Source organism: Festucalex cinctus, chromosome 3 (assembly GCF_051991245.1).
Source record: "Festucalex cinctus isolate MCC-2025b chromosome 3, RoL_Fcin_1.0, whole genome shotgun sequence".
In the NCBI taxonomy this organism is placed as follows: Eukaryota; Metazoa; Chordata; class Actinopteri; order Syngnathiformes; family Syngnathidae; genus Festucalex; species Festucalex cinctus.
In genome coordinates this window covers 27,175,083-27,289,739 of record NC_135413.1, presented here as the reverse complement: position 1 = coordinate 27,289,739, position 114,657 = coordinate 27,175,083, and the positions used below count along the sequence as shown (strand labels likewise).

At 38.5% G+C, this 114,657-nt stretch overlaps 6 protein-coding genes, 2 long non-coding RNA genes and 1 other non-coding gene across 10 annotated transcripts in view; 4 read left to right on the top strand and 5 right to left on the bottom strand.

Moving 5' to 3' along the window:
• Positions 1-5,824: 5,824 nt before the first annotated feature.
• Positions 5,825-5,898, bottom strand: trnan-guu (transfer RNA asparagine (anticodon GUU)). The gene has a single exon. It is a non-coding gene; the product is annotated as a tRNA-Asn (tRNA).
• Positions 5,899-7,412: 1,514 nt separating this feature from the next.
• tes (testis derived transcript (3 LIM domains)) lies at positions 7,413-17,916 on the bottom strand. Its single transcript, XM_077517238.1, has 8 exons — positions 17,486-17,916; positions 15,521-15,606; positions 12,986-13,058; positions 11,480-11,905; positions 9,898-10,302; positions 8,092-8,307; positions 7,847-8,005; positions 7,413-7,763 (listed from the first exon to the last, which is right to left on the bottom strand). Exons 1-8 carry the CDS (start codon positions 17,510-17,512, stop codon positions 7,572-7,574), a joined length of 1,584 nt encoding a protein of 527 aa, XP_077373364.1. The 5' UTR covers positions 17,513-17,916; the 3' UTR covers positions 7,413-7,571.
• Positions 14,062-25,646, top strand: cpa5 (carboxypeptidase A5). Of its 2 annotated transcripts, none has more exons than XM_077517241.1 (12): positions 14,062-14,081; positions 19,627-19,840; positions 21,097-21,178; positions 21,271-21,405; positions 22,250-22,354; positions 22,928-23,029; positions 23,164-23,265; positions 23,339-23,449; positions 23,530-23,620; positions 24,953-25,152; positions 25,224-25,308; positions 25,388-25,646. In XM_077517241.1, the coding sequence occupies exons 2-12, from the start codon at positions 19,776-19,778 to the stop codon at positions 25,573-25,575; spliced, it is 1,266 nt and encodes a 421-aa protein (XP_077373367.1). In that variant the 5' UTR covers positions 14,062-14,081; positions 19,627-19,775; the 3' UTR covers positions 25,576-25,646. The 2 variants fall into 2 exon arrangements, with proteins under 2 accessions (XP_077373367.1, XP_077373366.1); XM_077517240.1 differs by lacking the exon at positions 14,062-14,081 and adding an exon at positions 19,013-19,120.
• LOC144016305 (uncharacterized) lies at positions 20,282-25,558 on the bottom strand. Its single transcript, XR_013282885.1, has 3 exons — positions 25,366-25,558; positions 21,310-21,399; positions 20,282-21,145 (listed from the first exon to the last, which is right to left on the bottom strand). It is a non-coding gene; the product is annotated as an uncharacterized LOC144016305 (long non-coding RNA).
• Positions 25,647-26,265: 619 nt separating the features above from the next.
• Positions 26,266-32,416, bottom strand: cep41 (centrosomal protein 41). Its single transcript, XM_077517242.1, has 11 exons — positions 31,606-32,416; positions 31,269-31,332; positions 31,135-31,182; positions 30,990-31,051; positions 30,723-30,786; positions 30,510-30,651; positions 29,508-29,665; positions 28,131-28,198; positions 27,913-28,027; positions 27,614-27,832; positions 26,266-26,765 (listed from the first exon to the last, which is right to left on the bottom strand). Exons 1-11 carry the CDS (start codon positions 31,636-31,638, stop codon positions 26,632-26,634), a joined length of 1,107 nt encoding a protein of 368 aa, XP_077373368.1. The 5' UTR covers positions 31,639-32,416; the 3' UTR covers positions 26,266-26,631.
• A 91-nt stretch (positions 32,417-32,507) lies between these two features.
• On the top strand, positions 32,508-64,028 carry poc1b (POC1 centriolar protein B). Its single transcript, XM_077517239.1, has 13 exons — positions 32,508-33,208; positions 33,426-33,510; positions 34,211-34,382; positions 35,707-35,886; positions 36,371-36,478; positions 36,542-36,657; positions 36,718-36,851; positions 37,150-37,218; positions 38,303-38,455; positions 38,522-38,605; positions 61,489-61,665; positions 61,889-61,995; positions 63,132-64,028. The coding sequence occupies exons 1-12, from the start codon at positions 33,194-33,196 to the stop codon at positions 61,991-61,993; spliced, it is 1,398 nt and encodes a 465-aa protein (XP_077373365.1). The 5' UTR covers positions 32,508-33,193; the 3' UTR covers positions 61,994-61,995; positions 63,132-64,028.
• Positions 64,029-71,942: 7,914 nt separating this feature from the next.
• dusp6 (dual specificity phosphatase 6) lies at positions 71,943-77,388 on the top strand. The gene is made up of 3 exons (XM_077517236.1): positions 71,943-72,726; positions 73,710-74,138; positions 76,373-77,388. The coding sequence occupies exons 1-3, from the start codon at positions 72,300-72,302 to the stop codon at positions 76,717-76,719; spliced, it is 1,203 nt and encodes a 400-aa protein (XP_077373362.1). The 5' UTR covers positions 71,943-72,299; the 3' UTR covers positions 76,720-77,388.
• A 19,276-nt stretch (positions 77,389-96,664) lies between these two features.
• Positions 96,665-114,657, top strand: part of LOC144016295 (solute carrier family 23 member 1) — a 54,339-nt gene continuing 36,346 nt past the window's right edge. Inside the window, exons 1-2 of the mRNA XM_077517234.1 lie at positions 96,665-96,885; positions 110,190-110,321. Of these exons, the coding sequence (XP_077373360.1) occupies positions 96,811-96,885; positions 110,190-110,321 (207 nt within the window). The 5' untranslated portion in view covers positions 96,665-96,810. The remainder of the gene's footprint in view (positions 96,886-110,189; positions 110,322-114,657) is intronic.
• The window catches only part of LOC144016298 (uncharacterized), a 16,822-nt gene continuing 152 nt past the window's right edge, over positions 97,988-114,657 (bottom strand). Inside the window, exons 2-3 of the long non-coding RNA XR_013282884.1 lie at positions 111,945-112,046; positions 97,988-98,023 (exon numbers count right to left, since the gene is read on the bottom strand). This is a non-coding gene — a long non-coding RNA (uncharacterized LOC144016298). The remainder of the gene's footprint in view (positions 98,024-111,944; positions 112,047-114,657) is intronic.

Here is a 114,657-nt window from a genome sequence, read left to right as displayed (position 1 = left end):
GAAGCCAAACAGCGAAGAAACGACACTACACTAATAAACATACAGCAAAATATTTTTACATTTTGATAATTATACCGATATCACAATACAGCGATGACCGATAACTTAACAGATATATGTAAACAGAGATCGGATCCATGCAGCTATATAACGGGAGATGTGAATTTATTTTATTTTACACTAACCCCATTGCTCCTGACAATATCCTGATAGAGCAAATCTTTGAGACATCAAAATAAAGTATTTCTGTATAAAACAATACTGTACTTTCTGTTCTCGTTGCTGTCTTCAAGGGGGGAAAATATTTTGAGAGTACCTGAGCGATGATGGAATGTCCTGACAGGCCCCAAGGAAAATAGCTTGAAACAATGTGTGGAGATGAGAGACTGGGCGGGGCTCGCACACTTACACAATGACCCACACAGTGCACATAAACACGCACACATTCCTGGTGAAGCTCCGTGGAGAGCCGCTCTTTGTGAGTTGGCGCGATTTATTGGAGCCATTCGGGAGGTCAGAGTGGATCCTGACAGGAGCACTGAGACTCCCGTTCATGCGCTTCAGATTTATTCTCTTCACTTGGAATGACATGTCGGGGATGCCTTCCAGAACAGAATTGCTGAGACCGTATCAACTTCTTTAAGCATATTAAAACACATCTTTTGAACACATTGTGAAAGAGTTTGAACAAACAAAAACATATTGTAAGTGTACAATGTATAGAATCTACTGTATGTGGTGATTGGTCTGTGTCCATGAATGTACAATCCAAAAACAGTTGGGTCAACTTTTGACCCAACTTTTTGAATTATTGAACAAATTAAATTAACAAAATTCTTAAATGAAAATATATTTTTTTAAGCATAAACAAACCAACCAATTTTTTTTGTCTTCTTTTGTGGGTCATTTGTTTGACCCAATTTATAACCCAACTGAATTTGGTCAAAAATAAACCAACCCAACTTTTATTATTTAATTTAAATTGGGTCAAATTTAAATAATATTCCACAAAGGAACCCACTTTGTTGTCGTTGTTTTTTGTGGGTTATTCATTTGAGCCAGTTTTTTGGCTAAATTGAATAACCCAATAGAATTGGGTGAGAAATGAACCGACCCAATGTTTTCAATTTATTTTTTTTTAACCCAAAAAGTTGGGTAAAATTAATTAACAACCCATAAAACTTGTTTTTTTTTGGATTATTTGGTGGCTGTGTATTTGACCCAACTTTTTAGGTTAAATAAATAACCCAAAAAGTTGAGTTGGTCCCTTTTTGACTCAATTGTTTTTAGAGTGTACCTTTGAGATAGTCAGTACACTGTAAAAAGCCATTAAAAAAACAAACAAACCCAAAAACGATCGCTTAAAAAAAAAAGTCTAAAAACGAGAGCACAGTATGTTGTGCTTAATGAAACGTTCATGAACCAAAGCAATCTTTCCATTAAAAAGAATGAAAACTGAATTAATCCGTTCCAAGCCGCCTTTGAGAGCTCACCAGTTGGGCTATTTATCTTCTCGCATCCCATACAGTGATTCCGAAAGTGTGTGGAATGCATGGGCTCCCTCTAGTGGCACTTACTCTGCATAATACTATAGTCACTTTTTGCAAATTGGCAAATTCCCTCGAAAGAGTCAAACTCCAACATGACATTAGCCTCATCTACTTCCTGTCATCGCCGCTTGTGCTTCAACACATCATCCCTGACATGGTACTTGACTAGAGGCTTCCTGGTGGGCTCGGGGATGTCTTCAGTGGGAAGACGGAGGCATTTTCCAGTGTTGAACTGGTTACGCCGTGACATCTCCGTATTAGCGGGAGTGAGCGAGTAGCACATTTTCCAAACAATTCCCTCCTCCCCTTGCACCAATGAGTGGAAAAAAATAAATAAATCGGATGACTTCATTGGTAAAAGTTGTTTTCCCGAGGCACAGCTTTCATGCGTCAACAATTCTCAAGTGGGGGGGGCCAATCATTTTGTACTTTCGTGCTGGTCACATTGTTGAAAGTGTCAATGAAAGTCTTGTTTTCCAAGGGACTTTTTTTTTTTTCCTCTAATTTGGAAGTTGGCCCTTTGGAACTGCTGGTTGGGAATCACATGACCAAGTTGGCACACAATATGCCATATTTGGGTGAGCTGGATGACTGACAATCTATGGAGGCATATTGCATTAAAACAATATACACTAGGCTACAGTGGTGTCTTGTGGTACTAGTTCAATTCATAATTCCTTCCATGACCACATGTGTAATACAAAATACTTATACGCCCCCCAAAAAAACAGCTGATTTTTGCAAATTTTCTCTCTGCTATAAAATTAAACAAATACTATAGGACAAAGTATTGTAAAACAGGCAAAATGTTCTGCCTGTAATATATTTCTTTTAAGTGTTAAAAGAACAGGAAATAAGTTATTTTATTCATTATATATATTTCTTTTAATAATCAGCTGATTAACTCATTAGCTCCCAAAAACGTATAAATACGTCATATTTTAAATGTTTTAAGTGTCCCAAATACGTACTTTTGTTGTTGTGGTTTTTTTTTTATGCCAGAGCATAGAGAAGGCTTTGATGCAGCCTCTCTACTGCAGAAAATGGTTGAGTGGCAGCAGAGTATAAGAGATCAACCAGGCCATGTTAAAACAAGCTGATTTCCCCACAGTTCTAAGCAGAATTGTGAAAAACGATGAAACTTAGCTATGTTCTATGGCTAATTGCTGCACAGCGGAAACAGATAGGAATATACTTTTTTTTTTCCCTGATAAAAGAAGAGACTTTAATCTCTCTTTTGGTATGTTCCATATTTTTATAGCGATAGAACACAATATTTTGCGGGCCTTGAAAAATCAGTCAAAATCCAGGAAAACACAAGTGAAAATGGTTGGGAGTGAATGAGTTTATTGGTTCTAGGAAATTTATTCTGCCAAATATCAAATTTGGCATAAGCCTAACAAAAAAAAAAAAACAAAAAAAAAAATCCACATCGGCCAACCGATACTAATCACTAAACTTGAAACCTTACTCTAACTGAAACCTTAACATTACCTTCACCTAACCTACTGTAAATCCAACCCCGAACCTAAACCCCACCCTGACCCTAAACTCAACCCTCAGTTTAGGCAAAGTTAACATTTGAAGATTATTGCCTGGCTTCTCACTAAACCATACAAACTAAGCGCATGTTGTTTTTGCAGCCGTGCTCCTAAATGTTACAAAAACGAAGCGGCACCATCCCGTCTGCTAACAGGTATGATAGCGATGCTGCCTAGGCGGAGGAGGAGAAGCAACAGCCGGTTTGGCCAAAACTCAAAAGACGTAAACCTGAAAGGCATGCTGGGAATGAAGTCCACAAAGTACACTACACGCTACATAACGATGAGTGACACTGTCAAGAGAGCCGTTTCGTTCATACAGTTAGTTCGTCTGCGTTTGTGTTGAAAGCATTTTGCCACTTCCAACAGTTGACAGATCTAGGTTCTTGTAAAAATAAATAAATAAATAATGCCAATGACCAAAGAAATGAGGTGTTCATCTTGGGCTGTTCATTTTAACACCAAACACTCTTTGAAAGACTGATCAAGCCTTTCTGTTATGGCTTTGATGCGCCAATTTGCACTTCCCAGTTGACTCAATCCTACTAGCGCCCTCTGCAGGATGCACTGATAAAAACTACGACGCGTCCGTTCCATTTCCAATGTTTATGGGAGGGAGCTTCCAGAAGGAAATTTCTCGTTCCAGAATCATCTCTTTGACCTGCTCTGGTTGACCTCTGACCCTGGCTTATCACTTGCTACAAACTAATGAGTGCAAACGAGATAAGTTCCTCCTCTTCCTCCTCCGTGTAGAAGATGAAGAAGTGTGGCAGCGTGTCCATGAGGGAGTCAGGAATGTGTTGAGGCCTTGTATGGTCATAAACATGGAGCAGTGCCGTGGCCTCTCCAAGCTGCTGTGTAAGATTGCTCTGAAAAAAAGAATGGAGGATGAACATTTGTGTCTGAACAGCAGATTTCAGCACGAGAATATGAACGAAAAACTGACTGACTAACCAAATTATCAGGGGCTGCATCCAAGTCATCAAAAGAAGTCAAGAAAGTGCCTGAGTGACTACAAAGGTTGCATGTGTCGCAACATGGTGTGAAAAGCAGACGTTCGGAGCGTCAAGTTATGTCCTCCAAAATCTTTTTACCAACATTTCCCATCCTCCCATCCACACTTCCACAGACCATCCTTAACATATCAGTGACACACCCATACACAAACACGCTATATTCATGTAAAATTATGACTGATATTTAATTGTGTAGTTTGTGGAAAATTGCAACCGGTAAGAAAGGGGTTAATGGCCTTTCATGCTTGGCGGAGGTAATGAGTCACACTAACAGCTGTATTGTATTTTCACAACACAATGGAAGCACTCATCACAGTCCAGCTGCTCACCGATGTTGCTGCGAGGGACAATCGCGCGCAATTTCACGCACGCCGGCGAAAAGTCCATAAACGCATCGTTTGATTGTTGGGAGTTTGGAGCTTGTGGAATTCTGCTGCACCCTTTTTCCAACTTTCCATGTTTGCCAGAGCAGCACACACAATAGCAGGAAGGGGAAACTTCATGGGAAGCATGCGTGCGTGTGTGTGTCTAACAATACAAACGTGCAGCGCCACAAGCTGGCCTTAAAACAATGTTCATATTTGTACATAAGTATCAGAATTTAATTTTTTTTTTTTTAAATAAAGAAACCAGATTTGGTTCAGACTGTGTGGCCTGACTTATTCTGAGGAATTTTTATGACCTTAAGACATTTTAATTTGTCTTTTTATTTTGGACAAAATAAAAATATGGGAATTGGGAAATGTCATATTTTGTTTATTCATAAGAATTCTGATATTTAGCTTTTTGTATTTTTAATATATTTTTGACAGGTAGAGAAGTAAAATTTGATGTGATTTTTGATAATTATTTTTACCTTTAATTTTTATTAAAAAAACAAAACAAAAAACATCCTATGTTTTACAGTTAGAGAAATGTCTAGTTTGTTATGATCTTTTTTTTTTTTTAAATCAGTTTGAAAAACATTACATTAACAGAAACACCAGCAAAAAATATTTATTTAGACGAATGATGATGGATTTTAATTTTATTTGAATTATTTATTTAAAAAAATGTTTCACCAGGAAGAGAATACAGGGAAATTTATTAATTTATAGTATTTATTTTCTACTTAATTTTTGTGTAAAGGTATATATTTTTTTATAAGCAGAGAAATAAGATATACTGTATTATGGCATTGTTTATTTAGAGGAATTTTCAGGTTCATGTTATTTTCTTTATTTATATTTTTATTTGAAATATACTTTTAAAAAAAATCTTATTTGTGTCCATGTAAAAATATTTAGAAGAAGAAGAAATCATTTTTTTTTTTTTTTTTAATGATTAATTTTATTTTATTTCACATATGCATCCTTGTTTTTTCTTTTCCAGACAGGGAACTAAGTATAACAAAAAAAAATAAAAATAAAATATTATAAAATATATTAAAATATCATTCAATAAGAAGCCTGATTTCTTTGGAGGAATTTTGACAATGGATACTCGATATGGCCACAAGTTATGTTCCACTCACTCTAAACGTACTTTACAAAACTAAAAAGATAAATAAAACAAACAATTGTAATTAAATGTTTAAACAAAAAAAAACAAATATAAAAATCAGAAAATAAATAAAAAATAAATAAAAAATCTAACCCTAACCCTAACCCTAACCCTCGATAAAATTAAAAAGTAGATAAAGTACAAATGAAATACAGCAGCATCTTAACACTATGAACGTCCCTGGGTGGGCTCGAACCACCAACCTTTCGGTTAACAGCCGAACGCGCTAACCGATTGGGCCACAGAGACGATGTAAGAATCGCTCCCCACTTACATATTTGTCCACACCTCTCTCGACTGGTCCCGCAATTGTATAGTTTATATAGTACAATTTAAGTTGTTAACTCCTTGTCATGTCGAAACTGCAAGATAATGGCATTCAACAACGCTTTCTCTTATGACACGTAAACTGTAAGCAGACAAAGTCAACAAAGCCAAAAAAACGAGCATCTGTCGGGTCTTCTGACAGCGATGTGTTTCAATCAAAGCGCTCCTTTCCGAAACAAGATTAAACGTCGGTCACGACCAACCTCCTCCACTGCATTTCACAACTGCACTTTCGTCATGGAAACGTTTATGCGAGGAAAGGTGGTTTTGATTAGAACAAGTCAATCGGTTCACATTTGTTCAACAGGTGCGCTCGCATCAATCTGAACATTATAAAACTTTCAAAAGGGTTATTTACGAGTTTATAGTTATGACTGGAAGAACAAGTGAAGGCGGGAGATTTTTGTTTTTTGAGGTAAACGTTCAGCGATTTGCATCATGCAAATTAACGCATGCGTATAGGACGCAAATCTTCAGCAGCAGCTCCATGCAAACCTGAACGCCAAAACATCACATTCTGACTTCATGTCACTGATTTGGTAAAGGTAAAACACCAGCTGTGATCATGGAAAAAGTGACATTTGTAGCATGATTAAGTAAGTCACATTTGAATTGAATGTTCTAAATCAAGAAATGTAAGTTTTTGAAAATATTTCGACAGGCTCAGAAATAAAGTAGGTGAAGTTGTGATCTGATTTATAGTGAGAAATCCATTACAATTAAAATTGTTTTCATCTATTTTATTTTCTTTCTTGGCATTCCCAACCCTTCTCTGCTCTTGATCTCACGACTGACTTATCAAGTCCAGCAGTTCCCTTTGTTTCTTGCGTACACTGGCGTCCCCTGCAGGCCAATGGAGCAATTGCAGAGTCATTGAGTTGGTTGACAAAGTGGTCGTCACATCAGGCTTGAATGAAGGGGAAGTAGTCGCCATTGGGCCATTGGAGACAATGGCGTTCCTCGGGAGATGACGCTTCCTGGAATTGTCAATAGTTTCCAACCCCAGGAGAGTAAAAACATGAAAGCTCCACGGCAACTTTTCCATCACGCCATACATGACACATCAAAAGGCAACAAATCATTTTTTAATACTATTTAATGTTGATTTTAAAAAAAACAAAAAAAAAACATTTGTCTTTGAAGGACCCCTGGAAATGGAAACAAATGTCAATAATTCTTGTGTCTTTTCAGGCATTGCTTCTTGAGACGTCTTGATGGACACGCAGACCAAAATTCATCTTCCGAAGTGCAACCAAAACAAGAATTATATGGAATTTAGCGTCACCCATCTGTCTTGTAAACCTTGTTCTAATTTGGTCGATTAAAAAAATAATAATAATAAAATTAAATTAAAAAAAATTGTGGATCCACTCAAGGACACTTGGAAAAGAAGCCAAAATGTCTGCTTTCCCAACAAAATGGCTGACATGCAAATATTCAGTCATAATCTCATATTTTAATGATACAAGCTAATGAAGTTTTCAGTAGTTACATGGCAGAGACCTGAATAGTAAAAAAAAAGTGCAGACTTTTAAGGCACTCATACGAATCACTTCACCATCTTGAATTCCCGCCCGCCGTCTGGAATCGCGCATCTAGGCGGGGGCGTTCTTCTTGCACTCGACGGAGCAGAAGAGCCGTCCCTGCGCCGCCATGAAGCGCTGGCCCATCAGGACCTTGGCGCAGCCCGAGCACTTGAAGCACTGCGGCGCCGCGTGCCAGTGGTGCTCGCCGTACGACACGCGCTGAGCCTCGGGATCCACTGCCTCGCCGCAGCCCGAACATTTCTGTGGACGTCAGCAAGGCGCAGGTTTTTATGTCTTGTTCGTTTATAATGTGTTGCAGGCTACGTGGAAAAAGTGTCATTTACCACAGCGTAGTTTTTCATGTAGCATGGGGTGCACACGGGCTTGTCCTGCTCCATCACGTACGTCTCGCCGGCCAGGACCAGGTCGCAGTCGAAGCAGCAGAAATGCTTCAGGTGCCAGTTTTGGCCCTCGGCTTGCGTGTACTCGTTACTGAAGATCAGCTACAAAAAAAAACCACACAAAACCCATAGACTAGCAAAATCTCATCTGAGCGGACACCTCTGCCTAATTCTGTAATGGAGCCCACCTCGTCGCAGCCACCGCAGCGCGGCTTCTCACTATCGCCGTAGTGACGTCCGCAGTAGAGCTTTCCGCGCTTCCAGAAGTAGATCATGTCCACCAGCAGCTCGTCGCAGGTGCAGCACACGAAGCAGGCCGGGTGCCACAGATTGTCGTAGCCGGCGCGCTCGGCGTACACGGCCGGGTCGCCGACGCGCATCGGCTGATTGCAGCGGCGGCACGACTGAGGGGAAGGAGATCAGGAAAATTACTTTTTTTTTTTTTTTTTCCCTCTTTCTTTCAGTTTTATGTAGAAGCAACAGGTGGCGCTAACTGTAAGGAAACCTGGAGTAGGTCATTGCCTGAAATGTTATGATAATGACAAAGAAATTGCTCACTCAAAGTTGACTAAGGTTAAATAAACCATAAAAAAATATATTTAAAAAAAAAAAAATAAAATAAAAAAGAAAATTACCGATAAAAAGTAAAAAAGTTAGATGTATGGTACATATTAAAATAATAATTAAAACATTTTATTAAACCAATTGAAAGTGTGGAAAAATGAAAATAAAATATTAATCAAACTACAAAATATGAACAAAATATACATAAAAATAAGACTAAAACCAAATTAAACCCATACAAAATACGAACAAATATAAATAATAATATAGTAATGAAATTGAAGTTAACCATTAAGAATATAACACTGTAGATGGCATAATTGACTAAAATTAAACGGTATGAAATAAATAAAATCAAAACTGAATAATGAAATGCAGTTAGCCCAAGTTACCAACCTTAAACCCGTCAAGAAATGTTAAAATAATAGCTGGAAAAAAAAGTTAACTAAACCCATAAGACATAAATAAAAATAATTAAAACCACAAATAAATGAAAACTTACCTGAATTTAATTTAACCCTTAAAAAATGGGAAGAATAGAAAATAAAAGCTGAATAAATATCGAAATTGAGTTAAGTCAATTAAAAAAAAAAAGGAAAAAATAAATGAGTATAAAGTTAGTTAGCGCAGTTACTTCAACTTAACCAAACAACAAATTTACAAAAATGAAAATTTGAAAATTTGTGAGTTTCTACTTTTTATGCATTATTGGTGACCTATGACACAGTTAGCACACGGACGAGAGTCCAAAACGCCCATAAAGAGTCCTTACGCTAGTTTGTTAAGTGCCAGGAAGTGTCGGCTAATTGTTGCTGAAAGATTAGCTGCGCTGGCGTGTCGCGTTCATTGTTGCGCGGAAAACAAAACTCCGTTCAGTGCCAGTGGAACACACAATGCGCCGCACGCACACAACAGCTAAACATCCGTCACGGCGTCACACCCGAACGCTTTGATGTGACATTTACGACCGGCTGCACATTTTTTTACTGCCCGCTTCATATTCTAATAATACAATTGAAGGCGGCCTGCTTGTATGTTACAAGAAGATGGTAACATTTTTTTTTTTTTTTTAAAGTTGTCCTTTCATGTGAGAAATTTGTTTGTCGCAAAGAAATTTTGCAAGCTCGCAAACATCACATGACCAAACTGGAAACAGGTGAGCCGTGATTGGTCGTTATCTGAGCTCTTTGGCACTGGGATGTCATTTTCAGTCGACAAAAAGTGACAAAATGGCCGTCTCCTGAGATGGATAAAAACAGCTGGATTTTTCTTCATAACGCATATTGCACAAATGTAATATTAATCAGAATGCCGTGTTTAGGCTAGCGAAGGCGCACGGGCCCTGTGGTTAGCGCACAATGTTGCGTAAGAGACAAATATGAATGAATAAGAACATGAATGTATTCACTGCCAAAGCCAAAAGTCCTTACGAAGCTTTGCTGCGGGGCTCCTGGAGCGGCCATGGCGCCAGCGGTGGCCGCGGTGCCCACGGCGCCTCCAGCAGACATGGACCCTGCTCCTCCCTTGGGGCCCACCGCTCCGGGTCCCGCTGCTTTCGCGCCTGGTCCGCCCTCACCCGCCGTCACCGCCGCTTGCTGCACAAGAGCCATCTCCTCGGGCAGCCTGACGTCGCCGACACCCAGCGCCTCGTCCTTGTACTTGCGCACAAACTGTTGCATCTTCTTCACTTCGGCCGGGCTCAGCTCGTGGCACTTGGACGGGTCCTGGTCGTGCTCGGGCAGCTGGCGGGCCATCTGTTGGCGGCGGTAGGCGGCGCCTTCCGTGCCCGCCACGGGCCGCTTCTCGGGCGGGAGCAGCTCGATGTAGCGCACCGCCTGTAAACGGGGAAGCAAAAAAAAAAACGGACCAATCAAGAAAAGAGGAAAGGGAAAATATTTGGGATTAAGATATGATCGTAGACCAAACAGCCAGCACAGCACATTCGGACCTTTGTAAAAAAACAAAAAATAAAAAACAGCATAGAATCTTTAAAATTTTACCTGCAATGAAAACGAGTTTGACATCATCTCATTTAAAAGTTGTAGTAAGTTGTTGATTGGTGATATATTTACATCGTGTACTACAGCTAGTTGGGTTTTGTTGTTGTTTCTGACTAAACTTTGGCGTCCTCTAGTGTTTACAGGCGATTACTACCAACATGAAAATGTGGTTAAAAAGAATTGTGGGATATGTAAGAAAATGTAAAACCAGTTTAAATATAAAAACAGATTAAAACAAAAACGTGAAATTCACTTTAACACATTAAATAATTGTAAAAAAAAAATACAGTTAAATGAAATTCTGAAATTTAGTATGCAATTAAAGCTATGACTATTTTAAATATATTTAATATAACAAAAATAATCACACATACGTAGAATAAAAAAAATATATACAACAATTTAACATACATATCATCACTGCTATGTGAAAAAGATTTATGTCCATGTTTTTCATTTTTATGTTTTGGGGTGAAACTGAATGCAGACATCCCAAAAAACCTAAAAGAAAAAAATAAAATAAAATCTACAAAAAAAAAAAAAATGGACATAAGTGTTTTCACGAAGCAGCGACAATATACTAGAAATAATTAAATACACTTAAACAAAAAATAAAACTAAAAATACAGCTAAACATAAAATGAAATACTTTCATTTTGTAATAATATCGAGTATTGTATCTCTAATTGGGTGGACATTAAACGGAGTCTTCTTGATGTAATTGGGAGAATTTACCAACTAAATATTATTAGAGCTACCAAAAGATAGTTTTTTAATCAGATCGTAAAATTGTGAATAATCACAATTCATCGCTTAATTAAAAAGGCTTTTTTTAAATCAACATTTTTTGCCTGCCAAATTTAAAGAGATCCTGTTATGTGTTAATTCTTTCAATATTTAATGTTATAAGGACGTCAACATTTTTTGATCCACTGCACACGCTCATCCTCCTCTTTTTTAAAATCAGTTAATTACTTACAGAATTTAAAAGCGCACACATAATCAAACTTACCACATATTTGTTAGCCACAGGAGGCGCCCACTCGTACGTGACCGACTTGAGAGGCGTTTCTTTGCTGACCGGCACCGCGTTGGCTGTGGCGGGACTGACGTGAACGTTCGCCGCGTTAGCCTTGACGGGGGCGACGCCAGCAGGCCGGGCCTGGGCGCCGCCCGGCGCCGTACCTCCCGAGGTTGCCTGGACGCCGCTGGTTGCAGCAGGCGGGACGGAAGCCGCGGCCGCAGCGGCGGCGTGAGGTACGGATGCGGCGGCGGAGGCGGGAGACACGGTGTGGGCGGTGCCCGGTAACACGGTGTGGGCGGTGGCGGGGCCGCCCAGCGTGATGGTGACGGCGTTGCCGCGGTACACGGGGGCGCCGTCCGTCTTCAGTTTGGCAATGAGGCCGGTGTACTTGGTGTCCTCAAAGAGCTTCCCCACCTGCAAGGACATTCGGGACGATCAGAAAAGCCACTGAAGGGCACTTGGGGAAAAGACAAGAGAAACAATTTTTTGGGGGGGTTGTGGAGTATTAAATTCATCATATATGTGTGGCAGGACAGACAGAAAAGAAATAGCGAAATGTAGTTACTCAAACATAACATAACATAACATAACATGTTTTTAAAAAATGAAAACCATTTATTTAAATTTATTTAGAAATACAAAAATAACGCTGTTTTTCACAGAAACTTTTTTTTTTTACGTGAATAAGTTAAACTTATTCAATAATGAAATAATCATAATTTAAAAATATGATTTATAAAAAGGGGAGAAACACCCAGTGGGGAAAAAACAAACAAACAAACAAAAAAACAAAAAAAAAGTATGCTTGTAACTATTTTAAAAATGTTTTGGGGGAAAAAAAAGAATCACATTTTCCAAAAAAATAAAAATAAAAAAACAACAAACAAACAAAAAATTAAATCATAAAAATTAGTAAATATACAAATATATGTGGGGGGCAAAAAAACTACTACCAATAATAACATTCTTTAAAATAGTCATAATATTACAAATTAATTAAATTCAATTAATTATATTAATAAAAATGACTTGACATTTGAAATTTGATTTTGTTGTATAAAAATTATTAATCCTAATTATTATTTTCAATATGGAAATGGAATGACTGAATGAAATGGAGTCACAAAGTTAACTAAAAGTTCAATAAAACCATAAAAAAATGTAATTATATTAATAAAAATGACTTGACATTTGAAATTTGATTTTGTTGTATAAAAATTATTAATTCTAATTATTATTTTCAATGTGGAAATGGAATGACTGAATGAAATGGAGTCACAAAGTTAACTAAAAGTTCAATAAAACCATAAAAGCATTTAAAAAAACAAAACAAAACAAAACAAAAAAAATTATAAAGGACATAAAAACTTAAAGTTAGCTAATTATAATCAAACTCATAAATTGTAAAAAAATAATAATAATAATAAAAAAATAAACTTTTTTTTTTTTTTTTTAAAGTACCTAAAGTAGGAGGAAACTTTGGAAGCACCTGACCTTTTTGTTCTCCTCGAAGTTCATCTGCACATTGTGCTCTGCGAGCCCGCATTTGCAGTTCCTGCAGATTTTTCTGCAACACACAACAATGGAGCAACAACTCAATTAATATGCGCGTCTAACACGCCATCCAGACGCAGGCCAGTCAGACATTTTGGCAACATCAGTGATTATGAGCATAATTATTTAGGATTGCTATTACTTGTAAAAATATATAAATAAATAAATATATATAATATATAAAAGCAGTTTGTGTCAAATTTTGATGGATGGGGTCAAAATGGCACGATAAAAGGTTGCATATGACGTCATATGACAGCTATGATAAAAATAATCAAAGCGTTATGAGAATGCGATTGTTTGAAGTCCTAATGATCAAAGGCTTCTAAAGGTTTTTTGTTTTGTTTTTTCGTTAAGAGGGTTAAAGGAGGCTTAAAGGTTATTGTAATAAATATTGCAAAGGTGATGGTTTAATGTTACCGGTTCGGGTTTCAAAAGACTATCTGATGAGAATATTAGGGTGAATGAAAATACTTCACCGCTCACCGTTGAAATTACATAAGCGCTTCCTCCTTCCTCCTCCTCCACAATGCCCAAAAGTTTCTTTAATTTTCTTGCATTTGGCACATATATCAGATTTAATAAGTTTTGCCGGTATCAGCCAAAGTAGCTTTAATCAAAGAGTTTTTTTTTTGTTTTTTTTTAAACTTATAATGATTTTAATACAGTTTACAGCATTTCCTTCATATGCAACACATCTTAACACACTCCAATATACATCTTCTACATCTGCCAGTCCAATTTAAAAAAAAAATTAAAAAAAATCTGTTTTTAACTTGGGCGAGAACACACCTTCGCAATTAGCAATTAGAACTATCCCGCTGATATATTATGTAATGTTTCTTTTTTTTTTTTTTACACAATTTACCCACGCTTACTCATACACTGTACATGAGGTAAATCTGTCAAAAACTTCAAAATAAGTATGTGCACAATAACGTCTACAGTTCAAGTTACATAAGCGCCTCGACTTTTAAAAGACCAGCCGCCCTCAAACTTATTCATTTTACTCCCGACCTTCGTTTCTGCAACTCCGGTAAGTGATTTTATTTACTTCACTTGAAAAACTTCTGCGCCGGTCACAAACTGCATTTATATCTTTTTTTTTCAATGTTCATAATTACGGACCGGTTGAACAGAAACCTTGCAAAGAAGTGTATGAAAGCATTTACGTCACCCTTTTTAAAAAGTCAACAGACTCAACACTAGATTCCTGACATGGTCAAGAGCAAAATGTTGAGCCTCTGTGTTGTGACATCACTCAAGTGTTGCTAATTAAGTCTCCGAGCCGCTGATCCGTGTCCCACAACGCTTGGATTTTGTCCGAATCTCGCAATGAGTCATTGTGTGAGTCCATGATGTGGTGTCCTCAACAAAGCGGCCTTGTCACTTGCTCATGAACTTCACTGCTGGAGACTGTTTTCTCCTCAACAGAAAATATGTGCTCAACAACAAAAGCCTAATTCATGTGGTATTTCTTTGTTTTGTCCCCCCCCCCCCGTTTTATTCTCTTACTGTGTGTTTACATTTTCCTAGAGTTAGTTTGTGAGTCTATGAGTTAGCGTTAAGCGAAGGCTCAAGGTAAGAGTTTTTTCAAATGCGGAACTGAAATTTATGTTATTAGTAGGAGAGTTATGTTTAGTTCTTAGACTTTTTAAAAATTTATTTAGGATTAGGTTTAGAATAAGAGTAAGGGTTTCTAATGTTTCTAAGTTAGTTAGGTAGTTAGTTAGTTAGTTTCAGGATAATGGTAAAGGTTAATTAAGGTAACAGGTTTTGAGTTAAGGTAGGTTTTTTGTTTTTGTTTTAGAGTTTTTAGTTAAGGTATGAGTAACAGGTAGCTTTTAACAAACGTTTGGGTAAATGTTTGTCAGTTAGGGTAGGAGGTAGTTAGTTATAATTATTTAGTTAAGAAGTATGATAAGGTCAGCTACCAGCTAGCTAGTTAGTTTCAGGATAATGGTAAAGGTTAATTAAGGTATCAGGTTTTGAGTTAAGGTAGGTTTTTTGTTTTTGTTTTAGAGTTTTTAGTTAAGGTAAGAGGAATGAGTAGTTTTTAACAAACGTTTGGGGAAATGTTCGTCAGCTAAGGTAGGAGGTAGATGTAATTATTTAGTTAAGAAGTATGATAAGGTTAGCTACAAGCTAGCTAGCTAGCATATTCTTTACACTAAGTAACTAACTAGCTAGCTAGCTAGCTAGTTAGTTAGTTAGTTAGTTAGTGTAAAGAATATGCTTTTAAATAAGGTTTATGTTTAGGGGTGGTTCGCATGCTAGTTAGTGTTAGTTAGTAACCAATTTCCAGTAGAGCTTGTGTGAATAAAAGTTGCACATTCAGGGATTTCTGTTCAGTCAGTGTTTGAGCCACTAAGGAAAGAACCACTGCGCCCACAAATAAAAACATGGATGCAGAAAGTAGGGCAATAGTTGATGATAAATGATCAACAAGTTCAAGCTCCTTGGTGGAGATCTCACCTCCAGAAATGAAGCTCGAAACCTTCACACTTGTCTTTACACTTTAAGCAGGCGGCGCCCGCACCAAACTCATGTCCCAGGGTCATCTGAAACATAAACATTACATTAAGGAGACACTTCATTTGGTACACACCTCAATGAAACATCCTTTTGCGACCATATATGGTCATGGTAGTCATTCAGTGACTCAGCGTGGTTCCTCAATAAGGCTGACTCAGGAAGCCTTGGAATCTGTCACTTCCTCTGTTCTAACACTCAATGTTTTTTTCATCCATCCATCCATCCATTTTCTTGACCGCTTATTCCTCACAAGGGTCGTGGGGGGTGCTGGAGCCTATCTCTGCTGGCTTTGGGCAGTAGGCGGCTTTTTTAAAGAATATGTAAAATAAAAATGATAATTTTATACATAGAAAAAATGACAAATTTAACTAATTTTAAAGAGAATAGAAAATAACATTTTGAAAGAAAAACAGTCATTAAAAAATATTAAGGATATTTTAAATGAAAAAAAAAATCAAAATATATCAGATGAATTAAACTAGATTTCTTTTTACGTAAAAAAATAAAATAAAAATAATTACTCCCTTTTTACTATGAAAATTAAAAAGTTACTAGTTGAATCCAATTTAAGTAATGCAATTAACAAACTAAAATTTAGTAAAGCCATTTTAAGAATGGGAAAACAAAGATGATTAAGTAAACATTTTTAATGTGGAGAAATAAAAATGAATAATTTAATTTGAAAGTATGTAGAAAAATAAAAATGACTTATTAAACCTAAAGGCTATGGGAAAAAATGAAAATGACTGATTAAGCATGTCTGTTATATTATCATTTCGTTGAGGATTTTGGAGCTTCCACTAAAAATAAATAAATAAATAAATAAATAGGCACATCCCCGAAGAACATCTGCTATTTCACATCTGTCAGACCACGTTTGCGAGGGTGATTTTCTTTCTTGTGGGTGCAGATGTTTCCATAAAACATCTGTTTGATTACACAAAGAAGAGCAAATACAGCTGTGGGGATGAGCAGTCAGCATTTGAGAATGTTTATCTGTGTCGGGGATTAAAATTCGACGCCTTAGCAAGAATGTCTGGGTCATCTGGCAGCTCAACAGAAAATCAGTTAATGCGTCTGTGAACACACTAACAAAGAAGCCCCTTAATGGGAGTGGCTATTGACACTTTTTTTCCCTTAAGCATTGGACAATAGATGGCTGGAAGTGCATCAGTGGCTGTGGCTCTCCTTGCCCATATAGGAGGGCACTATTGGACCTCGATTGCTCCATTTTGTTTTTCCACTTCATTCAAGTGGCCAAGTAGTTGCCTTGAATCCCCGATTTTGGCTCACAACAAAAATCCTCCCCTTAGCACCCCCCAAAAAAACAAATAAAATAAAATAAGTGACAATTAAAGTAGAAAAATGGAGCAGCTTTTTCAGCCATTCATTGAATGGGACTAACAGTTGTACATAAAACGAAAACACAGAGATTTTCTAGAGACCACACAACGCCACTTCAACTTCTGACGTCACTAATAAGACCACGCCCCTTAAAGGCACACACCCAACACACAAATTCTACAGTACGTGCAATATTTACACTTTATAAAACCAGATTATGCTTTTACATTCGCTTTTACTGTTGTATTATATATTTATTTTTATATAATACAGTACTATTTTACTTTATTTAAACATGAAACAAAAAAAAACGTGTCAGTCAAGTTTCCATAATTGGTCCCTTTAAGTTTGCTAAATCTCAGTTATAGGTAATTTGCTGTAAACTGAATCATGAATGGTGTCATAAATTAACAATGGGTTATGCCAGGGTCAATCGACACAGTTTAATAAAAAGTGTAAAAATAACTATCGTAGTTTGAACAACTTTTGTTGTCTTTGGCGGCCAGTGACGACCACCTGCACTGTACCCTCCTCGCGCACCTTAGCAGGGCGTTGACTCACCTTCTTCACTTCCTTCTCGATCTCCATGTCCGCTTCCCTCGGCTCCAAAAACACACCAACCGAACCGAGTGGACCCCGACGGGAAAGCTGTCACGATTACCCGCTCGAGTGACACGACGAGATGGACCAGAGTCGCCAAACGGGCTGGTCTTTACACTACTTTCGGTTCTGGAAGCCAGCCCGCTACTCACGAGCGTCCAGTTATAACAGCTGAAGTCAACATTTCCGGTGTTAACGAACAAAATAAGATAAACCATGATACGTTTACAACGTATAATTCGATCGTTTGCGTTGTTTTTAAATGTTACATGCCGAACTACATACAGATATAGTTTCTGGATAATCAAACATTCATAGTAAACCAGCTGTCGTCATTGCGAAGCTTCAGGACTATTTTATTTTGAAATTAACTATGCCATACTTCTATGTTCCTTACGCTAACTTAGCACGTCTTTCAGACTGCCGGGTCCCGTTCACTTTCAGCTGTCCCAAGGATCGATGACAGATGTTTCATTGCTCCAATAAAACGAGGCATACAAACAGCGATGATGAAATCAGCCAATCGGCGGTCAGAGGAGGCGGGCCTCATCCTGACAAAGGATTGGGGCAAATTCACCACTTCGAACCTGCAGTCACACTTAATCCCTTCACTAAAAAGAATGTTTTTAAAACGTGTTTATTGTATTATAAAGAGCACTTTTAAAGACATCATACTGCCAAAGCAATCGTTGTGATGTTACATGTCTGGAAACAATGTGGTTTCCTGTGAGAACTTCTGCCACACCCTGAAAAGCTATTAATCAGTGAACTGCCAAGTTGCAGTTGCAGCACACTGTTGTTGCAAATTTCAGCATAATTAGCACACTTATAAATAATATGAATGCCTTATTTGTAAGTACAGTTGCCCCTGTTAATGAACTGCAGCCAACGTCTGTAGTGCAAAAAGAACACTGTTGATAGTAAAAGGTGAAAACTTTTTCATTGTACAATAAACTTTACCATGTTGTCTTTTTTTTTTTTTTTTAAACCAAAGCTGTTGCACAAAAAATTATATAAACCACCTGTATATAAATTAAATGATGCTCAAGTGGTATGGTTTAACTTTGATGGCGTTAATATAATGCAAAGTAAATTCACATGACTAAATACAGAGGCATAAATAAACATTTTTGTAGATATTTTGTGGTTGAATAGTTTCAATAAATATAACTCATACAGTAAAAACATGTTTTCACTTTCTTGGTTTGTATTGGTTTAGAACAACACTGCATCATATCACAAATAAAATAAAATAATATAAAATAAACAGTTTGTTCCATTAACTCATCCGTTGAAAGTGTCATTTAAAATGCAACATTTCCGACCAACAATTTTCCAGCCCCTTTATCTTGCATTTATACAGAACTATTGGGGATGCAATCATTTTTATTCCTTTCATGTCACCTTGAGTCAGTTGCTCTGTACATTTATACGATTGACAGTGTGCATGCAGCAATCTAGAATAGTTCAAGTAAGATAAAAAAAAAAAAAAGAAAATAAAAAAGAGGGAAGTTCCGTGTGAGAACGCTGTCTCACTGTGACAAGAAGGCACCGAATAGCAGAACACTTAATAAGTGCGACACCTTCAGTGAGCAGGTACGTGCTAACGTCAAGGTTTGTGTGTGTGTGAGACCATAACAGATGCTTTTACCACCTATTTTGCTATCAGTCGTCTTACATAAGGCAAAGCTGCAGCTTGTTAGCCGTGCTAAAGGTTGTCTTTCTCCTAAAGTAAAAATAAATGTTAATATTTGCATTCTCTGCCGGAGATCAATGTGACTTAGCTGTGCGTTATCCAAGTGTGTGTATGTTATATTTGCTATTAGAGGAGCACATGTTCTTTCACATCAAAATTGCTTATTAGATTCATTTTTTTAAGTTTTCAATTAGTAACGAGGTCACAAAAGAGGAAGATGCATCTTCTTCCTGTTGTTTTCTCATTTGCTTCATTTTCAAAAAAGAAAAATCATAATACTATATAAACCATCATATTATGCAGGTGCTCCTAATGACGTGGTTGATGAGCATTTTGTTAATCATGTTTTAAAAAAAAAAAAAAAAAAAAAAAAAAAAGTATAAAAGTTGGTATTTTTCTCGAATAGGATTTAAAGAGTCAGCGTTCCGGCGTGGGAATCGTCACAGCTGCCGACACACCTCCCTGCCCTTGAGCAAGGTGGGATTGACCCGCCCCTCGGTGGGACCATAAAGGGGCGCGCGGGGGTCCCGGGCGGGACTCTTGAATTCTGTCACGATGAGGGTGTTGCTCGTGTTGGCCGCGCTGCTCGTTGCCGCGCTGGGCAAGGAGACGTTTGAAGGGTGAGTTGATGCCCAACTATGGAACGCATGTTACAAATTGTATTCAGCCTTGGTTCAATTGTGCACAAAATAACATTTTATGACTTCATTTTAGTTAGCGGGAGCAGTTTGTGCACTCGGCAGTGTACACTGGCAGATGATGATGATGAGGCCTACATGATCGTACTATATATTTTATACTCTAGGGCATGACAGAATGTTCATGTTGGTTCAGGGCTCAATTTGGAGCAATAAATGAGTTGGACAAACATGAAAGAATATCATATTTTGTGTGTCCCGCCCACTTTGAATTGCTATATATCATGTTCTGTAGCTAAAGGAGCAAGCAAGTGACCAGTGAGTGTATGTTGACATAAGATGCCAACAAACTCTTTCCTCACTCGTATGTGTGGAAAGTTCTCTCCTACTGGTGTGTTGTGACACTTTGTGTGTGGTGTTCAAAGACATCGGGCTCTTCACACGATTGCAAAGTGTATGTGCGACAGGGTCCAGTTAAAAAGTGTGTACTGTGATGTCTTTGAAGACAGTTTTTCTTTCACATGCTTCTTCAAATAAAAAAAATAAAAAATACACAAACGTGACATTGTTTGCTGTGTTCAAGGACAGCAGGTTCTATTGCGCTGCCATTTCAAAAAGATTGTATTAGGTTCAGGTTTTTCCAACAGTTGCAAACCGTATTTATGTTAAGTTCTTCTGATGGTTGTGTAAAAAGAAAGGTAGAAAACATTGTGGGTTGGCTTCAAAGAAATCAGGTTTTCACTATTTTCGTGTAGCCAAAAAAAGTGTAAATTGTGTGTTAAGTTTAAAGACATCATGTTCTTCACATGATCGTGTTAAAATGTTGTGTGTTGTGTTGAAAACTATCAGGATCTTGGCATAGATATGTAAAAAATAAATAAATAAAAAAACAAAACAAAACCCATGTGTCAAGAATTGTTCTGTTTTCAAAGAAATCCGGTTCTTGTACGGCGTTAAAAGACGGTTCCTTTGTGTGTGGTGTTTTGAGTTCAAAGACATCAGGTTTATCAATTGGTTATGTTGCATAGTGCTGTTGCAATGTGTTGCATTTAAAAGATGGCGCTGTACCAATATGTTGCGTAGACCATTGTGTGTGATGTTCAAATACATCCGCGTGTTGTATTCAAAGACATCAGGTTGTCCATACAATAGTGTAAAAAAAAAGTATATTGTTAAACAAACTCTTTGTAAATCTTTGCATTGTGTCAAAAGATGAACAACCTGTGTTGCGTTCAAAGACATCAGGTTCTTCGAATGGTGGCAAAGGATGAAGCGCAGCTGTCTCTTCTGAAGCAAATGGAGGACATGGAGGAGTATGGGGTGAGACAACATCCCATGGTGGCAATCAAGTATAAAACTACACATCTTCAAACAATATTGTATAGATAATGCAGTGTTTGTGTGCTTGCTAGCTGGACTTCTGGATGGAGGCGCGCGACATGGACACTCACGTGGACGTCAGAGTTCCCCTCGGGAGTCTGGAGGCCGTCAAACTGTTCCTGGACACCAACGACATTGAATACTCCATCATGATTGAGGACCTGCAGGTCAGAACACCCTGTTAGTTAGTTAGTAATTGTATTGGTATAGTAGGGGTGTTAAAAAAAAATCGATTCGGCGATATATCGCGATACTACATCGCGCGATTCTCGAATCGATTCAATAATCGGCAGAATCGATTTTTTTTTTTTTTTTTTTTTTTTTTTTAGGATTCACACCTTGAGCATGGAAGAATGTTATATGAACGGCACATTAAGCCTTAATATTTTTATTTTAATGCTGTTCAAACATGAAACAGATTACAACCTCTATAAGACTGAAATTTCAGATAAATAAATATTACATTTTCATATAAATCTTACACTCTACAAGCTTACTGATTAGTATTTTCTAAATATGAATGAAAAAAAATCGCAACAATCGACTTATAAATTCGTATCGGGATTAATCGGTATCGAATCGTGACCATTCGTATCGGGATTAATCGGTATCGAATCGAATCGTGACCTGTGAATCGTGATACGAATCGAATCGTCAGGTACTAGGCAATTCACACCCCTATGGTATAGTATTTGTTTTTGGTGAATTGGCTGGTTCACCCATTCATTTTAGTTAGTTAGTGTTTGTATTAGCATAGTATTTGTTTTGGTGAATTGGTTGTTTCACTCCTTCATTTTAGTTAGTTAGTAATTGTATTGGTATAGTATTTGTTTTTGGTGAATTGGCTGGTTCACCCATTCATTTTAGTTAGTTACTTAGTGTTTGTATTAGCATAGTATTTGTTTTGGTGAATTGGTTGTTTCACTCGTTCATTTTAGTTAGTTAGTTACTTGCTGTGTGCGGCAGCTGGTCTGCACTGCAGTGATTGACACACTAGTTGTTTTTCCTCAGGTGATCCTGGACGAGGAGCAGGAGGAGATGGACGCTTCTGCCCGTTACAGCGAGCCCAGAAACACCGATAGCTTCGACTTCTCCAGATATCACAACATCAATGAGGTGTCACTCGTTGCCGTTCTTCACTTGTTAGTGACACGACGAGAGGAGGGAGGACTCAGACGCAGATATAAAGTTGGCCAACAAGGCTGCAGTTTTAATGACCGGAAAATCAAAACGCCTCTTAAAGAGGGAAAAAAGGCTGAACAAAAAAAGCTCCAAACTGGAGAGACAAAAAGGGCACTCAAAAACGGGGACAACAGAAAGCGCTCCACTAGGGAGGAAAACAAGGGGCAAACTAAGGGCGCAAGGCAAGGCAAGGCAAAAAACAAGGACTGTGGTTCAAGGGCTGTGAGGACGCTTCCATGCACTGAGAGGTGACACTTCGGCAACGGAGGGGAGAATGCTGATGGCTTTGATTGGTGACAGGTGGCGATAATCATGGCCGGTGACCGGTGATTAGTGAGGGGCAGGAAAGGCAAGTGACCTGAGATGAGAGGGGAATCAGAACTTCAAAACAAAACAGGAAACATAACTACAAAAATAAGAGCATGGACCGCCACACCGGTGGCGGCGTGACAGTTAGTGGCTGATTGCTTGGTTGTTGTCTTCAGCTTACTGATGTGGTACTTTTAGCTGTACAAGTTCCAGGACATGCTGGTGGCCGAGAATCCCAATCTGGTCAGCAAGCTGGTGATTGGTAGAAGCTACGAAGGGCGTCCTCTCAACGTGCTCAAGGTAACAATGCTTACAAGATGATACGTACATGAAACTTGGGATTTCAGTTTAGCATCATTAGCATGATTTGAGCAGATAATCTTTTTTTTGACATTGTACAATGGAAGCATTTATTTTATTTTTTTGGTTCGTAGTTCAGCACGGGTGGAAGCAAGCGTCCCGCCATCTGGATCGACACGGGCATCCACTCTCGTGAATGGGTCACTCAGGCGAGTGGCGCCTGGTTCGCCAAGAAGGTGATCCGATGTCACTCAGTGTCTACATGAATTACTTTTGGCGCCGTTTTTTTCACCAAAATGTCATTTTCAGATCGTCAACGACTACGGCCGTGACCCCGCCCTCACCGCCATCCTCAACAAAATGGACATCTTCCTGGAGATCGTCACCAACCCCGATGGCTTCAACTACACGCATACGAGCGTGAGACTTAACGTCATCAATATTACTAACTAGTAATATTTTCCTCACTTTTTTTTTAACGTTGGATTCGATTTTTCCAGAACCGCATGTGGCGTAAGACCAGGAAGCCCAACTCTGGTACCTCTTGTGTGGGTGTGGATCCCAACAGGAACTGGGACGCTGGTTTTGGAGGTAATGTTGTGCAAGAACAAACATAGCCTTCTGACCAAGGTTATTTTAGTACACCAAAACTAACGAAAAAACTACAACTAAAGTTCAAAAAACAATTTCATTAACAAAATAACATAATAACAAAAATGCTTTATTAAAAAACGAAAACTAACTGAAACTACATTTTATGTTTACAAAACTAACTTTAACTATAATTTTAGCAAAAATGTCCCTTGTTTTAGTCTTTGATAATCAATTTAATGAATGAGTCAAAATGTGATTTTAAGTAGATTTATTTTGATATTAATCGGACTAAGGACATTTGAAAGTGTCTCACGCAGAAGACACGCTTAGGACTGCCCCCTTCATTTGAATAACATTTTGAGCTGACAGAGCATCTGCATGTGAGAGGAGAGTGTTTTTATTTTTTGATTGATATTTAATTCTATTTAAATATGTATTTTTTTTATTTTCACAGTTGTTTAGTTGTTTTTTTTAAATTATATTTGATATCAGTTTTTATTTCACTTTTATTTATTTATTTTATTTAGTAAATTATTTTTTTTTAATTTCGTCCGTTTTGATCCTCCATATCTTAACACCTCCCATCAACTTTTCTTATATTGTTTGTTCACACCTATGTTATAAATGAACAAGCTAACTAACTAATGGAGTTAGTCGATTGTTCCTCTGTTGGTTATTAGTCATTTTTTTTGTTCATTCATCCTAAGTTATATTGTTAGTTGTTCCTTTTTCATGCGTTAGTCAGATGGTGTACCAGTTGTTCGATTCTTCATTGGTTTGTTGCAGTCAGTCTTTGTTAGTAAGGCAAGTTGTTAGTCGGGCATTTATTTTCAGCATACGGACAAACAAGATAGTCAGTCTTTTGTTCCTTTGTTAGGAACAAACAAGTGATGAATTTCCTTCATTAGTTAAAATGTCAGCTGTTTGTTCTATAGTTTGGTACTCATGTTTCTTTCATTGCTAGCTTAAGTTGTTCCTTGGTTGGCGAGTTATTTGTAGTCAGTTGTTTGCAGTGTTTGGTAATACACATGCGTGAACATTACATTGCTACTATTATTCTTCATTTAATTATGTTTAGTCAGTTATGCCTTGTATTGTTGTTAGTCGCTTGTTCGTTCCTTTCATCAATTGTTGTTTTCCTTATTTGAATCAGCTAGTTAGCAAGTTATTCGTTTCCGTTGTCAGTTCCTTTCTTTGTAAGTCACTTGTTTGTTCTTTCCGTTTTTTTTTTGTTTTTAATCTTGATAAAACAATTGGTGAGTTCTTAGTTTAACCTTCCTTCCCACTGGTAGAAAAACTTTTGTATGAGCATCAGTATACTTCTTTTAGGCCCAGGCGCGAGCAGCAATCCTTGCTCGGAGACGTACCGCGGCCCGCGGGCGCACTCGGAGTCGGAGGTCAGATCCATCGTGGACTTCGTCAAGTCTCACGGCAACATCAAGTCCTTCGTGTCCATCCACTCGTACTCGCAGATGTTGCTGTATCCCTACGGATACACCAGGACGCCCGTCAGGGACCAGGCTGAGCTGGTAGGCGTTCAACCCAAATAAATGTTGTATGATGATGCTTTGTTACATTCTATATTCGTTTGTTTGTACAGCACGCTTTGGCCAAGAAGGCCATCACCGACCTGGCTTCTCTCTACCGCACTTACTACCGATATGGAAGCATCATCAACACCATCTGTGAGTTCTCGTTCTCACTGTACGATTCCGTTCAACATGGTGGAGGCCTGTGCTTACCGTTTAATGTCACGTGTTCCAGACCAGGCCAGCGGAGGCACCATCGACTGGACGTACAACCAGGGCATCAAATACTCGTTCACCTTCGAGCTGCGCGACACGGGCCGCTACGGCTTCATGCTGCCCTCCAACCAGATCGTCCCCACGGCCAGAGAGACGTGGCTGGCCCTCATGGCCATCATGAACCACACATCCAAGAACCTCTACTGAGATGCACATCGCCCTCTACAGGAAGAGGAACGTCATTAATAACAACAATAAAGCAACAGTCAGGAAAAGCACTCGCTTTTTTTTTGTTTTTTTTGTCTCAACTCAACTCAAGTTTATTTATATAGCGCTTTCAAAGAGCCTAAGCTGTGGAACAATAAAATAAATAATTAAATAAGCAGAATAAAATGTAAAACAAAACATTTTGTACAATATATTGACAAGAAAAATGACATGAAAAAGCACTCGCTCTTCTCGGCTTTGTCTAATAAAGCAGAATAAAATGTAAAACTCAACATTTCGTACAATATTTATACTGACAAGCACAAATTGTGATAAATTTCAACCCCCCCCAAAAAAATCAGAAATAAAACTATAAAAAAAATTGCAATTTTAGTACGTCATAAAAAATAGAATCGAATTATACTAAAAATAAAGAAAATTGTACAAAAAAAAACGTAAAATGAATATTAAGGAAAATTCTATTAAAAAAAATCAAATAAAATGCTCTAACGACTCATGTAATTTGGAAACTGTTTCAAAGATGTGAAAAAGCAAACTCACCAACAGTTGTACAACCAGTGCACAATGACCACCTCAAAACAAACATGTTTACTGAATACTCTTCATAATTATTAGCTTAATTGAGCTTTTGATATATTTGTCAAGCCCCAATAAATCCACGCTGAAGAATTGCAACAAACACTTTATTTAAAGTTCAATTACAAGAAAAAAAAAGTCACTTCTCATCACAACCTTTGAGTGACACCTACAATGCAACATACACGCGCGCACATGCACACATTCTTCACTCATTAAAGTTTGCAATTATTAAGACATGTTGTGACGTGATTCACAAAAATGCAGCATTCAAATGTGTCTTTTGCTTTACACATTTAATATGAATAAAAACAAAAGAAAACAAATCATCACCGTGATCCACTGACCTTTCATTGGAGCGCAAAAGACACTCGTGCAAAAAACACATTCACTTGTTAGGGAAAGGAGGAGATACTACTACAGATGAGCACCAGGAGGCGCTATTGACGGTGGTGCTAATCACTTCCAAGGCCTCTGAACTCTTCCGTTGTCCCTGCTGGACACCGAGGATGCGGATGACGTCATGCGGCTGCTGCGGGAGCTTGACACTTTAGGCAAACTGCTGCATGTGGACAGGCGGCTGGACGTGCGACCTCAAGAACACACACAAAGAACCATTCAATATTTCGGATGATAGCCATTTTCACAGAAGCAATTCACAGCTGGTTTACTGGATTTTGACTGATTTTGCAAGGCCCATAGAATATTGTGCTCTATTGCTATAAAAAAAAAACAAAAAAAACCCATGGAACCTACCAAAAGAAAGATCAGTCTCTTCTTTCATCAGGAAAAAAAAAAAAAAAAAGTATATTTCTATCTGTTTCCGTTTTTCAGAAATTAGCATTAGAACAGAGCAAAGTTTCATCATTATCCACAAATCTATTTAGAATTGTAAATAATTGAGCTTTTTTTCAACATGGTCTTGGTTGATCTCTTATACTCTGCTGCCACCTGCTGGCCGTTTGTGTAATAACTATAATTTATTCAACTGTTCTTTGTAGTTGAGAGGCTGCATCAAAGCTTTCTGTATGCTCTGGCATAAAAACAAAACAAACAAAGCATAAATACGTCTTTGGGACACTTAAAAGATTTAAAATAGAACGTATTTATACGTTTTTGGGAGCAAATAAGTTAATACAGTAATCAGGAAAAAAACCCCGCTTTTTTAATACACTTCATTGCAAAATTAAAATGAATCAGATTAGTTGATTAATCGATTGAATAGTCCATAGATTAATAGATTCTAAAAATATTTGATTGTGACAGCACTAATTTGGGTAAATCATCAAAAAAAACCAAATTGTATCTATCATATCCTATCTGCAGTGAATCATGTAATCGGAGAGAATCGAATCAGACCTGATTCTTATGTGAATCGATTTTTTGACACGCCTCTCGTGATTACTACACAGAATGAAGGTATAGCATGAGAGTTCCTTACTACTGCCCATCATGGCGACGTTCTCCAGCTGGCCTTCGATCCTGGCAAGCTCGTCAGGGGTGAACCGCCATCTTTGCGGCGCCGGCTGCGTCATCGGCGGCGGTGGCGGCGGTGGGGCGCACTTCTTCCACTTGGACGGAGCGGCGGCGGGCAAGCAGGAGGCGGGCAGGGCGCCTATCGTCATGCCCTCGGGGAACTTCTGAGCGATCACCTTGAGACCTGTCGGATGACAACGGCGGCTGAAGTCGCGGCGGTGACCTCCTCGTCGTTCGCCGCCGATACCTTTCGCCCCGCCTTACCGCCGCTGAGCAGGAAGAGGTTCTCGAAGCCGCGCTGGCACATGCTGGTCGCCGCCTGGCTGGCGATGCGCTCGTCCTCGTCGTACACGATGATGATCTTACCCTGGGCGTTTTTCTGCACGCGGGAGCCGTTCAGGATCATACCACACATCTGTTTATATTTACATGATTGAATGAGCGGAGCAATATTTTTTTATGATACATTAAAAGAAGGATACATATTCCAGCACTTCCTTGGTATAAGGATTCATGCAGCGTGACAGTGAGGCGATGGGAAAACTGTGAGCTTGAAGGAAGGAAAGACCATGAAAGGATGAGGCCATGCTCCAGATGTTGTCATCGTCATATGATTTCAAAGTCAGATAAATAACATTGTGCTGTCTGCATATTTCGAGCTCCAAAATATATGTAAACCACTTGGGAGGATAGTTTGGGCAAATTGTGTTATATTGAATCTACTAGCAGCTACTGAATATTCTTAGAATCAGGTATTCTACCAATTATCCCATCGATTAACTGAGTAATCGGATAAAAACTGATTTTGCATTATTAAACTCCTCAATATTCATGTGATCATTTTTGTGAATTTGTGGTCGCCATCTTTATGGTCTACTGTACTATCTGCGACATTTTAAATCTGTATGGCTTTAAAACAGAGGGCTTGGTCTGGTGAGTGACGTGGGTGCCGGCAATGAGAGTGTAGAGTTGGATGGCTTGCGTATGAGTTCTTCCAGTTTGCTCAAGAAATAGATTGATATAGAGCTGCTCGATTATGAAGAAAATATTAATCACGATTATTTTGGTAATAATTGACATCAGGGTTAGGACGATCATTTATTTTTCAGTCCAAAACAAGAAAATATTTAAGTGTAAAAAAATATTAAGACAAATACAATTCTTTGAAACACTTTGAAAATTCTTTGAAAATTATTATGCAATTTCATTTTGGATGAAACAAAATGTAATAAGTTATTTATTTTAGAATTTAAAAATGGTGCAAATGCATAAATTTAAACAACTAAAAAAAAAAATCTAAAAATTACTATTAATATTTTTTGATGATAATAATGATTTTGTAATTGTGAAGTATAATAATTGAAATTGCAGTTGAATTTCGATTAATTGCACAGCCCTGGATTGTTTTTTGGCAACGTGGCGGGGACACTTTGCACTTTTTTCTTGTGAAGTGTGAAATGAGTCCAATTTTTGGACAATCGTTGCCTTTTACAGGCGCTTTCCTGCTGGCTGACCACCATTGCGCGAAATATTTTCTTTGAGTAAAAAATTTCAAACTTGTCTATCCCCCCAAAAAAAAAAAAAAAAAAAAAAAAAGTTTTCTACTTTCAATTCAATAAAAAATAATAAAAAAATATATTTTGGATTCTTTAAAAAAGAAATGATAGCGGACAGAAAGACGTGAAACATATCTCTTCCTGGTAAAAAAATAAAATAAAAATAATAATAATAATAATAATACTTTTATTTTACTGTTCAATTATACGTTGTGTACTCTGAACGGGCCCGTGAACAAAATGCATTATTCTGATAACGAGGTTGAGGACGGAGGACGGAGCAAGGCGGAATAGAGACGCTACCAGAGATGATGTGGCATTGGTCGTAGAGCTCGCGCTCGCGCACGTCCAGCAGCAGGTAGGGACAATCCGGGTATGGCTTTTCAGCGTCCGGATCCTCCTCCTCCATATCCTTTGCCTTGTCGCCGTTCATATTCAGCTCGCCGACACCATTGATGACGCTGCAGAGGAAACGTACAAGCGTTTTAGTGAATTTTTGACAGTACAAATTCCCCCTGCCACAAATTAGTACAATATTAACATTTCTATTATCTGCTACAGGAAAAAAAAACAAAGAAATCAAAATTGTTCTTTTTTTTTAAAACTCATTCAAACCCAAAAACGTATAAATATGTTTTTTCATACTTTGTCATTCACTGCCAATTTAATGCTTTTTTATGCTAGAGAATACAGAAGGCTTTGATGCAGCTTCTGACCTGAAGAGGTCGCTTAAAGCAATGGTACTTAATACAAAAAACGGCCAGCAGGTGGCAGCAGAGTATAAGAGATCAGCCAGGGCCATGTTGCAAAAAAGCTCTTTTACCAATACATTTAAACAGATTTGTGAATACTGATAAAACTTATCTTTTTCTAATGCTAACTGATACACAACGGAAAATATATAGTTTTTTTTCCCTGATAACAGACGAGACTCTAATCTTTCTTTCCATGTTTTTATAAAATAGATTGCAAACAGCCAGAAGCGAAGGGGCTTGCTTCAGTGAAAATGGCTGGGAGCGAATGAGTAAAAAGGCCCTTTTCTCACTGCACTTATCAAAGCATTCTTGTTGACAAACCCATTCTTTGTTTACAGCGCGAGAGCAGAACGTCATGTCACATCATGGCGTAACATAAAGGCGGCCGTTTGCCGCAACAAGACTCAAGTTGAAAAATATTCCATTCGACAGTGGCATGGCAGCAATGTCACAAAGAAAGAACACTAGGAAAACTAAGTGCAGTGTGAAAAGGCCTTAAACCTCATCCTATTGATTTTGAAATGATACTCCACACAAGATGGCCGTTTACCTTAGCAATGTGGACCTCATGGGTTGACTGTGTTCCTGATCCTGCGCTGCATCCTTGGGCTCCGACGTCTCCACCGAGCCGTTCACCTGCCCCTCCAGCAACTCTGGTTTAGCCACCATCATGCTGTCACCGCTGCCGTCATCTGTGAAGAGACATTTAGCTTGTTAGCATGGTAACAATGGCTATTCAGTCAGAACGACGAATATTAGTTACCATGAAGGTTATGATCGCCGCTGACATATTCCTGCAGGTCCGACACTGACGCCACCTGAAGTACCTGAGGTAGAAAAAACATGGTTTATTATCAATAGTGGTTAACTTCACATGACAAGTTTAAATGAGGTCATACAATTCAGAACTCCACCAATGTTTTCAGAACTAAAATAAACCTTAAAAGCCACAACAAACCTATGAGACGTGAGCAAAGTTAAATGAGGCTTTCCTTTTTACACTCGAAGTAGGAATGTGAAAATGTCTCACCAACTCTGCAAACGTTGTCACTTTAAATCGCTTGAAGATTTCTCCTTTGTTGAACTTGTAGTCTGAAAAAAAAAGTCAATAAACCAGTTGTTTTTTTTTCCGTATTGTCGCAGCCTAGACATATCATGATAAATGCCTCACTCACGTTGTTTTATCTCCTCCAGGCGCTCCAAATACTTGGTGATGCTAACTCCTGTTTTTAAGGGACACCACACAAATATATCACACACAAATTAATGCCCAAGGATCTGTATTAACTATTATTAACCAGAACCTAACCTGTGTCCAATTTTGTTTTGATGTGCTGATACTTGGCGTTCTTTGGTATCTGTTTCCTCATGTACTGTAATAGTTAAGATGAGTTTATACAATGAGAAACAACAGAAAACGGACGAGTTTTGCCACTTATATGCAGATTGTTAGCTTGGCAGCATAGGTTGCACTTGCTGTGCGGTTGCCATGGCAACAGAACTCTAAGGTACTCTTAACCACCTAGCTAGAGCTCTTACGTTCGCTTTAGCTTTAAGGGCAGCTTCGTAACGTCGATATATACTCAATAAATTCCACACTGGTAACAAATACATGCGTATAACACAATTATTCAAACAAAAATCACCTGATCGCCGCCGATACCCCTGTAGAGCGACATATTTCACCGAATCCTCCACACCAAACGCGTCGCTTTAATGTCGTTCAAAATGTTCAACTCTTGAGGCCACTTTGTCACTCATGAGCGAGGATAACTTCCAAGTCAATTATTTGCACTTCATCAAGCTCCCTTTATTCGATGTTTTCCTGCCGTAACATAGCACTCTCAAGCGCAGACCCGACTAATCGATCGACTGCACACTCAACATGGCAGCGAAAATGCTAGGGCTATGTAAAATAAGGCGGACGTCGGCGACACGACAAAGAGACGCGTTTGTAAGGCAGTATCTCAAGGTAACTGTCTGAGCATCGGCGTGACAACGGCGTCCTTTACATCATCATAATCATTACATCAATGCCGTGCGCCTCCAACTTCGGGACATCACGCTAGCGCGAGATTTTAGCATCAACGTCGCACGTCTCCACTTGGGTCATTATGTTTGCAAGTTAGCTTGGCTCCCATGAGAAGTAGCTTGTTAAAAATACGATGATAAAACTATCAAAAAGTCAAACGAGTCATGTAGCGGTATCCCCTGTTCCCCACCTCTCTACGCAGTGATCCAAAGTATTTAAACCATTTCAAACCGGGTCAAACTATATATAACGACAAAATGGCAAATCACCAACTAAACTCTGAATTAATAAATATAAAGCAACAAGTATGCGGTACAATATTAACCCAACTTTTTGTGAGTGAAAGCGAATTGAATCTGCAAGGTCTCGTCAGTGGTGACGCTGATTGGACAGTGCGTACCCCTTTGAACCAATCCCAGAGGATTATACAGAATCGGGACTCATATGTCAGTCTTGAGCCAATCGTGGGCGTTCATACTGCTCCTTCAACGCAATTGGCTAAAGCCCTGACTTCATGACCGGGTCGACTGGGTTGACGTCACTTTCATGCCATCATTCATTCACGAATGGCAATTACTTAAACGCATGTAATTTTTACAAGAACGTAGTCGATATTGCTACATTTGCGCCTATGAGTTTAGCTTCTCGCTGCATATGCGCTAACAGGCATGAATCTGCTCGGTCTCATCGTGCACTGGTTGGACAGTGCCAACCTTCTGAGCCAATCGTAGACGTCGACACGTCAGGTCGAAGTAGTTGCTAAGCGGCCGGAAGACGCTTTAGGTCATGCTGCGATGACGAGGGGAATACATCACTTTCACCCATTTTTAGCTGCATAACAACCCACGTCGTCATTTATTCACAAATACCAATTACCAATATGTATATATGTAATTTAACGAGACTTAATCGTTTTTTTCCACCACACGAACGTAACTTTGCTATCACTCTCGCTGCTACGGTTTTAGCTTTAGCATTTAGCACCAAATAGACGGCATTGGGAAAACACAATGCACCAAATATAATTGACCATATTGCCTATTTAGTAGATTGTTTATCGGAGCAAATGGAGTTAGTCATCATTATATCCGTGCTTGACTGCTCAGGCCTAGATACTTTGCTGAAGGCGCTATGTTTGAGCACAATGGAGGAAACGTTCAAGTAGGTCAACTTTAGGATCGAATGACGCAAGAACGTCCGAGATGGCCTCGGTGTTGGTGAGTAAAAGTTGTTTTTCTGGACAAATAAGACTCGGTAAGAAGTAAACGTGTGTGCTAATAGAAGCTGAGTAAGCGATATGTCTGCTAAGAGGATTTGCTAAGTAGAAATGTCAAAACACTTCCAACGTCCTGTATTCGTTTTCAACAATGTTTTGACCTCACGACATAAGTGAAACTAAAATCATTAAAAATGCTGTCATTGTCGTTAATACAGGATGACCCCAGCTTGGATAGACTGTTTAAGGGTCACAAGGATGCCGTCACCTGCGTGCATTTCAGTCCAAACACCAAAATACTCGGTAAGCAACCATGGTTTATTGATTTCATTGTTTTATTTCACCCAATAGGACTCATTATTCAAAACAATAACGTTTAAATCTTGAGTCAACGTCCAAGTCCAACAGAAATAATCCAAATATAATTTAAATAAAGCTTTACTGCTATATAAATGTTTCTATTAGGAAAAAAATGTTTGAAAACAAGCATGTAAACACAACCCATAACAACAAATTTTCAACAGATTGACCAATTGAATATTGCCCACATTGACTCAGTATTACTTGTATTAAAGGGTTGCAACATGTGGAAAAATCACTGCTTTTGCAGTGTTCAGTGTGAATTATATCTCCATTTTTCTCATTCCATTCAGGCCGTTATTTTTTATTGAATTTTTCTTCCCCGGTGCCTAATAATAAATAAATCCAAAAGCAGACGATGTTTAGCGTCCCCACCCCCCAATGTCTGAAACCTTGTGGAGAGTAGCTAGACAAGGCACTAAAAAAAACAAATACTTATATTTAAAAAATCATCCTGATAAGCATACTTGAATACAGCAATAAAATCGATTGATCTCCCAGCCCTAATTTTGAGGAATTTGGGTGAAACTTGTCATTTCAATTATGAACTGAAGTGATTTGCTTATATCTTGTGTGACAATGTTTCTGTGGTCTTTTTTGTATTTATTTATTTATTTATTTATTTATTTTATTTTTTTGTCAGCGTCGGGCTCGGTGGATAACAGCCTGATGATCTGGAACCTGCCGGCCAAGGGGAGGTGCTTGCGCTTCGTCAACCATCAGGACGCCGTCACGGCTGTGCAGTTCTGCCCCGTCGGCAACCTGGTGGCGACCTCGTCCTTGGACAGGATGGTGCGACTGTGGAAGCCTTCCTTGTAAGTCGCTCAAAGCAGACCATAAAGTCTATTTTAGAATTAGACATTCACATGCTGGCATGTATAAAACATCAACATGAATCTGGCAATTTTAGTATAAATTTGTTAGCGATGGGGCATTAGATTAGTAGTTAGTAGATTTTTTTTTTTTTTGTCAGAAAATTGTTAGAACGTTACACTAAAAATATAAGACTTTTAACAGATATTTTTTTCTAAAAAAAACACAAAAAACTGAAAATGAATTATTCATTTAAAAGAAACAATTTTTTTATTGGAATATTACAACTGCTTTTGTCCCATGTGTTGTCCAACTTTATCTCAAGTCAAAAGTCGTAATATTATGAAAAAAAATGTGAATGAAAAATGCTTTATTTTCAAACAATCTGCTCATCAAGAACAATCTCAACATGTTAACACGTGAATAAATCCATCCATCTATTTTCTTGACCGCTTATTCCTCACAAGGGTCGCGGGGGCTGCTGCCGCCTATCTCAGCTGGCTCTGGGCAGTAGGCAGGGGACACCCTGGACTGGTTGCCAACCAATCGCAGGGCACACAGAGACGAACAATCATCCACACTCACACGCACACCTAGGGACAATTCGGAGCGCCCTATTAACCTGCCATGCATGTCTTTGGAATGTGGGAGGAGACCGGAGTACCCAGAGAAGACCCACGCGGGCACGGGGAGAACATGCAAACTCCACCCAGGAAGGTCCGAGCCTGGACTCGAACCGGAGACCTCAGAACTGGGAAGCGGACGTGCTAACCACTAGACTACCGTGCCGCCCACGTGAATAAATAAAATATCGAAATATTAGATTTATTCCGGTGACATTTTTCCACTTTTCAACTTGGTAATTCTTGGAAAATCTGAAGTTCTTGAACTATTGGGGGGGAAAAAATAGTAAAAAAAAAAATAAAAAATATCGACTATTAACATGTGAATATTAAAATAGTCCACATTTATGCTTGAAAAATTCAGACTATGCCTGTAAAATTGTGACTTTTTGTTGTTATATGAAGAAATTTTTTTTTTTGTCCAAGTTATCAGAAGTTGTAAAATTTTAATTGTATTGTAACATGATAGAGGCGCATTTTTTATTTATTTATTTTTTTAAACTGTGTAGGAGTTTACATTAAAAAAAAAAAAAAGTCATTAAAAAATCTGGAAAATGCTGACCTTTTTTAAAAATTTGTTGCTGCAAAAATGTTGTAATATCATTTGTAAAATGTCACTGTAACCTGGCAAAATTGAGACTTTATTCTTGAAAATGTTCACAACTTTTTACTCGTAATATTGCGACTTTTAATTGTCGCTCAGGAAAGGTGAGTCGACGGTGTTCAAGGCGCACACGGCCGCCGTGCGCAGCGTGGCGTTCTCCCACGACGGCCTGAGGCTGGTGACGGCGTCTGACGATAAGTCGGTGAAGGTTTGGAGCGTCAACCGGCGATGCTTCATCTATTCGTTCAACCAGCACACCAACTGGGTACGCTGCGCTAGGTACGTGATCGTTTGCTCGGGTCTGGACTCTGATTCGAAATGCTGATGGCTCCCCGGTTAAAACGGTTAAATGCAATAACAGTTTTCGTTTCATCTCTAAACTTTCAGTGTGTAGTTCTCAGATTGGTGATTGTTTGGTTGGGTCTTGATGCTTAATTTTTAAAAAGTTTTCTACCTGTCACAATCTTCACGAGATATTCAAACTTTCAGTGATTATTCCTCAGATCGGTAATCGTTTGGTCTGGTCTGGCCGCTCATTTAAAAGTACTGTTGTCACCTTTCCGCGCATGATTATACATGGGATCCTAACACTTTTCAGTGATTATTTCTCTGATCGTTTAATAGGGTCTGACCCCTTTTAAACGCAGAGCCTGATGGAGTTGTGTCACCTTTCCGCACATCAGTATACAAGAGACCTTCAACTTTTTAGTGATTATTTCTTTGATCGTTTAATAAGGTCTGACGTAGCCTTTCTACCATGTAGGTTTTCCCCGGATAGTCGCCTTGTAGTGTCCTGCGGGGATGATCGTACCGTTAGGTTGTGGGACACATCCAGCAAGAACTGCATCAACTGCTTCACTGATTACTCTGGGTAAAAATAAATAAATAAATAAATAAATTTGCAGGATTTTTACGCATTTCATCCACATTTCAGAGCAGCGACTTGCGTGGACTTCAACTCGAGAGGCACGTGTATCGCGTCGTCCGGGACGGACCGCACCCTTAAAATCTGGGACATACGCACCAATAAGCTCATCCAGCATTATAAAGGTAATCGAGCAGCGAAATAACATGATGTTGATTTTTTTTTGTCTGACGTGCGCGTTGTAGTCCACAGCGCCAGCGTCAACAGCTTCTCCTTCCACCCGTCCGATAACTACCTGATCAGCGGCTCCAGCGACGGCACCATCAAAATCCTGGACCTGCTGGAGGGACGCCTCATCTACACGCTGCATGGACACAAGGTGTTTTGTTTTATTATTTTTTAAGAAGAATGTAGCATCAAAGAAAGTTGTAATATTGAAAGTAAACGTTTTAATGCTACCTGAAAACACAAAGTTCTAATAATGCATTTTTTTTGTGTAGTTTTATAAGAATAGTGTGTGAATATTATAATAAGTTAAGCAATGTTATGAGAATAGAAATATATAATATAAAGGAGTTGTGACAATATGAGAAGGTTGTAATGTCATGAGAATAAAGTGGTAAAAAAAAACATATATATATATATATATATATATTTTATTTTTTATTTTTTTTTAGGGTGCAGTTTTCAGTGTGGCATTTTCCAAGGCTGGAGAGCTCTTTGCTTCTGGGGGCGCCGATTCCCAGGTTGGTAGGTTTAATACGTACTTAATTGTCAAAAAAAAAAAAATCAATCTATGCCAGCGACTTAGACAGCCAAAACCAATAAAAGATCTTCTATTAGTAGGCAGAAGAAACTATATAATTGACCTGAATCCACTTTTTGCGACTTTTTTTGTTTGGTGGTGTGCCATGAAATTTTTCAAACTTAAACTATGTGCCCAAATCAATTAAGGTTGGGAATTGCTGTGTTAAGTTACAAAACACTAGGGGTGTGAATTGCCTAGTACCTGACGATTCGATTCGTATCACGATTCACAGGTCACGATTCGATTCGATACCGATTAATCCCGATACGAATGGTCACGATTCGATACCGATTAATCCCGATACGAATTTATAAGTCGATTGTTGCGATTTTTTTCCATTCAAATTTAGAAAATACTATCAGTAAATTTGTACATGTACACTGTAAGATTTGTATGAATATATTTATCTAAAACTTGAGGCTTATAACCGTGAGCCACTGTACACAAACAGTTTGCAATCTGTTTCACATTTGAACAGCATTAAAATAAAAATATTAAGGCTTAATGTGCCGTTCATATAACATTCTTCCATGCTCAAGGTGTGAATCCTAAAAAAAAAAAAAAAAAAAAAAAAAAAAATCGATTCTGAGATTATTGAATCGATTCGAGAATCGCGCGATGTAGTATCGCGATATATCGCCGAATCGATTATTTTTAACACCCCTACAAAACACTGAAACAGTTTCAATGTAATGGGCCGTATCGCTATCTGATACACTACAAATCAATACTATGGCATCAAATATTGATGCCATGATGTATAAAAAGAGCCATTAGGTACTAGTTAGCCCCAAGGGCAACATGAGTAGCTCACCAGTGATGGGACACTGTTACTTAAACATAATGCATTAATTATAAAAAGCTATTTTTATTTGCCCAAATATATTTAAAAAAAATGTAATTTTAGAGCTGTAATTTTCAATATTGTGTTATTTTTGCTCACGGTTGTCATTACCGTCACAAATATCTGCCCATGCCTACACTGTACAATTTCAGTACTCTCTTTTTTTTCTGTCAATCAGGTGATGTTGTGGAAGACCAACTTTGACGCCAAATCGTACCGGGAGGTTCTGGAGCAGCACAGCCGGCGGGTTACGCCCAACCCACCGCCTCACCTGACGGATATCCATCCCCGGGTGCCCCACCCCCTGCAGGCGCACACGCCGGGCATTCAGGTGATTTCTGCACGAAATGACGACCCTCTGGCAGTGTTGAAATTAAAAATACGAAGTGTTGTGCAGGTCGGTCCGGGGGTGACGGACACGCACTCAGCGGAGCCACAAATCGTCGAGGTACGAGAAGCTACCGGTAGCCACCAGAACGCGGTGAGTTCTATTCAAGGAAAGATTTATTGTTCAATGTGAAGATGATGTCTTCAGTGTATATGACTTAATTGTCATTATATAAGATAAAAAAATCTTTACTTTTTATAACTTCACAGCTACTCTTGTAAAATTCCAACTTAATTCTCATCAAATTTGTATTGCTCACAAACTAAGTTTTCTGGCAACATCATCACCTTTTGCTCACCAAATGTCTGACTTTTCTCACAATGTTATATTTAATCTGGTATAAAATACAAATTTACTATCAATATCACAACTTTATTTTCCGAAATTACAATTGTTCTCACAATTTTTTTTTTTTACAGCATTTTTTGCAACATTATGACTTTTCTCACTTATGAGAATTTTGCTTTTTGCTTTCTCAATATTCTCAATACAACATTGACTATTTTGTAAGTACAACTTTTTTCACTGTATTTTAATTAATACTAATTTTCAGGCAAGTTAGGGCTACTCTTATAAGTGTTTTTGACAATTTGACCTTTTTGCATAAAATTGTGAAATTTAAGAAAAAATTTTTGGTGCAAAACTACATTTTGCTCACTAAATATTCCACGCTTCATGCAATAATAATAACAATAATAATACATTATTCTCGTATATCAATATTTGGATTTTATTTTTGCAAAATTTGGACTTCCCATGTTGTTCTTGATATGACGATATTTCGTGTAATTTTGTGACTTTATTCTCATAAAATTTAAGTTCTCGCAATTTTACTAATATTCTTACATTATAATTCATTTTTATGACTTTCTTTTTAAAACTATGTTTCCCTTGTAATTTCAAGAATTCATTCCCTTAAAACATGTTTTTTTGTTTTGTTTTGTTTTGTTTTGTTCTGTTTTGGAATATTCTCATAAAATTGCAACCTTTCTCACAATATTACAACTTCATTCAACTAATACAACTACTAGCATTAGTGTCAACTAGTGGGGGAAAATGATCAATATCACACCGACATTAAAAATGTATCGTTTACTGTACCTCAGCAATGATGAGGGTAGTTGTGATGATAAATGCCTTACCTTCCATGGCCACTAGATGGTACTGCAGACCAGCCTGTGATTTTTGGACCCTCCTGCTGCAGCACTTCAAAACATCCGTTCATCCATGCATTTTTTTCTCTTGCCAGCAAATTGTTAAGGCACATATAGACAATAAAACTGTATCGACAATGGACTGGTCACCAGTCACTGTCAAGCCGCATATCGACAAATTGCTTACCCGTTAGTTAATATTTAGCAATATAATAACATAACACAATTTTTTTTTGTGCGTGGCCTACTTCTGTCACTTGTGGCCTGTGGCGACTGCAGTGTGGGAGGACGCCATGAATGGAGCGAGCAAAGTGGAAGTCATTATTACAAAAAGTCGTCTTGATTGACACCGGCTGCCACCGTCACCCCACCAATGGCAAGCCACTAATTGTGGCCTGGCGAGTGGGCGGGACTTGAGGTACTAACCTCAAGCATCATCTACACAAAGATGTTGCAAAGTTTGTGCTTTAGAGCTATAACTGAAGCATTGACATTTTTTTTTTTTGGCTGCCCATGCACAGATTAATTTCAATTTAATCCATGTCAAATGTGACTTTGCTCTTCCTCAATCCTAGCGCCCCCTGAAGGTGATAGATCATATTGCATGTTTTGAGTCCGTTGCCTGGACACCAATTTATTGTTTGTAAATAAGTGTATTGTGATTGATTGGCAGGTGATCCATTTTTTTTCCGTCTATATGTGACCTGCCATTGGATGGCTACCAGTCCATTGCTTCTCTATCTGTACCCTGATATTAAAGGTAGCTGCACGCTATGCATTCATTTGGAATGCTATCTGGAATATCCACTCAACTCCCACTCCTCCTCCTCCTCCTCCCCCCCTTCCGGGTACTTCCCTGGCGCATGTGAAGGCATGTGCTGGGTGAGTGAGAAGTGGCGAAAAAAAGAGAGTGAGATGAAACCAAGTGGAGATCACAGGAGGAGGGAAGTGAGTGCAGTGGTGGGTGTTGGTGTGGGGGCTGTTGTGGGTGGGAGGGGGCGTTTGAGGAGTCCACGTGCCGTCGCCCCGGGACCCTGAGGGCCCTCTACCGAGCTCTAATAATAGACGAGCCAGAGTGGGTTTAAGTCACCCACTCACTGAGAGAAACAGGGCGTAGTGCTCGTGTTCACCACTGGAGGTGCTATTTCTCACATGCAGGAATGTTAATGTAGAGTGTCAAACTGGCATCACACGTGATCTCAGCAATCCTCGTGAGACTTCAGTTGAATTTTGAACTTAAATCTGACTTTTTGCGTTTTTTTTTTTTTTAAATCCCCTTTGTCGCATTTTTGCGCCTAAATATGACATTTTGCGATCAGCTATTGCATTTTTAATGGTGAAATATGACTTTTGTGATCAATCATGGCATTTTTTGTAGAAATAGACACCAATTTGCCTTACCGTTTATAAGTAGTCAAGAAGGCCAATAACCAATATTTGTTGCCGATTACTTAATTGCAGTAAAACAGAAAATATTATCATATAAAAACAAAAGAAGAACTTAACTTTGTTGAAATGCCATTGAGCATATTGTTGAGTTTTTTTCTTTTAATTTAATCATTTTGAGAATAGACAGTTATGTGTTAAAATTTTAGCAAAGCCATAACTGAAATTTCCACTTATTTTTGTTTAGATTTTGAACAAAACCAAAAAGTTCAGGGAGTTCCCAGTTTCTGCAGCATTTCGTATAAAGTGAAATAAACGTAGAAATAAAAATTCCCTGAAGTTAACCCGGTTCTTAAATTAAAAACATTTCTTGGAACAAGAAAACTGTGAAAAAAAAGTCCATCATCTTTTGCAACATTTTATGAACCCTTACAAAAACCCCAAAATTCACTAAGTTAAAAAGTATTTGCCACTCAGTGATGTCGCAGGTTTATCGGTCTTGTAAAAAAAAAGGCCAATGCCGATATTCGTCAAAATGCCAAGTAAAATATCGGCACTGATAATCAGCCCGGCCGGTATCCCTAATTTTTTGTGCTTAGTTTTTATTTTATTTATTTTTTATTTTATTTATTTATTTTTTTAATTGAGTGGTTTGTGTTGTTTTCTTCATGCCTCATTCCAACTTTTACTTTTTTTTTTTTTGTTTTTTGTTTTTTGTTAATGCTGCAAAACATTTTGTTGTACACTATGGCATTTTCATTGCTTAAATATGATAACATGACCAATTGTGGCACATTTTTAATGACAAAAATGCAACATTTGACTTTTATAGTCAAATGTTGCATTTTTAACAGTCTAATCAGACATTTTGAGGTCAACCATTGTATTTTTAATGCCTAAATACAACGTTGTGGTCTGGTCAACCATTATATGTTTACTGGTAAAATACAACGTGCCAACTGTGTCTTTTGTGGCCAGCAGTTACATTTTCATACCCGAGTACAACTTTTCATGATCAACCATTGCATTTGTGTGGCTCAATGCACCTTTTTGTGGTCCCGCCTCCATCACCGGGAGTCCTCAGTCACACTCCATCCCCTCAGAGTGTTTTCCACTCTCCATGTTCCGCTCTAATGGTTCCCAGCGTAGGCGGATACGTGATGATTGGGGTGGGGGTTGGGGGGGCGGAAGTAGCTTGAGGTGGGTGCGTGGGTGGGAGATTTCACCACTTGCAGTTCCGACGCCATCGGTCAGCATCGAACTCTTCATAGTCTTTGTGACACAGGGCTGTTGGTTGGTTGATATACAATTTCAGACACAAAGTTTTCAAAGGTCATTCCAACTGCTCTTCTTCAAACGGCTGTAAAACTAAAATTATTATTCAATGACACAGCAGACACCTGATGCGTTTTTAAAAGTGATATTCTGCCCGAGGTACCATTATAATTTTTTTGTTGGCTTGAAAAATTTTGGATCTGTGACGGCTTGGCGAGGAATAACACACTTTGCTGTTCAGTAGAAATCAGAAGTTGTGATGATGCCCTTAAAGTTTACGTAATTCCTTCAAAATGGCCCCTGGGGGAAAGTTTAAAATGCTGCGTCTGATGTCTGGAGATAACTTTAATTTTGTTTCACTTCTTCTCTGCATTGGGTAGTTTCAACCACAAACTTCTTAAAGAGGACGTTATGAACATTTCATTTTGAGTGTTTTTATTAACTCATTCCCTCCCAGCAGTGTTCACTGAAGTAAGCCCCTTTGCTACCGCCTGTTTTACTGGATTTTGACTGATTTTGCAAGGCCCACAGAATATTGTGTTCTATTGCTATAAAAACATGGAGCCTACCAAAAGAAAGATACAATCTATTCTTTCATCAGGAAAAAAAAAGTATATTTCTATGTGTTTCCATTTTGCAGCAATTAGCATTAGAATATGGCTAGGTTGAATCATTATTCACAAACCTCTTGAAAGCGCTGGCAAAAAGAGCTTGTTGCAACATGGCCCTGGTTGATCTCTTATACTCTGCTCCTACTTGCTGGCCGTTTTAGTAATAACTTCCATAGCTTCAAGCATTCTCTTCAGTTCAGAGGCTGCATCAAAGCCTTCTGTATGCGCTAGCATAAAAAAAAACGTATAAATACGTCTTTGTGACAATGGTAATATTTAAAATAGAACGTATTTATACGTTTTTGGGAGCAAATGAGTTAAAAAGGACGTTATGAACATTTCATTTTGAGTAATTTTATAACGACCTGTTCATAAAAGACCGTTGAAACAAAATTGTGTTGAACCACAATTGAAAAGCAATGTCTGCTTTTGTGTGCATTTGTGCGTTAAAGAGGTGATTAGATGGCAGACGAGAGCGCGCGATCGAGTTGCCGGACATCGTCTCGCGTGTCACCACAGACGCTCGCCGTGACGCCAGCGTGAGCCGAGCGGGTGTCCTCTAGCCGGCGTTCTCCTTTGCGGTTATTTGTCCTTTAGCATTGTGTGTCCACTCTGGAATTCCGATCCCTCCGTTAAGGCCTCGCGCGTTCGCACACACGTCGCTGCACCTCATGTGGCGCTTCCTGCGCAAAGGGGATGCTGGGAGATTGAATTGCGCCGGGGGGTTAGTTTCCATATTTAGATGGCGGAGAGGAGAGCCGGAGTGACAAGACGCGGCGGAAATGAGCTAAAGATAGCAAAACCTCCGTGGGGGGTGGTGGTGGTGGGGGGGATTTTTCTTACCACGACGAGGACTCCTGTACGCTGTAAAACAAAAACACACAAGTAAAAATGGATTTTATTGTCATACATGTCCCTATTTAGTCCAGTTGATACCTTGGCAATATATTAAGAATACATTTCGACTATACATGTATTTTTAAAAAAGTACTCTAATTGCATTTTTGTGCACAAATGTACTGAGCAACTGTGCAATTTTTGTGACCAATATCTTTGTTACAAGACTGTCGCTTTGTGATATCACATGTCAAAATCTACTTATTTTGTTGTGTAATTTCACATTTTTTTGTGAATGTTCAAGTATCCATATTTTCATTTGATCATTTCTTCTCGCCTGTTCTAATGAGGGGAACCGTTGAGGGGAAGTGACTGATGAGCCGACTAACAGTTTTGTTTTGGCCATGCTCAGTTGTCCAGAAACTCAATCGTGCTCATGAAAAAGACACAAGGAGGGCATGTCCTCATTACTAATGCAGCAGGATTCTTTTTGCGCCGTCCTTTCCGTCCTTCCCTCCCCTCTTCACCTCACCTCTCATGGCCTTTATCTCCTTGTCTTATGCAACGCACATTTAATACGTCTCTGGGAGGCCCGGGGAGTGGGGGGTGGTTTTGGTGTCACCTTTGACACTTTACTGCATTTAGTTTGGAAAGTGTGATCAAACATAACATCCTATACGTTATGAAGGCTGCAAAATGGCAAATAAGCACATTGAAGCCTTTTATTGCAGCTTTTTCTCTTGATTGATGCATTTTTCTGTCAATGGTTTTGTAGACGTCAGACATCATCATCATGGGTTTGCCTTGCCGTCCCAATACTTTTGGAGAGGTCTGTTTTTTGCCAATAATGACTTTGTGGTCAGCTAAAGACATACTTTGAAATCCCTTGCTGTTGTTTAAAACCCAAACACAACATAAAGTGTCCCAAAAGGCCCGGTCTGATTTGTGTCCTGAACCGCCTTCAGTGTTAATCTCTCTTTGCTGATCTACGTCAACGTGTCTCAAGTCCGAGGGGGTCGATGCTATCGTTGATGTGTGACATTTTGCCGCTTTGTTGCTGCGTTTTTAGATTCCGTTCCGCCTTTGCATAAGCAAAGCGAGACAACGACGTCTGTGTTCAGGACGAGCTTCCAAGACATTCCTGGCTGTCCCGTTTTTATTGTGTGAGAAATACTTGCGGAATGAAACGTTGGCTTTCAAGTTTTCTTCAGAAACCGTTTTCTGTATTATTATTATTATTATTATTATTATTATTATTATTTTTAGGGGTGTCAAAATTAGTAGGTTAATTTTGAGTTAATTTGACGGCACTAATTTGACTTGGAAAGCCTGTCACAGTGCAGTAGACACGCCCACGTCATAATAATAGGGGTGTGAATTGCCTAGTACCTGACGATTCGATTCGTATCACGATTCACAGGTCACGATTCGATACTGATTAATCCCGATACGAATTTTTAAGTCGATTGCTGCGATTTTTTTTTTTACTCAAATTTAGAAAATACTAATCAGTAAACTTTTACATGTACACTGTAAGATTTGTGTGAAAATGTATTATTTATTTATCTCAATCTTAATATTCAAAGAAAATACACTGAGCTGGCACCAATGTCTTACAAATGCAATTATGCCATCTAGTGGCAGAAAAATGACCACTCAACTCAACTTTATTTATAAAGCGCTTTAAGAACAGGCATTGCTGTATACAAAGTGCTGTACATAAACATAAATATCGGCTGTGCAGTAAAGAAGAAGGTAACAAAACAAGAACAAAGCAAACAAATATTTTTGAAGTGCAAATACAAGTTTGTTTGTTTTTTTTTTTTTTTTTTTTTTTTTTTACAAGTAAATACATTTTACATCAGTAAATTAAGAGTAGGCGGGTGAATAACATAAATCAATATAAATCAATGTCACGCTTGTTTTTTTGTTTTTTTTTACAGTACAGCTTTTTAAGTTTAACCCAATTTTATGAATTATGAAATGACTGTATCAATGACTAAAAGATGCAGCCATTTTTATATTAAACATTTTTTTCACTTTTATGTTAATTTAGAAAAAAAAAACATTTTCTTGTACATTTTATTGTACATTTAGAACAGATGTAATTTTTTTGGGATTAATTGTGAGTTTAGTGCTGAAGCCGTGCGATTAATTATGAGTACAAATTTTAATCGCCTGACACCCCTATTATTTATTTATTTATTTATTTATTTATTTTTACAATTGTTCAACACTTGTAATCAATTTTTGTGCTGAGATGCAACTTTTTTGTGGTCCGCTGTTTTATTTCCACGCCAAAATCCAACTCTGTTGCAACATGTTGTGTTTGTGCAGGTATTTGTTAGAGTTAGAAGTAAGGCGCTTACGCGTTTGGCAGCGGCCGCTCGGCCCGCTATGTGTGGGAACGTGGCGAAAGGTCGGGGTGGCTAGCGTAGCGTCTGAGAGGCTAACCCAATGCCCGCATTGTCTTCCTCGTGGGACAATCAACAATTAGCCGCAAGCTTACGCTCGATGGAAATGATTTTCTCACGGGTTCTTTGCCTTCCTTTTGGTATTAGCTCAAGTGCTAAAGCTGATTAGGGGGCACTTGCGTGTTTGCGCATGTGCGTGTGTGGCGGTGCAGCTCAATTTCTTTCATCTTCCCCATCTGGATGCCGAAGGACACTGCTTGGTCATATTCTTGAAGATAGAACCTGAGGAGCTTTACTATTTGTGTGTACTTCAGAGCAAATGAAAATATGCACTCCAGCACAAAAAACAGTTTAGTTTTCTTCATTGCATGCGTGTGGACCATTGGTGGGCTATTAAACAATTAAACGTGAAAGTCTCCTAAATAAGCTCCACAAGGCCAGCTCTTGACTGAACGTTTTACTTAACTGCATTAAATGAGGCTATCAAGAGTTGACCCAAAAAGCTCCAAGAAAACTTTTTATTTTATTTTATTTAAATTCAAACCCCAAGGCCAGTTTTTATTTTTAGCGACGTGAAATTTCGTAATCAAGTCTTTCATCTGTCTTCCTTGCCTCTCCTTAAAAATTCTTTAAAGGCATTGAAAACATGAATCTACGAATGAGGCCTTAATTGGCATTAAAATGGAGATGGAAATATTCATATAAGACATTTTAATGGCAATTAAACAAATGTTAACACATGACAGTACAATTTTCTGATTGTAAGTATTCTGAAATCTCAAATTAAACATGCAGCCATTTTTGAATGTTTGGCCAGGCAAATCATGGCACCGAAATTTGTCAGGCGCATAAAAATGCAGTCATGCAGTCAAGGCTTGTCACAGAATTTGCTTCTGCTTGTGTAGACTCACAAAAAGAAGTCTCCTGAAAGGAAACTTTTATTTTGGTTTAATCCGAGCATTTTTGGGGCCATTTCCAGGTATCATTGTTTTAATTCAGCCCCGAAGTCAGTTTCACTAAGCAGTGTGAAATTTGGTAGGCGTGTCTATCATGAATAAACTCGTGAAAAAGTCTCAAGAATCCATATCTGAAAAGGCACAGGGAGGCCGCCATTTTGAGTAGCCATGTGTAGCGTCAATAATAGGGATTTAAACATAGAAGGGCCAAAACATGCCTTGTGAAAATTAATTATTGTAATATAACATTATTGCCGTTATCGTTACATCCATAGTCAGTAATTGGACAATCATCCCTTCATCCCTATATGACTGCAATAATGTCAGGGAAACTCACGCCAGAATAATTGGCCACGATAATTGGCGTGGAAAACCAAATGGGCCAACTGGAACACCCCTTCCACTCACTCCTCTCAGACTAGCGGAAGTCACGGCATGTTCCGGTCATGGGGTGTTTTTTTTTTAGTTTTTTTTTGGGACTGGCACGATTGATTTGACTGCGAGCAGCAAAAGGGAATTTCTATGAAAGTGTCCCACTTTCTTCCATTGGACTCACTTGAAGTGTGCAAAATGTTTGCCGGTCACAAGGAGGCTTGCACATGCCCGAAGGTTTTGTAGAGCATACGGAAGTCACATTTGTTTATATAGCTCTTAATCACAAAAGGGTCTCAAAGAGCTTCGCCAGCCCACAGTGGACGTAAACGTAGTCACTGTGAACCCGGCTGGCTATCAGCCAGTAGCCAAAGCTAGCTTGAGAAATAGAAAGAGCAACAACAACAACAACAAAATAGCACATAGCCGTAGAGTTTTTCAACAAATTATTAGTTAGTTCGGTTCCACAGAATAAAACAGGAATTTGTGAATGGTGAACCGTAAATGGGCGAGGCTTGGACTAGCGGTTGGTTTAACTTTCATTAGCATCATTTATCGTCAGTGTCCACATTTGGGTGCTTTATCATCAAACTGTGCTGACATCAACGACTGATCCGCCTGCTTGGCTCAGATGCGCCCCAGATGGTGTTAGTAACCGCTTTTGACATTTAGTGGTACAGGAGAGGGACAATGCCGAAACGTCTTTGTTGTAAATAGCATCCCCGTGGGATGCTAATAGCAGGTGGTTCAATCAGAGAGAGACAAGAGCAGCCAGCATGTCCGCCGCAGGCATGGACGGCGGCGTGATTGACAGCCGGAGACGTGGGGGGGAATAGAGGTCATGCAGCGTCTTTGGCCTTCACAGTGTAGTGTGGGGGCGTAGCGAGAGCTGCCCACCCCCCACACCGTGGCTCTGACAGCCACAGGTGGGCTTTGTCTGTCATCAGGGCTCCTGTTGTACAAACGTGCATTTTGGCAACCAACAACATTGTAACCTTCTGTGAATAGTCAGATTTTATTTTGAGATAATCAACTTTTCTTTCTAAGATTTTTTTTTTTTAAATTTAACAAAGTTTTTTATATATTTATTACTTCTTTATTATTTCTTCTTTCTTTCATACAAGGCTAAAGTCACATTTTCTCTGGAATAAGTCACATTTTTAAGAAAGTTTTATTTGGGGAAAAAAGGCGGAAAAGTCTAAAATGTCACGAAAATCAGAAGTAATCTTATGAGAATAAAGTTTCAGAGAGTGATTTTTTTTTTAGAGAATAGTCATTGTTTTAAGTGTATCATTTAATTAAAAAAAATGCATATTTTTTTTCTTTTGCGACAAATCAAATTTTGTTAGAAAATATGCATCCTATTTTTTTAAAGACCGATTTTTATTATTATTATTATTATTATTTTTTTAAACAGAATAAGGTTTATGTAGACTAAAGGTCTATTTTTTCCACATCTATGTATTTTTGTGGGGAAATGTCATAATCTTATGAGCATGATGTATTCTTTTATAAGAGATAGAGGATGAAGGGATATTTGTTGCTGTAAAGTTGTAATTTTTGAGAATAATGGTAAATACATATATTTAAAAAAAAATAGTAATCATGCGCGAGAATAGTCAATTTAAAAAAAATATATATCACTCGTGATTTTTTTTTAAAAGAAATACTTTAATAATACCAACATGACAGCATTTTTAAAGATTAAAGGCATATTTTACACGTTCTTATGAGAATAGCCTTTTTTTTAAGCAGATCTTGAGAATAAAGTTGTTGTTTTTTCCATGTTTTGACACCAAAAAAAAAAAAAAAAGTATGAATCTTATGAGAAAGAAGTCAATGACAAAAGACAACAAGGACCATGACCCTCTGTGTCAATCTGATGTATATTTTACCATTGAAATGCTCACTCTGGATTTTTCGTTTTTAAAGGAAGTCCTGTCTGGGAAGTATTAAGCCCGTATGGCATGTGCTCTCCCCGCCCAGCCAAAAAGTTAAGATTAACAACCAAGCATTGTGTCCAAAAGCCGATTACTCAAGTGGCAAACGGCTGATGGGGCCAATTTTTAATGTCCTTCTGCACTGTGGGCGGCGGATGCATTGAGCGAGCGGTTGTGGCGGTGCGGCTCAAAGTGAGAGCTGCATCAATCGATGCGGCCAAGAAAGAGGCAGGCAAGCAGTTCCGGGGCTTGTGCAGACTTGAAAGTTGACCGTGGGCGCGTTTCTGCGAGAAGGATCCATCTTTTGGACCGCTGAAGATGTCACAGATTAGCACGGAGTTGGTAACTCCTGCGCTCGCCTACCTCCTCTCAAGCGCGGTTTCGACTTAAGCAGGCGTTCTAAATAGCATGTCGCTCCACGTGCAATTGACACTGACTGACAAGTTTTTGTTTTTTTGTTTTTTGTTGTTGTTGTTTTTTTAGAATTGGGTATCTTATGATTTTTTTTCTGCTTTTTTGTAGAAAATATTTGGAGTTTTTTTATTTTTTTATTTATTTTTTTAAGGAAGGCAATGCAAGGCAACGTTATTTAAATTGCATATTTCATACACAAAGTAACTTGAAAGTGCTTCACACAACCGAAATCACATCTAAAAGCGTGAACAGAAGAACCAAAGACATTCGTAAAGCAAAGAAACAAAGTGAGCTTAAAATAACTAAAAGAATGTACACTCGCACCATTTAAGATAATTTAAGATTTACATATTTAAAAACAAAGGAAAGAAATAAAAAGTCCCTTTCTGAAATTAATAAGAAGACAGTTAAATTGATTTTTTTTTAAAATGCCTCTCACAACCTAATTCTAATTAATTTGGATTAAAAAAAAAATACTTGGTGCTGATTTCATTTCCGTGCAGCATAACAGCTAACTGCCGCTTCACCACGTTTGTGTTGAAACCTGGCCTCCACAAATAGACCAGAGACTGTACAGAAAGTAGTCATCTTATGTGGTTAGTCATATTATACTCATTTTCTTTTGAAAAATATAAAAATAATTTGAGACAAAGTATTATTATTATTATTGTTATTATTATACAAAATTGTCATAATATGTATTTTGTTCAGACATGAAAGACTTTTTGATAATTAAATTTTTGGCATCTATAGGCTATTATAAGACCCTTTTGTGGCTTTCACTGTAATTTTACTGGAATCAAGTTTTTGGATTAGCCTTGTTTTTCCCATGAATAAAAATAACATTTTTACAAGGAAGAAGTCATTTGACAAAAATACATTTGGAGCTTTTCACAGCTTTTTCTCAGCTTTTTCTCAGCTTGCTCCTTCATATTGAAATAGCTACGCGCCTAAATATCTAAACCTGGGAAGCCGCAACAGCTACTTTGGACTTGAGCAGTGTTTTGTCAAAACATGTCTGCTTATGTGGAAAAAAAAATTGCACTGACTCCTGTTTACTGGGTTCTGTGTCAAACACGGAGGCCAAAATCCATTTTTTCCCCCCACCATAGTCCTACATTTTATACCTCGTCATGCGCATGTGTGTTAAAATGTGAATAATGTGGGTAAGTCTTACTTACTGGGGAGCTTTAAAATGGGCTAATCCCACGCCGAGCCACAATGACGCTCATTCACTTCCTCGACGTGAAAGGATTCGCCTCCGCTTGCCGGGAAAGTAACCGTGAGGGGCGGGAAAATAAATCATAAAAAAAAAAAAAACAGCAACAGCAAGCGGTTGGGAAGTGACTAAACGTGTCGGCATAAGCCTCGTTTCTAACTGACGTGTTTTTTGTGTGCATGGTGGCGTAGTGGTGCCGTTTCACGAAATTTACCAAGAAAAACAACAACAACAAAAAATCTCGTGAAATTCTGCTACAAGCATTTGCTGCTTTGTTACCTTTTTTTTTGATGTCATAAAAGCATACAACAGGAAAAAGGGTTCTAGCACTAGTTGTTATTTAGCGTTAGCATTAAGCTAGCAGCCTTAAAAGTTGCTATTTGGTCGCTTTAAATAATAATTTTCTTTTTTTAAATCAGTTTAAGAGTTTAAATCCACTTTTCTGAATAATAGTCCTTGCCACAATACAGTGCTCATATCTCAAGTCTGCACTCACAAGTCATCTTGAAAAATTCAGTCATTTGTATCTCCGTAGAACCGGAGACAAATAACAAAACCTCGGCGTTACGCAACAATGCATGGTTGCAACCAGTAGGGGGCGACTGTGTTGTCATGTCCTCCGCACAAGGCACACAATGGCGACAGATGAATCACTCTGTGCCGTGAGTGAAAACATAAGTGAAAAGAGGAAGTGTTGTGTCGTCAGTCAGATTTAAAATTCAAATAAAAAGAGGAACCTGAGTAAATGAATGACTGAGTCATGTAAAAAGGCGGAAGCGAAAGTTCGTTCACCTTGCGGTGTCCACATCGGATGCTCCACTTCTGTCTTTCCGTCAAGTTGAATGACTCAGTCTGTTATTTTTACATATTAAAAAGATATACTTCACTTATTTAGCCCATTATAGCAATAAAATGTTAATATTTTATCTGTAATTAATTTGATACTTTAATCATTTTTCACGTACAATTAGTACCTTTAAAAACACATTTTGCAACTTGCTGTCGACTGAAAATGACATCACAAAGGCCCACGTAACCAATCACAGCTCACCTCTTTTGTAGGTTTGGTCATGTGACATTCACAAGCTGAGCTGTGATTGGTTAGCTGAGCCCTTGTGATGTCATTTTCAGTCGACAGCAAGTTACAAAATGTGTTTTTAAAGGTACTAATTGTACATGAAAAATTATGAAAATATCAAATTTATTATCGGCAAAATATTAATGTTTGACTGCCAAAAATGGCTAAATAAGTAAAGTCTTCCTTTAACTCGTTTAAAGTGTTGAAAATAAAATACAATAAAACAGAACTTGAGAGCTATGAAGAGACTTGAACTGTCTGAGAAGTGTCGTAAAACTCCGCCTCTTCCCTCATTCTGTGGGAGCCGTGCGGCATCATGTCGCCTCAAGATGATAAATTTGGATGTTTTATACACGCTAACGTATGAAAAATAATTAGGTTAGGTACAAGTGTCATTTGTTCGTTTTGTTTCTACGATCCCGTGTTAAGATTGTCTACCTCACCAACTTGCGGCCTGGCAAGCACAAGACGACATCTCCACGGCTTTTTAAGGTCATTGTTGTGTAAGGCTAAACTAAAAATGGCTCCAATGTTGAAAGGAAAGTGCTCGAGATGAAAACCATTTTTCTTTTTTAAAAAAAAGGCTCGAGCGGCGGCTGCGTTGGCGTAGCGACGAGCGCTGGAGTGTTTTTTTTTTTTTTTCTGTTGAGGAAGAGCTCTTCTGTTGTTGTGTTGCTTTGAAGAGGACGTGAGTCGTGATCCGAAACGTCCTTGTTATCGGACTCTCGTATCTTTAAATAAGATTATTCAGCCATGATGGGAAAACAGTTGATGTGATTCCTGTGAGGATTTTAGGGATGCTAAACTCATTAGCTTGGCGTTCAATCATCACTAAACAATTCATAAAAGTGAGCCTGTGAAGCAAAAACATTAGAGCACAAAAAAAAAAAAAATGTTGACCACAAAAGTTTATGCATTGAAAAGGAATGATTGACTATTGTATTTTGGCACTCAAATGTAACAGGTGACCACAGAAAGTTTCCTTTTGGCCATTCCATCCGTATCATGATTCATGGTCCCGATATGAATCTACGATTATTTTTGCGATTTTTTTTTTTTTTTTTTTTTTTTTTTAAAGTCCAAATTTAGAAAATACTAATCAGAAAACGTGTACATGTACACTTTAAGATTTATATGCAAATGTATTTGTTTATCTGACACTTTAGGCTTATAACTGTGAGCCGCTGTAGCCACAAACAGGTTGCAAACTGCATCATGAAATAAAAATATTAAGGCTTAATGTTCCATCAATTAATATAACATACCATGCTAAAAGTGTGAACTCTAACCCTAAGACATTTGTCGAATATTTCCATAAAAAAAAATTGATGTTTAAATATTGATCCGAGCCCGTATTGTATTTATACTAGAATTGTGCGCTGTAATATTGCGATATTTTTTTTTCGATTTTTTTTTTAACACACCTAATAGCTGTTAACTAGTACAATAAAAATGACCACAAAAAATACAATGATTGACCACATTTTTTTTAAATTGTAGTATAGATGTATAATTATGGCCTACAAAAATTTTATTTTGGTAATTTTTCACCGCAACAGATTTTAGCTCATGACTTCCCAAAGAATTACTAACGATATTTCTGAACACAAATTAGCGTAATTTCAATAATTTTATGACAAAGTGATTTCAATGACACATTTGCAACTTACATGTCACAGTGGACCTTGACACTGTACCATTTGTAAAAATATTTTTTAAGATCTAGAAATTATTTTTAAATTGACATCATTTCGACAACCTCAGCTGAGTCATCACATCCTACAGACTAAAGTTGTGACTTTTCATAACGGGGTGTAGTTGTCACCCCGGCGCTAAAATCATTGGCCTTGCATTAACACCACACTAAACGGTTAATAATAAAAGTATGCCTGTGAGCTGTTGCGGTTGCTTTGAAAGAGGAAGCTCCACCTGCTTATGTAAGAACGTCGCGCCAAGGATGAGTCATGGTCATGGGACTCTGAGGTTGGTTAGTTCCTTACACTAAAAAGCAACCGTGTCACGACGTTGCCACCTAAACACACAAAACAGATACAGGCGGCGTGCCAACGCATCTTTTTTTTTTTATTTTTTTATTTTTTTTTTTAGCGCATTTCATCACTTTGACATACAAGCCAACACAGCTGTTATGTTAGCCTGTTACAAAGAGAATTACACCTCGTTTAAAATCATCACATATCTTAGCATTTCTTGTCTGGCTAGCTTCATGCTAACGCTAAGTATGTTGTGGCGCTAGCCCTTTACGCAGTAGCACAAGCGGCATTAGCATGGTATTAGCATGGCAGGATGTGACATTGAACTTCCTGGAAGGCGGTCTCATCCAGGGCCTCGCTCATGGCAGCCTATAGATCATTCCGGCCTCGGACGTTTTCCCACTGGAACTAGGTGAGATGCGAACCACGTTTTGCGTTGTTTGGCAGATGAAATCGGTTTAACGCGCGTCGTTAGCACCTGCCGCGCATGTGTCATGTGTGTCATTCGTTCTGATTTACTGACATTTTCTCGCCCACTGGCTGGCCATGAATGACCGTATAAAAGGAGCTTTTGTTGTATCAAGACAATTATAAACAAATACATGTCTTTTACTTTGCAGCTGTAACATTGTAAACTAGAGAGAGACCGATGTGTTGATTTGGGGGTAAAAAATAAATAAATACATACATACATACATAAATAGATAAAAAGAGGCTATTTATTTGCAAGTGAAAATAGTTTTTTTGTTTTTGTTTTTGTTATTGTGCATTTCACTGTTTATAAAAAGAAAAGAAAAAGAAAATGTAAATAAAAAGATTTGATCAGAAAAAATAGTGGCATCAACATTTTGAATCATAGAAACTTCAGCATTTTGTTTATACATATGCCTTTAAGCATATGTTCGTTAAAAATCTTTTCAACCTATTAGGTGTTGTTGTTTTTTTTTTTTTATTTAATCTTTGACAATAGACATCTTTGTTTTAAAATTCAAACAAAAACAGCAGACTCAGCAGCAGTCTTAGAAAGTGAAATGGATATTTCAACAAATAGCCTAAAGTTTTTACCAAATTTCAATATAACTGAAATTTAAGAATGCTAATGCCAATGCTAGCTTAGCATGCTAATGCTAAGTTAGCATGCTAATGCCATGTTAACATGCTAATGCTATGTTAGCATGCTAATGCTAATGCTATCTTAGCACGCTAATGCTAATGTTAGCTTAGCATGCTAATGCTAATGTTAAGTTAATATATTAATGCTAATGCTAGCTTAACATGTTAATGCTAATATTAGCTTAACATGCTAATGCTAAGTTAGCATGCTAATCCTAATGCTAGCTTAGCATGTTAATGCTAGCTTAGCATGTTAATGCTAATGCTAGCTTAGTATGCTAATGCTAATGTGACACGATTTCTACACAGCCAACCCTTACTCCAGTCCTTACTCGATTCCTCAATCTTTACTCCATTGCTTATTCAATTTCTCACTCCTTACACCATTGCTACTCGATTCTACATTCCTTACATCATTGTTTACTTAATTCTTCTCACTTTACTCCATTGCTTACTCGATTAATTGCTCCTTCCATTGCTTAATTAATTTCCTTTGTTTCTTTCTCATTCATTTTTATTTTTGTGCTATTTTTCTTCCTTCAACTGCTTCTAAATTTCTGTATGAATTCAAACCATTCCAACTTTAGCATGTTCAGCTCATTCTAGGTCATTGTATATAATTAAGATTAAGTATTTTGGCACATGAATAGAATTATTTCACCACCAATAGCTGTTGAATGGCAATTTATATGGATTTAATTGAATTATATTCAAGGTGTAAACATAAACAAAAAGAAAGAGGAACTCCTCCTTCATGTCAACCTCTTAGTGGGTCAAAGTTTAATGCAGCAGGAGAACAAACAGGTTTTTTTTGTTTTGTTTTAGTTTTTTATGTGCGCGCTCAGGGACACACACAGGATGTTTACCATCGTGATGATGACCGTGGCAATGGTGCACCAATAACTGTTTGGTTTGTGCAGATAAGGATTCAGAGTTTAATTTTCATATGCAACAACGGGAATAAATGCCACTACAAAAAATAAAAATAAAATAGAATTCTGTTATTAAAATGCAATTTTTGACCATGAAAAGTAGCCACCGTTGACCACAAAAAAAGGTACATTTCAGTCACTAAAGTTGTATTTTTTGTGTTTGAAATACAATGAATGACCACAAAAAAAAAAAGTTGTTTTCTCTGAATGACGTGCTGCTATTGAGCCGTGACGAGGCCTTGGCTGAGACATTTGTGTGTGTGTGCGCGCCTGTTTGTATGTGTCATTGAAAGGCTGCCAAGCAGGATGTTTTGGTTTGAGCGTGGGCGGATGTCGCCGAGATAGACGAGCGGATGTGTCGGCTTCCTCTCGAGAAAAAAAAAAAAAAGAAAAAGTGAGAACCGCACCTCTGGCGGACATTTGAGTTTGTTTAACACTCTCACATGGTTTGTGGGTGGCGCATCTCCTGCAGGTGTTTTGTTTTGTGCTCCTGCGGCGGCTGGCGTGGCGCCTCAACAAACAGTCTTTGCACGAAAGAGTCGTCCTATCACCTGACTTGCAGATCAAAGCGCGTTGATGATTATCCAAGATGGTCGATAAACATCAACAAAACATGATTGTTGTTGCGGAGAGATATTTTCTGGAACATGTACCCTGTTCCAGAAATATTTTTAATCTTCAGTGAGTCGAACGTTTATCAAAGAGCCTAATGTACGTTTTGTCAACATCAAATTTAGGACATGTTTTTGTGCAATTAATCGAAATTAAATTACAATTTTGATTATTACGCTCCACAATTACAAAATCAGCACAATCATAAAAAAGATTATTAATCCTACATTTTGAGTTGTTTAAATTTATACATTTGCACCTTTTTTTACATTTTAAAATAACTTTTTTTTTTTATTGTTTCAAAGAATTTTTGTCTTAATATTTTCATTAGTTTTATATATATAAACTAATGATATATATATATATATATATATATATATATATATATATATATATATATATATATATATATATATATATATAATTATTTATTATTCGTATTATTATTTATTGTTATTATGATGAGGATTTTTATTATTATTAAAATATATTATTATCAATTCTGTTTGGTCCAAAAAGAATTTTCATAATTATAGTGTTTCTTTTTAATTGGTCTTAATATTTTCAAACATTTTCTCGTTTTGTACCAAAAAATAATTATTTAATAATCACGATTTCAATTATTACCAAAATAATTATTATTAGTTATTTTTTTCCATAAACGAGTAGCCTTAAAGGGATACTTGAGTAATTGAATAGTTTTCAGCAGTGATAAGTTCATATTTTGTCCAGAATGAATTTAATAACTTCATTATTTTTCATGCACAATTAATACCTTGAAAATGTATTTTTTTTTCTACTTGCTGTCGACTGATGATGACATCACCTGCTGAGGAAGTAGGTAACGGCCAATCATGGCTCACCTGTTTTCTGGGTTTGGTCAGTAAACGGAGTAGAAAAATTACTTTTTAAAGGTACTTAATTGTACATGAAAAATAATGAAGTTACCACATTAATTATAGACAAAATATTAATCTTTTACTGCTGAAAATGTCTCAATGAGTCAAGTATCTCTTTAACGCAACCTAATACAAGGTTAGGAAAACAACAAAAAAATTGCTTCAAAAAACATTTCTCCATTTAGAGTCCTTAAGTTCTTTCAATGATGTCCGGTCAAGCTTTGTTTTTTTTTGTTTTTTTTTTAATGAGTCATTCCTGTGGCAGTTATGAAAGCCAGAGATGACCTCGACTGCAAAGTCGGACGGTCAGCTCTGATGTTTGCGATCAAAAGTAACATCATCATCATCATCATCATCATCATCCAAATAGCCGCACCTCCAGCGCCATTTGGAATTCCGTCCACAGATGTGGGATCAAACGCGTCATTAGCATGCGGGCTAGGATTAGCTGCGCTCTCTGCTTCGACGTGGAGGAGTTGTTTGAAGTCAACTCGAGAGGCCTTTTTCTCTCTCATGTTTGTTGTTTGCTACCCGGAGGCTGGCTCTGGTCCTTTCAATGCTAAAAACAACACCGACAGCAAAGTACACTGGAAAAATGAGGAGGGATATTTACTTGAAAAAGCCGAGATGAAGTCGATGCACTCAGAAATTCTAAGTAAATATCACAAGGAGTTTAACTACAATTTCTGATGTGAATGTTTTTTTTTGTTTTTTTTAAGTAAATATCAATCCCCATTTTTTCACTATACTACTACTTTTTGAGGGTTTGTTCCAAAACACGTATACATTTTTTTTGCGGTCATTTTTGTACTAAATTGCACCTTTATGTGGTTAATCACTGCATTTGTGTCCAAATTGAACTGTTTGTGATTGTTATGCCCCAAAACAAGTTTTTGTCCATTGTGTTTATGTGCCATTTTTTTTCCCGTTTGTTTGTTTGTTTAATGTGGTAAACCATTAGACTTTTGTGCCTAAATGCCCAATGCAATTAATAAATAAGGAAGTAAATAAATAATAGCAAAAGGTTTGTGCCAAAATATTTTTTTTCAGTTGCTTTTGTACTAAATTACACCTTTATGTGTGGTTAATCATTGCACGTGTGTCCAAATTAAACTGTTTGTGATGATGATTGTTATGCCCAAAGAAAAGTTTTTGTCCATGTTTTTTTTTTTGCCATTTTTTTTTTTAATGTGGCCAACCATTAGAGTTTTGTGTTTAAATGTCCAACGCAAGTAATAACTAAATAAATAATAGCAAAATTAATAAAAAAAATAAAAAAATACAATGTTTGAGATGATTTTTGTATGTACGATAATGGTTGAAATTTTAAGCCAAAATATTAAAATAAGATATTCCGTTTTTTGTTTTTTTTGTTTTTTTGTTTTGTTTCGTTTTTAAGTCCGAAGACAACTTTTTTTTTTTTTTTATGGCCAACCATATTTTATACCAAAATGCATTTGTGTGTGCATATATGTGTAATTACTGGATAAACATAAGAGATTTTTATTCCAAAATGCAACTTTTAATGATAATTTTTGTCTGATTTTTTATTTTTTTTTATTTTTTAAATGTGGTCAACTGTCAATTTTATACCAGAATGCAACTTTTTGTGGTCAACTATTGCAATTTCGTCCAAATTAAACTTTTGTGGTCTTTATTATAACAAAGGAAGACTTTTTATGGTTGCCTATTTTATTTTTGTCAATTTTGTCTTTGTTTTCAACTGTTGCTTTTGTGCTTAAATTCAAACACAATTTGTGCTCATTTTTCTCTCCCCTGACCACCTAAACAACTTTTTGGGGTTAATTGAATTCTTGTGGCAATTGTTTATTTTATTTTTTTATTATTATTATTATTATTTTTTACAAATAATGTTTTTGTTCAACAATTGCATTATTGTGTCAAAACACAACATTTTGTGGTCAACCATTGCACGTGTTACTTTTACCCCCGCTGCCATTTCTCTTAACCCAAACGAATGGTATCCGTTCCATGCTTCTTAATTAGCAAGCAGGCTAATCAGTGTGTCATCCTGCTGACTGGCACTCAGCGCGTCCTGCTTATCTGCCTCTTGAACGAGTTTGATTGCGGCCACTCTTCCTGCATGGGGCGACACGAGGGGGGTTGGGGTTGGGGGGCTGTCTACTCTGGATGCACTCAGTGTAAATGAGCTTGGCAGATGTCAACCAGATGTGCTCCTGAGCAGGAGGAGATGAAGAATAGATAACTTGGCCAGAGACACACTGACAGCTTTGTTCAGCTCCGTTTAATACTTCCCCTCCTCCTCGTCCTCCTCCTCCTGCTGTGTGCCTTTACACCCCCCCTTCCTCTTCTCCCTCCATCATTAACGGCTCTTTGAAGCCAGTGGCAGGAAGAACGGCGGAATCGATTGCTCTGTGCATTAAGTCTGGAATGTGTGACAACATCCTCTTCCTTTCCTCCTTCCCTCCCTCCCTTCTTGTGCGTGCGTGTGTGGAGGGGGAAACTGGACGCTTCATTAAGTACACAATCCAATAAGAACAAACCATCATATTTGTTTTTGCCAAAATGCAACTATTTCTGGGTTGGCATTTCATTTTGGCGCAACATATTTAGATCTTTTGTTGTGGACCGCCGCGTTTGAGTTATAATTTTAAGCCAAAATACTTTCATTGTGGTGAATTTTTTGATAAAATTCAGCTTTTTTCCATCGTGCTATAATTTATTTTGAGGGGGGGCGAAGGTCATTTTTGTGCTAAAATTGAGGGGGTTTATTTTATTTATTTATTTATTTTTCGGTGGTTAACTTCTTTTCTGAACATATTTAATTGGAAGTTTCAAGTATCAAGGGCAAATTTTAAAATTTTTGTACTGGGGTGTTGTACAGGCTGAAAGCTTCTTAGGAAAGTAGTACTTTTGAGTGGTCTAGATACCTTTGGGGAAGGTTGCTGATTAGAACCTTTTAGGTCCAGGAACTACAAGTACCAAGAATGATTTTTTACTTTTAGTCCTGTGGTATTATGTCAGGGGTTAGTACTAGTAGGACCGCAGAGAAATCTACGAATCGTTTTGGGCTCTAATGGTTTTGATAGTTTTGCAGCGCATTTAAACCAATGAAACTTTACCCCGAAATGAGGATAAACCATTAAAAAGTGTTGTATTTTCGCTGTTTTTTTTTTAACTAAACCCAAAAACGTATAAATATGTTTTTAATACTTTGTCCTGCAGTCCCAAAAACATATTTATAGTTTTTATTTTATTTTTTTTATTTTTTTAAATTTTAATGCGAGAGCATACAGAAGACTTTGATGCAGATTTTGACCTTAAGAGGTCATTTAAATCAATGACAAACAGCCAGGAGGTGGCAGTAGAGTATAAGAGATCAGCCAGGCCAATGTTGCAAAGGCTCATTTTGCCAGTGTTTTCAACAGGTTTGTGAATAATGATGAAACGTAGCTAGTATTCTGATGCTAATTGCTGCAACACGGAAACAGATGCAAATATACTTTTTTTCCTGATGAAAGAAGAGACTCTAATCTTTCTTTTGGTAGGTTCCATGTTTTTATAGCAATAGAACACAATATTCTGTGGGCCTTGCAAAATCAGTCAAAATCCAGTAAAACAGCAAAGGGGCTTGCTTCAGTCAAAATGGCTGCGAGTGAATGTCAACAATGACTTGGTCAATTCTTCTGTTTTTAAAAATCAAACTGGCTCTTCCGATTCCTGCTCGATTGCGACATCTCTACATTATGTTTAATTTCCTGCCATTGCAAATTGTTCCGTATTCCCTGCAGGCCCGCGACAGTCAGTCTTCCGCCGCCTCGACCACAGATGACGAAATCTGGACGAGGGAGGATAACATCGCCGAGGAAAGTGGACGGAAGCGGCGAGGGAACAGGGGCGGCGATCATCCGCCTGCTATCAACTCCATCCTGCAGCACATGGTCAAGCAGCTGGACGTCCTCACCAAGGTCAGTGGTGGCAAGAACGTCCATTTTGACTTGAATCTTAACAACTAGGGGTGTCGGACGATTCCAATTTTTTAATCATAATTAATCGCATGACTTCAATAGTTAACTCACGATTAATCGCAAATTTTATATTTGTTCTAAATGTTCCACAAAATATTTTGTTGTAAGTTTTCATAGTCTTGTGTACTTAAAAGTGGAAAATATATATATTTTTTTTATTAAGACTCTTTCCGTGCTGGAGGAGCGTCTCAGCCTTACGGAGGACAAAGTTCAAGAGTGTCTCGTTAGGACGCAACGCGATGCAGGACCGTCCGACCTCCTGGCATGAAGGTACGATAAATATGTGCGTGTGTGTGCGCTTCGTCTTCGCTCACATAAAACGCCGTCCAAAGATTCGTTTGATTCGCAAAGGACGGGTTGTGTGGGGACAACATGATGAAGACGTGAAACGCGTCTCCATTTATTCGGAAGATAAATAAGGTGCGCGAGGTGAATGAGAGGAAGATCCTCTTTCCGCCTTTAAGAAGCTTTAAGGTGTCCGCTGGGCCATTGACCATCAGAGCCACAAAGCTCCCACTACCACTTCCTGTCTCTGCCGACGGCCTCGTGGACGCCGCCTCACACGGCCGATCGTCTGAAGCTTCTTAACGCTAGCTGCTCTTTCGCTTAAGCCCGTCACTCGTGCACTCGAGTGACACCACCTCGCCGCCTGTCACTGACGTGAGTGACGTGGCTGTGCGAGTGAGGAGATCACGCTCCATATGAGCATCTGTACATCGTACAACGACAACATCGGTCATCTTTAACAAGGAATCATATTTTCATCTTGATAAAGTGGGATTATGAAATAAATTACAGAATGCAAACTTGATTTTATTTCATCATCCCGATTAGTTATTAACTATATTAGCTCATTTGCTCCCAAAAACGTATGAATACGTTCTATTTTAAATGTTTTAAGTGCCCCAAAGACGTATTTATACGTTTTCACTAGTACTTTTTTTTTTTTTTATGCTAGAGCATACAGAAGGCTCTCTACTGCAGAGAACGTTTGAATCAATGGCAGTTATTCCAAAAAACGGCCAGCAGGTGGCAGCAGAGTATGAGACCCACCAGGGCCATGTTAAAAATAAACTGATTTCCCCAGAGTTCTAAACAGGTTTATGGATAATAGGGATGTAACGATGTAACTGTTGCTTCAGTGAAAATGGCTGCGAGTGAATAACTATTAACTCATTTTTATTTTGTTTTTATACTTCAATATTTTTTATATTTCAACAGCTGACGTGTTGACAGACTAAGTGTATTGCTTTGTAAGGAAAAGTAATTAATAAATTGACCATATTTGTACAAGTGAAGTTTCAAAATGACAGTGACGTAAAACCTTATTATTATTATTATTATTATTATTATTATTATTCCCTCACTCAGGAAAAACAAAACAAAAATCATGTTATCCTGTTAAGGTTCACGGGGATCTGGAGCCAATCTCAGCTGACTTCAGGCGAATGGTGACATCACCCTGGACTGGTCGCCAGTCACTCACAGGGCACTTATCAGGACAGACAACCATTCCCACTCACATTCACTCGTCACTGAGTGGCAAGTGAACACGCTGCCTGCAACAAAGTCAGGCGAATGTACTTCAAAATCAGTGACCCTACGAAATGTTATATTAAGTGCAAATACATTATTGTTTTTAATTTTGTCTATTTTTATTCATATTTTTGGCACGACAAAATGAGGTTAGATATTGACCGCAATCTTATATATATATTTTTATTTTTATTTTTTTTATCTTTAAGTATTGTATTTGTGTCCCAATACTTTCTATTACCTACATCATATGGAATGGTAATACTATTTATAAGGTTACCTTTAACAGTTGTTAAAAGCAATTTGTTAAAAGGGAAATCAAACATTTTCTTTTCAACAATATGTTCAATGCACACCCACTAGTCAAAACACAGTATTCTGATTAATAGCATGTTTACGGAATATGACTTAATCCGCATAATCCACGTGTTTTTATCCATCTCAGGGGCGGCGGCCATTTTGTCACTTGCTGTCCGCTGACAATGACATCACAGTTGCTCGAACAGGTGACGACCAAATGAAAATGTCGCATGTCATTTTCAGTGGACAGCAAGTGGCAAAATGGCCGCCACCTGAGATTTAAAAACAGGTGGCTTTCTCTGCTTTAATGCCGTGTTTAGACTAATGAGGACGCATAGATCCTATTTATTAAAAAGAATTTTGACTTCTCTTTAAGAATGGATTTTTCTTTTTATTCAATATGTGTGTATATTTGCTATTGTGACAAAACCCTTTTCAATAAAACTTGAGTTGCATTTCTTTGTGAATGAGTGACGGCACTGTTTTGCCTATTGAGAGTTTGGGGGCTGTGGGTCATGTCCCATAATGCATTGTGCTGCCGTGGCATTACGCCTGCTACGTGACTGTGAGGATCTGCTGTTGCCCTCTCTTATCCCTCTCTCCTCTGTCCTCCCTCCATCTCTCTATCCTCTTTACCTGCACTTGCCTAACTGGATTGACCACACTCGCACCTGCTTTCACTGTGCACAACAACAACAACACTTTCCTGAAGCAAGTGGACACTTGAATAGGTACAGGAAAAATAATACTAACTAGCTCTCACTTTCTCACGTTTCCCCCCCAATATTCCCGTCAAGCTTGCATCCTGTTTGTCATTTTGCTCTCAGAGCATCCTGTCCTGTCCAGTCGGACTTTTCAGCGGGTGTTTCCCGACAGGAAACGAGGAGGGAAGAGGAAGAACTCCTCTTGTTGTTGTGGAGGCGACGTTTAACGCTCGGGCGCCAGGAAGCGAGCGGGGTAAACACATAAAAGTCAGCTCTTTCCAAGGAACTGTTTGTTCCCGTGAGGAGGAGAGCGCGTCGGGGTAAAAGGCGGGGCAGCCGTTGGGAGGTCGGCGAGGTGTTGTAAAGCGCTGAATCTTTCCTCCGCTGCGGAGCTTTTGAACTTTTAAGTGGTTTAACAGCAGTGAATCTTTTAAGACGCGCAACCCCGCACGAGACCTGCGGGCAGCTGGCCCTGGCGAAAACAATCGGCCAATTAGGCCAAATGGCTGATTTCTTCCCCCCTTAAAACGTTATCGAAGAAAACCAAAGTTTCAGACGCTGTGAAAGTACCCTGAATGCACCATTTTGCTTGCGTAGCGTTAGCAACTAGCAAGTGTGTAGCGTATGTTATTCTGGTTATTCTGTTATCTCTACGCGTGCTTTTAAGCTGTTTAACTCTGCCAAATGTTATTAAAAAACAAAAACGGTGCCAGCAGATTTGGAGCATTTTCACTCATCTTTCAAAGAAAACAGAATATTGTGCGGTATGATGACATAAATAAGGTGGACACCATGAGAAAGATTGGATTCCATTCTTTCATGAGAAAAAAAAGTATGTTTCTACCTTATTCCGTTCTTTAGTAATCACCATTTGAAATTAGGTCATTTGAGTGACATAAGCGAAAATACAAAACTATTAAGAGAAAAACAAGCTTTTAGTGAAAAGAAATTTTTTTGCATAATAGCGACTTTGACAGTAATATTTTTTGTTTAGTGACAAGGCAGCGCTGCACAAGATGTTGCGCTGCCCATTGAAAGAGAGAGAGAGAAAAAAAATAAACGTAAATTAACGTTTTTGGCGGCATTCATTAGGATTTTATAATACGTCATTAAACGTTTTTGGCGGTCAAAGAGTTAATGACACTGCAATTGGACTTTAACTGTAAAACTAAACACACAATATTAAGAATTACATCCACTCTATATTTAAATACATAACATGCTTTGTTTTTAAAACATCGCTAGCCTAGCACTAACAGGAAGTTGGGAAATGCTAACAGGAAGTTAGCATCGACTTCGGGAGTTTTTTTTCCTTCAAATAACGAATACCCACACACAAATCTTGTGGGAACACATACTCACAGATGAGATAACAGTACGCAAAGGCATGTGAACCCGTGACCTGGACTGTATTGTAAACACAACTATGTCATCTTTTTGAACATATAATCCGCAATGCTTCACATCTGTTGTGTATGAACCTGTGAAATGTTCCATAACAGCCCATGAACATTGGATTACATTCCCAATGAAAATCCCCCTGACCTTTGAATGCAACCCAAATGAAGTGAAACGTGCCAACTGCTTCACCCCTGTGTTGCATAAAAGTGAATTGGATGTCATTTCCCCTGAAATTCATCCCTGAACACAACAATGTGCAACCTTTATAAACATTAATACGTCAAATGCCAACTGCTTCACATCTGTGTTGCATGGACCTACTGTGGTACTTGTCTGTGGTAGCAATTAAGCTTCGTGTGCAAAGCCAATTAGAAAAGAATTCCACAATAGTTCCTGTCCCAGGAAGGCATGTAACACTCCCATCTTTGTTCCTGCCGAGCTCCCCCTGATGTTTGCTGGGTGGTCCGTAGCAAAAGCAAGGAAGGCTAATTGGGGTCAAAGTTCAACAAAAAAAAAAAAAAGGACCCCTTCAGCCTTGTACTAACACTTTTGACACCCGGCGGAGACACGGGTCTAAAGCACAGTGAGAGCTCGGCAGTGTTTGATGTGGCCGCTCCACAACATTGCGTGCACTGTGCATGTTTATATTCTGCGGAGCTACTAAACTTGTTTGTCACACCCGATACGCAGTATTAAAGATACTTTATGTGGTAATTATTAACATTTCAGGCAGACAAGTGGTCGCTCCACAATGTTGTGTGCAACCATTTTTATGTTCCGGGGAGCTACACTATGTATTTGATATTTCTTCGACCCAGTGTTTAAAGATATTGCATTGTGTTTTCCAGTCGATGCTGTCGTGTTTTTGCTTCACAGCGTTGTGGTGCTACGAGACTTATTGATACTGCCCAGTCTGGGGATACAAAATGTGGAGATGACATCTTGAATGACAGACAGGGTAGCTTCACAATGTTGTGTGACCATTTTTATGTTCTGGGGACCTATCCTACACTTTTTTTTTTGTGTCGCACAGTTTTAAAGACAATCTTACATTATTTGGTTATGTGTTTGCACCACAATGTTGTGTGTGTGTGTGTGTGTGTGTGTTTGTGTGGGTGTGTGTGTCCATGTTGAAGTTTCAGGGACATGCAAGACTTATTTGTCCTCCCTAATCTCAGTTTTAAAATTATCTTTATCATATGTGGAGGCTGAGTTTCATTAGACACTGACATGTGGTCGCTCCACAATATTGTGCACATCCATGTTTATACTCTGACGAGATAAGATTATTTATTCCACTTAGTTTGTATTTGTAGTATTAAAAAAAATAATCTTATATGGTGACATTCAGTGTTCCAGTAGACTGTCATGTGGTCGCTCCGCAACGTTGTGTAGGACCTATGAGACTTATTTGTCCTGCTCAGTCAGTCTACGGTATTAAAGACAATCACGTCTTGAACAATGATTAGCATTCCAGTAATCGCTGAAATGTGTTGGCTCCACAATGTTGGGTGTGTCCTTGTTTTTTTTTCCGGCGACCTACTTGACTTATTTGTTGCACCACCGTTAAACATCTTGCGTTACGTCGAGACTGTCGTCAAAGAGGTGTGTGTGTATATCCGCGTTCATTCTGAATGTACCAATGAACTCTAAATTGTTGCGATATGAATGAAGGGAAGCACAAAACACGCACGCACGGCGGAGACTTCGTGATGGAGCCGCAGATAACACGAGAGCCGCCATTGTCCGTTGGTGTGTGCTTATGTAAATGTAATCGTGTAGCATTAGCATGTGAATGGCGAGCGGAGGGCATGCACAGGCGGCAGCTGGCCGGGCTGCAGCGTGTCGCGCAAGTGTTGTTGTGCTTGTTCCCCGTTTTTGGGGATTTTCGGCTCCACCGTCAAAATCAGTCAAGTTTCATTCAAATCAAAAACTGCTTCGGTAAACGTTTCAAAATTGTTTGGGTGATTTGGCATGGAAGGATCCATCTATTGTTAGAATCACTTACTAAAGACAAGACACAAGGTAACTCGATGTGATCCATCTAGTTACAAAACATTGAAAGGCAAAAAGAATTCTACATTTAAAAGCTGAAAAAAAACAACAACAAAACAAAACAGTTTAACCTGGATTTAAAAATATTTACACTTGCGGCCAACTTCAGTTTTGTTGACAGCTCATTCCGTTTGGGTGCAGCATAACAACTGAATGCTTATGCACCATATTTACTTTGAACACTGGGCTCCACGATTGACCCAAGTCTGCTGACGTCAGAACCCTAGTGGGTTTATATTCCATGAGACTTTTTTTTTTTTTTTTTTTTTCATGTATTCCGGATCTAAGATCTTCAGTGATTGCTAGACCGTCAGCATAATTTTAAAATCTATTCTACAGCAGGGAGAATCGACTTGAACTCCTATTTTGAATATGGTGACTCAGCTTGTTATGATTTCAGATGTTTGTGTTTTGTTATTATTTATCATTTTACTTGTGTAATTCCTTTGTGGAGAGAGGGATTTATTTATTTACTCATTTATTTTATTTTATTTTGTACAATTTTTGTTGTATTGTTTTGTCTTTGTGTTTGGAAAGCTTGAAAATTATATTTTCCTAAGTTAAACATTGAATATACTTCTGAGTTAAGCCGGTGTAAAGACTTTATAGATAGTTCACTAGTCCCTGAATCTTTCAGGAAGAATTCTTGAGAATCATCAATTCCCCTTAAATTCTGAGGATTGACATCAATTGTAATTTTTTATTTTATTTTTTTAACCTTAGATCCCAACTACGTGTGCCATCACGGACAATCTGCCCTACCGTTAAAGGGATACTTGACTCATTGAGCCATTTTCAGCAGTTAAGAATTTTATTTTATTTTATTTTTTTCCTGGACTATCTGTTAAGCGTCTGTATTTTGAAAAGCGCTATACAAAATAAATGTATTATTATTATTATTATTATTATTATTACATAATATTTTGTCGATATTAACGTGTTAACTTAATTATTTTTCATGTACAATGAATACCTTTAAAAAGTAATTTTTCTACGTGCTGTCGACTGATGATGACATCACCTGTGCTGAAGAAGTAGGTAACGACCAATCATGGCTCAGTTTACTGACCAAACCCAGAAAACAGGTGAGCCATGATTGGCTGTTACCGACTTCCTCAGCACATGTGATGTCATCATCAGTCGACAGCAAGTCGAAAAATTACTTTTTATAGTACATGAAAAATAATGAAGTTATCAAATTCATTCTGGACAAAATATGAACTTTTCATTGCTGAAAATGGTTCAATGAGTCAAGTGTCCCTTTAAAATTCTATCTATCACCTTTTTGTCTTATCTGCACGCTGATGACATCGCCGGCACACGTGTTTGCGTTGAAAGTTGTTATCACAAAGTACACACGCGCCTTATCTGTGCTGTCGCGGCGTGGGCGGAAGGACAGGAAGTTCAGAGCTCTGCCGCCCGTCCCGGCTCGCTAACCAACTCCGTGTTTGTCTTTGCCGTCCTGAGTCATGTGACACAGGGACTTCCTGTTTCCAGGACGCCGTTTCCCACACGCACGCCTTCTTCCCCGTCTGTGGCTAACCTCGTCCTCTTCCCTCGCGTCTCTCTGCCCACCGGCTGCTCGTCTCAGACGGGGAAGTCCTTTGTCCTCGCACAAAAAGATACACACAACTAATCAGGTTCATGTGTGTCTTTGTAACGTGAGTTTGGACAGGAATCACATGAATGGTGCTGCTTTCGGTTTTTGGGTTTTTTTTTTTGCCTCGGATGTCCCCATTGACCCTGGATCAGCTGCTCTGTTAGTGTGGAAACATGCAAACCATGACAAACTGTGCTTTTGCCAAAGTTAACATGTGAGTAAAGATGAAGACAAAAATATTAACTCAGGGTAAGCGGTAACCAACAGCTACGATGTTTTAAACAAACGTTCCAAGTTCACATTGGGTACTTTTTGGTCATCACTTCTCATACCTTGACTTACAAGCGTCCCAACTTCTTTATTTCGACTTACGAGCCGTCGAGCTGTTGATTTTTGTATGGCTGCTTGATAAAACGAAGCAACAAAGGTAACATAATGCCCTTGCATGTGGGCAAGGAGAGCCACAGTCAAACAAGCAGCCAAAGACGCAACTACAAAATGAGAACACTCACAATGTAGCTGCTGTAGGCCGCAACTCTTGCCCAAATGCTGACACACAGACCACACGGCCAACCTGACTCCAGCTCCTGACGTCACTCACTAAGCCACGCCTCTTAAAGGCACACTAACGCATGAATGTAGTAGGGATGTAACGATAACGGCAATATCGTGATATCGTGATATTAAAACTGCCACAACACATCGTCGTCATCATGTCACAATATTAAAAGCAGCTCATCTGTTAAAGTCGGGTTGATTTCCATTTGTGCAGTTGTTTTTGTGTGTAGTTTAATTTTCACAAGGCATGTTTTGGTCCTTCAATGTTTCAAATCCATGCTAATGGTCAGATAAAGGGGAACGTAATACGTTTGTGAACCGAGTCGATATGTGGAGGAACTCAATGTGTGCTTGCATTAGCATATATTGTATTTATATATTTTTGTATATATTTTCTAATATTTTTCATTGCTGTAATGTACAAAAGCAGAATATTGTGAGTATGAGATTATTTTTTTACAGTATTGTGACCTTTTTTTGTATCGCCAACTTCCCCACGATACCGTGATAAGTATCGTATCGTGACCGTCATATCGTAATAATATCGTATCGTGATGTTTATATATCGTTACATCCCTAGAATGTAGTATTGCAAATGTATAGTAATTACACTTTATACAACTAATTTATTTGTTTACATTATCTTATGTATGTTTTTTTTTTTTAATACAATAAGGTATTTATTTATTTTAAATTGCATTTCACTTCATTACAGGAGAGAAAATGTATTGGATATTTAGGTTGAACAGTTTTGAAAAATGTTATCCCCTTCAATATTACGACTTAATATGGGATTTTTTTTTCATGGTCCTCTACCTATATATTTTTCAACAAACACAAGCAATAAAATAATCTGTATTACAATGAACAATATCAGATTTGTTATAATAATAATAATTATTATTATTATTATTATTGTAAATTGTCCAGTAATCTCAACTAAACTTTATTTATTTACATAGTGTTTTGTTATTTGCATATTGAGCTGTGGAACAAATTTAACTTGTATGTCTAGATACCACCATATTTTTCTTTGGATGTCAAATCATCATCGTTGAATTTGAAGCCATCAATAACATGTCTTGAGATGCGAGCTGGCTTGAATCTGAGCCAAAGTCAACGTCTGCGTTCCCAGGCTAGCAATCAAAAATCAACCAAATATTCCTAAAATGCGGTGGAGGTGAACGTCTTTCAGACGAGCAAGACGCAGCGGTTAAAGAGCGCACAAAAGATGAATGCAAACAGCTTGGCTCCATTCACTGTGTGTAGGACGACAGGGGGGGGCGGCAGGGATCCGGGGGGGGGGGGGGTTTATAAGGGCCCCGCGTTCAAGCTGGAGCCGCTTCACACTTTTATGCTAACACGCACATACACGCTTTGTTCCCAGCCCCATGTTGGACCCTCTCAGTGGGGGCATGCTTGTTACTTTAGAACTAGAGCAGGACCTCTGCGGGTACATTTGGAGGCCATGGGGGCCCGCTTTCCACCAGGAAGTGCCATGCTAATGTCATCAAATGTCGTTGTGGGGCCAAAAGAGGACCCCCGGCTAGCAGAGGGTAGAACCAGGGGTTGTTCCAGATACACCCGTAGTAGGTGAAAATCTGTGCAATATATACAAAAAGCTTAAAATTTAAATGTGCTTAAGCTTATTAATAAAACATTGTAAACATATTTTAATGCAACTTAAAAAACTGCAAGCATAAAATATAGAGAAAATACTGTACCTAGTGTCGTGTCTGCACATTGCTGTATGTGTTGACTTTTACTTCTGTTGTAACAACAACACACATTTGAGTGATGGGATTGTGTTGATGCAGCATGTGAAAGCCGACTCCCCCCTTCCTCCCCTTGTCCTCCACCCTCCCCTCCCTCCCTCCCTCCTTCCTTCCGCAGTTCTTCATCGTGTTTGCACTCACTTGATCCGGAGCGGAAATTCCTCTCCTTTTTTTTTTTTTTTTTTTTTTGTGAATGACAAACTCATTAACAATTCATCAACACAGAGGGGGGCGTGGGGAGGACGAAAGGAGGGCCGGTTCGCGCCTTCCGGCCCCCGTTGCTAGGACGACCGCCACTCGGGCCCGCTGCGATTGGTTGGCGATCGGAATGGCGAGCCGAGGCCACGCCCCCTTCCTCCTCCTCCTCCCCCCTCCGCCGCCATTCAGGAGCTGAGCGCCGCTCTCGGGGCTTCAGTGAGAGAAAAAGGGGACGACGAGGAAACAAGGCCGACGACTCATTCAAGCTTCGGGGCGACAATTGTTGGAGATTCGAACTCCTCGGACTATATTTGGCGTGGGCTCGTTGGGAAAGAACCGGTTCGAATGAGCAAGAGCCAGCTGTGGGATTCATTCACCACCCCGACATAACACGGAGCCCACCCGCCCATTGATTTAACATCTTTTCCCCCCTCGGGATCCGTCTAAATGCTGGACAAGTTCAAGCCCGTGGCCCCCCCGCAGAAGCAGCCGCTCGACTCGGTGGTCATGGCGGTGAGCAAGACGTCGGCGTGGCTCCGCGAGCAGCTGGACGCGCCGCGCCGCGACTGCCTGCTGCTACTCATGGACTGCCGCGGCCAGGAGCCCTACGAGTCGTCGCACGTCCAGGGCGCCATCAGCGTGGCGCTGCCCGGTCTCATGCTGCGCCGACTCCGCAAGGGCAACCTGCCCGTGCGGGCGCTGCTCGCCGACGGGCCCGACCGGGAGCGCTTCGCGCGGCGGTGCAAGAGCGCCACCATCGTGCTGTACGACGAGTACAGCCGCGAGTGGAACGAGAACGTGGACGGAGGCTCCGTGCTGGGGTTGCTGCTGCGCCGCATGAAGGACGAGGGCTACAAGGCCTTCTACCTGGAGGGTGAGTCGGCCCCCCGGCCGGAACCACCGCACTCCCGCTATATTATTGGGGTTTAGTTACCCGGGCATAAGTGACACAATATACAAGTCACAATCTTTTTAATGACCATGATATTTTTAGTCATATTTTTGCTTAATAATCACAATTGCAAGTTGAATGCAGACCCAATCTTTTTATTTTTTTATTTTACATTTCTAAATGTTTGACTAAAATATTATTTTAAAAATATTTTTAGATTATTATTATATTATTTTATTTCTTATTATTTTACTTAACTGCATAACTTTTGTACTTCCTAATTTATTTTTACTTACGCAGTGGATATTTTGCTGTGACCATCAACTCACCACCGAGCATTATTTTGCCGTGAAACGAACAAGAAATTTAGTGTTGCCCCAAGGGCGCTGCTTTATTCCTTCACGTGGGTTCAAATGCAGCTCAGTACCTATTTTATTGTATTTATTTTTATTTACTATGTTTATAATTCCTTGAAGACAGTCGGGAATTGTAAAGGAGCCATTTTGTTTCATGTATTCATTGAAGAATTGAGCAGTTATGGAGTTGTTCAGCATCGATGTAGCTTGTGACGATATCTGCAGACCGGAAACACAAAAGTACTGCACTGACACTGCCCTAATGCCCACAGCTGGTATTAGAAGGCAATTAATTTGGAAGCCAGTTTAACCGTAACACCCCAGCCTACACATAGTGCTAGAATAACTTATTCAGGACAGGCTAAGAATTTCTCGCTCCGGCGATTGACCAATCAAAGCCTTCACAGCAAAATAACCACGACCAAAAAATAGTCATAGCCAGCTAGCAGCGTTTTACGCCAGCATAATCTAATTGTAAATATCGGCAAAATTAATGTGGATGTTGTTAAGGGGTTGGTATTAGGGGTGGGCAACCAAAGGCCTTCGCGTCGTATGTCCCATTGAATTGCCGTACGTGACCCTGTGCTGACATGAATGTTCTGTTTGTAGGCGGCTTCAGCAAGTTCCAGGCCGAGTTCCCCAACCTGTGCGAGACCAACCTGGACGGCTCTTCCGACAGCAGCCCCCCCTCCACGCAGGTGCTGGGCCTGGGCGGCCTGCGCATCAGCTCGGACTCGTCGGACATCGAGTCGGACGTGGACCCGAGCAGCGCCACCGACTTGGACGGCAGCCCGCTGTCCAACCCGCAGCCGTCCTTCCCCGTGGAGATCCTGCCCCACTTGTACCTGGGCTGCGCCAAGGACTCCACCAACCTGGACGTGCTGGAGGAGTACGGCATCAAGTACATCCTCAACGTCACGCCCAACCTGCCCAACCTCTTCGAGAACGCCGGCGAGTTCAAGTACAAGCAGATCCCCATCTCGGATCACTGGAGCCAGAACCTGTCGCAGTTCTTCCCCGAGGCCATCAACTTCATTGGTAAGTTCAACCCCGGACTCCAAATTGATCGCAATTACATTTCTGCCTGCCATGCCAAAGCAGCAGGTGGCGCCACCTCTTCAAATGTTTACTCGTGAATAAAAGTACAAAGCTTGTAGAAAATGCATACAAGCATTTCTAATGTTTTGTTTGAAAAACAACAAAATTACATTTCTTTACATTTTGCTTCTGGAAAACACTAATAACTAGTGCTGTAAAAGCATTAATTAATTAATGAATTAATCACAAAAATTATCGCATTAATCATGTATTAAGGCAGATTAATCGCACTATTAATTTTGGCCACAGATTATCCTTTATCTTGATAGCAAATAAATGTTTGAGTATGACATTCAGAATATTGGGCTCTTCCCCCACCCCAAGTAATTAACTAATTAGAAAAAGAGGAGGATGAGAGTGTGCAGTGGATCAAAAAAATGTTGAAGACGTCCTCATAACATTCAATGTCAAAAGAATTAACACAATAACAGGTGTTTGTCAAATTTGGCAGGCAAAAAATGTTGCAAAAAAAAGCGATTAATCGTGATTAATCAGCTTTAAAAATGTAATTGTTTGACAGCCGTACTAAAATCCTTCTGTGTGGATAAAAAAAAAATAAAAAATAAAAAAAGATGAAAAATCTCCCAAATCCAAAAACACTCAAATGTGACATTTCAATTAAAAAGGCATATTGTATATCCCAAAACAAAAATTTAATGTGCCAAAAAATAAATAAATAAAAATCTTCATGTTTAGTACACGTAAACATATAAATTGAGCCTAATGTAGACTTGACGTTTTTTTTGTTTGTTTTTTTCGGTCTCATGTGATAAAATGGCCGACATTCCAGAGCGGAAGCGTGTTCCCGTTCTTACTTGTTTTGCGTTAGCGTCGCTTATTAGCGCTCGCCTCTCCGTGACAATGGCGCCATTTGGGCTGCGAAAAGCAGCCCGAGTCATGAGGGCGCTGTCAAGGCTCACAGGATGTCAACAGGGCCTGTAAATGGCTCCTTTTGTTCATGTAATGGGGAGGGGAAGGTGGGGGGGGCATGTCCTAGATTACTTTCAATGGCGCTTCCTTCCTGTTCCGCTCAAATTACCGTCCGGTTTGTTGCTCTCGGGTTTCAGCCGGGACCTTTTAGTACTGTTAGTGTGACTCTTTCACAAGAGCGTAACACGACGGCGCCGCTGATCATCTCCGCCGCTCCCGTCAATGCTGATAAAAGGCCAGCACGTCAAAGACACAATGTTCCGGAACGTACACAACCCCGTTCAGCAAAAGGAAATGAGGACAAAACTCCACAGACGAACCATCACGGAAACACGTCAGTCACTCCAGTGGACGGCCAAGCAAAAAAAAAAAAAAAAAAAAAAAAAGTTCCATTCTTCGACATGCATTAGTCTTCATGTTATGAGTCACCGCAGTGGATAGCTTCTTGAAAGCTCTCATCTATATGCAGTCGTGACGTCAGCTTTTGGATAGCTGTCCGCTGTACTGACTGATGACATCAAGACCTAGACCCATATATATATATATATATATATATATATATAAGATATATATATATATAAGATATTTAAAGTACTAGTAACTTGTAACTGATTATGTTATGACTGATTCATATCAAGTGAAAGAGCTTTTGATTGGCTGTCCACCATACTGGCTGAAGACAAAACTAATACATATCAACTAAAACAGCTGAAATTAAAAATGGTCGACTGTAGTGACTAATGACATGAAATTAAACACATGTCCAATAAAACTAGCTAGAAATTGTGTACTGTAGTAACTGATGGCACCAAAACGTAAGCCTAGCCAGTACAATTACTTAAATAAAATCAAAAAATAAAACACTCTATTGTAGTCACTGATGACATCAAAGCTAATGCACATCCAAACTGCTTTTTAAATTCAAATTAGCGTTTTTGATTTTTAAATGAAATTTAGACAAGAAAAAAATAGAATTATCAATGTCCAAAACACAAACACTCCTTCCTGCTGGATTTTCTGATTGGCAGATTTTTTTTTTTTTTTTTTTTTTGCATCATCAGAAGTGAAATCAGCAAATCCACCCGATAAAGAAAGTTTTGCATTTCTTAATATTAAGTTGAAGTAAAACACGCTTCCAAATTTTAAGTTGTCTGCTTCTATGTTAGGTTATCAGTCTGAAAAAAAAAAATGTGATATCAAACATCCCTAGTTCCCACGTTAATGATCCTCCTCCCCCCATGCAGACGAGGCCCGGGGCCAACACCGCGGCGTGCTGGTGCACTGCCTGGCCGGCATCAGCCGCTCGGTGACGGTGACGGTGGCCTACCTGATGCAGAAGCTGCAGCTGTCCATGAACGACGCCTACGACATCGTCAAGACCAAAAAGTCCAACATCTCGCCCAACTTCAACTTCATGGGCCAGCTGCTGGACTTTGAGCGCACGCTGGGCATCAAGAGCCCGTGCGACAACCGGCTGGCCGCCACCACCGCCTCCGCCGTGGTGGCGCCGCCCGGCGGCGGCCAGCCCCTTTACTTCACCACGCCCACCAACCACAACGTCTTCCAGCTGGACCCGCTCGAGTCCACGTGAGCGAAGGTGGCGGCGGATGAGGATGTGAAATATTTTTTGACGAGCTCTTAACGTCACCGAGAGGAGTTTACTTGCCGGTGCGGCTGGACGACACACGGGCAGGCGGTCGCGGCGAAGCCTGGACGCGAGGGCGGCGGCGGTCCCTCCCATGAAGCGTGTTCAAACTGGACCACCATTTTGAGTCGTGGACTCGACGTGACTTTTGCCTTCTGTGAAGACACAAAATGGACGCTCTTGTGTATATAATTGTTGATTATGCCAAAAAAAAAAACAATCATTCAATCAATCAATCAAAAAGGAGGATTTTCTATCTACGTGTAATCTATTATCATTTTCCTCACCAATTCACAATTTTTCACAGTTGAGTGAAATAATCAATTGATCATAATTTTCAAGTGTTTGGGAGTCACTTCTCTGAGCCTTGTCTGCGCCTCCCCCCTAATGAATCAGTCAGGCTGAGGTTGCCTTATTTATTTAGCCTCCTCATGTGATTTTTGGATGGGGGGGGCAGGTGTTTTTGTTTTTTTTCTTCTGGTGAGGGTCCCTGGAGGTTGCGTGGTCTTTGTGACAGATGAGGGGACAAGAATATGAACTTCCTTCCTCTTCCTCCTCCTCCCTCGTATGAATGTAAAGATAAGTTATTAATAAATGCATATTTTGTCTACGAAATCTGCTGTGCCGCGTCTCCTTGACTTCTCGCTGCCGTAAGCAGTCCAGACTGGTTTGTCCAGGTGCAGGTGTTCTTTTTTGTTTTGTTTTGCTTTTTTGGTTGGCTGGCCCTCAGGCACTTCCCATGAGACATCAAAGTATGTGCGCGTTCGCACGCGACTGCACACGCGCCGCGGGTGTCATACAAAGTTTTGAAAGGGATTTCAGGATTCAATTTAATTAATGTGCAAATGAGCACCAATTTTTTTTTTCACCTCGATCACGAAACAAAACTCTTGCTAAGTTGAACACTCAAGTTTCATTTTTTACTTTTTTTTTTTTTTATATATATAATGTAAAATCATTATTAAAATATACATGTTTTATTTTCTGTTCAAATTTAATGTAATTCTAAGTTTGTTTTTATTTCATACATTTTTATGACAGAAAAAAGCTTTCAAATATGCTTTTACATGTTTTGGTAGAACATTTTTAATATTTTAAAAATATATTTTTTATTTAATTTTCATGCATTTTTGATGGCAGAAAACACTTAAGGATGATTTAATTTTTTTATATTTAATATTTTATTCTGCAATTACATATTTAGTTTGATATAAATTTTACAATTTGATGGTACTAATGTTTGAAAAGATTTTATATATATTTTATATATATTTTTATTTTTGCTGTAAATGGTATTCTAAAATTCTATATTAAATCACGTTTTATGTTAAAAAATGCATAAAATAAGTAGAAAGGTAAAAAAAAAAAAAGTGCTGTTCTGTATAAGCAGCTATTTTTTCTGTTTTACTTTGTATTTAAACATTTTCTTAATTTTTCATGGCAAACATACAAAATCATTTTTGATAAGTCATCAGGTTACTGCTTGTGACAACTGGAACAAAATTGGAAAATAACCATGAGCCACATGCTGCTTCACCAAGTCAAGTGACCTCATGGAACAAATCAAAAATGATCATTTCATTTTATGGCTGTGGCAAATTGCCATTTTTGCCGGGCGATGTTGCTGTCCCTTTATTCAATAGGACACGGTGTCGTCGTTTTGGTCAGGCACCTTTGAGGACGGCTACAGAGGGTCCTCGTGAGGAAGAGAAGCGTTGCGATGGTGAGCTATTCATTGCTCCGTGAACAAATAAGTGATGAACAAAGTTGCTCATTGTTACACATTGACATCTTCTTATGTCATAGTGACGCCTTGAAATTTTCCATCCAGCTGCTTTGTGTTTTTTTGTTTTGTTTTTTTAGCCAGTTTTTACGTTCTAGTTACTGTAATGCCCTCGTATGTGGGAAAGGAGAGCTACATCCCATTTATTCAATGCTGGGAGAAGAGTAACACAACGAACACACACTGAGCAGCTGCTTTCGTCCACAGCTTACGCCGAGACACTCGCATGCGCTCTGATCTCACATGCCACTCTACTAGGCCCCGCCTTTTAAAGGCACATGCATGTATATAGAATTACAGATCCAATACGGACAGTATGTTTGCATTTTTATTTTTAGCATGTTCAAATCAGTTTACAAAGTGTTATTTTTTTCTTAAATAGATTTGAGATTATTTCAAGCATGTGGAAGGTGTAAAAATATGACAACAAAAAACAGGTTTTGCAAGTACACATGCTTATTATTGGACTTTGACAACAATACTCACGAATATTTCTGACATGTTTGTGAATGACGGAAACATCCTGCTATTTTTTTTTATTTTATTTTTTTTTACTTTGTTCCTATGCGAGCCTACTTTGGATAATGATTACGCACCAAATGGAAAAAATAGCAACACTGATGGAAAGCAAGAATGAATCATTGTGTGTATGTGGGTGTGCGTGTTCATGAATCATTGTGTGTATTGGGTTAGACAGCCCAATGATTGACTGGTATCCAACGGCTACGCCTTAAAAAGACGCTTGACCGGGTGCCATTGTGCATCTTCATACTGGATTTAATAACAATATGATATCATTATTATTATTATTATTATTATTACTACAACCTTTGATTTGAACAGTGGCGTGCAAAGGGGTGGCTAATGGAGGCAGTTACACCATCTGGGGGTATCAACAGTCCCCCCCCCCCCTTAAAAATGGTGAATCATAAACTGCGACAGTCAAATGTTCCTAAATTAAACTTGGTTAACAGAGCTTACTTTATTTAAACTATATTCGTATGTTAACATTTTTAACTGTTTTAATATATTTTCAAAATTCACAGATTTATGCTCACTTTTAAGTAATGGAAATAGACATTAAAAAAAATGTTAGAATTTAAATAAAAGTTAAAAGAAGTAAATACTAGACTACCCCGTGATTGATTTTTGCCGTGCAAGTATGTGACGGCGATATTTTGCGGCTAAATGAGTGGGGCGTGATTGACAGGCAAGGGTGGGTATGCGGGGAACGCGCCCGGAGGGCACGGCGCTTCCTGTCGGCAGCCTCTGCCGGTGTCGGACGTCGCGGGCCAGCGACGCTAATTTTAGATTGGCATGCCAGAACGCTCCATGCGGCCCTTCAACGCCAATCGCACATTCCGGTCCTGCTCAAACATTTTCCAACAAGTGCCACCAAGAAAAAAAAAATAAGAATCCTTGACTCTACAAATATCGCCATCAAGGCTAGCATTACAATAAAGTGGCACAGTAGGCGGCCTTGGTGTTCGACACACTTGAGTCAAAGGTTTACTCTGAAAAAGTATTTTTTTTTATATCGTAAGGTGCTGTAACATTATGCACAGTTTGAATGTTAACTCTGTGCTATAATATGGGGGGAAATGTATGATTCAATTAAACTATCATAAACAAATAATTATTTTTAAAGGCACTCAGAAATATGCACTATATAAATACAGGATGTATACGCGTGTACTCCTTCTCAATCTACACCTCTGGGCTTCTGTTAATGTGTGGTGATTTTTTTCGTACACATATTATTCTTTTTTTTAACATATAAGTAATACAGTTTGGATAAATTTTTTTTAACATGTAGTAGGTATATTATCTAAATTTTTTTCAATTTGTTGTTTGTACAAAATCCTCTTTATTTTGTATATTTAGACATTTTTTATGTATAATTATTATCATTATACTAATCATCTGATTATTTAACATTAAACATTATTTAACAAAATTAAATTTAGTTAGAACGATACAGTATATATTTGATATTGTTTATTTTGATGCTGAGGGCCACCCCGCCCCATATTGACAGCAGCTGGCTTCCGTCCCCTTTTTTTTACAACCCCCCCACCTGTCTCATGTCAGCGTCACCCCCCTCCTCGTCCACGCCAGCAATTTCCTGTTGCCCTCGCAGATCGTGTTACACGTTCCAAAAGCACACACACGCCCACATGGAAATGCACATTCTCCCTCTCGCATGCCAGCCACGCTATCATCATCATCATCATCATCATCATCATCACCGGCAGGCCTTGTAAACCCAGCGCTGCTGCTTTCTCTCTAACACACGCGCGGATTATTAATCCCACTCAGGGAACAGGCTGTGACCCAAAATCTAATCGGAAGCAACAGATGGCTCACGAAACGACAACAAACATCCAACGTTGGTTGCGTGTGCGTGCGCGTGTTTATGTCCCACCTTTATTAAAGCTGTACTTTCATATCAACGTCGAAAGAAATTTTAGTCCTTGGTAGGCTACTTGTCGTTCCGGAATTGATAGATGAACAGAAACTAACAGATATTTGTCGCACTCCACTATGTCCACATCAGAACTTTTTGTGCACAGTTGGCAGTGGAAAAGAAGAAGACTTCCTAATATCAAAAATCACTTCTTTGGTTTTAGAAAACTCAAGAGAGGACTCGTCAGACCACATTACAAAGTCATCGAAAGCAGGCCCGTTGGAAGAAGACGAACACTAACCGAGTCATCAAAGTTCAATCTGGCATGTGTCTTCTGCCCCCCATGATGCCTGAATCAAAGTCATAAGAGTTCACAAAAACTAACTCAATACCGAAAAGAAAAATTGAAAAATAGTTTTCATGAACAAAAGCTTCACTTTCACTTCAAGATCAAGGAACTTTTAGTGCTTGGTACTTGTCATTCCAGAACTAACAGACATTTGTGGCTCTCCGCCATGTCAACATCAGCACTTTTTTTGGAACAGTTGGTGGAGGAAAAAACAGATGACATCCTAAAATCAACGATCATGTCTTTGGTTTTCGACATGTTCAGCTCAAGAGATAACTCGTCAGACCACGCTAAAAAAAAACAAAAACAATAATAGTGTCATCAAAAGCCAATCTGGCATGTGTCTTCTGGCCCTCAAGATGCTTGAATCCAAGTAACTTTAGTTCATGAAAACGAAACAACTCAAACTGAAATTGAAACATTTACATTAATGAAATACATTGAAATCAACGTTGTTTTTGAAAAAACAAAAACTCTATAGCAAAAATGTCCTTCATTTTCGTCTTTGTCAATTAATTTTATACATGAGCTTTCAGGGTTTATTTGAAATATTTTGTTTTATCATACAGAAGGAAGGTAGAAGAGTAGTTTACTTGAATACAGCAGTACAATACAGTCATACCGACATAAAGAAGATTTTCACAACTATGTGACTCAGTAAGATGCAGAAAGATGAGATTTTTGCAAATAATAAAGATATAGCTGAGAGTATTATCATACTACATCGTTAGCGTTCAAATGTTCCTCGCGTCGAGTTTTATTACTACTACAAAACCGATGCTACTTTTGTGAGCCCGTCTATGGTGCTTTGTTTTGTGTTTGTGTTAGCATTAAGCTATCAGACGTTCATGTTGTTTTCGAATCCACAATATGTAATTATTATTTTTTATTGTCTAAACTAAACAGCTTGAATCCTCATTTTAACATCATATCGCTAGCTTACAGACTTTCTCAACTTTCTCACAATGTCACGCCACCTCAGAAGTTCTGGGAAGGAATGTATGCGGTGGGAGGACAGGAGTATGTACATAGCGGCTTCACTTGGCTCCCAAACCAGCACCAACCGCACGATCCGTCTTTGATCGTCTTGCAGAAAAAAGTTGGAAAGCAAAAAGTTGACACCTGGTTCTCGACTTTTTTTTTTTGCGAGACTATCAAAGGCTAACTTCTGGCAGACAAAGCCAAGCGAGTGTACATGATAGAGGAATCACCCGACTGTCAAACCTTCGCCAACCACATGCTTCCCGAAAGAGTTGGGAACCGGGCAACATCTCAGTGTGAAAGAGGATATATTTCTAGTAGTAGTAAATCGCCACAACAACACTGATTACAAAACAAAGCACCATTTTTTCCCACCACAAGAACCATTGATAGTTCTTTTGAAGTTCATGAGGCGTTACTAAATGTGTGTCCTTATTTTGTGCGTCTGAAAGCTGTCGTACATCATGACACGGCTGCAAATCAATCCGTTATGCTGCTGATTCTGGCGTGCCCACTTTGACCACCAGGAGGCAGTATAATACTAGCGTCATACAGACAAAAACAAAGAAGAAGAGGACGTATACTACTCAACAAGTTGCTATAATAATATTATTAATTTTTCCTCGTAGATAAAGTGTGAGTAATGTTGTATTATTTGTTTAGGGGTCACGCTAGTGTTTGTGTTCAGACAACTATCGATGCTAACCGCTATCTTTCAATGTCGTTTAACAGTGTTAGCTTTGAGCTAGTCTAAGGCAAATCTGTGGTTGTTTTAAATATACATGTAATTCTGTTTGTTTGCTGTTTAGTTTGACTGTGAACCTCAACCGGGAGTGTCATTAAACATCTTGAAGCCTCTTTTTTTTGGAAGAATCTGCTAAACTGCTGATGACTGTCAAGTAAGTTGAATTGAATTTGTCGCGCTCGTGTCCCCTGGTACCGCTGTACACTGTAAAAACCCATAAAACGCTTATTTACCAATATCGCGTAGGAAGACTTTCGTACATTTGCTGGCTGACGTTTGGCCAGGCACTTTCATCAGGGATATTTGACGTTCGTGTAGGGATACGTTGCGATTGCGAACATCTTTCCCAGCGAGCGTTGCCGGTCCATCCGTAACCTGTCGGCTCTCTCGCGAGTCACGATGCAGACTTATGAAAGCTTTCCGTCCCAAAAAAAACTATCTTTGGCACCACTTCAGCCTTTGAGTCATCCGAACTCTGCTGCCCACGCCGTTAACACTACAGGGCTCTCCAACACAACACAACACTACATGACTACATGAATACATGAATACATGGATGGATGGAGAGAGAGCGAGAGATGTGTCCATCGAAAAAGGTAAAAGTGCCCTGAATCATGTGTGCTGTCTTCATGCAGCCCACAGAGTGTAAAAATAGACACACAGAATGCAGCCTTGGGAGAAAAAATAGGAAAGAACTAAAACCAAGTCAAAAATGAGAGAAAGGAGGGAGCAAAGGACACAGATGAAGCTTGTCAGTTCAATCATTGATTGAGTGTCCCTTCCTCGCTCACTCGAACTCATTAGATCTGCACAAAACACGTTTTGATGGAAGAATGGACAAATTAATCAATCACTAGCTGGATGAATGGATGGATGGATGGGTCGATAAATGAATACATGTGATGGATGGATGGATGGATGGATGGATGGATGGATGGATGGATGGATGGGCAGATTGATGGATGAACAGTTGGATGAACGTTTAATCAATAGATGTTGAAGATGAATAAATGAGTGAATTGATTCATGGATGGATGGATGGATGGATGGATGGATGGATGGATGGATGGGCAGACAGATGGATGAACAGTTGGATGAATGAATGGATGAATGATTAATCAATAGATGTTGAAAATGAATGAATGAGCAAATTGATGGATGGATGGATGGATGGATGGATGGATGAATGGATGGGCAGACTGATGGATGAACAGTTGGATGAATGAATGGATTAATGTTTAATCAATAGATATTGAAGATGAAAGAATGAGTGAAATAATGGATGGATGGATGGATGGATGGATGGATGGATGGATGAATGAATGGATGGGCAGACTGATGGATGAACAGTTGGATGAATGAATGGATTAATGTTTAATCAATAGATGTTGAAGTTGAAAGAATGAGTGAATTGATGGATGGATGGCTGGATGGCTGGATGGATGGATGGATGGATGGATGGAAGAATTAATAAATGTGATTGATATATCAGATATGTGGCAGAATGGGACAATTTATGAATAAATGAATAGATGGGAAATGATTAATGGTTGGACGAATGAGTGATTTGATGGACAGATGTTTTGATGGATGGATTCACAGGTGGCTGGGGTGAATAGGTCGAGTGATGGATGAAATTATGGATGAATACATAAATGCTTGTTTAATCAATAGATTGATAACGAGGATGAATGAAGGAGTGAATTGATGGATGGATAAATGGAGGACTGAATAAATGTGATTTGTGGATAGATGCTCAATGGTTGGTTGATAAAATTGATGGATGAATTGGTAGACGCATGAGTGAAATAGAAGGTGGATGGGTGAATAAGTAGGTGGACGGAAAAGAATGGGAAATTTATCGATGAATGAACATATGATTAATGCTTGAATGAATGGGTCATGATTGAAGGCATGGTTAATTGGATGATAATGGATGAATATATGGATTCATAAATATTGACGTTACATGGATGGATGAATTGGTAGATGCCTGATGGATGAATGGATTAACAGATGGATGGGTGTCTAGTAGCTGGGTTAACAAAGGGATGAATGAATAGGAAGACGCATGATGATGATGGACAGATAGGCCAATTAATGAATGGATGTATAAATAGGCCGATAAATGGGATGCATTTGAGTGGATGGTGGATGGATGAACAAATGTTTTTACAGGAAAACATGTAAGTCAAACACATTATAATTAATGCTAAAGCTAAAGCCAATATAATAAATATTAATAAGTCATAAGATAAAGTCCACTGTACTTATTTATCGCATCCAAATGTCACAAGCATGTTTTTCAAACTTTATGACTGTCATTGAGTACAAATATGTTATCGGTGCCTTTTCTTCACTATTACATAATAAGCCGGTGAGACATTTATCAATGAGTTGTGAACGCTGAGGAAAACGTCCAATAAAAGTTTACTAAAGAGCAAAGTACAAGAGTAGAAAAAAAAAGTATAAAAGCAGCTAAATGATATTTCCGAAATGGAAGCGCTATGGAACTGCAGAAGGAAAGCAGCCACTTCATCATGAAGGTAAGCGCTTGTGTCCACAATTAGCCATGTAAAATACTTATATACATCTAATGTATGATGCATTTCTGTGTTCATTAAATCTATATAATACTTTACAGTATTTCTTTTCACTTGATTTTACTTTACTTGTTACGCCCTATCTAAAAAGGCGTATTTTAATTTATGTGTGCTTATACCATAGATAAAATGCTATATTTTCAATATTTTGAAAAAAATATTTGTGTGTGTGCGCGTGACACGGTATGTATATTTGCGTTGCATCACTTGCTGTTCTGTGTGCCTTGGAAGTGTGGTACAAATGCAGATCAGAAATGACAGTACAGTCGTGGGCTTGGTGTGTGTGTGCGTGTGGGCCTGCAGGCCGCACGCTCATAAAGACGATAAAGGGTCATCAAGTGGGTTATTAAACTAATTCTTGGTTTAGGGAAGAGGATGTACTGTAAGACACATGAAGGTTGAAAACGTTTTTGAGGGGTTAAAGTACATCATTTATGTCACATGGACTTTTTGTCATGAAAAAAAAAAAGTATCTGTGAAATAAATATGCCTTTAATCTTGTAAAATATTATCTTTTTATAAAATAACTTGCTTGCTGTGAACTAAATAAATAACATATGATTAATGCTTGAATGAATGGGTCATGATTGAAGGCATGGTTAATTGGATGATAATGGATGAATATATGGATTCATAAATATTGACGTTACATGGATGGATGAATTGGTAGATGCCTGATGGATGAATGGATTAACAGATGGATGGGTGTCTAGTAGCTGGGTTAACAAAGGGATGAATGAATAGGAAGACGCATGATGATGATGGACAGATAGGCCAATTAATGAATGGATGTATAAATAGGCCGATAAATGGGATGCATTTGAGTGGATGGTGGATGGATGAACAAATGTTTTTACAGGAAAACATGCAAGTCAAACACATAATGAATGCTAAAGCTAAAGCCAATATAATAAATATTAATAACTCATAAGATAAAGTCCACTGTACTTATTTATCGCATCCAAATGTCACAAGCATGTTTTTCAAACTTTATGACTGTCATTGAGTACAAATATGTTATCGGTGCCTTTTCTTCACTATTACATAATAAGCCGGTGAGACATTTATCAATGAGTTGTGAACGCTGAGGAAAACGTCCAATAAAAGTTTACTAAAGAGCAAAGTACAAGAGTAGAAAAAAAAAGTATAAAAGCAGCTAAATGATATTTCCGAAATGGAAGCGCTATGGAACTGCAGAAGGAAAGCAGCCACTTCATCATGAAGGTAAGCGCTTGCGTCCACAATTAGCCATGTAAAATACTTATATACATCTCATGTATGATGCATTTCTGTGTTCATTAAATTTATATAATACTTCATTTACAGTATTTCTTTTTACTTGATTTTACTTTACTTGTTACGCCCTATCTAAAAAGGCGTATTTTAATTTATGTGTGCTTATACCATAGATAAAATGCTATATTTTCAATATTTTGAAAAAAATATTTGTGTGTGTGCGTGTGACACGGTATGTATATTTGCGTTGCATCACTTGCTGTTCTGTGTGCCTTGGAAGTGTGGTACAAATGCAGATCAGAAATGACAGTACAGTCGTGGGCTTGGTGTGTGTGTGCGTGTGGGCCTGCAGGCCGCACGCTCATAAAGACGATAAAGGGTCATCAAGTGGGTTATTAAACTAATTCTTGGTTTAGGGAAGAGGATGTACTGTAAGACACATGAAGGTTGAAAACGTTTTTGAGGGGTTAAAGTACATCATTTATGTCACATGGACTTTTTGTCATGAAAAAAAAAAAAGTATCTTTGTGAAATAAATATGCCTTTAATCTTGTAAAATATTATCTTTTTATAAAATAACTTGCTTGCTGTGAACTAAATAAATACCAAACAAATACTACTTCGTGTAAATGGCACAGGACATTCTTTCTGTGCAAACATGAAAATATATTTAGAGGGTGGGTATTATGCAGTATCCAGTATGCCATTATTTGAAGGGCGAGTTGAACTTGTAGTTTTGGTCTCAGCTGGAGTTGAAATTGCTGTCGTACATAAAAGAAAAACAAATCAGACTTCCTGTCCCTACAAAAGTGAACAAAAGATAAGGAAAAACAAAAGTGTATAAACTCCAACCCTTGCACACCCCAAAGTTGACATTGTTGACCCCGGTCAAGCTTTATTGAGTCCACCTCTGACCCGCGACGCCCCGACCCGACCGCCCACCCCAGCGCCCCGTTCAGAGCCGGCTTTCAAGTGGAACACTTGGAGGAATTCCCGGCAGACTTTTGGTGCCGTAAAAATTCCTGAGGATCTTGGCAAACAGAGCTGACCTCATCCACGCAGGAAGTTCAGAAGGTCCCCATTGATGGCGGGGGGTTGCAGGGGGCTTTTCACACACACACACACACACACCTGATAAGCAAGCAGATTACAGCCAAGCTCAACTTTGACCCTTTTACACTCTGCCAGGACAACACAGCTGCTCATAGCCGACAGATATACAGTAGCAACTCTACCCAACGCTGACTCAACATCACAAATACCAACAGGACGTTTTCCACACTTGACTGCAGTCACATAAAAAAGGTAGATATTTTTCCTTTAATTAAAAAAAAAAAGTCTACTTGTTTATTCAAGAAAATTCACGTTGTGTAACCAAAGTCACATTTGTTTAGGTTATATTGTCAAGAATTTATTTGTCTGGGAATTACATTTTGTACCCAAGAAAAAATACTGACCTTAAAGAATGAAGTCACATTTTTTGCAGCAAAAAAAGTTTTTCAAAAAAATGTTTTGAGATAAGAGTACCTGCAATTGGCTGGCAATCAGTTGAGGGTGTACCCCGCCTACTACCCGAAGCCAGCTGAGATAGGCTCCAGCATCCGCGCGACCCTAGTGAGAAGCAAGCGGTTCAGAAAATGGATCGATGGATAAGAGTACGATTTTTTTCAAAGTGAAGAGACTTTACTTTTTAAGAGACCAATATTCAGTTTAAAAAAGTCAATGTTTTTTTAAAAAAAAAAGTTTTTTGTGGACATGTTTTTTTGAGAATAAGGTGGTAATTATTATAAAACTCAAGATTTTTTTTTAAATCATTCTATAAAACATTTTCTGAGGAAAGGAGTATTTCAAGAGCTAAATATTAATCTTCTAGTAAAATGTTTCATGAAAAAGTTGGATGCAAATTTTTTTAAAGAAAAAAAAAAAAGGAAAAAAAAGCTTCAATTCTTCATGAAGTGCTATTATTCCAAAAAGTGCTAATTTGTAGAAAAAAAAATTAAAGAAGAAAAAAAGTTGTTTTGTTTTGTTTTTTTCTTTCCGGGAAAACAATATTTTAACATAATCATAAAACAAATGCACCATAAGGAGAAAAAATGTCAAAAAACAAAAACAAAAAACAACCGCTTCATGGAGAAAATAATAAGAAAAAAATATATATAAATCCACGTGTATTAAAATGTTTTAGACATTTTCACTATGGTATTTTATTTTTTGAAACGTGTACACTCCGATTTCAAAGTACCACAGTCATAAAAAAAGCTCCTCATAACATTAAAGGAAAAAGCTTTTCTTTTTAAGCGAAAATATCGTTTTTTTTCTTCCCATTAATCGACCTTTTCTCCAAAATAAAGTTTTTCTACAAAAATGTTTATATGTTGCATTTTTTGTGCAAAAAAAAACAAAAGACATGCATCAATAGGCTTGTTGCTTGAATGTGTTTTATGCTTCTCAATAAATGGCTGAAAATTGCATCTGTATCACTGCCTGAGGCTCTCCCACATGTGAGGGCATTACAGTAAGTAATTTTCTGCAATGTCAAACGCATGATTCATCCACTTGCTTGTCATGTGAGGACTGTCTGGATGACGATGTCATCATCATCATCATCATCTTCATGCCTTATTTAAGAAGATGAAGATGGCGGGACTTCGCGGGGCCTACTCATAGTTATTACGTGAAGGGGAGGTACTCAGAACAATGAGTGAGAGGGTTGTGGGAGTGTGTATATTCTTTATCCTCTGCAATAATGACTACAATTACTTTAAATTACCGTGTAATTTACATCATCTGAGTGACACTCTTCTTCGTTTGGAATGGATTCAACTCATAAATCAAGTTACCTGTGTACTGTACGTATCCTCGACTTATGCTAAATGCTAAAGCGCAGTGCACCATCCACCATCCTCATCCTCAAGATGAAGGAATCCTGGTGTAGCATCACGGGGAAGGGTGCGTGAGGTAGGGGGTTGCATTTGTCTCCAAATCCCCCCTCCTCCCCTCCCCTCCACCACGTCCTTCACTTGACCTCCCCCCCATCCGTTCCTCCTCCTTCCTCCTTACGTAACACAGCGACTGCAGCTATGAATGAACGCGTGACTCAATGAAGGCCTTAAAATGATGAATGAGTCCCACCCCCTCCCCCCCTGCTTCCTCTTCATCCCTCCTCTTCATCTTCCTCAGATTAAACTGTAATCCTGCAGGATGATGTCGTTGCTGCATGGACGTGGAGGAGGGGCGGGGGGTAAAAAAAATGATGATGTCATGCTTTCTGGGCTCATTCACGGGGATGGAAAAGGAAGAAGGAGGAGGCACAAATCTCATATGCCTTTTTCCATTCAGAAAAAAAAGAATATGGCCCACTTGTATGAGAGTTAAGATATACTTTAAATATAATTTGCACAATCCATAAAAATCACTGCCTTATTTTTTAAGTAGCTAGCTTCCTTTTCTAACACTTACATGACGATAATAATAATAATAATAATAATAATAATAATAATAATAATAATAATATGCCCTGCGATATTGGCTGGCAACGAGTCCAGCGTGTCCCCCGCCTACTGCCCAAACCCAGCTGAGATAGGCTCCAGCGCCCCCCGCGACCATTGTGAGGAATAAGCGGTCAAGAAAATGGATGGATAGATAATAATAATAATAAATTAAATTCCTTCAATCCATCCGTGTAATGCCTGCTTACTGCTTTGACACGCAGCAAACCATACTAATGCCATTCTGATTTAGGTTGCACTACCACCTGGTGGACATTAGCGGCAATTACAAGTACAAGTAGAGAGATTTGCTGACATTTTCTTGCATGATAGTCCGCGTTTTGTTTGACTGCTGAAATATATTCGCCCCAAACTGGTTGAACTGTTGAATTGTTTGACTTTTTAGGCATCACACAGTAAACTGCATTCCCAGTTCTATTTCCTGTTCTTTGATAATCACTTGGGATGAATTCTGAGCGTATTTCTTATGTCATATGACTATGGTTTGAATTTCAAGTTTTGTTTGACTTTTTGAAACATACAAAAATATATATAATAAAGGTACTACAATTTTTATTTTATTATTATTATTATTATTTAACTTTTGGGGTATCACAATAAACCCACCATTTTCTGTACTATGGTTATCCCCATTGCTGCGCTGTCTTACATTTTTTGCTGAAATCTAAGTTGTTGTTTTTTTTAACTTTTGAATTTACTCTTTCAAAAAATTCAAATTCAAAATTGCAGTTGCCACAATTAGTTCTTATTCCCTATTCGATAGTTGTCATCAACATCACAGAGCTGAATCCTCACAAGTTTTGCTAATGTGTGATGATGATGGCTTGAAGTCTAAGTTTGTTTGACTTTTGAAACATATACAGTCACCTTAAATTTGGATGAAATCCAAACTCCTGACTTTTGGGCCATCACAGTAACTTCCACCTCCTGTTCTTGGGTAACCGTCACAATTGTCTCATATTCTACTTATGAGGAATTAAAATCTAAATAAATAAATACATTAAAAAATCAAAAACTATTACTTTTGGAGCCGGTCAATAAAATAATTTTCCTTTTCTTTGGTTTTCATCACCCTCATATGATTTAATGAGGTCCCTTGTACAGATTTTTTAGTTTTGTTTGACTTCTGAGGGGTTGAACTCCAAATTGTTTTGACTTTCGCAGTTAAGTTCAAACTTCCATCTCCCTTTATTCTCGCTCTTTCATCTTCACCCACACCAGGCTGAAATTTTCCTGTATTTGATAACAGCTGGCTAATTTTCCATGTATTTGCTGACATGACAGCTAGTTAAAGGGCGGCACAGTGGGATGAGTGGTTAGCACGTCCGCCTCCCGGTGCTGAGGACGCAAGATCGAGTCCAGGCTTCGGCCTTCCTGGGTGAAGTTTCGCATGTTCTCCCCGTGCCTGTGTGGGTCTTCTCCGGGTACTCCGGTCTCGTCCCACATTCCAAAGACATGCATGGCAGGTTAATTGGTTGCTCCGAATTGTCCCTAGGTGTGCTTGTGAGTGTGGATGGTTGTTCGTCTCTGTGTGCCCTGCGATTGGCTGGCAACCAGTTCAGGGTGTACCCCGCCTAATGGTTTCTCCACAAACCATTTAAGTTTTGTTCAACTTTTCGGAATTGGATTGTGTTAGCCAGCTGGGTGTTCACATTGTTTGTCCTCCTCGTGACAGCTTGTAAGTGACTCGGTCTGCTTTATTTCTGCTCCTTCATGCTAAAGTTAAGAATAACTTTATTGTCCAAGCATGTCACGGACCACATGCGCAAATACGCCTCGTCTGTCCCTTGTTGTGGATTGTCACACATTTGTCTTCACTGGTTATCAAAAGTGATGACGGTAATGTCACAGTGGATAAGACATGAACGGTGATGTCAAAGCATACCACACACCCTGTGATCACACCAGAAAAAAGCAGGAATAATCAAAACATTACGTCAACCATAGTAATAACATCCATCCATCCATTTTCTTAACCGCTTTCTCCTTACAAGGGTCGCACGGGGGGGTGTTGCTGGAACCTATCCCAGTTGGCTTCAGGCAGTAGGCGGGGTACACCCTGATGTGGTTGCCAGCCAATTGCAGGGCACACAAAGACGAACAACCCCTCACAATCACAACTAGGGACAATTAGGAGCGTCCAATTAACCTGCATGGAATGTGGGAGGAGACCGGCGTACCCGGAGAAGACCCACGCAGGCACGGGGAGAACATGCAAACTCCGCCCAGGAAGGTCGGAGCCTGGACTCGAACCCGAGTCCTCAGTACTGGGAGGTGGACCTTCTAACCACTGTGTCACTGTGCCGCCCTAGTATTAATATATATTATTTAAAGTCTACTCCTGATGAAATATATTTAAACAATTTAACGTCCCCTGCCCTAATGTAGCAATTTCCATAACAACTATCCACTGTTAATAATCTTTCAAACACATCTAATGTAATATATTAACATCACATTTAACGTTCTATACACCTCTAATCTGACATATTCACATTAACAAGTAACTCACACGTGTGGTCACGTTTTCATTGTGGTACTGACATGTGACAAACACATATCCATCCATCCATCCATTTACTCCCGCTTATCCGGGGTTGGGTCGCGGTGGCAGCAGACTTCCCTCTCCCCAGCCACTTCCACTAACTCGCTAAAGGGCTATTGTCTTCGCACCTGAGGTTTGCACGTAAGCGATATCTATAAAATAATGCCACTTATTAGCTCTTTAGCAAACGCTAACGCTACGTGAGGTCCTGTTAGCAAGCTTTGCCAGCCAAGCTAACATGACTTGGAACTCCGTTCCGCTATAGTTCTTGAGGTCACGTTAACTTCCTGTAACAATGACATGCGCTAGCTAACTCGTGGCGACGCTTTAGCGGGTGTAGCGGGGCAACATTTGATGCGGTCTCGTGTGAGGCAGCCATGGACTCACAGTCACAAGGCTTGGGAACTGTTCCGATTGATTCTTTACAATGGCCACACTAACGTTGTATACAGTTTAGTCACGCTCGTTGCTTAGGTGTTACGCTATGCTACATTAAACCCATTAGTGGTAGGTGTGCTTCGGTGGTGACCTGAAAGAGGTGAAAAGCACAAAGGGTCTTTGCAAGCCTTGCCAGGGTGTCCAATGGTTTCAAACGCTAGCTGCAGGTAGCATCGCTAAATCAAAGTCTTTGATGTTTTGGTGGGTTAGCATGTGAAAGGAGCTATTTACGCTACACTGTTTGTATGCTGGTCATGTACTTAAAGTACTTTCTTATTGTATGGAAAGATGTTCAATCACCCGGAATGACTTTTACTTTGTGCATTCAACGCTAACCACCCACAATGTTGGGTGTTGTGTCAAGCACAGGATAAATGTCTGCGACCCCTGTGAGGATACGTGAAAATGGATAGAAATATTTTATTCAATCAATATGCACTATGGGAAGAAAATGAATTAGCTAATTAAAATGGAATAGAAATTTAATTAAATGTTGCTATTAAACACCATTTTTGACTAATAATTTTGAAGGACTTCCGTACATTTCTGTCATTTGGATTCTTTTTCAATAAAATAGGGATCTAAATTATTTATTAAATTAATTATTTATTTATAAGTATTTTTTTTTATCTTCTCTGTATCACATTTTCCTACTCTGTTTTAAAAGTAAAAATAATTCAAAAGTATTTGTAAAAATAGACATATATACATCGTGATAGTGAACTACAGTAAATGAAAAAGAATAAATAGTTCATTGCAGGTAATTAAAAACTTTACATTTTAACCCTTGCATTTGAGCCTCTTTGACCCCTTTATGGTTATTCAACCGTCCATTTTCTCCAGTGTTTGACTGTTTCTTACGCTTTTTAGTTCCATTTTTGGTCTTTTTTTCTTTTACGCTGCTTCTAATTGAGTATTTTAACTGTTCTTTGTCTAAGTACTTCCTCTCTTGTGACAAAATGGCTCACCATGTCATCGAGCCATTGGTCGTGCCTTGACGGGCAAAAAGAGGAGATACTTTTTCAAACACTTGGCAGGGATTTTCTAGGTGTGCAAGTAGTGTGGACTTCCTCTATGGTATGCGAATGAAACACTAACTCTGCACGGTTCACTTGGATACCTTTTTTATTCAGTATTTTAATTTTTCAAAACTATTTATTTCGTTTTCATGTTCAATATTTTTGCAGTTTGTCTTCACGAACTGTTAGTTTTTTAACATATACAATTTAATGAGTCATTATATTTAAGGAGAGTTTTTAATTATATTAATTTAGTTTTTAATGCAGTGTTAAAAGTTCATACCGTACATAATGTTAATTGCTCTCAAAAATATGAAATATACTTTTTAGGAATACAACCTTTACCTTGTTTTGTCAATTTAGTTGTTGAAGAGCAGTACTGCCACAGTCACCTTGAAAAGTTACTTCACTATTACTTTATGTTAAAGGGTAACTAAGGTCCTTTACTGGTGTGCGTACGATACAAGGGTTTGATTTGGATCGGGTCAGTGGGAGTTGAGCTTCTTATTTTACAATATGAATGAATTTGTCATTAGGTTACTCTAAATGTGGCATGTCCTTCTAAGATGTCCATCTCCAATAAAAGACCATTTGATAAATGTATCTTGTTATATATTTTAAAGTGGTATGATTCGATTTAGCTGCACTGCGATTGGCTAGTAACCAGTTCAGGGTGCCCGAAGCCAGCTGGGATCGGCTCCAGCACCCCCGCGACGCTTGTGAGGAGTAAGCGGTTAAGAAAATGGATGGATGGATTCGATTTAGTTTGTTTTGATTGACTCATCTTTTCAATCAAAACCATTTTTTTTTTTTAAATTCAAATCATTTTCTTGTCACATCCCTTCGGTGTTGGTTGTCATTTCAGAGTATTCTAAGATGATTTTCACTGTTGGAAGCTATTTTTTAGGTGGTAGTTGGTGTTTGAGAACCACTGCGCAAGGACATGGAGTGAATCAAGATTGGAAAAACCAAAGTTAGAAACCCTGCCAAGGCTAGACAGTCAAATAATACTTGTGACACATGACGTGTTGCTTGTTATGTCAGGTGGTGGAGACCCCGTTGAGTTTACTCTAGACCGTTCTAAGTCCTTGTTTTCACTGCAGCGCTCGCACCTACCGTGGCCCCATTCTGTTTACAAAGCTGGTTACTTCAATGAGTGGGACCACAGCTATTCATTCATTCATACATTGTCGTTTTTCATCTAACAATCCATCCATTCATTTATTAACCCCTCATCATCCATGTGTTATCCTGCTAACTTGAACAATCGATCCAACTACAGTATTCAATTAGCCAACCAATCCGTTTAATCTATCATTCCATCATTCATCCATTTAGCCATCCATCTGTCAGCCATCCATAATAATAATAATAAATAATAAAGCATATATTTGTGGAGACTGTGGCCAAGTTATATTTGACAATTTTAAAAATGTGCAGAATTTCACAAGTTACTTCATGTTAAAGATTTGATAGCTCTTAATATGAAAAGAAAAATGCACTGAGCTGTCGCCGTCTTACAAATGCAATTATGCCATCTGTTGGCAGAAAAATGACCTCAACACAAATCAATACCACACTTGTTTTTTTTATAGTACAAGACATCTTTTTAATTTTAACTCAATTTTATGAAATTATTATGAAATTACTGTATCAATGACGAAAATATGCAGCCGTATTTCTATTAGTTCAACATTTTGTCCACTTTTATGTTAACAAGAGTATGAAAACTTGGAAAAAATCTATGTTATTGTACATTTTATTGTACATTTAGAACAAATATAAAATTGACAATTAATCGTGAGTTAGCTATTGAAGTCATTTGATTATTTACGATTAAAATTTTTAAGCACCTGACATCCCTAATTTCAAATGTTAGCAAACACGTGACCTGTACAGCTAATAAAGATTTTTATAGAGGAATCAGTTTTCGCAAATGTAACTGATCACAATAGTAAATTTTGTATTGTTTGTCGACTAAATGGAACATCTGGTGGTGGACCCATTGAGAACACATTTCAGTTCTTTAGTCAGATTCCTTCGGATGACCTCCACCAGAGGTAGATACCCTAATACTTGAGAGGTGGACTGATATCAGTGACAATCAGCCAGTGGAAAACAAAACAAAACAAACAAACAAAAAAAACGACTCACGCTGTTCCGTGACTCCCGAGTTCCGCTGATGACGAGGGTGACCGATGAAGCGACACATGTGACGGACGCGCGTTCACAGGACCAGCCCTGGTCACGCATCACATGACCGTACAGTAGGTCGATGGGGCGGGAGGTCCCAGAACCACTCGGCCACCCTTCTTGTGACTTGACTGTGAGCTTCAGTTGCCGTGGCGACCTGTCGTCTTAGTCCCACATTTCTTTTCTGTACTACTCTCGGGCCGGTGTTTGTTGATTTTCCGCCCGCGGCATGCACCTCAACGTCAAGGAGGAGCGCCTGGAGCTGGGCCTGAAGGAGCTCAGTGCTGACAATCTGGCTTTTGGGGTGAGTTCACCCTCATTGGGATCAAAAACTAAACAAAAATGGATTTTTAGATTTAATTGTATTTTTTTTTTTTTTTTAACAAGTTCTAGTGTTTGTCCTTCGTTACAGTGTTACAGTAAGCCACTGTGGAATGTGGACTCAACAAAGTGGGCTAAATGTCAATGGGATCAATTGCATTTTGCTTTACTTTGTTGTATGTATATAAGACACAAAGAAGGATTTCTCGACGGCAAAGCTATGTCGCTATATTTCACTCTTTTCAATTTTACAGCACCATTACTATTCCTAAAGAGGATTTCATCACGAAAGGCGTTGGGCCCTTAATATCCTTCAGGGGATTGATTCATCTATCTTCCTATGCACTTGACCAACAGAGTTTCCTGCTTTTTTGGTAGCAATCACACAAAATGGATGATTTAGGACGCCCAGAAATAGACAAATTCTCATTAAATTGTTCCAGGGCTCCAGAATTCCCCTAAATGGTGGGATTTTGCCCCTAAAATTGGAAACAGTGCAACTGAAAATTTCATCCACTCGTGCCAGTGCAACCAGTAAATTTACGGATTTTAAAATGTATGTATGTAATTATTTATTTATTTATAATAATTACTGTTGTTGAGTATTTTTCATTGCTGTCAACATTGCTCCACACATTTAACAATGATAAAGTGAAAATGAGTGGGATGAATATTTACTTTGCAAGTCAATGGTGTGCCGTACGTTACGCACTTAATTAATATTCATGACGCTCGCGAGCGGGTCAAACTCGACGGGACAGTTATGCTCGAGGCATGTAAACAGTCTACGAGCGAGACGTTACTGAGCTAAACTTAGTAATTCTGTCCAAGCATGATGTTCAATTGATGAGATGGTTTGAGTTTAGAGGGCCAACAAGCTATCCTTTTACCACCACGCCACAATTTATAGGAAAGGCAAAAATATAAATACATAAAAATCAGGCGGGACAGGTCCGAACAACAGTGGCAAAGCCATCTTAGCATTTTTCCTCGCCATTCATTATTACCGTCCCGCAGTCGGGTAGCGCAAAAACACACACACACACACACACACAAAAAAGTAAGAAAATCGCTTACCTCTTCTGGACAGTTGGTAGCCGGCAAATGATCAGGATTGTCATCTGTTAGAAGCATGCATAGACCCCAACAAAATGATTACATATGAAGGGGGAAGGCTTCACCTCGCTGCCGTTAATTCGGTCTTTTGGACGTCCGCACAAGTTGACCCCCGTTCACGTTTATCCCTCTGAGTTTTTGGCTTCGGGAAATGGATATAACACAAAAAAATACATCCTTCATATGTGGACGGTCGTAGTGTCTGGATTCGTTTGTGCACGTTCCATAGCAGCAGTGTTTACTCTGCATGTTTTTTTGTGTGTGTGATAAACGAGAACAAAAACAAACAGTGCAGACATCCCCGTCCTGTTTACGCTGCTGAAGTCACGTGGCCTTGAGGTGTAAAAATAGCACTCGCGTATGTATGGTATAGTATAGTATAGTATAGTAGGGGTGTGAATTGCCTAGTACCTGACGATTCGATTCGTATCACGATTCACAGGTCACGATTCGATTCGATACCGATTAATCCCGATACGGATTTATAAGTCGATTGTTGCGATTTTTTTTCATTCAAATTTAGAAAATACTAATCAGTAAGCTTGTAGAGTGTAAGATTTATAAGAAAATGTATTATTTATTTATCTGAAATTTCAGTCTTATAGAGGTTGTAATTTGTTTCATGTTTGAACAGCATTGAAATAAAATATTAAGGCTTAATGTTCAGTTCATATAACATTCTTCCATGCTCAAGGTGTGAATCCTTAAAAAAAAAAAAAAGAAAGAAAAAAATCGATTCAGCCGATTATTGAATCGATTCGAGAATCGAGCGATGTAGTATCGCGATATATCGCCGAATCGATTTTTTTTAACACCCCTATAGTATAGTATAGTATAGTATAGTATAGTATAGTATAGTATAGTTGGGTATAGTATAGTATGTGCCCCTAAATCTTCTACTTGTGCTGCTAAAATTTCAGGTTCGGAGCTACTGCGCTCCTTTTAAAAAATTGTTAGTCTGGAGCCTTGTGTTCACCAAAAAACTAAATTGCACACTGACAATGCACTTTGGCCGTTGCATATTCAGACTTGTTGGTGCATCTTGTAATGATAAAAGATAGAGTCCAAATTTCATTTTGCTAATATTAATGTTTGGGGGCTAAATTTCCACACACAAAAAAAAAAAGTCCCTTCGCTGAACAGTGTTTTTAGAGTACGTTTTCAAACTTTGCCGCCATGCCCCCCCCACACACACACAACTATGAAAACACTTCTTTCGAAATTTAGTGTTGTCCACCTCCAAATTTGGTAGCAGTCGAACCAAATCTCTAGGGTGAGTTCCTTTTTGAAAGACCCCCAGAAATCTATTCAAAAATGTTGAATAGATCTGTTTCTTGGAAGGAAGTGTATGATTCGGAATAGTGATATGAAGAGGCTCCGACATCCTCACTGATCGTACCATCCTCATGAGAGATGGTCCACATTCTCGTTTCTTTTTGAGACAAAAACATTGAACCCATTTTAATTACTTTAGAATTGACCTCACAAAGCATTGTTTTTCTACAGCACAATACAGGTTAGATGAATAAATAGATGACATATCGAGAAGTGAATGTGATCAGCAGCACAAATACAGTAGTGGCATTGTGCATGACGAGTACGTGGGCAAATATGTCATAAATCCTACATGAAAGTTTGTTTACAGGCTGAGCGCTGTGCTTGTGAAGTAGGCTGTGGCTTGTACCTCCTCGGATCGCCAAAGCTAGCACGAGGAGGGTGCTTTTGACAAAACAAACAGCCCTAAGCACAGATATTACTCAATTACTCCCCCGGATTCATTTATTGACGAACCACTCCTATGTTAGTCATCCCAGTGGTTTACTTTGTACTAAAATAAATATATTACTGACAGTTTCACAATATTACATAGAATTTACACCCAGAGGTTCAACTTTTGTACCCTTGGTATTTTTAAACATGCTACCAAGAGTTAAATTGGAGTCAAATGAAATGATTAACTTGTATAAGACACTTCATCTCTTAAAATAAAAACGTGTCATCACATGCAAGCGCGTTAACGTGCGATGTCAACTGAGACCAAACAATTTGCGCAAGCGAAGAAATCAGTCATTTCACCCTCCAAACATTTTTGTATTTCCCTAATTGTGTCGACAATCGGATCCAGGTGTCAAACCGTGACCATCATTAAACCTTTAATGACCCCAAAGGCCCTCATCATGTTTGCAAGGTTTTACGAACATTTAATCATTCATAAGAATAATACAAGTGTAAACAGAAGTTAAACAGCTGTTAATGGAATCACTTTTACGATTTGAATCTTTATTACCATTGCACCCCATAAAATATACACTATGTAACAGACATAAGATAAGATACAGAACATTCCATGCACTCTGGCGATCGTGTTCGGAACAAACCAGCGACAAGGAAATCCAATCGACACGGCAAATGTCAGATGGACAAGACTACTGTTGTTCACTATGGGTTTCACTTAGCAACGGGAAATTTGATCGCTGTGTCTCATGAGTTGACCCACAAAAAATCTCAAGAAGACATACGTCATCCAATTTGGTTTAAAGCGGACATTTTAGGTTCACTTTGGACATTTCCAATTGGCTTGCCATTAAACATGAAACTTTTCTAACAAACCTCCACAAGCTTGGATTTGACTAAATGTTTCATTTAGCAAAATGAAGTTTGGTCGTAATGGCTGTCATAAAAAAGAAAAAGTCTCAAGAAGCCGAAAAGACACATGAAGTCTGCCATTTTGAGTTAAAGTGGACATTTTAGGCTCACTTTAGAGCCAATTTCCAATTGACTTGCTATAAATCATGAAACTTCATTGTCTCAACAAGGTTGTTTTTGGCCAAATGTTTCAATTAGCGACATGAAGTTTGGTAGGAATGTCTATCATGATGAGTAGACGAACAAAAAGCCTTGCTCAAAAAGACACAGGAAGTCGGCCATTTTGATTTAAAGCCATTTCCAATAGACTTGCCACAAAATCATGACAAGCAAAAATGCACAGACTATTTTGTATGTTGTTTTGGATTAAATTCCTCACTTTATTTTTTTTATTTTTTTTTAATGACTTGATCCTGTTCAACTGTGAAATGTATATTGTATGACAACGTGTGCCTTAACTGTTTTGAATTGTGAATAAAGAAAATAAATGTTAATATCTTACTTATTAACCCATATAGCAACATGAAGTTTGGCAGGATTGTTTGTCGTGAGTAGACCAGCGAAAAAGTCTCAAGAAGACATGTCCAAAAAGACATAGGAAGTGAACCAGCAGCTGTTTTCGGCTCATTTTGGCCTGAATTCTTTGTTTGAATGCTACCAAAGTTAAAGCTTGTACTACAGAAGTGCTTGATGATGCTAAATTGTGAAACATTGGAGTTTTGTACATCGGGTGTGACTCGAGCCAAACCAAATAGGCCTACTTTCTTCCTGGTGAAAGTTTTTGCGAGATTAAAAAACAACAATAACAAAAAAGTAATTTTTACTTAGCAGGATGAAGTTTGGTAGGAGTTTCTATCATGACTGACCCACAGAAAAGTCTGAGTAAGCCATACTTGAACACACGCAAGCAGCCCGTCATTATGTTTTGGAATAATTTTTGTTTTTTTCCTTTGAAGAGGGACTAAAACTAAAACTTCACATCACAAGTTGGTCTTCAGTTTGGGAATGTGGACTTTCTGCTTGTTGGTGTGCGCTTGTGTTATGTGATCACTGTAACAATTAGTGGAAACAGTCAGCTGTGAAAGTGAACGGAAACCCATTCATCATTCCTTTTTTTTTTTTTTTGTCACCAACTTTTAAAAATGTATTGGAATCATCAGATAAAGGGCAGGCTTTTCCCTCAAGATAAAGATGATGACACAGGGGCCTGGGGGGAGAATGTGTCGGATTATCGACTGTGAGCGGATAATCGGTGAGGTTTTGCCAGGCCAAAGTTTACGACTTTAGCCGCCACATTTGTCTTCTGGAAAAGATTAAATGAAACAATACATGGCACATGTTGTTGCTTAGTTCCGGCCTGTGTTATATAATCAACTGTCGACACTTTTGGCGCCTTTTACAGAACCCAAGTAGTAATATTGTCACTGATATTACATCTATGCGCTTGTGACGCTGATGATGCACATGATGCTACATGGCAAATAATCAATTAACACAACATTTGGGCACACTGGTAAGTGTTTATGCGCCATATGTGCTTGTATTCTCAGTATAATTTCTGCCTTTTTCAACTCTGAATCTGACTACATGTATTGAAGTTGAAATACACAAAAGGTGTCTCAGGCAATCTTTTTTTTTTTTTAAATGCAGCTATTGTTTAATTCATTTGGGTAACAGGACTGAAGGTAAAAGGAGTTTGATTTTAGCATAGAATCAGCAAATGCTTGAAAATTAGACACACGTCAGTATGTGTCCAACAACGTAGTGTAAATGTTTTTTTTAATCGTTTTTGTTAAATAAGACCATTTTTAATTTTAAGGTTTTTAAAATTGGTAGGAAACGCTGCTTGTTCCATTATTGATTATTTTCTTTAGGCTTTATTATTATTATTATTATTATTATTATTATGAACTTTATTCTTTATGTCGAAAAATTCTGATTCTACTTAAAAACCCATTATTTACTACACTAAAAGAGTCTGCTATGATACATTTCCATTTTATAAACTAGTTCAAAATTGGACCCCGCAGTGGAGGCGGGACCACCACCAGATGGCAACATAAAGCCACAAATGACCTTTTGTAAGTTGCACAATGCAAAGCCTTTCCACTCCAAGTAGCAGATGTGTTTGTCGTCGTTTGAACTGTACCCTAACGAACTCGTGCTTTGAAGTCGGCCTTGAACTCTGAGCCTGAACTGGAACGTCCATAAATTTGCGTGCCTTTGTGACAGCGCGCCTGCCGGCATGAAGCATGCTGACGGTGACAGCGTATGGGATCATATTGCCATAGTGTAGTGATCGATGTGCGTGTATGGAACAGAACGTGTATAGAAGAGCAGTTGTAATAGCTGTACACTGTAGTAACTGATGACATCATACATATCAGATAAACTAGCTTTTGAATAGATGTATACTGCAGTGACGCACAATGTTGACGCCAAGAGTTAAGCTTATAGAAGACAGATTTTGCATGGATGAGTAGTAGTGACTGATGTGCAATACAAATGCTGATACTGAGCAGGGGTGAGAATCTGAGGGTGAAAATGGGAAGACTTTATGATGGCTGAAGCTTGTTTTGGGGGCTGTAGAGCATGCATTTGTTGAAACAATGTATCGATAAACTAAATAATTGTCAGCTGACTGATTTCTCCAATGATTCAGATGGTTTGATGCACGCTGCTGTCATGTTTATTAAACTTTACTATGACACATATCAGAATCGGTCTGCCTGCGCACGGATCAAATTCACAGCACCTTTTACCACAACGTAGACTTGGTCTGAGCTGATCTAATAGTATCTACTTTCTGTCACCAAAGTGTCGGGCGTGCTGGCAGGGAAAGAAAAATGCCCTCTGTCTCCCAAAGCGGCCAGCATGGCATTAGTGCCATCTGCCAAATTCCTAAACACGGTAAACTAGACTTGTCCCGCCACGTAAATGAAGATGTGACAGTTTTTACGTCGAGCGCATATGTGCCTGTCTATGAAATACAGTCCAAAGATTCATGCATATCTGATAAACTAGCTTTTAAATTGTATAAAAGTACAAATCGTACATTTTTTTTTAATTAGGCGAAAAGTAGTATTTTAAAAAGAGTAGTTGAGCAAAATTCAAGTCATATCTCAAAATTTTGCTTTTTCCAAAGTTGCAATGTAACATGAATAAATTCCCCCAAAAAATGTCTAAATGTTAGTAGAATTTACTTCTATGAAAACAAAAACAAAAACAAAACAAAAAACATCTTGAGGAAAAAACGTCTTGGTATTATGAAAATAAACTTATTGTTCTAAGGATAAAAAGTTGTAATGTCAGATTTTTTAAGTATAAAAAGTTGTATTATTTACTAAAGAAAATGGCAAATAATTTGCAAATAAAGATCTAGATACAGTGGTGCCTTGAATTCATAAGTGCTCCTCCCTATCTTGCAAGGTTTTGAAGTTACAAGCTGTAAAATGATAAAAATATTTAAATTAAATTAAATTATGAAATAATTATATTGCCTACTACCTGGGAGCCACCTTTGTTGATAGGGTACGGGTGGGGCATGGCCCCAACATGCTTAGGGCCCCCAGAATGTATGTACAGTAATTATTTACACTTTACAAAAAACAGTCTCATTATTTACTTTCTCTTTATATTGCTTTTATACAATTCAGCGTGCTTCTGCTTTATAACACTAAACAAAAATATGTGCTGCTTTCTAGGGCACTGGAATGGATGACTGCAGTTTCAGTTCATTTCAGTTAGGAAAGTTTACTGCTGTGTAAGTAAACTGAGTTACAACATTGACCACAGAACACATCTAATACTTAAGTCAAAGTACCACTTTAGTAGAAAATTAAGTCGTGTTTTGTTCTCATAATCTTTTTCCAGGAAAAGTTATATTTTTTCCCCAAAAGTCAGAATCTGCAAAGAAACGGCAAACGAACTTGCGCTATGCAGGTGCCAGGTGGAGATTGCCCAATGGTATCGTTTTTCACTTACCAGATGTTCCTTAATGATTCGCAACGCGTATCTATTGCTGGCAATGGCAGCCAGCGTGTGGGCATCTAGGTGAAGAAAGCGCCAAGAATTTTATTTTATTTTTTGCCAAGCAAAACACTTTCTTTATCCTCCTTTGCGACGATATTTCATTACAGTTCTCAAGTGTTACATGAATAAGTTGGGGAATTTGTCAGAGTGTTGACAACAAATGGGTAGCCAACAAACCCGCCCCCTCATCGAGTGAACGGAACAGTTGACCCTGAGTTCAAAAGTCAAAAAGTGCTTGTTAAAATGATGACCACGCTTCGGGAAAGTAAGGGTGAGAGGGAAGAGTCAACGCTGGTCCTGGTCCAGATCCAGGAGGGATTGTTTTTAACCGCAGTCCGTGACAATCTGCTTGCATCGGGAGACCAAGCAAGGACAGGGATGCAACAGATCCAGCATGCGGGAGGTTTCAAGTTTACAGGAAATGTAAACACGGAGGATATTGGCATTGGATCACTTAAAAATCCATGTAAATAATATGTAAAAAAATAAATAAATAAAAAAAAAAAAAAAAATTAAAATGGAAAAAAAATACTAGAGTTGGTGAAAATGACCTTGACGTCCGAACAAAAGAAGGAAGATCAAACAGTCATTTGAAAAGAATTGTAGTTTAACAAAATAATTGCAATAATTGTTTTCATATTTGTAAGTAAACATCAAAAATGAACTTTTGGGGATCATTATTCATGTATTTATTTCAATATTGCTGTGAATCCATACAGAAGAAGGAAGGTTGGTTGCTTGAGAATTGTATTTACATTTTGTTCACTTGTACCCGACTTTAAAAAAAAGCTAAAAACTAATACTAAAAGTCTAAAACTAATATAAACTGAAGTTTGAACTAAAATAAAGCATAAAGCAAAACCAACTAATTGACCAACTAACTAATAAAAAGTAACAAACCTACTCTAAAAATGAATAAAATAGACTGAAATTTCAAACAAAGTGAAAACAAAATAAAAATTAACTATAATAAAAACATAATAAAAAACTATTCTGACCCTGGTCGTAAAAAAAAAAAGATTTATTCGGAATTATTTGTACCTATGGTTCATGTTTTGGCTAGGAAGTACATATTTTCTTGTTACCTGTATAGGATTTTTGTTTTGTTTTCTCCCATTATTTCAGTGAAAGATGACGCAAGGAGAAATAGAGAAAATCTCAGAAGAGGTGGAAAAAAAAGCAAAAGCTGTTTGTAATAATGTCACTGTCATTTGCTTTTTCTTTAAACAGGGGGGGGGGGGATCTAGTCAAATGAGAAAATGAGATTTGATTTTAATGCCAGGATACCCAGCTCTCATTTTTCCATGGCAGACCGACTTGAATGCTGTTTGTTTGTACCATGCCGAGGAAAGCGATCTGTCCCATGTGGCCTCTCTGAACAGGGAGTTGACCTCTTTGTGTTTTTAAGACACTCCATCAGTGCTGCGTATCAAGTATCCCTTGCTCCTACTGGTCATAAATATGCCAACATCAACCATCAGCCAGTAGGTAAAAAGCATAAGAATACATCACATTTTTGCTTGGGTTGAATGATGTTTGTGCACAGTTTGTTCCTTTGGTACGCATCAGGGTTCCTTATCAGGGTTTTTGGTTTCCACACAGGGAAGCGCTTACGTGCCAAACAAAACAAACAGATAAAGGGAAGCTCCAGGTAATAAGCCACAGGTGTGTGAAGTTAATTAAATAATAGTTTTTAATAATGTAAAAGAACGCAAAAATATCTACACTACAATAAAGCAGTTCACAATCACTATTTACCCAGTTAGGCCTAAATGTGTTTGTGTGTGTGTTAGTTTTTGCTACATTATGGGGCCCATATTCCCGGCTTAACTATCACTGTGGGGACCGACTTATCCGGCTGACATTTGGTGGCTCCCACAAGTTCAGATCTCTTTTTGAGGGTCAAGACTTGGTTTTAGAGTTTAGGTTTGAATTGGATTTTGGTTGATGTTAGGGTAAGGCTTACTACGGTTAAGCAATCAGTTGTGATGGTTAAGGTTAGGGTAAGGGGCTAGGAAATGCATTATGTCAATGAGATGTCCCGACTAAAGCACGATTCACACTGGCTGCGGAAAGTACGCGGTGCGTTTTCCGTACGGCTTCTGCAAGGACTACAATTCACACCGTGTGCGTTGCAGTGTCCGGAAATCTACTCCCGACAGACCACAAGATTACGTGGGGTTCACACTGGAGAGTTGAGTTCACGCAATAACAACCGTGTACGTATATAGAGTCCTATTTGTAACCAATAACCATGCTTGCCTGCTGTCACATCGATATGCTTTTTGGACATTATTTCTGGGACTTCTACCATGGCTCTTCTACCATGGGTAAGTATGTTTTGTGTTTAACGCTCATGTGCGTTTGATGCAGCAGTTAAGAAGGCCAATTAAAGCAGTTGTGAAGGCCAATTATGTTTACGAGGCAACACATACAAACTGAAATCTGACTGGACTGGATTCCTTTACATTTGATGAATCCAGTCGATGAAGGCAACACATACAAACTGAAATCTGACTGGACTGGATTCCTTTACGTTTGATGAATCCAGTCCAGTCAGATTTCAGTTGCGATGTGTTGCCTTTTAAACATAAGGTTTACATGTCAGTACTTCTGACAGTGGTTTGGGCCATCTGAGAAAGCGTTGAAGGCCTTCACTGCACGCCATTGGATGCCTATTTCTGTTAGCTTGTCTACGGGGTTATGTTAGCCTTAGATACACACATATCATTTGGTGCACACCAGGGTTCATGTTTGGTGCCCATCCGGTCTTACATGTTAGGTGGGCACCATAGTCTCCTTATGTGATGTCCATGGTTCAACCATTTGGTATGAATCAGTGTTCACTAGTTTGGTGTTGCAACAGAGCTGTATTATTTATATGCATGTTTGGTGTGCACCAATGTCTGTCAGCTTGGGTACGCACTGGTTTGGTACGTAGGCCTACCAGGTTTCACTGGTTTGGCGCCGACCAGGGATTTCATTTTTGATAAGCACCAGGTTTCCAACCATTGGTGTGCGCCAAGGTTTTTCAGTTTTTCAATCCGGTCCAGAGAACCAACTTTGAAGTGTGTATACGCCCTTATTATTTACAGCAATGTCTTGTTAAAACCAGAGCTTGAACAGGATGCTCTGTTGTGACATCAATATGAGAACAAAACAACAACAAAGACAAGACAACAAAGGCTATCGGATTCAACGTGACAACAAAAGAACCCTTGTTGCTATTTCTGACAGCATTGTGTTAGTAGAGCGGTGTCTCTCTGGACGTCTTGCTACGTGGTGGCAAGGTTATGTATCAAAGGCACCTTTGTGTACAGCAGAAATGTGCTGACACAGTAAAAAAAAAGAAAAAAAAAAAAGAAACATGAATTGGTCTTGATGTTTGACATGAAACCCAATCAAGTGTCTGTCAACCTGATTCCCAGTTGGAAGCAGCCATCAAGCAAACATAATACAAAAGAAGGGAAGCTGAACAGTCTTTTGCCATTTGGAGGAGTTTGCTTGTCTACACAATACTGACCTTTTTTTTCATCTTGCACTTGCACATCTTGCAGTATTTTTTGGTCCTTTGTGCATCAGTCAACCCTAAAACTACATGAAGAGCTTTCTAAAAGTTACTCCAACATCTATCTGTCTTGTTGTCTTTTGGGGATGCCAATTTTTTTTTCTAGTCAAAAAGTATTTTTCCCTACTTTTTTCCAAAGGAAAAAGCAGTAATACTTCAAGACCAAAGCCCTATTTGTATCGATTAAAAAGTAATATTTTTTCGATGATAAAAAAAAAAAAAAAAAAACCTTAGCTGGCCACTTTGTTGCCCATAAAATTAATAGATTTATTGCTTGGCATTGCGTTTGCGAAGCTCTCCAAATGTTGAGCGAGCGCTGGGGTGAGGCAGACGTTGACAACTGCACAAATCGCAACAACAACAACAACAACAACAACAACAGCACATGGGAGAGGCGGTAGCCCGGCCCCAGCCCTACCTTGACCTGCAGCCACTGCACAAGGTTTTCATTTGCTGACAGACCACAAGACAGTTTCAGTTAAATTGACCTAGGGTGCAATGACGATGGCCTCCATGCACTAATGGAAGCCATGCTGATTTACACTTTCATCTCTGGCCCGTAACTCAAAATGAAATGCCCGCAAATGGGGTTAAACCACGTCAAACATGCCATGGTTGTTTTGTACTCTTCTACTCCTGAAACACATGGTGGCAGCGGGGCATTTGTTTGCCCTGGCATTTGCCAACGCTGCTGGAATCATCTTATAAAAATGAGTTTTGCTCTTTCCAAAGCAACAGGTGGTGCCAAACACACAAACCCAACCCACACATGCTCACGTTGGGTGATCTGGCCTTGCGATAAAATCTGAATGCTTGGTGGTTTCCTTATTTTTCTGGGATTTGCTTCTATTGATATAAAAGCGGCTTTGAAACTTTTTTTTCCAGCAAGTTTTCAAATTCCACAGAAATATACACACACACATATATATATATATATATATATATATATATATATATATATATATATATATATATATATATATATATTAGGGCTGCACAATATATCGAAAAAATATCGATATCGCGATATTGGCCCTTGAAATATGCATATCGCAAAGGCATGCAATAAGTTTTATATGGAATTTTATGCTTTTTATATGAATTTGACCAGTCAGATGCTAACTAAAATGTGCATCACCATCCAATAGTTGAAAATTATTAAGACATAATTACAATTAATTAACTAAGATTACATTAAGGTTGCTTATTTTGCCGCGTGAAAAATGTTTTTCTTTCATTCGATAATACAAATGTAATTTCTTTAGGTACATGTTAAATATCGCAGTAATATCGAAATCGCTATGTTCAGCAAGTACATCGCATATTTTTCCAATATCGTGCAGCCCTAATATGTATATGTGTATATATATATATATATATATATATTAGGGCTGCACAATATATCGAAAAAATATCGATATCGCGATATTGGCCCTTGCAATATGCATATCGCAAAGGCATGCAATAAGTTTTATATGGAATTTTATGCTTTTTATATGAATTTGACCAGTCAGATGCTAAATAAAACGTGCATCGCCATCCAATAGTTGAAAATGATCAAGACATAATTACAATTGACTAAGATTACATTAAGGTTGCTTATTTTGTCGCATGAAAAATGTTTTTCTTTCATTAGATAATAAAAATGTAATTTCTTTAGATACATGTTAAATATCGCAATAATATCGATATCGCTATGTTCAGCAAGTATATCGCATATCGCATGTTTTTCCAATATCGTGCAGCCCTAATATATATATATATATATATATATATATATATATATATATATATATATATATATATATATATATATATATATATATATATATATATATATATATATATATATATATAAATATAATCATAAGAGTGAGTGGGTGTTATTGACGGGATTTAGTTTGATGATGCGGTTCTTTCAAAAGGGTAAAGATGCTGACGAACAGCCAGCAATGGACGTGGAGGCCCGGAAGGAGAGCGCTGACTCGGCCACCGACCTTGTCTACGCTCTCAATGACCGGCCGCCCTGGTACCTCTGCATTCTGCTCGGATTCCAGGTAAATTTAACCTCGTGCTGTTTTATGTCCACACAAGCTTCAGGAAAAGATCTGTTTAGCTTGTGTTGAAAAGGCTAAACACATGATGGACAATAACCCAAATGGCATCCTTTTTGTTTACATCGTTCCCCACACACACTGTTTTGAGGTTATATACGGCTCGTGATGAACTACTGACAAACTAAAACTGACCAACCATCTGTCTATAGGGTATCCTTTGCAAACGACCATTGTGAACTTAGTACCCCCTGTAATTTACTCGCTAAAGCAACCAACTGACCAATTACTAGGTCCTCAGTTTATGATAGTCCTGACAAACAAATTTTGAAAGTTATGAAAGGCTGACTTACGAACAAAACTAAGTTACTGACTGACATACTAATAATATAACATACCAACCGATCATCCTACCGAACTACAGGGGGTAGTCGCTTACTCGGTTTACAATGGTGTTTTTTCTTTTGAACAAATATTGATTGGAATCATTACTTCACTACCACGTAGCACATTCTGATTTATGTACTTTAGGTTACGTTGCCGACGTAAGCATGGAACCCTTGTCTTAAACCGAGGACTTATGTATCTTTAATCGTGTGTGTCAAAACTCGTGCATTTGTCCGTCTTCGCACGAAACGAAAACACATCAACACTAATACTAATAAAATTTGAGATGGTACTTGATTTACATTCCATTCATACTAATAAAATTTGAGATGGTACTTGATTTACATTCCATTCATACCTCAATGTTCTTAACATATATTTTATTTAATATAAGTGAGGGCAGAGGTAGATTGTAATCTATTCGTAACAAGTTATTTTAGTGTTCTTGATGTTACAAGGCTAACGGCTAATTATGGCTAATCAAATCTGAGCTTGGGGTTTACATCAAATTAAACAATGATTTGAAATGAATTTCTGTCAAGACTGAATATTTCTTTTGACATGCTCGTAAGCAGCTGATGACCTTGAGGCTAATTGATTGGCATAGCTGCCCACCCTGCTTTGTTTGGACGTAAACATCCTGGCAGCATTCTTTTCACACAGAAAGGTTTTAGTAATTCAAGCACAGCTGCAGATACCACGGGATTTTAATATTTAAGCGAAAATCAAATTAAAATTTCCTTGGAATAATGTTCTATTTGCCCCACTGAACATGCTACTACTCTGATAAATATATTAGATTTGTGTAATAATTTAGACATCAACTTACCAGAAGCGTGATTGTGGCAGAAAATTGCATTAGTTGGGGACTCAAGTGTGCGAAGTAAGTGTTCAATAATGTTTGTTTAAAAAAAACACACGCGAACATGCATTTGTGTAAGAGTGGTTTGTTAAAACTGGATCAGTTAAAACTCCAAATGTGTCAGGCTGTCAGCATCAAAGATAAGTGTACAGATTCATGTCCACCTATTACACTGCTTTAGCAAAGTAGTCCGCCGACTGTCGGGTTCCTACCAGACACCAGTAAGGCAGGCAGGGTGGGCTGATAGACACATCAAGCGACTCTGAACACATAATGACGTAAATATGGCTGCCCAAATTAGATGCTGTATCAGATAAATAAGATATGCACATTTACAATATAATGTGAAGTTTTAACATCTTGGGTTGAGGACTTACCAATGATGAAATGCGCTTGCACCAATGACAAATTGAAGTTGAAGGAAACAGAAGCCCACACTGGATGGACAGTCATTGGAATGTTTCACTGCTGTATATTTCCTAGTAATAAAATCAATGTTAGCAATTACAACACCATCTGCCCCAAAGCAAGTTTAACTTAGCTGCATGTCATTTGGTAGGTATGCTTGCCAAAATGTCTCATGAAGTTCTGGACGAAAACCCAACAGGCCTTTTCGGTTTGAAGCAGCTGGGGGTCTTTGAAAGACATACTTCTTACCATTTGTCTCATTGCTACTAAATTTGAAGCTTGTATATTACAACTGATAGATGGGTAGTGCCAAATATAGAAGAAGACAAGCTTGGAGGATTGGATTTTCCAAAACATCTGGGTTGCATGACTGAAATAATGGCAAGTCATCAAACTTTGCCTTAATTTTCCACCCAAGTTGCAACTTGCAAGTCACGCATCGGTTAGCGTTATTATGCCATTAAAGAGTTTTGATAGCTTTCCACTTGGCCTAATTCATTCTGCAACATTATACGTCACACATAATGAAATATTATAAGTGTTTACACCCAAATATCCCTCAGTGCCAATACATGCAACAATACGACCCGTTCTGAATCAAATCTGAAAATTCTGATTCGGCATTCATTTTTAACAGTCAATTCGCTTCTCTATCCGAGTCACCAAGCACAGCCCTACTCATGATGTCAGTCAATCATTGCAGCATTGCAATTGTCATCTTTTCAATAAGGCTGGTGAGAGATCACTGGAATGGCGATACCGCCCTGAGGCTCTTGGTGGGGAACAATACCTCCCAGGAGGCTTCTTCCATCATCAAACTGACATCGCCTCGCCGACCTGCTGTACAGGCGTTCAGAGAGATCACCATAAATCTGTATGATTTAAAGCGGAATGCTAAAAAAATGTTTGTAAAACCAAAACGGTGAAATTGGGATCATCTACAGGGGTCAAAATGGAACGTAAACATCCCGGCGAGAGACGGCATGTGTTTGACTTTGAATGCCCCTTAGCGTCAGCGCGGTGCGAACACAGAACGTTGGCAGCGTTAGGAAGCTTCAAGCTTGTTATGATGATAGGAACTGGCTGTCTTTGAGGTACGATGACAGCTTGGCCTTCATTTCAACCACCTGCACTTTATCAACCTGGGAACGGGAAGGCCAGGGGAGTTTAGGGGAAAAAAAGTACAAGACGGAGGCTTTTTGGAATGAAGCACCAAAAAGATGTTCTCAGCGTGTCAATCATCATAAAAATTGCAATTCGTAAGAAATTGATTAAAATTCGCCGAAAAGGAGTCATGCTTCTTGCTGCCAAGCTGCTTGTGTTTTCATGCTGCCTTCTTCCTTCAAAACACCAAAGAAAAAACTGCAAATAGCGCTAAAGTTGGTCATTTAAATATGACTGACGGGCAATTTTACTACTACTGTATTAGTAAATCCACGTTGATGGAGCGTAGATTTGTTTTGTAAATTAAACAAAGCTAAAGCCAAAGAGCTCATGCAGAGCTTGAGCATGAAAGCAGTCGCTACTTACCCACACATCTGACATTTTTGCACCTTAACGGCGGTGGCGGGTGGTTATAAGGTCTAACACCACAGCAGATATGTTCTTGTCGGCAGGCTTTCCTCATCAAACCTCATCACAAGTGACAAGCAGTTATGGTTGTCTTCATGCCTGCGTTTTTTTTAAGTATCTTAACTCAGTCACTTGTGCTCCTTTCACAAGTGTTTAGCTGATTGCATAAAACCGTTCATTTAAAAAAAAAAAAGTACACAGCGAGTTGGATAGTGCTTTGCTGAGTTGCTGCCATTCTTGTGCGCAGAGACCTAGAAGCTGCTAGTAAAATGAATATGTTGATGTTAAAATTCATGTTTTTCACAGCGCTCAGAAATTTAATTAGTTCTAAAATGATTCAGGCTAAATATTATGCATGACAAAAGCATGCTGTTATAATTATTTTTAACCAATTTTTGTCTGTCTGGCACGCCACTCTACACGCTAGTAAATTTGTAAGACTGACTGTCAGAACCTCATCAGCCATAAATACCTCGTCATATCACTGAAAAGGCCGACATTTGCAATCTGTTTTTTCGACATTGATTATAAAACTTGCAATTTATTTTTGTTTGTATTTCGTCTTGTATAATAGACAATGCTCCATTCCACAGCTATTGTCTGCTTTCCAACTTGCCTACCTCATCTTTATGCTTTTAAATCGATTTTTTTAATCAAAATGGATCACTTCTGTCATTTGACTCGTAATGTAATGCCCAGTATACAATTAAAGAACACAATGTAAAGAGTTTATCTTCACCTATAATTTCAAAAATAGTTAATTCATCAATATATTAATCTGAAATTATATGAACCAAGTATACGGCCATTGACCAAAATGAGTTTGACATAATAAGAGTGAGCCGCATGCCCCACTCCACTGTCAGTCAATAATATTTTAGCCCCAAATAGCCAAGCCTCAGTTTGTGATGTTTGGGGAAAAACCGTAAGGCGTTATGGCAACAAAACCAACCTTGTGAAACAACTCGGTTAAAACTAAGACACAGAATATGCTTCGCATTTAACTTTGTTTGGTTTTGCTTATTACAGTATCAGGTTTTCTCATGGAAGACTTTTAATAATTGCTACAGGTTTATGCTAGCGTTTCCTTAAATGTTTTTACTGTGTGTG

Coding starts and splice junctions, on each gene's coding strand:
- tes (XM_077517238.1), bottom strand. CDS start 17,512: ATGGAGATCGAGAAGGAAGTGAAGAAG. Junction 15,607..17,485: donor TCGAGAAGGAAGTGAAGAAG/GTGAGTCAACGC, acceptor TTTATGTTTCAG/ATGACCCTGGGACATGAGTT. Junction 8,006..8,091: donor GCTGCGGTGGCTGCGACGAG/GTGGGCTCCATT, acceptor TTTTTTTTGTAG/CTGATCTTCAGTAACGAGTA.
- cpa5 (XM_077517241.1), top strand. CDS start 19,776: ATGAGGGTGTTGCTCGTGTTGGCCGCGCTGCTCGTTGCCGCGCTGGGC. Junction 22,355..22,927: donor GATATCACAACATCAATGAG/GTGTCACTCGTT, acceptor TGGTACTTTTAG/CTGTACAAGTTCCAGGACAT. Junction 23,030..23,163: donor GTCCTCTCAACGTGCTCAAG/GTAACAATGCTT, acceptor TTTGGTTCGTAG/TTCAGCACGGGTGGAAGCAA.
- cep41 (XM_077517242.1), bottom strand. CDS start 31,638: ATGTCGCTCTACAGGGGTATCGGCGGCGATCAG. Junction 31,052..31,134: donor CCTGGAGGAGATAAAACAAC/GTGAGTGAGGCA, acceptor TTTTTTTTTCAG/ACTACAAGTTCAACAAAGGA. Junction 30,787..30,989: donor TGACAACGTTTGCAGAGTTG/GTGAGACATTTT, acceptor TTTCTACCTCAG/GTACTTCAGGTGGCGTCAGT.
- poc1b (XM_077517239.1), top strand. Junction 36,479..36,541: donor TGCTTCACTGATTACTCTGG/GTAAAAATAAAT, acceptor TCCACATTTCAG/AGCAGCGACTTGCGTGGACT. Junction 38,456..38,521: donor CGCACACGCCGGGCATTCAG/GTGATTTCTGCA, acceptor AGTGTTGTGCAG/GTCGGTCCGGGGGTGACGGA.
- dusp6 (XM_077517236.1), top strand. CDS start 72,300: ATGCTGGACAAGTTCAAGCCCGTGGCCCCCCCGCAGAAGCAGCCGCTC. Junction 72,727..73,709: donor CAAGGCCTTCTACCTGGAGG/GTGAGTCGGCCC, acceptor TTCTGTTTGTAG/GCGGCTTCAGCAAGTTCCAG. Junction 74,139..76,372: donor CGAGGCCATCAACTTCATTG/GTAAGTTCAACC, acceptor CCCCCCATGCAG/ACGAGGCCCGGGGCCAACAC.